The sequence below is a fragment of the Phoca vitulina genome, unplaced genomic scaffold (assembly GCF_004348235.1).
Source record: "Phoca vitulina isolate PV1807 unplaced genomic scaffold, GSC_HSeal_1.0 scaffold12, whole genome shotgun sequence".
NCBI classification, from domain to species: Eukaryota; Metazoa; Chordata; class Mammalia; order Carnivora; family Phocidae; genus Phoca; species Phoca vitulina.
This window is the reverse complement of record NW_022589715.1, coordinates 26,257,338-26,401,156: the sequence shown is the minus strand read 5'-3', so window position 1 is coordinate 26,401,156 and position 143,819 is coordinate 26,257,338. Positions and strand designations below refer to the sequence as shown.

At 41.0% G+C, this 143,819-nt stretch overlaps 4 protein-coding genes across 7 annotated transcripts in view; all 4 read left to right on the top strand.

Moving 5' to 3' along the window:
* Positions 1-47,981, top strand: part of ANXA4 (annexin A4) — a 69,439-nt gene extending 21,458 nt beyond the window's left edge. For all 3 annotated transcript variants that reach the window (XM_032410788.1, XM_032410787.1, XM_032410786.1), the window contains exons 2-13: positions 8,682-8,740; positions 21,288-21,375; positions 25,071-25,165; positions 27,526-27,639; positions 28,464-28,554; positions 30,113-30,192; positions 31,926-31,982; positions 36,884-36,977; positions 39,989-40,084; positions 40,643-40,701; positions 41,672-41,794; positions 46,923-47,981. In XM_032410788.1, the coding sequence (XP_032266679.1) occupies positions 8,738-8,740; positions 21,288-21,375; positions 25,071-25,165; positions 27,526-27,639; positions 28,464-28,554; positions 30,113-30,192; positions 31,926-31,982; positions 36,884-36,977; positions 39,989-40,084; positions 40,643-40,701; positions 41,672-41,794; positions 46,923-46,982 (960 nt within the window). In that variant the 5' untranslated portion in view covers positions 8,682-8,737 and the 3' untranslated portion in view covers positions 46,983-47,981. The remainder of the gene's footprint in view (positions 1-8,681; positions 8,741-21,287; positions 21,376-25,070; positions 25,166-27,525; positions 27,640-28,463; positions 28,555-30,112; positions 30,193-31,925; positions 31,983-36,883; positions 36,978-39,988; positions 40,085-40,642; positions 40,702-41,671; positions 41,795-46,922) is intronic.
* Positions 47,982-51,365: 3,384 nt separating this feature from the next.
* On the top strand, positions 51,366-88,121 carry GMCL1 (germ cell-less 1, spermatogenesis associated). Its single transcript, XM_032410763.1, has 14 exons — positions 51,366-51,852; positions 57,281-57,404; positions 59,213-59,309; positions 60,402-60,499; positions 63,396-63,508; positions 64,116-64,181; positions 66,259-66,343; positions 68,720-68,810; positions 70,487-70,624; positions 72,377-72,446; positions 75,502-75,577; positions 80,090-80,235; positions 82,218-82,305; positions 86,739-88,121. The coding sequence occupies exons 1-14, from the start codon at positions 51,593-51,595 to the stop codon at positions 86,865-86,867; spliced, it is 1,581 nt and encodes a 526-aa protein (XP_032266654.1). The 5' UTR covers positions 51,366-51,592; the 3' UTR covers positions 86,868-88,121.
* Positions 88,122-93,816: 5,695 nt separating this feature from the next.
* SNRNP27 (small nuclear ribonucleoprotein U4/U6.U5 subunit 27) lies at positions 93,817-103,523 on the top strand. The gene is made up of 6 exons (XM_032410795.1): positions 93,817-93,906; positions 94,917-95,037; positions 95,870-95,982; positions 97,223-97,302; positions 101,792-101,856; positions 103,111-103,523. The coding sequence occupies exons 1-6, from the start codon at positions 93,873-93,875 to the stop codon at positions 103,163-103,165; spliced, it is 468 nt and encodes a 155-aa protein (XP_032266686.1). The 5' UTR covers positions 93,817-93,872; the 3' UTR covers positions 103,166-103,523.
* Positions 103,524-113,203: 9,680 nt separating this feature from the next.
* On the top strand, positions 113,204-136,193 carry MXD1 (MAX dimerization protein 1). Of its 2 annotated transcripts, none has more exons than XM_032410791.1 (6): positions 113,204-113,501; positions 114,252-114,351; positions 119,159-119,188; positions 133,166-133,280; positions 135,009-135,168; positions 135,449-136,193. In XM_032410791.1, the coding sequence occupies exons 1-6, from the start codon at positions 113,429-113,431 to the stop codon at positions 135,631-135,633; spliced, it is 663 nt and encodes a 220-aa protein (XP_032266682.1). In that variant the 5' UTR covers positions 113,204-113,428; the 3' UTR covers positions 135,634-136,193. The 2 variants fall into 2 exon arrangements, with proteins under 2 accessions (XP_032266682.1, XP_032266681.1); XM_032410790.1 differs by having other exon boundaries at positions 135,446-136,193.
* Positions 136,194-143,819: the final 7,626 nt, after the last annotated feature.

Sequence of the window (143,819 nt, the reverse complement as noted above, 5' to 3'; positions counted from 1 at the left end):
TGCCTGGGTGGCTCAGTCAGTTGGGCATCTGGCTCTTGGTTTCGGCTCAGGTTGTGATCTCATGGGTGGTGGGATTGGCCCCAATGTCCCCTCATGGGGCCCCGTGTGGGGCTCCCTGCTGACGGGGAGTCTGCTTGAAAGATTCTCTCCCTCCACCCCACCCCCTACTCGCTGACTCGTGCTCTCTCTCTCTCTCAAATAAATAAATAAATCTTAAAAAAAGAAAAACGAAATGTGCTTTCTCTTCAGAGAGCCAACAGTCTTGTATTCGACACTTTTGATTGGGAGCTGTCTGCCAAAGCGTAGCCAGTTGCTGCCAGATAAGTCTGGGAGAGGAATATTTTTGTCGTGGTTTTGTTTTGTTTGATTTTGTTTTGCACCCAGCTTGTTAAAGATATGAAGAACAAGAATGCATGTAGCTCAGCAAAAATGTGACAGTTTACAGTATTTATTCCATTATTACTCTAAGAGCTGCTAGCATTGTCGCCTGCCTGTATGCACGTGGCCACATGCGTGCATTTGGCCTGTATGATATAAAGGTCTATAGAGTCAGACCGTGAAGAAGCAGCTCCTACCGCCTACTACTGCAATGACCTTGGGCACTATGCTTAACTTTTCTAAACTTATGTTTTTTTTAAAGATTTATTTATTTATTTATTTGACAGAGAGAGACACAGCAAGAGCAGGAACACAAGCAGGGGGAGTGGGAGAGGGAGAAGCAGGCTTCCCGCGGAGCAGGGAGCCCGATGCGGGGCTCGATCCCAGGACCCTGGGACCATGACCTGAACCGAAGGCAGACGTTTAATGACTGAGCCACCCAGGTGCCCCTCTAAACTTATGTTATCACTAGACAGTGAAAGGGCAAAATGATACCATATGGATAAAAGCACCTGGGCACTCGATACAACTAAGTGGTCAATAAATATTTACCTACAAATAAAGTCTCTCTAGCTCCAGTGCACAGAGCAAGGAATACAAGGCTAGCTTTCCTGATGCTGAGCCTGCCCCATGGAGGATGAGCCCCATGACCAGAGGGAGGATGACTAAAGGCTGGAGGTGACCATTCAGGAAGGTTTGGTAGAGGGTCCTTGCAATGGGAAGCAAGTTCAATGGAGTTATCTCTAGCAGCCTCCAAGATTTTTTCTTTTTTTTTTTTTTTTAAAGATTTTATTTATTTGTTAGGGAGAGAGCCCAAGCAGGGGGAGCGGCAGGCAGAGGGAGAAGCAGACTCCCCACTGAGCAAGGAGCCCGATGCTGGACTTGATCCCAGCACCCTGGGATCATGACCTGAGCCGAAGGCAGACTCTTAACCGACTGAGCCACCCAGGCATGCCCAAAATTTCTTTTTTAAATGATAGAGTACTCTTGAACAGAGCATAGGGGATATTCTCTGCATGAAGGGTATATAGGTGGGAATTAAGGTATGCTTTTTAAAAAAAATTTTAAAAGATTTATTTATTTGACAGAGAGAAAGAGAGAGAGAGAGCACAAGCAGGGGGAAGGGCAGAGGGAGAGGGAGAAGCAGGCTCCCCGCTGAGCAGGGAGCCCAATGCTGGGCTCGTACCAGAACCCTGGGATCATGACCTGAGCTGAAGGCAGCTGCTTAACTGACTGAGTCACCCAGCTGCCCCTACGGTATGCTTTTTAGCACCTAAAATGGTGCCTGGCATGGGGCAGGCATTCCGATCACGTTTGTTGAATGAATGAACAAATGTGCATGAAACATCAGTGAAACTATCCTATCAGTCCCATGATTGTGAGCAATAATCAGCATTACCACTACATCAACTTCTTGTTTCTATGGTCACTGTCCTGAGAGGAGGGGAATCCAGTTTGTTTGCAATTAAGAGTTAAACAAAACAAAACAAAGCACTGCTACCAACAAAAGACCAGCCGATGAGAATGCCACAGGTCTTCAGTCCACATGTGGTACTGGGAGTTGCTCAGATAACACTTAGGAAAAGTGCCGAAGCACTATTCTGTGCAAGCTGAATACAGAATGCAGAGAAACAAGGAAGGGTAGCTACACATTTACAAAGCTTATCAGAATATGCTTTGATTGTGCCCTACTCGAAGCTTGTGCCTGGGGAAACCGAGGTATTATGTGAAGTACAGAGACATCTAGCAAGGCAAGCATTGAACTGGGAGTATAGGACCCAGCCCCTTGCTCAGCAAGCATTTAGACCACCTCAGCTATCTTTTTATTTTTCTAATCTTATCTCTTGATGTAATAGAGAACTCACCATAGCCAGCTTTCATTATTATATCATCCAGCTGGTTTGCAAAGTGGAGGTAGTAGTCGTGACTCCAAAGGTTATTGGGTAGATTAATTAAGATAATGTAGAGGAGTACTTAAAAAATGTACCTTCCCTCCTTCCCCCTGCCTTTTGGACAAAGGAATCTTTGGCATAGAGAAAAGGCTTTAATAGACTTTGGCATGATGTGGAAACGACAGAGAAGAAGTGGGGATGTTTTAAATTGTATGTGAAACGTGTGTTTTAGAATTATTTATGGATTGAAATTGTTATTATTGTCCCCCACCATGCTGTGAATAAGTGGCTAAAATTTGGACAAAAGACTGTCAATAAGTTGTTTGCCAGGTGCGGGGCTGGAATAGATTCTTCCCTAAGATTCTTAGCAGTCAGGTTTCCAAATTTGTCAGCCTTCCTTTGGCTTATACACTTGGCCTTTGATTAAATGTTTGAAAATGCTTATTTCTCCAGACTCAAACCCCATCACGGCAACAAAACTTCCTTTACTTTTCGAAGGATCTAAGCTCCAAGGAGTTTGGGTTGCATTCATTTTCCTATTTCATAGACAGTTTTGAAGTGCTTGGGCGGGGTCCCGGCACACCCTCCACGAATCCACAGGCTAGAAGTTTAAATCTGTCATCCCGTGGGATGCAAAATGAAACCGAGTACCAGAGAAAAATGGTGAATGACTCACTCACATGTGATCTTCCAGGGAAGAGAGGGACTCAGTAAGAGTGTGTCACAAGGACAGCAAATCCCTTCCTAATGAACATTCCGGTTGCCCCTCCTGGGACCAGGGTCAATATCATGAATCTGGATGGAGGCCACCAAGTTATGTTGGGGTTCCAAGGGGAGCATCCAGTACTGGGGTGAATTCAACATGGTGCCACATCCAGCAGGACCAGAGAAATTGCATTCATTAGCACACCAGGAAGGGGTTCAGCTCTCAGGGACAGGTTCATATTTACAGGCTCACCACACACATGCTGATAATATCTTTATTACCTTGAGAAATATATGGGGCGCCTGGGTGGCTCAGTCAGCTAAGTGTCTGCCTTTGGCTCAGGTCATGATCCCGGGGTCCTGGGATCGAGCCCCGGGCTCCCTGCTCCGCGAGGAGCCTGCTTCTCCCTCCCCCTCTGCCTCTCCTCACCCCTGCTTGTGCTCTGTCTCTCAAATAAATAAATAAAATCTTAAAAAAAAAAAAATGTAATTGTTACTGAGACAAAAATCCTTGTGCTCCAGTACTCTGAAGACAGGTCCATGTGGGAAGCCAAACTCTAGTCCAGGGGTTGCTTGGCAATCACGGAATCAGAACAAAGGGTATTAGATAGATGACACAGCCATGGGAAATATCTGATCCTGGACCATTGGATCTAGGGCCAAGCCACCCTTTCCTTAGGACAGGGCTTTGATGACTATTTCAAAGTAAGCCTCTCTGAGGATTTTATGTGGAGCTCGCACACCATCTTTCTTTAAATATGCTAATGCTTTCGGCAAACTGGCCATAGGTCAGCAGCCATTCTTTCTCATAAATGAATTTGCATATCTTTGTTTTGATGGTTGTTTGCTGATTTTACTAGTCTAATGCGCAGGAAACCATCTAATTTGCCTGTTTTCCAAATTCTGGGTGAGTGGGGAGGAGTCCACCACACTGCCGCCTCCATGTATGGCCTCCTTAAATATTACATGAAGTCCGAGTCCTTGTTCCATGTAGCTGCCCGAAGGACATAAGGAACTTTCTACTTGAGGTCATTTCTAGCAGTGTTACAATAGGGCAGTTTGTGGGACAGTGTGAAAATGATCTTCTTGTACACCTAAGCAGAAAACAGTATCGATCTGTTCTCGACATATCTAATTTTTCTTTATGAAGCCATCATTAATTACTTGTGCAAATTTTTGTAATCTTTCCTGCAATAAGTTGAACTTATTTATAACTCAGTATTCCCTATGTAACTGCTCTTGGGATATGTCTCTTATGTTGTGTTCCCAGCTTTCTTTCAGTTGCTCTAAAACCGTGTCTTAACATTTTCAGAAGCCCTACTGTGAGCCCTAGTTGTAGAGTTCAGGTATGATAAAGAAGTTGCAGTCCCCCCCCCACCCCGACTCCAGACTGCATAACCCTTAGAGTTTTTTAGACATCACTCACATATGGGCCCTTCCGTCTTCATCTTCACATCTTGAAGAGCCCCTGGTGCTTTTAAGGTCATTGGAGCCGTGTCCAAACCTGAGTGGGTTTGCCTTTTTCCTAAAACTGAGGCACAGTTGCTAATTATTTTGCCCCACCTGTGAGCAGCCAAGAAGCTTTGGAAACCCCCACACGAAGTCTGAGTCATTATGAACCTGGGGATACTGTTCGGTTTATGGACTTGTAGGCTGGCCTTCAGAGAGAAAGAATGAATGGATCAAGGAAGCTGCGGCAGAGAAGGGTTCCTATAAAGAGTCCTTGGCTCTTCAGGCTGGAGGAGAATGTGGGAGGACTTTTAGAGGTTGAGCTTCCAGAAGAAGGGCATGGCATTCTTTGGGAGCCGATCATTTTGTGCAGTTAAGAAGAGGCCTGTGGCAATTCTGGGAGGCGAGAATTCTACCACTGAACCACCAATGCCTTCCTGTGACAGTTCTGTTCCAGGGGGTGGTCCGAGTGATTCCTTCCCCTCCTTTCCACTCCCCACCCATCCTTGCCGAGAGTTCCTGACACCTTACTGGGTGCCAGACACTGTGCCAGTAAGCGTGAGCGTGGGTCAGCTTTACATGTGTTATCTGATATCTGATCAAGGGGTACCATTTCCTGCCTTCATTTCTATAATCTATTGAGAAACTTGCTTGGTGCTAGTAAATAACAAATATACAACAGCTGTCTCTATGTAAATGGACTAAAGCTGTGTGCTGTCCAAGTTTCAAAATAAATTGGCTAAAAGCACCCTGTGTTCAAGTATGATACATTTTTTTCCCTTTAGTAAATTATTTCTAGCTCATTGAATAAGATTCTCAGTATTTCCAGAAGGTTTTGTGCAAGCATTTTTTTCCACTTCTTGATGTGGTCAAAAGGATTGGAAGTATTTATGTTAAAGGCTGGCTTTTGGAGGACGTGTTTCTCTTCCCTGCCTCCTTACTTGTCATCTACAGCAACTCCCCCTTATCCGTGGGGTATACGTTCCAAGAGCCCCAACAGATGCCTGAAACTGTAGGTAGTATGGAACCCTATTTATGCTGTTTTTCTCTATACGTACATGCCTATGATCAAGTTTAATTTATAAATTAGGCAGACTAAGAGATTAACAACAAGAACTAATAATAAAATAAAACAATTCTAATGATATAATAAAAGTTATATGAATGTGGTCTCTCTCTCAAAATATCTTATTGTACTGTGGTTACCCTTTTTTTTTAAAGATTTTATTTATTTACTTGAGAGAGAGCAAGCGAGAGAGCACGAATGGGGGGAGGGGCAGAGGGAAAGGGAGAAGCAGGCTCCCCACTGAGCAAGGAGCCCAGGACCCTGGGATCATGACCTGAGCCGAAGGCAGGTGCTTAACGGACTGAGCCACCCAGGGGCCCCTGTAGTTACCCTTCTTCTTGTGATGATATGAGCTGATAAAATGTCTGTGTGATGAGATGAAGTGAGGTGAATGATGTAGGTGTTGTGAAGTAGCATTAGCCTACCATTGACCTGATGTCAGAAGGAGAATCACCTGCTTCTGGATTGCCGTTGCCCAAAAACACAGATAAGGGAGGATTACCATATTCCAAAACTATATAGAAACAAAGGGAGGGCCCTTGTTCCTTAAACTGGGTCTGCTAGATTGTCTACCAATTAGCAGAAACTCAATCCAACTCACATATAAATTATACTTAATGAGGGATATTGGCGCATTTTGATCATTCATATGATGTGAAACAGGGCCTCCAGACAAAGTCATGGCTAAGTCTCAAAGAGCCCTGCTCTTGGCTTCCCCTAGCACATTCTGGACAAACAAGAAATACCCCTTCCTACTCCCACAGATAGTCTTGACCCTACTCTAACCCCAATTCATGCCACTCTGGCCCTTGTTCATGATGCGGTTGTTCATTCCTCAAACACAGTAAGTTCATTGCTGCCTCAGGGCCTTTGCATTAACTATTCCTTCTACCTTCAGTAGTTCTCCTCCAGCACTGAATAGCTAGCCTCTCTCCCCATTCAGGTCTTAGCTCAGACGTCTTCTTGCCACCCTGTCCAGGCTAGCCCCTTCCCAGTGACCTGATCACATCATCTTCCAACCCAGGATTCAGCAAATTTTGTCTGTGAAGGGCCAGATATTAAATATCTTCAGCTCTGTGAGCCATATAGTCCGTCACAGCTGTTCAGTTCTGCTGTTGTAGCACGAAAGCAGCTGTAGATAAGATGTAAACAAATGGGTATAACCAAGCTCCGGTGAGTCTATTTATGAACACTGAGATTTGAATTTTATATAACATTCATGTGTCACAAAATATTATTCTTTTGACTTTTTGCCAACGATTGAAAATATAAAAACCATTCTTAACTTGTAGGCCATTCAAAAAACAGGATTTGGCCCATGAGCTGTAGTTTGCTGATCCGTGTTCAATAGCATTGTCCTGTTGTACTTTCATCTTACTGATATCTGAAATCATCTTATTTATTTATTTGTTTATTTGTTGTCTGCCTTTCCTGGTAGACTGTAAACTCTTTGAAGTCATGTTCTTTGTCTTACTCACTGTATTATCTCTGTCGACTAGAACAGTGTCTGGAATATAGAGGTACTTTATGAATATTGGGTGATTGAGTAAATAAATCCATACAGTCCATGAGCTACTAAATCCAGTAAAGAATCCCTTCCAAATATTTCCTATGTATATCCCATTCCAGGGGCCACACCCCACCTAGGTCTCTGCCTCTGCCTGTCTGTTCCTCAGTGCTTTCTCAAGCCTTCCTGACCCTGTCTCTCACTCCTGTCTGTTCTGTAGAATAGGGTCTTGTGGAAGGAAGCATGTCTTTTGTTCTATCATTTCTCTGCAAAAACCAAAACTTTTCCACTATTTTCCCATTACCTACAGTATCAAGTCACACTCCTCAGCTGGGCATACAAGGCCTTGCCTATCAGTTCCCTACCTGATTTTCCAGCCCTATCTCTGAGCCTTCCCTGGAATGAGCCCTCTGCCCCAGCAGCCTCGTCTCCTCATTGTCCCCGAAGCCACTGCTTATTCCCACCTTTGCTCAGGCTGTGCCCCAGAACAAGTTGGCATTCCCCTCAGGAAAGAATTGAGCTCCCTAAGTGGTTATAAGGCAAGTCTGCAGTGATGGGAGACAAGGACGAATGGAGCTGAGCCTCAGGAGAGCTGAAAGATGAAGTGAATGTGAGCAGATTGACTCAATCGGTAATAAAGTGGAAAGGATTTAGTAATTCTCGGGGTATAATTGAAAAGTGCTGCTTGGGAAAGTGGCCTAGGCCAGTGCTTTTCAAAGTACTGTGCAGACAAATATTGGGGGAATCTTGTTAAAATGCAGACTCTAGCAGTAGGTCTGGGGTGGGGGTTGGGGGGCCTGAGACTGCTCCCAGGGGATGCCCATGCTTCTGGCTCCAGGATGATTCTTTTGAGTATCAAAGAGCTAACAAAATGCTTAGGAAAGCAGCCTTTTCCATAGGACTCAGATATGGAAACAGGAAGTCAGTTGGCCTGTCCCTCAGAGGCCTGCCTGTCAATCATGAGACCAAGAGTCCTGGCCCAGAGTCAAGTCATTCCTTGCACTCTGAGTGACTGAGTACATGTGCAATGATCGAGCATCCTTGCTGCACAGAATGGAGGACAAAGCTGAGTGTGTAAGGCTACAGCTTTGAGGGAAGAAGCACCTGCACATCCCGAGATGGTGGCAGTGAAAATGGTCATCTGGAAATGACAAGTCTAATGTGGGCTGGCCGCTGGCCGTCCTCACACACGCGCACACGCTCATGCGCACGCACACACGCACAGACACATGCACACACGCGCACAGACACGCACACACACGCACACACAGAGCATGGGCTGGAGTGCTGTGCTTTCCCTAACACGGCTGCATTATCTTTTCTCTCCAAGGAGACACCTGTTCTGTTCCACTAGAGCTTACTGTTCGGAATCCAGGTTTGCCTTGACTACAAGTAATGTACTTCATCCTAACAAACAATAGGAACCATTTCTGTAATGTTTATCTCCAGACAGAAGAGCAGGTCGGAAAGTGTTTTGTTGGAGTAATAAACTCGCTTGCTTGAGCAGTTTCTCTTTAATTATTAACCCGGCCTTTGTATCTTTGGCTAATCAGTAGCTGGCCTTTCGATGACAGTGGGTGTTATTTCCTAATGGTTTAACTTCTGCAAACTACAAGTTATCCTGATTAATGATTTTGATGACACATCTCTCATCACAGTAATTTCCCCTCTGCTTTTTTCACAGAGGAACTTCTGCTCGGGTGACTGAACTCTGATCCTGATACAGAGAGAGTCACGGCCATGGTAAGTTGGGGAGTGCCTCGCCCTACCTGGTGCCAGCCACGGACAGGTACAGGGTGTGTGTTCAGGGACTGTTGACTCTACAGAGGATTGTTTGCTTAATAGAGGGGAGAGAGGAGGAAATGAAAAGGCAGTTTTGTTTTTTTCAGGCATCCTTTTAATTTCTTTCAGGGGTGGTAAGTAACTTGACCCTGAAAATTAATTCAAAAAGAGAATCCTTGGAATCCTTCTAACATCCAGAGATACAAAAATAAGTTGTAGGGGGCCCCTGGGTGGCTCAGTCGTTAAGCGTCTGCCTCCGGCTCAGGTCATGGTCCCAGGGTCCTGGGATCGAGCCCCGCATCGGGCTCCCTGCTTGGCGGGAAGCCTGCTTCTCCCTCTCCCATTCCCCCTGCTTGTGTTCCCTCTCTCGCTGTGTATCTCTCTGTCACATAAATAAATGAAATCTTTAAATAAATCTTTAAATAAATCTTTTTAAAAAAGTTGTAGTTTTCTCTCTGTGGGAGTACTTACGTGTTCATTATAGAAATTCCAGGCAAATGAAAAGGAAAAACTAAAAATCCCACAGGTCCTACCATTGGGAGACAAGTGCCATCCACATTTTGGTGTAGCATCATTTCAGGCTCATCAAGAAGGGTGTTTGTTAGCCATATGGGGTTGTCATCTGCCTCCTGTTTTTTGGCCATGACCGGACTCCTCAGAGCTTGATTATCTGATCTTTGGGACAGGCAGGGAATTGGATCCCTTTGGGAGTTCTATAAAGTTCAGTGTTGAGATGGAAGCTGAGCCTCTTAGCTGCAAACAGGCTCTACCTGAAGCTGGCCATCTGCTCTCCTTCTCCCACCCAAATAAGGTATCTGAACAGACAGGTGATTTTGATCTCTGGTCTTCTTGGAAGGAATAATAGAAATAGAATCTTATACCTGGAGAGGAACTGGAGATCCTTCCAGCTCTAAATGGCCTCCTCTAGGAAGATGGAGGTGTAAACTATCTTGAACAAATAGTAATATACTCTTAACATTGTCTTACATTAGACATTCTAGAATTTTCTTTATCATCCCTGACAGTCAAAACCTTACTCATATCTGCCCTAAATCTCCATGCTTTATTTTAAAATTCATGTCTTCTTGATTCTCTCCAGACACAGAGAACATTTATTCAGAAATGTTTACAGTGTCCCAACTTTGTGCTAGATGTGGTACTTGGCTCTGGGGACTCAAAATTAATGTGACAGTCTTCCTGTCTGCAACAAGCTCACAGGCTTCCTACATGTGAAGCCTATAACCTAGTGACCCTTTACTGTGCTCTTCATTCGAGGAAAATTACCTCAGTTGCTCTCATCTTTCCTCCTAGTACCTGTTTTTCCAACATCACTGTTACTTATTGGACAGATAAAGGACATTTTTAAAGGGTAGGAAAAACACACAATAGTCACAATATTGTAATTCCCAGTTGTTTTCCATCATTTTATTTTAGACCCTACTCACGTGTATAATGATTTTTAAACAGTAGTAATACAAGCATAAATAACAGTTATATATTCACTCTAATCTTTGCTTTGCTAACACGTTAATATTACATTTTGTGGCATACTAAAATTATTTATTCTAGATGGTGGAGTTATGGGTGTTTTAATTTTCTTCTTCTTTTTTTTTAATTTTCCAAATCTCTACAATGACCATATGATACATTTCTAAAAAGAAAACATGTTTTAAAAGCTAAAAATATTTACAATATTTTTAAAATATATTTCTTTTAATTTTTTAAAGATTTTATTTATTTATTTGACAGAGAGAGACACAGAGAGAGAGGGAACACAAGCAGGAGGAGTGGGAGAGGGAGAAGCAGGCTTTCTGCTGAGCAGAGAGCCCGATGTGGGACTCGATCCCAGGACACTAGGATCATGACCTGAGCTGAAGGCAGACGCTTAACCGACTGAGCCACCCAGGCACCCCTTTAAATAGATTTTAATTTACATGTAGTGAAATGCACTGCTCTTAAGGTTACTGGTAGATGAGTTTTGACAAACCTATGGACCATGTAACCTACTCCTCTGTCAAGATAGAACATTTCCTCGCTCCAGGAAGTTCCTTTATGCCTCTTTCAGGTCGGTCCCCTCCCTGCTCTCCACTCCACCCTAGAAATACAACCACTGTTCTGATTGTCATTACCACAGATTAATTTTGCCTGTTCTAGAACATCCTATCAGTGGAACCATAGAATATGCACTCTTGTGTGTCTGGCTTTTTTCGCCGAGTGTTATATTTTTGGCAATTCATCCACGTTGCTATGAGCATATCAGCAGTTTGTTCCTTCATGACTTTTTATTGCTGATTAGTATTTGTTGGAGATTGTCATCAAAAAAGATGTGACCGCTGACTGACTGGTGAGCTGGACCCAGGCAGTCAGAGGCTCCTCACCCCCACCCGTCTGGAATGTGGGTTCTGCTTACCTTTCCTGCTCCCAGAGACTGCTCCAAGGAGATCACCTTGAGGTGGTGATGTGGGGTTGAAGACAGCTGCATGGTATACACGACTGAGCCCATTTAGGACCTCTTTATAAGCTTTTAAGATTTGAAGGATGAGTCTAGGGATCGATTTGTCTTGCTGCCACTCAAGACAAGCCTCGTATGTAAGTTCCCTTTGCCATTGTTAAAATTGTCATCTACCGACGAGGAGAGGCTTGTTTCTCTTCAGTCTTCCTGTGCCCTCTGCCTACAGGGGTCAGATTCAGATGACGCCAGGAAAGCTCCTGAGGGGATTGTGGACCTACAGTATTCCACTGTATCGGATTCCAACTTTTGACATTTATTAACTTCTTGATTATTTAATAACTGAATAATATTTCATCGATAGTGCTCTAACGCCTATGTCTAGCCATTCATTTTTGTTATTCTTTCCTACATCCTCCCTGTTTCCTTTGCCTACTGCCACAAGAAGCCTTCCTGGGATAGAATCCCCTGCCTCCGCAGAACGGATAATCGTACCTTACGCCCTGGAATTTGATCAATACAGTTACTGCAGGGCGACCAGGAACAAGTTTCCTGAGCTTATCTTTTTCCTGGAAGAGTCACTGAGAATGTTAATTGATAAGCTGAAACATCTTTGCAAATCCCTCCATTGATTCATCTTGTTAGATATTAATTTTAATCCCACAATAGCGTCCCTCAGCAATGCAGTTTGTGTTAAAAGTCGAATGCAGTGTTTTGGGCACCATCCAAAATTTTGCAATAAAGCTCCAAAAGAAACCTGTGAAACATTTCACTCAGAAAGCTGTCTCATAGTGGAGCCAACGGCTGAGTTAGGCCATGGTGGAATTTTGACAGCAGATCACCAGTTTGCTTATTACTTACTATGGATGCATAGTAGAAAAGAATGAAAGAACCTGTATTAATTTTCTAGGGCTGCCATAACAAAGTCCCACAAACTGGGTGGCTTAAAATAATAGAAATTTGTTGTCTCACAGTTCTGAGGCCAGAAATCCAAAATCAAGGTGTTGGCAGGGTCAGGAGCCCTCTGCAATCTGTAGGTGACTCCTTCCTTGCCTCTTCCTAGCTTCTGGGGGTTTCCTGGCAGTCCTAGGCTTAACTGTAATCTCTGCCTTTAGCGTCATGTTGTGTTCTCCCTGTGTGCCTGTGTCTTCACGTGCTGTCTTTTTTTTTTTTTTTTTAAGATTTTATTTATTTATTTGACAGAGAGACACAGTGAGAGAGGGAACACAAGCAGGGGGGAGTGGGAGAGGGAGAAGCAGGCTTCCTGCTGAGCAGGGAGCCCGATGCGGGGCTTGATCCCAGGACCCCGGGATCATGACCTGAGCTGAAGGCAGACACTTAACGACTGAGCCACCCAGGCGCCCTCACGTGCTGTCTTATAAGGACATCAATCATATTGGATTAGGGGCTCACCCTACTCCAGAATGACCTCATCTTTTTTCTTTTTTTTTTTTTAAGATTTTATTTATTCATTTGAGACACAGAGATACAGAGAGAGAGAGAGAAAGCATGAGCAGGGAGAGAGGGAGAAGCAGGCTCCTCGCTGAGCCAGGAGCCCGATGTGGGGCTCGATCCCAGGATCCTGGGATCATGACCTGAGCCGAAGGCAGACGCTTAACCATCTAAGCCACCCACGTGCCGCCCAGAATGACCTCATCTTAATGTAATTAATTACATCTGCAATGACCCTATTTCCAAATAAGAATACATTCTGAGGTCCTGGGGGTTAGGACTTCAACATATCTTTTGGGGGGTTACAATTCGACCTATAACAGTGTCCAAGGAAGTTAATGTCATTGACTTCTACTTTCCTCTGTCAGGTGTATAGAGGGTGGTGACTAAATGCTAGATGCTGACCATATCTAGGAGGTGAAGGCCTGGGCTTGCAGCAGACAAGGCCCACACTCTATCGTACCGGAGGCCTTTGGATGGGCTTGATGTGGACCACAGTGAGCAAAGTCTGTCTTCAGAGAGAGCTTCCCTAAGGCCATAAAAATCCTCTGTTCCTCTAGATGGTCCGCATTATATCCTTGGGTGAAATTAAATCATCAGAGAGCCTTTGATCTATTCTACATTGTTTTTGCCACCTGTACAAATGCTCTATTCTGGATTTTGCTTTGGCATTACCCCATGGGCTTACATTAAGATATTATCAGAGGGGCACCTGGGTGGCTCAGTCGTTAAGTGTCTGCCTTCGGCTCAGGTCATGGTCTCAGGGTCCTGGGATCGAGCCCCGCATCGGGCTCCCTGCTCAGTGGGAAGCCTGCTTCTCCCTCTCCTACTCCCCCTGCTTGGGTTCCTGCTCTCGCTGTCTCTCTCTCTGTCAAATAAATAAATAAAATCTTAAAAAAAAAAAAAAAGAGATTATCAGAAATAGATACAAGAATCTTCACTCATATTTATTGTGGAGATCTTTTGAAGTCATATTTAATAATTATGATGGCAATGATAGCCACTGAGTTTGAATTTTTGTTTTAGTGTTTACTACTTTGCTGGATTCTGTGCTAAATGCTTTGTTATATTATTCTGCTTCATTTTTACAAGAACTCTGCGAGTTGATATCATTATTCTTAATGTACAGGTGAGAAAAATGAAACTCCCCCTATTGACAACCCAGCTAGAAAGGGTTGAAGCCGGGATGCCTGGGTGGCTCAGATGGTTAAGCGTCTGCCTTCAGCTCAGGTCATGATCCCGGTGTCCTGGGATTGAGCCCCTGCTTCTCCCTCTGCCTCTGCTGCTCCCCCTGCTTGTGCTCTCTCACTTGCTGTAAAAAAAAAAAAATTTTAAAAAAAACGCTTTCTTAAAAAAAAAAAAAAAAAAAAGGAAAGGGTTGAAGCTAAGATTCAAAGCTGGGTCTATCCCACCCCAATATCCATGTTCCCCCTACTAAGCTTTACTACCTCTCACTGTAGCCTACTGTGTCTCCTTCACAAAGACCCACAGATGAAATTTCCCTCAATATCAGAATTCCCTTTATAGTGTTGGTGACACTAAGAGTGATGTAGAGGAGATGGAACTCTCTCCATGAATATTAGATTTTACTGGATCGTGGGCACAAGGCTATGGGTACATTTCAACCAAGGCTTATATAAGATATAAAACCCTTCTCACTCAATAATTCATATCATCTCCCTGTTCTGTTTCCTCCCATTACCATAACATCCTACCACCATTTACCAAAAAGGACGTTATCAGAAAAGTCAGGAGAAAGAGACCTACTATGTGACCTGAGCCCTAAATTTAGCCATACCCTCAGCTTGTGAGCCCTAGCATTGTAAAAGCACATAGCACCAGCTATGAACAGCGGAAGGTATCCAGCTTGGGCTGAACCCCATTGACATCCTGGTGCCAAGAAGATCACTTAGATCCTCCCCATGTGCAACTTCAGCCAATCAAATGCACACTACAATGCAGACACCTGACAAATTAACCAAGGGAAAGGAGACGAGGCAGAACAGTTCTAATGCTGGTCATGACTAATTGGGTCATTTTTAAGAACAAGAAAACAGAATTCAGAATATCAAAACATGGGTTGCAAGGGCTATAATAATGCTTAGTGTCAGATACAGAGAGGAAGATATATTTAAAATCAAAGCTGGTGGGGCGCCTGGGTGGCTGTGTTGGTTAGGCATCCCAGCTCTTGATTGCAGCTCAGGTCATGATCTCAGGGTCATGAGATCACGCCCTGTGTCAGGCTCCAGGCTGGGGCATGGAGACTGCTTGGGACTCTCTGTTGCTCTCCCTCTGCTCCTACAACCCCCCCTTCTCTCTCTCTCTCCCCCTCCCTCTCTAAAAAACAAAACAAAAAACCCAAAGCTAGTTTGATTCTACCCTCTACTGCTAAATCAGGGAGCCCAGAAGAGCTCTAGTAATGCAGATTACCTCTCTGTAATCTCAGTACAAAGAAAAGCAGGGCAGTTCTGGGGCAACTGGTCTCTTTTCCTCTTACAGACACAGTGAATCTCTCATTACTGATTACAATTCCCTCTTACTTTGGCTTCTAGGCAGAGAAATCTGTGGCTTCCCTCTAATAACTGTACAGGCTCTTAAGGTCTGCATTTTGGTTTCCTTCCCACCCCCCTAGCTTTACCTTAGTTTTCTGTGTTTTATGCCCTGTCACTGAATTTCCCCATCTACTTATTTACATATTTATTTATTTTTAAAGATTTATTTATTTATTTGGGAGAGAGAGCAGGGGAGGGGCAAAGGGAGAGGGAGAGAGAGAATCCTTAGGTAGACCTGGACCCCGAGATGAGGTTCGATCCCAGGACCCTGAGATCATGACCTGAGCTGAAATCAAGAGCAGGCCACCTAACCGACTGAGCCACCCAGGCACCCCTATTTATTTATTAATTTAGATTTTATTTATTTATTTGAGAGAGAGCAAAAGTGAGAGAGATCAGAGAGGGAGAGGGAGAAGCAGATTTGCTGCTGAGCAGGGAGCCCGATGGGGAACTCAATCCCAGGATCCTGAGATCATGACGTGAGCCAAAGGCAGACGCTTAACTGACTGAGCCACCCAGGCATCTGATTTTTTATATTGCATTATATGTATTTCTCTACACTACCTCCCACAACATAAATCACGTATTAATAAATCAGTAAATATATTCAAAACATTCAGGGCACCTTGATCTTAATCAGTAAATTATCTCTAAATCATAATCCAACGGCAGTGGCCCCTACTGGTCACTAGCCTATGTTTTGCTTGCTATTGTTTTTAATTTTTGATTTTTATTTTGACAGGATCAGGTTCACTCATTTTAAATTTTTATTTATTACTTTTTAGAATTCCAGTGTCATTAACATACAGTGTTACATTAGTTTCAGGTGTACAATATAGTGATTCAACAACTCTTTACATTACTCAGTGCTCATCATAATAGTACTCTCAGTCCCCATCACCTATTTCCCACATCCCCGCCCCCTCCCCTTTGGTAACCATCAGTTTGTTCACTGTAGTTAAAAGTCTGTTTTTCTGTTTGTCTTCTTTTTCTTTGTTCATTTGTTTTATTTCTTAAATTCCACATATGAGTGACATCATATGGTATTTGTCTTTCTCTGACTGACTTACTCCATTTAGCATAATACTCTCTAGATCCATCCATGTTGCTGCAAATGGCAAGATTTCATTCTTTTTTTTTTTTTTTTTTTTTTAAAGATTTTTATTTATTCATTTGACAGAGAGAGAGTCAGCGAAAGAGGGAACACAAGCAGGGGGAGTGGGAGAGGGAGAAGCAGGCTTCCCGCGGCACAGGGAGCCCGATGCGGGGCTCAATCCCAGGATCCTGGGATCATGACCTGAGCTGAAGGCAGATGCTTAACGACTGAGCCACCCAGGCGCCCCGGCAAGATTTCATTCTTTTTAAATTTTTTATTCATTTATTTTTAAAGTTATTTATTTATTTCAGAGAGAGAGATTGAGCACGAGTTGGGGGGGGAGCAGAGGGAGAGGGAGAAGCAGACTCCCCGCTGAGCAGGAAGCCTGATGTGGGACTCGATCCCAGGACCCTGGGGTCATGACCTGAGCTGAAGGCAGACACTTAGCCAACTGAGCCACCCAGGCGCCCTTCATTCTTTTTTTTATGGCTGAGTAATATTCCATTGTATTATATCTACCACATCCTCTTTATCCATTCATCTATATGGATGAACACTTGGGTTGATTCCATATTTTGGCTATTGTAAATAATGCTGCAATAAAAATATGGGTGCATATATCCTTTTGAGTTAGTGTTTTTGCTTTCTTTGGAATACCCAGTAGTGGAATTACTGAATTATATGGTAGTTCTATTTTTACTTTTTTGAAGAACCTCCATACTGTCTTCCACAGCGGCTGCACCAGTTTGCATTCCTACCAGCAGCAACAAGGGTTCCTTTTTATTCCACATCCTCGCCAACACTTGTTGTTGTGTTTTTGATTTTAGCCATTCTGACAGGTGTGAGCTGATATCTCATTGTGGTTTTGATTTGCCTTTCCCTAATGATGAGTGATGAGCATCTTTTCTTGTGTCCATTGGCCATCAGTATGTCTTCTTGGAAGAATGTCTATTCATGTCTTCTGCCCATTTTTAATTAGATTATTTGTTTTTTTGATGTTGAGTTTGTGTAAATGTCATGAGCACGCTATGAAGGCGCACACACGAGTTGTGTCTTTCCACAGTGTCAGCTTTATTCAATCATAAAGCAAAGTTAAATCACAATTATAAAGCAGGTTCAGGATTCCAAACTCAATAACAATGCACATGTGATTAAACTTGGCTTCTTATACAGCACACAAGGCAGGACAGAAGATAAGCCACACAACAAACAAGCTCACAGAAGGGTGCAGGAAGTTAAGGAACCAACTTCACGTCAGTCTGTGGGCCTGCAGTTGAGATAAGGCCTTGGTCTGGTCTGGGTCAGCTCTCGGCACTACTGCTTCTGATGTTCAAGCAGCGAAGGATCTCGGTTCTGTTTGAAGATCAATCCAGCAGAGCCTTCGGCGGCAGTTACCTTTTTTAAGTGGTCAGACATAGAGGGGTCATGTCTGAAGAGTCTGACAGTTTGCTGCCAAAATCCTTCCCTTTTTAAAGGGATTTAATCAGTTTTGGGTCCCCGCAGACCTCCTCTGGTTTTGCTCCTTATCAGTTCTGAGTGTTAGCAGATGCTGGTCCCCGCCATACCTCCTAGCTGCAGTACCTTAACTGCTTGCGTCATTGCTTGACACAAGCTACTGCTTGAAATGAGAGACTCCATTTTGCTCCCTACAATAAATTACGTATATATTCTGGATATTAACCCCTTATCGGATATATCATTTGGAAATATCTTCTCCCATTCGGTGGGTTGTCTCTTTGTTTTGTTGGTGGTTCCCTTCACTGTGCAAAAGCTTTTCATTTTGGTGTAATCCCAGTAGTTTAATTTTGCTTTTGTTTCCCTTGCCTTTGGAGACATATCTAGAAAAATGTTTCTACCTCTGATGTCAAAGAGATTACTGCCTATGGTTTCTTCTAGGAATTTTATGGTTTCAGGTCTCACATTTAGGTCTTTAGTCCATTTTGAGTTTATTTTTGTGTATGGTGTAGGAAAGTGGTCCAGTTTTCATTCTTTTGCATGTAGTTGTCTAGTTTTCCCAACACCATTTGTTGAAGAGACTTTTTCCCATTGCGTATTCTTGCCTCCTTTCTTGAAGATCAATTGACTGTATAATCATGGGGTTATTTCTGGCCTCTCTATTCTGTTCCATTGTTCTGTGTGTCTATTTTTGTGCCAGTACCATATTGTTTTGATTACTACAGCTTATAGTATATCTTGAAATCTAGGATAGTGATACCTCCAGTTTTGTTCTTTTTTTTCAAGATTGCTTTGGCTATTCAGATCTTTTGTGGTTTCATACAAATTCTACAATTATTTTTTCTAGTTCTGTGAAAAATGCTGTTGGTATTTTGATAGGGATTACATTAAATCTGTAAATTGCTTTGGGTAGTACGGACATTTTAACAATATTTGTTCTCCCAATCCATGAACATGGAATATCTTTCCATTTGTTTGTGTCATCTTCAATTTCTTTTATCAGTGTTTTATAGTTTTCAGAGTACAGGTCTTTCACCTCAGGTTCACTAACTTTTAATCCCTTGTAACATCCGAGTACCTCTTACTTTAAGGCATTTGATCATTCTAGTGATGCTAGTCATCATCTCTGTTGTCCAGGGTGGCTCTCTCCTCCTCATGACTTTCCATTTTCCCCTCTGCCCACTCAATCAGTCTTCAGTCTCCTCCATTCTACTGTAAAAGGTCTTGTCAGGGTCACCAGGAACCTCCGTGTTGCCAAATCTGACCATTCCTTCAGTGTCCTCTTCTTCCACTACCCTTGGCACACACTGACCACTCCCTCCTTCCTCAGCCTCTGGACAACATGCTATCCTGGTTTTCCTTTTACTTCAGAGATCTTCCTTCCCTTCTTCCTTCCTTCCTTCCTTCCTTCCTTCCTTCCTTCCTTCCTTCCTTCCTTTCTTGATTTTATTTGAGAGAGAGAGAGAGAGCATAAGAGAGCACAAGCACGGGGAGGGGCAGAGGGAGAGGGAGAAGCAGGCTTCTCAGTGAGCAGGGAGCCCATGTGGAGCTCAGTCACAGGACCGTGGGATCATGACCTGAGCCAAAGGCAGACTCTTAACTGACTGAGCCACCCAGGTGCCCCAAGGAGCGATCTTTCTTGATCATCCTTTCTAGGCTCTCTGCTTGACTTCTACTACTAGAGAGGCCCAAGCTTGTCCTAGGACCCCTACCGTTGAAATCACTTCCTCCCTAGGTCATTTCATCCAATACCATCCACATGCTGATGTGTCTCGATTTGACTTCTACTTATATTTTATAACCAGCTGTGCTTTTTACAACTCCACTTGAGTGTTTAATGGACATTCCAAGCTTAACGTTTTGAAAATAGAACTTCTAAATCCCACTCCCCACTGCCCTCCACCCCCAATGCCAAATCTGATAGGTCTCTAGTTTTCCCCGTTTGGGTAAATGACACCACTCTGCACTCGGCTGCTCAGGGGAAAGATTGAGAGTTACACTTGATTCTTTTCTTTCCTCACCTCCCACATCCGTCCATCAGCAAGTTCTGTCGCCTTTGCTCCAAAATATGTGCTGAGTCTGCCTGTTTCTTCCCGTTTCAAATCTTCCACCCTCATCTAGCATCATGTCCATGGGGCTTGCTCCAGATTCTTAACTGGTCTCTGCCTCTCCCTTCAGCAGCCTGAGAGATCTTTTTAACATGTAAATCAGATCATACCCCCTCATCCCCTTGCTTAAAACCTGCCAGTGGCTTCCCACAGCACATAGGACAGACAATAAACCCCTTACCCCGGTGAGGGCTGCCTTGTTCTGGCCCCAGCCCAGCTCTCTGATTTTCCTTCTCCCTTTTTCATTTTTGAAACTTTTATTATGGAAAAGTAGAAACACATAGGAAAGTAGTAGACCGAGTATTTAAAAGAACCCCTGTGTGCCTACCAATAATTCTTTTCTTAACTCATGGTCAGTCTTGTTTCTTCTTTATCTCCACTTACTTCCCCTGACCTGTGTTATTTTGAAGCAAATTCCAGACATCTTATCCTCTCATCTGTAAACCCTTTCAATCTATATAAGATTAAAACTCTCAAAAATAAAATATAACCACAGTACCATTATCATACCTAAAAATATTAATGCTAGTTCCTTAATGTCATCAAATATCAAGTCAGTGTTCAGATTTCCAGTTGTCTCATAACTCAGTTTTTTTTTTAGTGTTGATTTAGGATCCAAATTATGATTATTGATACGCTTTTTAAAATCTCTTTTAAGCTATTATTCTCCCCTCCCCCATCTCTCTCTTTTCTTATTCTCTTTGCAATTGATTTGTTGATAAACCTAGATCATTCATCAAATAGTGTTTCTCACAGTCTGGATTTTGCTGATTACAACCCTGTGCTGTGGGTTGACATTTCCCTCTTCTAATATCTGTAACTTGCTCTTTGGCTCTAGGGGCTTGATTCGATTCAGGTTTGATATGTTCCTTTCTCGGGTGGGGGTGGGGGAACAAGATTACTGCACAGGTGGTAGTAGAACTTAGCTTACCACTGTCCTCCTTGCCCACACCAACTTGGGCCACACTGGCCTCTGTCCTGCTCCTTTAGTTCCAGCCTTGGGGCCTTTGCCTTGGCTGTTTCCTCTGCTTATAACACCACCACCACTACCACCACCACGACCCCGCAACCCCCTATCTTTGCATGGCCAGCTGCTTCACGTCATTCAGATCTCAGCCTAAATGTCACCACTCAGAGCAGCCCCTCTGGGACCTCTCTATCTGCTCCTTAGCATTTCCCACTACTGGACACCATGTATATATTCATTTGTTGGCTTGTTTACAGTCTGCCTCCTCCTGAACTAGAGCATCAGCTCCATGGGAGCAAGAGCCTCATCTCTCATGCTCACTGCCGTATCCCCAGCACCAGGAATAGTGTTTGGCCCATGGTAGATGCTCAGCAGATGCATGCTGAAGGAGATGATGCCGCTCAGTCACATCTTTCTCTGTGTGCCCAGGCAGCCAAAGGAGGCACCATCAAAGCTGCTTCAGGATTCAGTGCCACTGAAGATGCCCAGACCCTGAGGAAGGCCATGAAGGGGATTGGTAAGTGTCCCGTGGGACGGGAACACACCCTTAGGTTTTGTGCATCACAGAGTCGCACAGAGGGTGCTGGGTCCACTGGCAAAAATGAGCGGGTCTCTAAGAAAATACAGTGGGAACAAGTTGGCTTTTAAGACAGATTAGATGGGAGGGTATTCGTTACTCATTTTTCTTACAGAATTAACATTTAATGCGCTCATTCTGGATTTCCCCACTTAAATCTGTTTTGCATGAGAACATTACAAATCTATATGTAAACTTTAGAAATGTATCTGTTTTCCAGTTAGTGCTGTATGTGTTTGGTGCCATAGGGTTTACAAAGCACTTACACAAATATTATTTCAATGGGTATGTACACAACAGCCCAGCAATGCAGTGAAAGCAGTGACTGCACTTGTTATTTTCAGCCCATTTCATGGATGTGAAACTGAGACCCAGAGAAGTGAAATCACATAGTAAGTGGAACTGAGCCATGAGTCACACACAGCACGTGGGCATACTCTGGCCGCTCTTGCATGGGTGGATGTTTGGCCAGAGAAGTGCCCTTGGTTCATAGTTGCTATTTATAATCTTCTTGTGATCTGGTTAAAAACATTTGATCATGAAGCCTTATTTCCCAATTTTTCTCCCTCCAAAGAGCTTGTTTTATTAGCCCCAATGTTACTAGCAGCAAATACGACAAGAACAATAACAGACAACAGCCTGTTTTATTGCTGTGAAGTTGAGATTTAGGGAGGTTAGCTAACTTGCCCGACATCTCAGAGCTAGTAGGTGTTAGACTCAGGATTCTAGGCAATTCCAGGCAGTCAGACCCAGGCAGTGTGACTCCACAGAGCTGGAGTTTAAGTCCCCGTGCTGTCCTGCTGCCCACCTCTGAATGGAACATTGTTCTGAATCGATATGTCCTTCTCCTCATTTTCCCTTTTTCATAAATAAGATGGAAGGTGTGCTTGGCCCACTCTTTTTTTCATGTTTTCCTATTTCTTTGGTATCTAGCAAGAATACCATAATTCAGAATGTGGACCACATTGCATTCATAATTCTCAAAAGTCAGGAGACATTTGATAACTGGTTCTTGTCAATGTCTGTTATATGGGGACCAATGTAAGGCAGACAGTTGGAGGAGACGTGGATTATAAAACCTAGTCCAGCGAGTCCATGGATGCTAGATGGGTAAGGCGTGCACAGAAATAACTACAATAATGTGATAATAGCTATCATAATATGATAGTGATAGGAGGGGCACAAATGAGATCCCGTTAGGTTCAGAGAGGAGATCACATTTAATTTGGGGGCATCAGGCAAAACTTAGAGGATATAGAATTTGAGACGGGCTTTGCAAGATAAGTTGTTTCAACAGAGATAAGAGAGAATGTGTTTCAGGTGAATGGAATAGCATGAGCAAAGGCATGAGAGGAGTGTGAGCATTGTGCCTTTTCCAGTTTAGCTGAGGCCTAGGGGACTCACAGTGAATACATGGAGAGGTGGCTTGCAGCAGGAGGTATTTGGAAAGCAGGAGTTGGCTGGTACCAAAGGGAGGTCCTGGGGTTGCTACCGAGAAGGCCACCTGTAGAATCACAGACATGGGGGGATGGCCCAAAGGCATTGGCCGGGAAGCCAATGCCACAATCATGACACTCTTATGGGGTGGCTAGAGGGACATACAGACCAGTAGACTGGGAATGAAGAAGGTCAGGAGAAAGGAGTGCAGTACAGTTGCATCAAGTACAGTAATTCAAGAGCTAGGTCTGTGAATTTGGCTGCCTGGTATCCTTTTGTGTGGATATTTACAACAGTGAATGGGATATTGTAGAAAGTCTCAAATGCCGGACTGCAGCTCCTGTAGTAAACCTAGCAGACGGGGGGGGGGGGGGGGGGGGGGGGGATGTTGGTGGGGCATTGTGTATTCCTGAGCAGGGGAGGGGCCCTCTGAGAGTTTTTCTTTTTAGGAAAATGAATCTGGCAGGACTTTGGAAAGACCAATTAGGAGATAAGAATACCAGTTAACAGATGTTACGTGTGTCTAAGCCCCTAAAATCCTGAGTTGGAGTAGTAGTGGTAGGAATCAAAGAGGGGATGGAGGCAAAAACGATTTTTAGAGTTAGATTTTGTATGCCTTGGCAGGAAATTTGAATGTGGAGGATGAGAGAGGGTAAAAAAAAAAAAATCTATTTTGAGGGTTCAAACCTGACTGAAAGAAGGATGGTGCCTTTTATAGAAACGGGTGAGCGAAAGATGGATCTTCCCCCGCTGAGAGTTCTGAAGGAGAATGGGAAGGTTGTATATAGACACCTCTTTTTTTTTTTTTTTTTTAAGAGAACAGAGAGTAGGTCCCTAAGATATGTAAACAAAGTTCTATAGCTTCCGTCCCTACAGCTCACACTTTTCTGGATTTCTAATCTTGCAAAGAATAACTATGGTAAATCTAGACTTTTTCATTTCTCCCTGAAATATCCCAGTAGAATCTCTTCTGTAGTCCCTCACAATTCCCCATACAGGTTAAACAGTGAGGAAGCACAAAACTCACCAAACATACGTGAACATCCAGCTGTTACTAAGACAAGGGACCGATTTTGAAAAATCAGAATAAAGCCCCTCCCCCCCAAGTCAAAGTAGCTTCAAGAAACAGGCACACAAAATTTAGGACATTTAAAATTTGTAATTCTCATGAAGTTCTGGTCGGGTATTGCACAGTGGGAATTCGTCAGCAGTTATCAAAAGGGAACTGCCTGAGGTCAGGAAGGATAGCTTGGAAATGAAAAACACATTTACGGATCTCAGAGCGCCAGTGCATGAAGTGGGCAGCCCATAAAACCCTGCAGGCTTCACCCCCCAGGTGAAGGGGGTCGAGTACACTAGTGACGAGCACTCAGCGATGGACAGAAGTGGTGAATCACTATATTGTACACCTGAAACTAACACAATACTGTTCGCTAATTATGCTGAAATTAAGAAGCAAAACCCTGCAAAGTGCAAGTGAATTAAGAGTCCGAATTGTTTCAAAACTCAGAGGAAATGATAAGATTAAAAATGAGAAGAGGGGCGCCTGGGTGGCTCAGTCGGTTAGGCGTCTGCTTTTGGCTTAGGTCGTGATCTCAGGTTCTTGGGATCGAGCCCCGTGTCAGGCTCTGCACTCAGCAGGGAGTCCGCTTCTCCCTCTCCCTCCTCTGCCTCTCTTGCTCTCTCTCTTTCTCTCTCAAATAGATAAATAATATCTTTTAAAAAAATGAAGAGAGAAAAAGCAAGAATATGGAAGATACAGAAGAACCAAAAGACATGAAAAGAATTGCAGAGGAGGGTAAAACACAATTCCAGTCAGCATTTAGTGAATATTTAGTCACTGCGGGGCATTGTGCTAAGGAATTCACTTCCTTGTTTTATTGAACACTTGCAGCAGCCCTGTGAGGGAAGGTGCTATGGTCACTCACATTCATGGGTAAGGAAGCTGATGCTCAGAGAAGTTAGGTTTTTTTTCAGTGGTAAACAGTTGATTCAAGGAGAGGCTAAAAAAAAAAAAGAGAGGCTAAGACTCAAATCTAGCGTCTGGTTCCTGAAAAAATAGACAAACCTAGTGAACAAGGACCTCTTTTCTTAAAAAGATCTCTGCATGTGTTGGGGGTAACGCTGGTGTCCTTGGGGGACCTGTTTTCTCACTCCTCTCTCAAATCACCTCACTCACTGTCCCCACTCTCCGCCAGGCACTGACGAAGATGCCATCATCAGCGTCCTCGCTTACCGCAACACGGCCCAGCGCCAGGAAATCAGGACGGCCTACAAGACCACCATCGGCAGGGTAGGCTGCAGCCTCTCCGGCTCCGGGGGCTGACGAAGAACCTGTCAGGCAGCAGGGAGGCTGGGGTCTCTTCCTGAGCTAGATTCCTGAAGTGGCCCTGGGTTTTCAGAAGCAGATCCTTGCCCTGTTTAAAGATGTTCTTGAAAAAAACAAAACAAAACAAAACAAAATGGTTTCAGCATGTTCCCGCCACTCTCCTTAGCCAGACGTGATTTCTGGGAGCTCTTGGTGTCTTCCCACCCAGCTCCTTGCAGGGACTTGGTCGCTCAGTGGACTCTGCCCCCACCCTTCCAGCACTGCCTTCCTGATCCTGGTCAGGCTGCCGTTAGGCCACTGTGGATGGAGCAGTGTTTATATCTAGTTTGTTTTAAACAGGCTGTCCTAGGATTTAGTCTATTCCGATTCTTCCACATAAACACATTTGTCGCATATATTCATTCCTTTGATGATCCTCAGTTGAGGGACACCCTCTCAAATTCTAGAATGAGGCCAGTGTGTTGGTGAAGATGTATATAATTTGTAACCTTAGCATTCAGAGGGTGTTCATTCACCCCTTCTGCTCTGAATCGTGCACCCCTCAGGGACCCTCTTTCAAACTCCATTTTCAGCAACTCACTTACCAGAGCCAGTCCAGCCAACCTTTCCTCCACACTGTCTGTGTGATTAGCAAGAATCTTTTTACGGAGGAAACATTATCAATGAGTGTTTTAGGTCTCAGAGTACAGTAACTCTGGTAAATGTTTCTATCCTCGAGAAACGTTATAGCTAGTCCAACTGCAGCTGCTTCTCGAAGACTGGCACTAAAGTGCTGGCTGGGACAGAGCTGGTTTGGCGATCCCCCAGGGCATCTGCATGCCAGCTTTGGCTGGGACCCCAGTGGGGAATGAGATTCTTCATAGCTCAGACTGTCTTTTGGGCATTTGGAACTCTTCTCCGTCCCAAAGATACTTAATGAGCACAGATTGGTGTCAACATGCATGTGATGTGTGAACTGGAATATTCAGCCTCCGAACGAAGCTCATCTGATAGCAGTTTGTTAAGATGCCCAGTGTTAACGGATTGAGCACTGATTTGTTCATTCATGCAGTATGTGTGGATTTGAAATACAGGGCTGTGCAGTCAGGTTTGTGAGAATCAGAGATCTGACTTGAACAGTATCTCAGCTTCTTATATTGGTTGATCTTAAGCGGGTTCTTGAACTCTCTGACCTGTTCTAGGAGGAGATGTGAATAAACTTCTTTAGAATTTGGTCCTTTGTCCAAAGAATTACATTTCTTTTTAGGAATTGAGTCTTAAGAAATAATCATGAATGATCACAAAGATACAGCTAAATGCATGTATATGTAACGGTACGAAAATAGAAACGGGACCAATGAAAGAAATTATATTGCACCTACATATAGAAATTTTAGCAGCTGTTAAAAATGTCATAGGTGATTATTGACTTGGAAATATATTCAAAGTACACTGCTAAGTGAGTGAATACATTTAAGTCAGAGTCTACAAACTTTTTGATCTCAAGATCCTTTTACTTAACTTACTGAGGACTTTTTTCTTTTTGTGGATTATATCTACTGATATTTGCCATATTAGAAATTAAAACAGGCATTTAAAAAATATATGTCTGTTAACTTATTTAAAAATAATAAACACATTACATGTTAATATAAATAACACTTTTATGAAAAATAGCTATACATTCCAAGACAAAAACATTTAGCAAGAAAATTGGCATTGTTTTACATTTTGCAAAGTTCTTTAATGCCTGGCTTAATGGAGGACAGTTGGATTCTCATACCTGCTTCTGCACTGTTTGTGGTGATGCGTGGTTTTGGTTGAAGCATAGGAAGAAAATCTGGTCTTGTACAGATACGTAGTTGGAAAGGGGGCATTTAAAAAGTCTTGTAACAGGGGCGCCTGGGTGATTCAGTCAGTTAAGCGGCTGCCTTCGGCTCAGGTCATGATCCCAGGGTCCTGGGATCGAGCCCCACATCCGGCTCCCTGCTCAGCGGGAGGCCTGCTTCTCCCTCTCCCTCTGCCTGCCACTCTGCCTACTTGTGCTCTCTCTCTCTCTCTCTCTGTCAAATAAATAAATAAAATCTTAAAAAAAAAAAAAAGCCTTGTAACATAATTGTAGAAATGTACATGTCTCCGGTAGCCTTTGCAAAACTCCACTGTACAACTGTGAGAGAATGACAGTGAAAAGGCAAATGCTGTCTTCGTGTTATCATGAAGAGAGTCACGACCGTGCAGGCCCCCTGACGGGGTCTGGAGACCCCAGGCAGCCCCGGCCCACACTGCGAGAGCGGCTGGTTGAAGTTAGCGTGGCAGTTACACAGAGCCCCTTGCTTGCTTTGCAGGACCTGATAGAGGACTTGAAGTCGGAACTGAGTGGCAACTTCGAGCGGGTGATCGTGGGGATGATGACGCCCACCGTGCTGTACGACGTGCAGGAGCTGCGGAGGGCCGTGAAGGTGTGTGGCCCTGCTCTCCTGCAGCCGCTGACCAGCTTCCTCAAGAAAGCGACAAAAGCCTTGTGAGAGGGGGGAGGGGGAGGCACAGGAGAGACAGTTCCCCTCGTTGGTGACAGCGCGAGAACGTGACATTACATCACAGCAGTTGTCACGTAAGGGTTGTTCCCGACGACATGAGGCGATCATTTGCTCTTTCCCGTGGCTCCGGGGGGGCGGCGATGGTTGTGCCCGCGGTGCAGCTCCAGGAACTTCCTTGCTGTGTAGCTGCTTCTGAGACATGAAGCTTTATGGCGGACCCAGTGCAGCCTCTGGGTCTGCTGTAGCCTCAGAACTGTCAGAAAGGGTTCTTGGCCTCCCTCATTGCTGGGTCCACTGTGCCCCAGTCCAGGGTCTGCCAGTTTTGAATGATCAACTACGAAATTCAAATACAATTACCCTCCCCAGCCATGTCCGTGAACAGCCTTGTGGAAGGTTCTGGGAGAGCAAAGAGGTTGACAGTCTTTGCCAGAAGATTCTGCCCTTCAGAGGAAAAGTACAGGGGAAGTCAAGGAGAGATTAAGCGCCCCCAGAGGGCAGGCACTGTCCATAACCTGGCACAATAACCATCCAATACAAACAGCCCATAAATGTTTGTTATTACTAAAAACAATTATGATAAATACATTGGAATTTGGGCAGGACAATTAAAATTAACAAATCCTGTTGCTAGAACCCCGTGGGTTGTCTTTATTCTCTGCAGATTCCTGGCTATATATGCCTCTGTGTCTGGGATTCAACATTGTGAACTGGCTCCTAACTCCCTCTCCTCTGGGTTTCGTGTGTAGGGAGCTGGCACGGATGAGGGCTGCCTGATTGAGATCCTGGCCTCCCGGACGCCCGAGGAGATCCGGCGCATAAACCAGACCTACCAGCTTCGTATGTAGCGTCCTCAGTGGCCCCGTTGAGGCTTCACTGTGATTTGAGAAGTAAACTAGCAGCGGGTCATTACCTATGGATTAAACTCTCCTCATAGCAACACTGACCATGAGGGATCCTCAGTTTCAGGCAGATCCCTGTCTAGGGAAATGACAGTCTGTTGGCTTCTCAAGACTTCTCTGGTTAAGATGCCACTCCACTGAAGCCACCCAGTGTAGCATTTTATGACCCTGAAAGTTGGAAGGTTCTTATTATCAAGCAGAGAATCAAACGTGTTTGTTCAAAAGTGGTGGCACCAATGAATCTTAACATTCTAGGGAGTGGCCTGGGGGGCTGTCTAGCCCAACTTCTTACCTCCAGACGGGACTATATACCCTCCAGCCATCTCAGAAAGATAGACATTTACTGCCCTCTTAAAAATCTCCAGAGGATGATACTTATGAAGAGCCTTTAAAATAGGTCTTTTTGCCCTAAGAGGGCAATAAAAAAATGCGCAAAGGTTTAGATCCTAAAGTGCTTATTTGGTATTGTTCATACAGCTAAAAATATCCAACAGTAGCATATTGACTAAGCAAAATATGGTGCACCCACACAGTGGAGTATTATGTAGTCACCAAAATGTATATTGAAGGATATTATTAAATTTCATTAAAGGGATTATGGTAGAGTTTTGTGGGGTTTTTTTTTTCCTCCTTCATTTTATCTATCTGTTTTTCCCTAAGTTTCCCATAGTAAACATGCACTACTCTGGTAGAAAGAAAACAAAACAATAAGAGTTTTTTGGTAAGTGTTCAGAGCAGGAGATACTAGACCTTGGGAGCTTGGTTCAAGCACTCAGATCCCCACGTCTGCTGAATATAGGTTTTCTAAACCTGAGGGGCTGTGAAGGGTTAGAGCTTCTCTGGGGGAAACTCTCAGAAGGCACGTGCTGGAACTTGGGCCTGACAGCCCCCTGCAGGTCCCCAAACATGGGTTCAGAAACTGCTTTCTGTTTTCCTTTCAACCGTCACCATTCTCTATGTCACTGAGAACCACAGTGAGGACAGAGCCCTGGGCAGTAGGAACCACAGAGGGAGGATTACAGCCGCAGCCTTCTTGACCTCCCATGTTTTTTTTCTTTCTTTTAAATTTTTTTTTAAAGATTTTACTTATTTATTTATTTGACAGAGAGATAGAGAGCACAAGCAGGGGGAATGGCAGGCAGAGGCAGAGGGAGAAGCAGGCTCCCCGCAGAGCAGGGAGCCAGATGCGGGGCTCCATCCCAGGACCCTGGGATCATGACCCGAGCTGAAGGCAGAGGCTTAACCAACTGAGCCACCCAGGCACCCCTCGACCTCCCACGTTAAGGAACAGGAACAGGAACATCTTGTTTCCTCTAATCCTACCTTGACCATTTCATCAGCGTTCAGTTTTTGAAAAACTGTGTGCAGGGTGAAAACCCTCATGAGGAGCTGCTTCAGTAAACTGGCTAATCCTGGGGAGGGCAGACGGCTCTGGAGCAGGACGCGGTGCTGGGCAGGACTCTCTCCTGATGCAGCTCATTTTGCTCTCTTGCCAGAGTATGGGCGGAGCCTTGAAGATGACATTCGCTCTGACACTTCGTTCATGTTCCAGAGGGTGCTGGTGTCTCTGTCCGCTGTGAGTCGCTCCCTCTGTGGGCTGCTTCTGACAGGGGTTGAGTTCTTTGGGGCGCTCACTCCTTATCTCTTCTCCAGACTTTCTCATCCTTTCATCCTCCCAAATGTGAATATTCCCCAGGTGTTGTTCTTGGGCCTGTCTGTTGTTTTCATCTTCTTTCTTTTAGAGACTCTGGGTAGTCACGCATACCCATTTATTCAAATTTGCATATACAAGTACCTAATACATGCCAGATACCCTTGCTTTATGAGTTTATATTATCACATATATAAATATTATATTTATATATCAGGTACACAGGTTGCTGTAATAAAAGCAGGAAAAGTGCCCAAGGAGAGGAACAGAGTAAAAAGAAGGTTCAAGGAGAGAGTCTGGTTGCAGAAACAAAAGAAAAGCCTTCATGACAGAGGTGCCGGTTCGGAGAGGACCTGGAGGTTTGCTAGGATTTCAAGAAGCAGAGGTGTAGGTGGGTGCATCACACACAGGAAGAACAGCCAGAAAGAGGCAAGGAGGCAGGAACCATGGGGTGTTTCATGTCAGTCGACAACCGACTGAGCAGTTGGCAGGCAATTCTAGGAGCAAGGTGGAAGGAAGACCTGGGATCCCTTGTTGCAAGAGTAGTAGGGAGCCACTGAAGGTTTGGGAATGCTGGAGGGAACTGCATTTTCAGAAGAGTAATGTAATAGTGGTGTGTAAGATCAGTTGAACTGGAGGCTGGGAGGCCAGGTAGGTAGTTACTTCAATATTCCAGATGAGAAATAAAGCAGGACTGGGCTAGTGTGGGATCAGAGGCGCCAGAAAATAGATGATGCATCCATGAGATATTTCACCTGACTTCCAAAATTTTGTCTTTATCTTGACCTCCTTCCTGAGTATAAGACTCTCATTTCTCACTGCTTTCTAAGGTGCTTCCTCAAATCAGGCCTCCTAACCTAAATCTGAACTCATTTCTCTCCGCCGCCCCCACCCCCCAAACCGGCTCATCTTCCTGACTTGCCTGTTTCTGTTAATACTGTTGCTCTTCTTCCAACAAAGCAGGACCCTGGAAATCATCTCCCACCCTCTCTCTCCCCTGTCTCTGATACTTAATAACGCCAGCCTGCTTTTCTTATTTCCTACCCATTTTGTTCTTTGCCTCCCAGATTTAGCATTCTGCCAAGCCATGCCTAGACCATAGAATATTGAGACAGCATAGCAAATAAAAATAGTCTAACAAACCAGAGGAAAGTCGCCTGTTTTGTGGCTCCTTAAGCCTTCCTCCAAGGCTTTAACCCCGCCCTCCCCGGGAGCTGGTGTCCATGAGGGATGGAGCATTTTCACATGCTCCTTAAGCCCCACCGCTGGTCCTAGACTCTTGATTTTCTTCTGTTCCCAGCCCCTGTTTGGCAGAATTGATCAATGTAGATTTGCCAGTTAGGAAGGCCTTGGTCAGCTAGGAAGACATAGGCGTGGGGGTGGTGGCGCAGGGGAGGGGGTGGTCAGCAGGCGGGGTTCACCTCCTTCGCTTCTCCTGGCATAGACACCTGGGCAGCATTCAGGAATCGCTGGCTCTCTGGTTGGTAATGTTTTCTAGGCACAGGTTAGAGCCACAGGAATAATGGAAGCACATTCATCCCTCCCTAGGCTGGAAGTGTGACCCCTGTTGGCATTCAGTCTAATGACCATGTCCTTGGGTTCCCAGACATTCTGTCTTCATGGATACTGTCTCATTCTCTTTGCTTTGTTTTTCTCAGGGTGGCAGGGACGAAGGAAATTATCTGGATGATGCTCTCATGAGACAGGATGCTCAGGTTAGTAGAACTGCAGTTTCTTTCTTTTCTTTTGCCAGTAAGGCCTTAGTTGGTGGACTCCCTTTTATATTTATATTTCAGTGTATATTGGCCAGGCTGGGATATGTTCTATAAAAAAAAAAAAAAAAAGATTCCCACAGATGACCTTTAATAGCAGAAATTTCTTGCAGAAATATACCTGGGGCTTGGGGTGACACAGGGCGTTATTATATAAGATCCTTGGGTTCTTGACATTGAGATCATGGTATGGCCACCCCAGAGAACCATGGAGGGTCTTCTGAATCACCTGGAGGTGAAGGGACCTGCCTACACTTTGTTTACCTTGCATTTTTACTTCCCCAGAGAGAATGTTTGATAGAACCTGTGTAAAAGAGCTTGGCACAGTGTGTACCCTGTGGGGTAAAATTAATATCCAACCCCAAGAAGCAGTTGTTTCCCTGGTGCCCAGCCCACTGATGGCTGCCCTGGCACCAACCCCGATTCATTTACTGTGGCCAGATAACACTAATTACAATAGCTAATAAAAAACAGGTCCTTACCAGGTACCAAACACTGTTGTGAGCTCTTGACACGAAGTATGTCGTTGAATCCTTGCAATAACCCCACGAACCAAGTACTGCTATCCCCATTTTATGGATGGGGGAATTGAGGCTTACAGTAATCCAGTTCCTTGCTCAAGTTCACAGGTAATACATGGAAGAACTAGGGTTTGAACCTGGGCAGTTTGGATCTAGACCCTGTACTCTTAACCAACATACAACCACAGGGAAGGATTGGTCCCATTCAGTATGTGAGGAGTGAATCACTATGGATTCTACAGGAAAGAACCTATTGCTTTCACCAGAAGGGAGAGGGGTAATCGTGTCATAAGAGTTCTGAGGATACAGAGGGGCCCATCCCATACTGGAGAAATAGGAAATTGCCTTTAATCCAGAAGCTTTGAGGAGGGAGGAAGTATTGAAGACATTGGAACTCCAGGATGCTTATGTGAATATCAGCTACCTCAAGGACAGCATTTTTGGAAGCATGTTGGAAGGAGCCTCCATAGCCCGGGTGAATCTCAAATTAAATGAAGAGTTAGTGAGCAATTTATTCCGGAGACATTATACCCACCGTCGGTTTCTGATGGGTCTCCTAGGTGCCAGGCATTGCATTAACAACCTTATGCTTTTTCCTTACAACACATCTGTGGAGTAGATATTATTATTTCGTATGCTTTAGAGATTAAGAAACTGATGCAAAGATTTAAATAACTTGTCCCAGATCACATAGCTGGTGGAATTGGGCTCTTAGAATCCAGGTCTAATTTTTTAAAACCATGCAATTCAATGAACAAATGTTTTAGGGGCTCTTCAAGGAGCACAGTTCCCCTTGGGAGTGATTGGGGTGAAAAGGGGCTTCCAAGTAAGTTTGGGCTGGGGAAGTTGGACAGAGGGAGTAGAGCTCAGAGTAGGTTTTTCTGGATCCTTTCAAGTCTTTACCAAGAGGTGAGGAATTTAAGAACAACTGCAGCTGAGATTTCAGCTCTTAGAGGATAAAACAGGAGGAAAACCTTTTCAGCCTTTGCTCTGTGACTTGTATCAGCAACAAGGGGAGTATTTGCAAACAGTGGGTATTATATCTTGATTTTGACAGAGGAAAGTAAGTGAGTTTGAGATGAGAAGAATGATCAGGGCAGGTGGAATTAGGTAATGGTTACTTATAAAAGGTAGAAATCTTAAAATATAGAGGCTGTTATCCAGCAAGTCCAATTGTATCTGTTCTTGGGATGAAACTTGCACCGAAGGACATAACCAGGAGCACTCAGAATTCCCACTTTAGAAAGAAACTTGTGATATAGTAAAATGACATTAAAAATGCCCTTACAAGTTTTGGCTAGATGACACATTTTGATTCCCTTCTGAAAAACAAACAAACCAGCAAATATAAAAATAGGGAAAATCTGCAGCAACACTGGAAACTATGGAGGAGAGCCATTAAAATGCCAGATGGGCAGCGAACCTGGGCCAACGACTCCGGAAAGACATTTCTACCCCAGAAAAGCTGCTGATCCCCCCCAGCTCCAAGCCAGAAGCAGGCACAGTGGCTTCATGCAAACAGGAAGAAATTCCTCAGGGAACTCCTGTGTCTTGGCTGCCCTCCGTGGACAAGCAACTGGTGCTCCTGCTTGAAATCCATGCAAATAAAAAGTGAGGCGCTTCAGGAAGAATCCACTCACCTTGTTCTGGAGGGAAAAACCATATCCGGATAGGCTGCTCATCATTTAAGAATGGAAGAGCATGAAAAGCCACAAATGCCTCAGCCCAAACACCATGTGGCCTGTGAATACACAGAAGCAGGAAGGGAGGCAAACGTAGCCATACTGTAAGGAAGACACAGATTTCAGGTTGAGAGAAAAACAGATTTCAATGAAACAAGAGCTAAAAAAAAAAAAGTGAGAAAATAACAGATGAACATGAAGCCAAATGAAGAGCAAGAAGAGATAAAGGGAGCTAGAGGGGCTCATGAGAAATGATCTTCAATGGAAATCTGAATTTTACAGTTTATTACTTTACTACTTAGATGAAGCCTTTGTGCCCTTCGAGCTTTAAAATTCCATGGTTCTGTGAACTGACTCTAAAGCAGTGAGGAAATTAGACAAGCGAAGAATGAGGAGATGGAAGTAAGCCCACAGAGTGACAAAATGTGTCAAATAAGGGCATTTTGAAAAATTTAACAAGCCAGCTGCTGATTATAAATAAAGAGTTTAAAAACATTTGTTTTTAATAAAATACACATAACATAAAATTTGCCATCTTGACTGTTTTTAAGTATACAGTTCAGTAGTGTGAACTCTATGCACATTCTTGTACAGCCCATCTCCAGAACTTTCTCACCTCACAGAACTGAAACTCTATACCCATTAAACAACTCCTCATCTCTCCCTCCCCCCAGCCACTGACAACCACAATTTGGCTTCCTGTTTCTAGAAGTTTGACCTCTCTAGAGGTCTCATACAAGTTAATCACACAGTATTCAGTGTTTGTGTAACTGGCTTATTTCACTTAGCACAATGTCCTCAAGGTTCACCCGTGTTGCAGCCTGTGCCAGAATTCCCTTCCTTTGTAAGGCTGCATAGCGTTCCGTTGCGTGCGTACACCCACACTTTGCTTTTCCATTCACATGTCAATGGACAGTTTGGGTTGCTTCTACCTTTTGGCTATTGTGAATAATGCTGCTATGAACATGGTATACAAATATCTCTGTAAAGATCTGCTTTCAGTTCTTTTTGCTGTATACTCAGAAGTAGTAGTATTAGATCCTGTGGTAATTCTATTTTTAATTTTTTCAGGAACAACCATACTGTTTTCTATAGCAGCTGCGTCATTCTCCATTCTCATCAACCGCACAGGGTTCCAGTTTCTCTACATCCTCGCCAACACTTGCTATTTTGTTTATTTTTTTTTAAAGATTTTATTTATTTATTTGGCAGAGAGAGACATGGCGAGAGAAGGAACACAAGCAGGGGGAGTGGGAGAGGGAGAGGCAGGCTTCCTATGGAGCAGGGAGCCCGATGTGGGGCTCGATCCCAGGACCCTGGGATCATGACCTGAGCCGAAGGCAGATGCTCAACGACTGAGCCACCAGGCACCCCTATTTTCTTTGTTTTTTTTAATAGCAGTAAGGTGATAGGAATACTAGTTTTGATTTATCAGTAATGTAGTTAAAGCGACCAGAATTTCTTATAGTCCTACCTGTTTGGAATATAAGCAATTATGAAAAAAAAAAAAAAAAGGAATGTAAGCAATTACTAATGGGTCCTGGTTCTACTGTGAGATCTTCCGTAGCCTCAAGCAAATCACAGATCATTCCAGAGCAGTGCTGTCCGATAGAACTTTCTGTGATGCTAAAAATGTTTACATTGGCGTTGTCTAGTATGGGTAGCCACTAGCTAGTTTTAATTAACTAAATTTAATTTAATTTAAAATTCAACTTCTCAGTCAGACCAGCCACATGTGGCCACTGAGCACTTGAAATATAGCTAGTATGATTGAAGAGTGAATTTTTAATTTAATTTAATCTTAGTTAAAATGTAAATAGCCAGGGCGCCTGGGTGGCTCAGTCATTAAGCGTCTGCCTTCGGCTCAGGTTATGATCCCAGGGCCCTGGGATCGAGCCCCCGCATCGGGCTCCCTGCTCAGCAGGAAGCCTGCTTCTCACTCTCCCTCTGCCTACCGCTCCCCCTGCTTGTGCTCTCTTTTTCTCTGTCAAATAAGTAAATAAAATCTTTAAAAAAAAATGTAAATAGCCACATTTGGTTGGTGGCTGCTGTACAGAACAGCTAGTCTAGGGCATGCCTTTTAGCTCTTAAGATAAAACAATGTGGGGCACCTGGCTGGCTCAGTCAGTGGAGCATGTGACTCTTGATCTCAGGGTTGTGAGTTCAAGCCCCACGTTGGGTGTAGAGACTACTTAGAAATAAAATCTTTAAAAAAAGAAAAAGAGAGAACTATGTAGTCCGTATATTGGGAGCTGCTGGTGCTTGCTCTGACTTTCCCATTAGTCTTTTTTGGGGGCCGGGGCAGGAAGGGGCAGAGGGAGGGAGAGAATCCTAAGCACGCTCCACGCCCAGCACGGAGCGAAGGCGGGGCTCAATCTTAAGACCCTGAGATCATAACCTGAGCTGAAATCAAGAATCGGATACTTAACTGACTAAGCCAGCCAGGCGCCCCAAGGTCCCATTAGTTTTATACCTAAGGAAAAATCTTGAGTCATTGCCACTCATCACAAAGAGCATTCCCACACCCATCACCAACAAAATAAAACAAAGCCAGCTCAACTCTTTGATGTTCTGGAAATATTTGCATGTTTCCTGGCACCTTCTCTGTGATGGCTTAAACTTGTGCTTTGTTTGGCTTCAGGACCTGTATGAGGCTGGAGAGAAGAAGTGGGGGACAGATGAGGTGAAATTTCTAACTGTTCTCTGTTCCCGGAACCGAAATCATCTGTTGCATGGTAAGGCGCTTGCCTCATCTTCCAAAGAAAATGAGAGACGATGAAAACTATTGTCCATTATTAATTGAGAATTTTCCCCCTTTACTTGTACAAAGAACAGATTGTACTGAATTGTCCTAGATGTTTTACCTTGGAGATGTATGAGTACAACGATGTGCATGAGGGCCAATTTCTTTTTTTCTTTTTTTAAAGATTTCATTTATTTGAGAGAGAGAGGATGAGTGAGGGGGAGGAGCAGAGGGAAAGGGACAGGGAGAAGCAGACTCTCCACTGAGCGGGGAGCCCGACATGGGGCTCGATCCCAGGACCCGGAGATCATGACCTGAGCTGAAGGCAGACGCTTAACCAACTGAGCCACCCAGGTGCCCGCTGAAAGCTTAATTATGAATAATTAGCAGATATACAACATATTAATAGGAGTTTGGCATTTCTGTTTGTAGGAAACCAAACCTTCATGGTCAGTCCTTTTTCTAAAGCAGCCCCATTTCATTTTAGTTACGTAAGAAAAAATCTTCAGTACATCAGTGAGCAAAAAAAATAAAATTGTTGGTTGACATTTATCCCTAGTTAATATCCAAGTTGTAAAGTTAATAGAAGTGATTTCTTTAGGGAGTATGTTGCATAAGATAAATAGTGGATAATTCCAAATTTTATTTCCTATGTGTAATGTTTCTAATTTGCTTCTGATAATGCTTAGTCTTTGTAATGTGCTTTTAACTTCTTTGGGGAAAAAAATTGTAGCACATTTGTCGTCAGGTTTATTTTCTTCTTGTAAACAGCAATAAGGATTTAATAAGATATTTCATCTTTTATGTAAGTTCTTTAGGTCTTTACGTTGCATCATCATTTTTTAAGCCCACCATGCCTTATAATCACACACAATTTACAAAACCTATGGGAAATTTGAGAATGAGTTCAGTAAATTGAAAACATAATTGAAAATTACAACACATTTGGAAGTTGCATTTTTTTCGGATATTCCACAGTGACTAAAAATAGGTGATTACACCTGTTAATAAATGTCATGGGCTACCATCAGATGCACCAACTTCTGACTGAGCTCCCTATTTCTTCGCCTTCCCTTCCTTGCCGGATGACTAAGTACATAAATCTCCCCCTGGTGGTATTTTCCAAGAACTGCAGGTCCTCAAAAAATGCAAATAACAATTTTCACTTCTAGGCCCAAGTCAGTTGTTGGGAAGTTATAAAATATCTGCTTGTAAACCACTGGAAGAAAATCTAAGCACTCTTGGGATAAAGAAAACTTCATAATTTTTTTACCAACCAACAATAATAGTGAGGATTCAAATAACTAAGGTTTTATTAATTATCTTCTAGGTGCAGTGCTAAGCATATTAAAGATTTTTTTTTTTATTATTTGACAGAAAGAGAGAGAGCACAAGCAGGGGGAGCTGCGGGCAGAGGGAGAAGCAGGCTCCCCGCTGAGCAAGGAGCCCGAATGCGGGTCTCAATCCCAGGACGCTGGGACCATGACCTGAACTGAAGGCAGATGCTTAGCGAACTGAGCCGTCCAGACGCCCCCAGTGCTAAGCATATTACAGGCATTGTTTGTTGCAACATCCCATTGGGGCAGCCATTATTTCCCCCATTTTACAGTGGAGAAAACTAAGGCTTAGAAAATGTGTCAATTAGGGCGCCTGGGTGGCTCAGTCCGTTAAGCGTCTGCCTTCGGCTCAGGTTATGATCCCAGGGTCCTGGGATCGGTCCCGCATCGGGCTCCCTGCTCAATGGAGAGTTTTCTCCCCCCCCCCCCCCCCCCCCCCCCCCGCTCATGTGCTTGCGCGCTCTCTCTCTCTCTCTCTCTCTCTCGTGCGCACATGCACAAAAATAAATAAGATCTTTAAAAAAAAAAAGAAAATGTGTCAATTAGATCTTTTGATCCTAAGCAATAGACACAGACTCCAACTTAAGTAAGAAGAAGAAATAATACAGAATGGGACAAGAGGGAAAATGGAAAATACTGGTGGCTCACTGAATTGAAGGGAGAGCCAAACATTTCCAGGAAGTACAGAAATCAAGGCAGATCTGGGGATCTCAGTGGAAGGGAGTCACATATTTTATTTGTAAGGCAGTTTCCCAAAGTCTGGTCTTCGTTGAAAATGCTGATTCTTGAACCCCTACTTCAGACTGGCTGACTTAAAATCCCTGAAAGTGACATCTAGGAAGTCTCCCAGGTTTCCCAGGTGAATCCTATGTTCTCTAGGGTTAAAGATGACTCAGTCCTTTTGGCCATCACCACGATCTGCTCAATTTAAAAATCCCCAGGAGGGTAAGACTGGTTCTGGTTCAGTGAACTGCCCACTCACTTGGTAGAGCTTATGGTGTATGTTAGGGGGCAGGGGTGTCCCTGGATTGATAGCCCTGTGAGAATCACCCTGATGGGGGGCCTGGGGCAGCACCCCAAAGAAAGCAATGTTAAGAAGATAAATATCCACTCTAAGAAGCTCCAGAAGAAGGCAGTAAGAGGAAAATAGGTTTATCACATTCAAAAATATTTGGCAAAAAGTGAAAAAAAAATTATGTTACAGTCTATTAAAAGATGCAGCCATTTGGTTATCAAATGTAACTCAGTCTTGAAGGGGTTGAATTGCTCTAGTTTTGATGAGCCAAAAGGAAGGTGAATATACAGGTGATTTCCAGGGCCAAAATTACAAAAAGACATGTTCTGCTCATTAAGGGAACAATGAGAAAAGAAAGCAAATCTCTCCAGACGTTATCTCCATTTTATGTGTGAGAGAGCGGGGTCCCAAATAAGGGAAAGGGCTTGCCTGATATCCTCCGAGAGGCACAATAGTCCTTCGTCCTCTCCAGTACCCATTCCACTTGCCACATGCCTCTTGGGTTCTCACTGACATTGCTAATTAATTTCCTCTTGATGTATGCCAAAGAATAAAGTGTGAGCTCTAGAAAGATGCTCATTCCCTCCATAAATTTTCGTTTCCTCTATTCTTTTTTTATTATTTATAATTCCACTTTGTTATTGTTTGTAGTGTTTGATGAATACAAAAGGATATCACAGAAGGATATTGAGCAGAGTATTAAATCTGAAACATCTGGTAGTTTTGAAGATACTCTGCTGGCCATAGGTAAGCTGGTAGGGGGCGGGGAGCAGAGAAACAAATGTTTATAGACTGTCCTCCTTACCAGTTTGTTGTCGTGGAGATATAGTTTTTTGTTTTCAGGGATTAAAAAAAATGTTTAAATCACTCATAATGAGATCCAGAATTTTAAACAAGAAGTATTATATATGATCTGATTGTTATTGTATTATGTAGCTTTATATATCTTATATCCTCTGTGCCTTTAGATCTCAGTATGCTGGAAAGATAATCCTACAGTAGCTGCATCTTGCAAGTCTATGAATGGTTAGAACTAATAACAGTTTCATATGGTGTAGATAGTAATCATTTTGAAACTGTATGCTGCCTTTTGCTTTAATTACCTTTATTATCTCTCCAATTAATTACTTTATTAATTACTTCTCCATGGTCTATGTTCATAAAACATTGTTGGACTCAAATTTTTCCAACAAAGCAATCAAGAGATACTATTTCATACCTTGTAGAAACAGGGGGAACAACTGTCACTTTTTTCTCATAGATTTTATCTGTAATTTTTTATTTCTTTTTTTCATCTCTTAACAGTAAAGTGCATGAGGAACAAATCTGCATATTTTGCTGAAAGGCTTTATAAATCTATGAAGGTAAATGGCCTCATTTTTAGCATCTGAATGACCCCAACCTGTCTTGTGTCTGCCTTCATGTTTACTTATGTTTCCCACACAAATTAACCAAAATCAGCCTGAGGTATTCAGTTCATCAAATACTTCACTGAATGCCTGCTAATGATAATACTAGGTAATATTTATTGAGTACTTAATAATAATAGTGATCGCTATTCCTAGTGCCATATACATATGGATTAATTTTATCCCTACAACAGCTATATGGGGCAGGTACTGTTGTTAACCCCCATTTTACAGATGAGAAAAATGAGGTATAGGGAGGTAGGCAGTTTGTCCAAGGTCCTCAGTGAGGATGTAACGGAGCAGGGATGCAAACACTGGCAGTCTGGCTTCAGAGCCCAGGCTCCTAACCATGCATTATACTCTGTGTGCAGACACCCTTGCTGGGAACCATGGGAGGTGCAGGAGAGATCAAAAGGTAGGAAGGGGAAGGCAGGTATGGGCAGAACACCAACAAGAACAAAATAGGATGTAAGACAGTAGTTGAGGACCCAAATATATAGGAACACAGAAAAAAGAGTATTTTTTTTTTCAATATTTGTTGAGGGGGTGAGGATCAGAAAAGACTATATAAAGAAGTTGGTATCTGTGAGCAGGACCTTCAAGGAAGCTTTATATGGGGGGATTTCATATGGTAGGAAGGATGGTAAGGCTGGGGAGGGAAGGAGGACATTCAGGGGGAGGAATCTGCAGGCAAGGCAGCAGGCTGAGAATTCAGAGTATGTCTCCAGTGGCAGGGAGTGGTCTTCTCTGGTCAGAACACAGAACGTTGGAAAGCCTTGAACACTGTGGTGAGGAGTATTCCACAGGCTTTCTAAGGTTGTGGTGCAAAGGACATCATCAGGAGAGCCATGCAGAGAGATTTGCCTTGATAAGCTAAAGAAGAACACCGTCTGAAAACCAGCATGGATCTTGTTTTCTTCCTTAGGGCTTGGGCACCGATGATGAAACCCTCATTAGAATTATGGTTTCTCGAGCAGAGATTGATATGATGGACATCCGGGAAAACTTCAAGAGGCTCTATGGAAAGTCTCTGTACTCCTTCATCAAGGTAGGTCACGAGAGCCCAGCCTTGGCCCAGGGGAAAGCTCGGAGGAAAGAATGGGGTTCTAACCTGGGCATTCAGACACTTCTTAGCTGCTCTCTGGCAGATAGCATCCCCTTTAAAGATGGTACTCTAGGGTGCCTGGGTGGCTCAGTTGGTTAAGCGACTGCCTTCGGCTCAGGTCATGATCCTGGAGTCCCAGGATCGAGTCCCGCATTGGGCTCCCTGCTCGGCAGGGAGTCTGCTTCTCCCTCTGACCCTCCCCCCTCTCATGTGCTCTCTCTCTCATTCTCTCTCTCTCAAATAAATAAATAAAATCTTTAAAATAAATAAATAAATAAATAAAGATGGTACTCTAATTCAGGTATTTCCAGTTTCTCTCCTTTCACACAGATGTTTAAATCTCTGCCAGGTTAAAAGCTGGAAATGTTTGCCTTCTGAATATAGTAATTATTTCATGTTAACCCCAGACAGAGAAAGAGTATATTTTAATGAATAGTTTTAACAATGCAGTTTCTTTGTCTACCTGCTTACGGTGGAAGGTATACAACTAAATCGGTCATCCAGAACCCTATCCCAGGCCAGCTGAGGTCCGCTGAAAACACGGAAAAGCATGTTAGTTACCCTGGATTGCTGCCTTTCCGTACCTGGCAGCAGACTTCCGGGAGTCCTAACCTGGCACAGGGGTGACGAGAAATGACTCATCCCTCAAAACCCCTCATTACTGGGATTTCGCTTCCTGAGGAAGCCAGAAGGGTCTCATGAATATGAAGCCAAGACCCACTTCCCTAGAAGCTGGTGTTGCCTGCACAGTAAACTTCAAATCAGGATTTGATCCGTGAATTAAATATTCTGAATCCTACACATAGCTTGCAGAGTATAATTATGAGGTGATTTGAGCTGCTGAGTTTGTTACTATGTATATAAAGCATTTAGGGACTTGTTTCTATTTTTGGACCTTCTATGAGGTAACTTTATTTTGCAGAGCTGAAATATAGCTAGCTGTAAGTAAAATACTTTTTAGATTCAAGGATGACTATAAGGGAAGTTATGGGAAAATATATTTATACTATATAATATAGAGTTAATATCCCTATATGAAGAGCTTCTACAAATCACTAAGAAAAAGGAAAAAATCCAAAAAGAAAACATGCACTTACTTCACAAAGGACAATAAATATATAGAGTGATTAATACCAATAATATACAATGAATTGTAAGTAAAAACAAATCACCGTCTTTCACCTTATACCTTAACAAAGTTTAAAGAGATCATAACCAGCATTGAGAAGGGCTTGGGGAAAATTCACCATCTCTTATGGCAGGACTGTAAACTGGTCTAACCTTTCTGGGAGGCAGCTTGGCAATAAATGTTTGTTATTTTTTAAAAAATATTTATTTATTTGAGAGAGAGAGAGAGCATGGGTGTGTGAGTTGGGGGAGGAGCAGAAGGGGAGAGAGAGAGAGAGAAGCGAACTCCCTGCTGAGCTCAGACCCTGATGCAAGGTTCAATCACAGGACCCCGAGATCATGACCTGAGCTGAAATCAGAGTCAGACCCTTAACTGACTGAGCCTCCCAGGCACCCCAGCAATAAATGTTTAAAAAATAAAATATACCTCTTACTTAGCTATTATAGGTTTAGGAATTTCTTTAGAGAAAATAAAATAAAAATGCATTAATCTACAGAATGGGAGAAAATATTTGCAAGTCATATTTAGTAAGGGTTTACTATCCAGAATATATAAAATGTTTTCTACAACTCAACAAAAAGACAAACAACCCAATTTAAAAGTGACAAAGGATTTGAATAGACATTTCTCCAAGGAAGATGAACAAATGGCCAATAAGCACACAAAAAGATGCTTAACATCATTAATCATTAGGGAAATGCAGATCAAAACCACAATGAAATACCACTTCATACCTACTAGGATGACTATAATCTTAAAAAACAAAAACAGAAAATAACAAATGTTGGGGAGGATATGGAGAAATTGGAACCTTTGTACATTGCTGGTGTGGACGTAAAATGGTGCAGACACTGTGAAAAACAGTCTGGCACTTCCTCAAAGAGTTAAATATTTAAAAAAATAGTTAAACGTAGAATTACCAAATGACCCAGCAATTCCACTCACTGCTATATACTCAGAAGAAATGAAAACAGGGACTCTAACAGATACTTGTACACTATTATTCATAATAGCAAAAGGTGGCAACAACCTAAATATCCAGCAACAGATGAATGGATAAACAAAATGAGGTATATACATACATAAAAAGGAATGAAGTTTCTGGTACATGGATGTACCTTTGGAACATGCTGAGTGGACTAAACCAGACACAAAAGGACAAATACTGTATGATTCTGTGTACTTACACAAAATATTTAGAATAAGTAAATTCACAGAGACAGAAAGTAGATTAGAGGTTACCAGGAGCTGGGGGAGAAAGGAAATGGAAGGTTATTGGTTAGTGGGTTACAGAGTAGGGGAGATGAAAAGGTTCTGGAAATAGTGATGATGGTTACACAACAATGTGAATTAGTGCCATTGAATTATACACTTTAAATGGTTAAAATGGCAAATTTTGTTATATATATTTTACCATATTTATGAAAGAATTTGAATAAAATCATCTCACAAAATGTGAAAAAAGTCAACTAAATATTGTATTTTATCTTATTTTTTTAAAGGTCATTTACCTTTTTCTTTTTTCTTTTTTTTTTTAAGATTTTATTTATTTATTTGACAGAAAGAGACACAGCGAGAGAGGGAACACAAGCAGGGGGAGTGGGAGAGGGAGAAGCAGGCTTCCTGTGGAGCAGAGAGCCTGATGCGGGGCTTGATCCCAGGACCCTGGGATCATGACCTGAGCCGAAGGCAGACGCTTAACGAATGAGCCACCCAGGGGTCCCTATATTTTATCTTAGTATTATTTATATTTATATTACTTTATGTTATTTATATTTTATAAATTATATGGTATATACTTATGGTACATAATTCATTATATATTATTATTTTTGTTAACCAATAGGGGATGACTCAAATAAATTATGGAAAATTTATACGATATAATACTATACAGGCACTAAAATGATGGGGTACAAAAATATTGATCGGCTCAGGCAACATCACTATAAATATATTTATATTATATGTTTATATATATATATAAATATGTAAATATATATGTGTACACACACAACACTGGAAAAGATTAAAAATAAAGAATATATTGCCCATTTAATAACAGTTGTCAGAAGGATGAGAACAGATATATAAAATATGTCAATAATGGAAAAAATGACAGGGATACCTGAGTGACTCAGTCAGTTAAGCATCTGCCTTCGGCTCAGGTCATGAACCCAGGGTCCTGGGATCAAGACCCACGTTGGGCTCCCTGCTCAGCAGGAAACCTGCTTCTCCCCCTGCTTGTGTGTGCTCTCTCTCTCTGACAAATAAATAAATAGAATCCTTTAAAAAAATAGAAAAAATGACAGAAGTAAGACAAAATGTAAGTTATAAATAAGCCCTCAGGTTATATAAAAATGTAAAATCCAAGTCTGTGCTGTTTATAAGGAACAACTAAACCACAGTGACATGAAAGTAGCTTAAAATAAAGGCAGTTTACATTTGACAATATAAAAAAGAAAGCAGGGATTACACTATCAGGAAAAAGAAGAATTTAAGGAGAAAAAGCATTAAATAGGAAAAAATGGATTACTTTATATTAAGAAAGGCAACTATTCACAACCAAGATTAAGTTGCATGAAACTTTAGGTGCCAGTATTGCATTCAGATCTATAAACAAGAAATTTGAAGCTCCAAAAGAAGATATTGATGGCAATAGTATGCCAGATAGAGTTTAACAAACACATCCTTATTCTTTGGCAGATTGATGAGGCAAAGCATAAAGAAGGATATATTAAGATTTATTTTAATAGATTTATATATTAAACTTTGAATCCTATAGACAGAGATTCCCTCTTTATTTATTTATTTATTTTTAAGATTTTATTTATTTATTTGAGAGAGAGAACACAAGCAGGGGGAGGAGCAGAGGGAGAGGGAGAAGCAGACTGCCCGCTGAGCAGGGAGCCCCATGTGGGGCTCATTCCCAGAACCCTGGGATCACGACCAGAGCTGAAGGCGGACGCTTAACCGACTGAGCTACCCAGGCGCCCCATCTTTTTTTTTTTTTTTAAGATATATTTAGTTATTTTAGAGAGTGCAGGAGGGAGGGGCAGAGGGAGAGGGAGAGATAGAGAATCTCAAGCTGACTCTCGCTGCACACGGAGCCCAATGCTGGGCTCAGTCTCACAACCGTGAGATCATGACTTGAGTGGAAATCAAGAGTCGGACACTTACCTACCCCAGCCACCCAGGCGCCCCGAGATTCCCTCTTTTCTAGTGCCCGTGAAACACAAGCAAAAATTGATCTATTAATTAGACCATAAAAAATTGTATGTAGAAATTATAGCACCTTTCTGGAAGGCTATTTTGCAACACATATTGAAAGGCTTAAGAAAATACATGATGATTAATCTGGTAATTCCCATTTTATGAAAATTTATCCTGACTAAATCATCAAGAAATGCACAAAAATTTAACTATAATTCTTATTGCAACAGTGTTTATAATAGTGAAAAACTGGAAACAACAAATATCTAACAATGGGGGAGGGTGATCAAATAAATTATTTTACCTGTATACGATTGAATTCCTTTTAACCATTAAAGAATGATGTTGTAGAAGAATATTTAATAAATTAAAACAGGGAAATAGTCTACATTATGTAAAAAAAGCAGAATACAGAACACTATAGGCCCATCACACAGGAACCTACACACATAGAAAAAAGTCTGGGAGGATATGCACACACCAAAATGTTAAGAATAGTCATCTCTGGATTGGTGGAATTAGGATTTTTATGTTTTTCTTTTAGGTCTTTATTCTCTACATTGAACATGTATTATTTTTGCAATAAAAAAATAACATGTTATTTTTAAAAAACACCTCTCTGAGAAAAAGCCAGACAAGATTGAAAAAGTTAACACAGATGGCTCTGAACTGTGTATTCCATGTCGAAACCCATTTATCTGACTGTACATTTGCTTCGCTTGCCCCCAGGGAGACACATCTGGAGACTACAGGAAGGTACTGCTCATTCTCTGTGGAGGAGATGATTAAAATAAAATCCAAGAAGGATAGGAGGATTCCCAACACTTTGAATTTTTTTTTAAGTTCATTTTTCTGCACTACTATTAGCCTTATCTCGTTGCTTATTTCCAATTAAAACGCCTACAGATGCTTCCTAGGATATTGACTGGCTGTATTATTACTCATCTATAATTACTCATTATGATGCTTTAAAGCTGTACTTGCATTTCAAAGCTTATAAAACCTAACAGGAGATTTAAAGTTAGAAATAAAAATGTACTCCATGTTTTTAACAGATTTCTTCCTCATCTGTGTTTCACAGAAATTGGAATGTATTAAATTTATTTCATGGTTTTGGTGAAAAACTATTAAAGTGGAAGATTGAAAGACTGTCCTAAAATCACTCTGCTTCCCTAATTGCATTCTCAAAGTGGCTAGTAATTTCTTGATTTGAAATTGTGAGCATTTAGTTCACAAGAATATCCAATTTGCTATTTTACACGGTCATACTTTGAAGACATCCAATAATCTCCTTTATTTAGATTTTGTCTATACTGTTAGTTGATCTCTACAAAAGTTTGCATGGGAGACTTCCTTCCTCACATCTTATATTAAGATTATTTACTCTCTCCAGGTTGAAGTATGCCAAAATCAGCAACTTGTCTGAACACATTAAATTCTTAGTGTGCTTATACGGATCATATATGTGTGGTTAACAAACATAAATGCTGAACATTCCACAATATTATGGTTAACATCTTAATCTAGCTGGAAGATGAATGGAAAAAAATTAAGTGTCCAACCAGGTATTATTTTGGTGATGGTGTAATGGTCTGAATTTACTTAAAGGAATTTTTTTGTGCTAAAAATAATTTTTAAAATGTTTTCCAATTTTGTTGATTTGTAGCAATTTACATTTGCATTGTGCCTTTCAACTCTGAAATTATTCTGTAGTTGTACTTGATTTTATTCAAAAGTTCAGTTTGTATACAACATGGAAAAATAATTTTAATAAAACATGGTATCTTTAAAATGACATATATTCTTTCTCTAATTGAATTTTCCACTATCTTTAAAAAACTTCTGTCACTTAATTTCTATTAGAAACTACAACGTTAAGCAGCACCTCGGTTAAGTGTCTGCCTTTGGATCAGGTCATGATCCCAGGTTCCTGGGATCGAGACCCACATGGGGCTCCCTGCTTGGCGGGGACCTGCATCTCCCTCTTCCTCTACCTACCATTCCCCCTGCTTGTGCTCTCTCTCTCTGTCAAAGAAATAAATAAAATCTTAAAAAAAAAAAAAAAAAGAAACTACATTAAGAAAAAATAATATGGTCTTATGTACACTTATGGCTATAAAACTAATGTTCACATATACCAAACACTACTTAATGGTATAAAATAATGGGGCGCCTGAGTGGCTCAGTTGGTTAAGCGACTGCCTTCAGCTCAGATCATGATCCTGGAGTCCCTGGATCGAGTCCCGCATCGGGCTCCCTGCTCGGCAGGGAGCCTGCTTCTCCCTCTGACCCTTCCCCCTCTCATGTGCTCTCTCTCTCTCTCTCATTCTCTCTGTCTCAAATAAATAAATAAAATCTTTAAAAAAATAAAATAAAATAAAATAAAATAATGTATTAATTTATTCTTTGGAAATGAGTGATGCGCTCTGTTCTACTAAGTAGAACATTTGTTTTAAGTAAGAATAATTGCCTTCTTTGTTCATTCTATAATATCTGTTGTATTTTGATGGATGAAATATAAAGATATTTCTTTCAATTTGTTTCTACTTGCCTATTACAAAAGCTTGAGTTATTGGTGAAGGCTATTTGTATGTATACTTAGTCATTCCAATTAATTACAGGAAACAATACTGCTGCTTTGATACTTACCTAGAAAAGTATGGAATCTCCAACTTTATTTGGCTTTGGAAGCATTACAAATTTTTGGTAGTTTTATGTTTAAATTATATATATAACTTAATCAAAATTTTAATACAAATTGCATTTGTTGACTGGAATCAGGATAAGGCCACCTTGGAAGAATGTTTCTTTATTGTCAAGAACAAGCATGACTCTGGAATATAATTGTGAGGCAACTTTGTTTTTCTCTCCCACTGTTCATCTACATTTATTCATGGGCCTATCTCTTCTGGCTTTAGGTGGAAATTCAGATAGAGGATAGAGCTGGGACTTTTCTGGTCACTCTTAGGTTTTAAAAAGTCCTACTGTGCAGTTCCTTAAGGTCATTTTAGTAATTAATATGTCTAGCCAAAATTCCAAACTTGACTTACAGTTGAGGCTTCTTCCCTTGTTTAGCTCTGGCCTATTGCCAGCAGGAATAAGGAATATGGTGGACTTCTCTTCTTTCTCCACCTCAGTTTCTTTCCATAAATGCAACCCAAACTTAGCCAGGGTTGTAGCAGGAAGGAGGAGAGTAAAGGGGAGCAGGGAAGTTCTTACCTGACTGTTATTGCTGTGGTGGTAGAGGATCAGCACTGTTTTTTGTTTTTTTTTTTTTAATGTTTTATTTATTTATTCATGAGAGATGGAGAGAGAGAGAGAGAGGCAGAGGCAGAGGGAGAAGCAGGCTCCCCGCCTAGCAGGGAGCCCGATGCGGGACTCGATCCCAGGACCCTGGGATCATGACCTCAGCCGAAGGCAGACGCTTAACCATCTGAGCCACCCAGGCGCCCAGATCAGCACTGTTTAACATTGGCAGATATTTAAAGCTGATTCTTAGGGGCATTCTCCCACGTTCCTTAATCAACCCCATCACCAGGGAACTACTCATCTTCTGTTCCTTTGGCAAGGCAAATGTATTCTCCTTTAACAGCCCCTAGGAACTCGATGATACCCTCAGGTGCTCTTCGCTGAAGTCAGTTTGTCCTTCCACCAGGCCTCTAGGACAGAATCTAAGATGATCCCATGGTGGCTATCTTCTGGTGGCCCACACTTATTCCATGGGAAACACTTGCACATCCTTTGTGCTGACAAATTCTGGGCATGAAGACTGATCCCCTTGCTGCCATCATTCTCTGTCCCTCTCCTCCCCACCCCCCACCAAGCTGCCTCAGCCAGCCTCTCCCCGTTCAAATTTCTCAGGATGAGTCAGAGACACCAGTCCACTGGGGCCCCAACTACATATACTGCTGACGGGAGTATAAATTGGTAGAATCATTTCAGAGAACGATTTGGCAATAGCTAGTAAAGTTGTAAAGTTCCTAGGAAATCCACTTCTAGGAATTTGGTGAATCTTTGCACATGGTGTTCATTGCTACTCTATAAGAACATTAAAGTAGAAGCAAACTAACTCCCTCACAGTAAACAAATTGTGGGTTAGGGACACAATGAGCAGTGAAAATTAACTGGAGATTTGTCAACTGGATAAATCTTAAAAGTATAATTTTGAGAAAGGAGAAAGGTGCAGAATGTTAGGTACAGTATGATTCCATTTAATTACATGCCTAAATGTTCTAAAGAACATATATTACTTATGGGTATAAGAACATGCATGGGAAAAATGATATACACTATTCTCAGGATAGTGGTTACAGTGGAGGGAGAGACAGACTGAGATGGGGGGAACTTCGTTCTATATTCTATTTAAAAGAATGAAAGCAATTTTAATTTAAAATTATCATACTGTGGTGGGTCCATAGGTGTTTATCGTATTACTCTGCGTAATTCATTGTAAATACTTTATTTAAAAAGTAGCAGAAGGGAGTCAGGGAGTGAAAGCTGGCTGTCCAGAGACCATAGCAACTGCTGTACACTTCAGGCAGACAGCTGTAAATTTTGATCGGGCCTCCAGAAGGCACTATAAGCCCTGCCAGTCCCGGTACCAGACCCTATCCAGACGTTCCACTGCCGCTAGGAGGGAAGCTGAGGAGTGCAGGGAACATTTGCCACAACCCGTCTGGGGCAGCAGAAGGCTGATGTTTAGGAAACATAAAGGCCTAGCAAATTCCACATTGTAGGTCCTCCTCCCTGAGGAAGCCAGGCCAAATCTCCGCAAGGCGTGATCCCAGAAAGTGGTGAGCTCTTCTAAGGAAGAGCCCAAACGGCACCGTCCTTTTGGCCCCTTGCCTAGCGCAGAGCCTACAGGTGTTCGGAACTCAAGAAACCTTAGCAGAAAGAATCAATGAGGGGGAACTCCCGGTCGGGCCAATACAATGGGGTGTGTGGAGTAACGCTAAAATCTAGGTTGGCTCCAAAGCTCACGGTAGTGTGAGACCCAGGCCGACCGCAGGCCAGCGATCATCTACACGCCTACTTTATTCCCGGTTCCAGCCCGCGTCCCTTTCAGTGCAGGCTCCACCCACCACGCACAATCGTCTTTCCCCGCCCCTTCCGGAGGCTCGCCGCGCGCACGCGCGCTCCGGTCCGCGCTTTGTTGCGAAAGCGAGGGGGCGAGGTCCTGCGGTCCCGGCGCGCCGCGCGGCTGGACGCGGCGGGCGGGGCGGAGGATGGAGGCGGTAGCGTCCGCTGCAACGGTTGGGGCTCCGCGTGAGAAGGTGGCGGTGTAGGCACCCGGGCTGGAGCACCCGGGTGGAGGCCGGCGGTAGCCGGGCCATGGCGGGAGACGGTCTCCGTTGGGCTCCCTGAGGTGCGCTCCCTGAAGTCCCGGGGAGCCGTGGTCCATGGGCTCGCTGAGCAGCCGAGTGCTGCGCCACCCGGGGCGAGCCCGAGCCCAGCAGGAGCCGGGTTCTGGGGCGGGGGGCTCGACTCGCAGGCCGGAGACTGGCGGCGATGCGGCCGGCCACGGTTTCTGTTACTGCCCGGGCAGCCGCAAGCGCAAGCGGAGCAGTGGGGCCTTCTGCTACTGTCACCCCGACTCCGAGACAGATGAGGATGAGGAGGAAGGGGACGAGCAGCAGCGGCTCCTCAACACCCCGCGCAGGTACGTGGAGGGACGCGCCCGCACCTGTTGGGCGGTTCCAGGGCCGCGCCTGGGGACAAGTCCGGCGCCGGGTGCACTTCGGGGTGTGATGCTTCCCCAGGGGGTGAGGAGCCGACGTGCCCTTTACTGGGAAACCTGGGAGCCAGACCGATGCGGGGCGGATGGGGAGCGCTTGGGAGACGCTTGGGTTCTGGATTATAAACCACAGACGCTGTCCGAGTGGTTTTACAGCCCCAAGATGAGACTGGCAAACGCCAAGCCAGAGCTTGGGCCTCATTAAACCTTAGACTGGAACGGCTGGCTGGCCTTCCGTAATACACCTTTGTCCTCTCTGAGTGGGTGGCAGGAGAATGAGTTGTTTTGCATCCGGTTACCTTAAGGGGCACCCCTACTGTCGTCCACCAGTGTAAAGGGAAGTGATTACATACGCGAGGAGTTCTCCTTAACTGTAAAGGTGAAGTTTATCAATAGTGTACATTTGTTCCTTACTAGGAACAGTCTTTCAAAGTCTCCAGTATTTGAACGTTGACCGGGGGTGTGTGTAAGCCAGTGCTGCAGCTTGCTTAACCTTTTTTCAAAGAGTTGAGTTGAAAAACAGGATGTTTACTTGTGAATTAGAAAATTAGAATGCGTAGAATGTTTTCACATAAAGCAATCTGGTTGCTTTTTTTTTTTTTTTCAAAGATCATCAGTGGGGTCACATAAGTGTAATTTTTTAAATGAAACTTTAAAAAAAGATTGAAAAACTTTGCTACACAGGTGTAACTTATTGTAAAATAAAAGTATTATGGGTAACCTGTGTTAATAGTTTGATATCTGAAGATCTTTCATACAGTTTTATGTGTGAAAGCTTGTATTTATTTACAAAAATGGACACCATCGCCCCCCACCTTTTTGGAGAGTCAGTCTAGTATAAAGAGCTCAGATTATGAGTTCTAGTCTGGATTCTGTGCTTAATAGCCTTAATTCCTCATAAGTAAAATGGAGATGCTAATACTTGCCTTTTAGGGTTTGACAAATACTAGATTGTGTATAATGCACAGTGCCTGGCAGTGTTGAGGCACTCAGTAAATATTATGTCTCCTTGATAAATTGGCCCCCTTTATCATTACAAAATGTCTCACTTTATCCCTGGTAATATTTCCACTATTACTTTCTTTTGATAAGTGTTTAAAAGGTATATCTTTTCCGTTGTTTCCTTTTTTACCTGTGTCTTTATATTTATAATAGGTATCTTGTACAGAGCATATAGTTGGGTCTAGCTTTTTTTTTAATCCTTTAGGATAATTTCTGCCTTTTAATTATTATTTAGACCACTTATATTTAATGTCATTATTAAAATCTATGTCAGGGTCCATTCAAAAGAGAAATTATGCTGCAATTTGAACAGGGAAAATTTAATATAACCATTATTAGCAAGTAATGGGGAATTAACTACTGAAGGTAAACTACTGAGGTAAAGAGATCTCTAAAAATATACAGGAATAGAGGATATAAGGGTGCAGTCACAACTTCTCAGATTGAGACAGAATACCCAAGGAAGGAACAAATTTGGAATATAGCCATCTTTCTCCAACTGAGATTAAGATATTGGAGATGGTGTGGCTGTAGCCCACCCTAGATGGTAGAAAAGTTTGCTGAGATGTGGTAGGCTAAGGCGGGCAAGCAGGCAGCTGCCCATTGGGATGCCAACAGACTTGCTTGCTGCCTCTCTGGCTGACAGAGCCAAAAATATTTACTGTCCAGATCTTTATAAAAAACTTTGCCAACTGCCTGAACTACATGAGTGTACTAGAATGGAAAGTCTTCAACGCAAACCTTTATTAGAAAATACATTGAGAATTTAGTATGTTTTATATCAGTGGAAGAGGCCTGGCTATTCAGCCCAGCATGGATGAAGGGTGTAAGAAAATATTAAGACCTAGAAATTTGAGCGTTGGCACCAGTTATGCTCCCTGAGGTTGTCTGATGTGCTCTCCCACCGACCAACTACTCCATGAAAAGCTTTGCCTTCCAAGCCCACCTTCCACTTCATTCACACCTTTTGACACCTGTATTTTTTACTTTTACATTAACATAACTGTTAAAATTCAGTTGTTCTGCAACCAGATCTTGGGTGTTTGCTGTGCCTTAGACCATCTTTAAACTTTGAAACTTGGTAAACAGTATTTGTTGTTAGAACTATGTAAATACTGTTCACTGCAAAGTCAAGTAGTGTGTGCTAAGATTATAAATGATACTTCCTGGGTGCAATGTCACAACTCCTTGTTTTTCTATTGGAGAAATTTTCTAACCTCACATTTAAGTGCAGTCTATTTTCTAAGTTCCATCAAGTGCTCAAAGTCAGGCCCTGTTTTCATTTGTATCTTACTGCAATAGTTCCCTTTTTTGTATTGCTTTTTTATTTTCTTAGAGTTTCTAACTGCCTCCCCCTTCCTCATCATTGACAAAAATATTCCTTCATTATATATTCAGATTTTCCTATCTTTCCAAACACATTTTCATGGCGTCCTCCTCCAAACCCAAGCCCCCCGCCCCGGGTCCCTTCATCTTCCTGTTTCATTCTGGATCCATTGCTCTCCAGGTCTGGGCTTATCCTGGGACTTAATTTTACATCTCCAGGATTGGATCTACTGTTTTCTGTAGCCTGGTTCTTTTTCTTTCTCACCCATTTTAGGGAACTGCATCCTTGTGTATTTTCCTCAGAAAGGGTGCAAAAGGAGGTAATTTGTGCTTACCTAAATGTAAATTTAATCTTTCACTTTACTCATCCTTTGGGTATGGAAATATAAAGTAACTTCATGTCCTTGATGATATTACTTCATTGTCTTCTAGCCTGCAGTGTTGATGAGAAATAGGATGCTGGTCTAATTCTCTTTTCTTTGTAGGTGACGTTTTGTTCCTCTGGAAATTTTGGAATTTTTTTCTTTGGTATTTTGGAATTTAACTAGCATGTGCTTAAGCGTGGGCTTTTTAATTGCCTCAGTACTTGGTTGATCCTTACAATCTGGAGACTAGTTTGGAGAAATTTTCTTCCATTAATTTCTTCCATGATTTCCTTTTTCCTGTTATCTTTGTTTTCTCTTTCTTGGACTCCTCTTAACCAGATTTTGGATTTCTTGGGTTGTACCTCTTTCTCTTTTCTTTTTTTTCCTTTCTAGGTCTTTTTTGCTTTATATTCTGGGAAATTTCCTTAACTTTCTCAGTCAGCCTCTGTTTCGGCTTTGTAATTTCTGTAACCGTGTTTTTAGTCTCTAAGAGCTCTTTTTTCCCTTGTTTCCTTTATCATAGTATCCTGTTGTTTTATAAATGTAATAATCTCAGCTATCTAGATATACTAATTTTAGGGTGTTTTAAGTTCTCTTTTCCCTAATTAATATATTTCCTCTGGGGCCAGTTTCTCTTTTTAATAGTCTTTAATGCTCCTAATTCTCTTCATGTTGGGTCATTCTTGGTTGTCTGTTTATATTTAAGAATGAAACTGGTTTTGTGTGTGTGTGTGTGTTTTAATTGAGTAAATAGATCTATTTCTACTAAGCCTTCCCTTTAAGTAGGAAGACTGATCACTAAATGGGGTGGGGCATGCTTTGTTTTAGAGCAGAGATTCCCAAACTTTTTTTGTTCATAGCACCCTTAGTGTCTCAGTAATTTTTTTCTTGGTACCTCTGGTCCTAAAGAAATATCTCATAGTTAGGTTCAAACTACTGCTTAATAGTATTAGATAGCATGGTATCTGAAAGATGTTGCTGTGTTGTTTCCATCGAATATAAAATATTATACACGCATCCCTGAGTTTGATGTGATCCTCCAGGTGCTTTGACACATAGTTTGGGGACCATGATTCGGGGTGAATGGGTTAAGAGCTCACAGGCTCCAGATTCCTCAGATACCAGAGTGAGGATTGTTTTGTCTGGGGTGTCCGTACCTGCACTGAAGTCTTAGCTTTTCCTGATAGATTTGTCCTCTCCTTCCTAGAAGAGCCTCGGAGTCTCTGTGCCTGAGTTATCTGTACTCTGGCTATCTGTATTCTGTGTTCATACATCGTGGAAGAGGCCATTAGGGGAACATGTTTCCCCATTTTCAGCCTCACTTTTGCCTTTTGTTTCTTCTGAGACCCCTCCCCTCAACCCACACAGGCTTCTGAAGGGCAGATGGGCGTCAGCCTCCATCCTAGACCTTCGTGATATATTCTGGGCTGTGGCTTCTGTGGCTTTTTTCTATTCATTTTATTTTCTAACTTCCACATCCACCGAATTCTCTCATCAGGTGATAAGCCCACCCTTACTTTCTGCTGTTGTGGGCTTAATCCTTTCTGTACTTTTAATCTTTTAGTGTCATTTGGGGATGGTGCCATCAGGAACTGGAAACTATATTGTCCCATTTATTTCTCACGGTAACCCAATAAAGTGGTCACTACTAATATCCTCTTTATATCTGAGGTAAGTGAGGGACTCAAACCCAAGTCTCTCCACCACCAAAGCATGTGTTGTTTTTACTGTCTGTTGGGAAGACATGTCAAGCACACTGGTTCAAGACGTCATTGAAATTACTTGATTTTTTAAAAGATTAAAAATTTTTAACTACCAAAAAAAAAAAATTTTTTTTTAACTACCAAGAAAACTTGTCAGGATTGGCCAGGAATATAAAAAAGTATTTATCGGCCTCTGCCTAGGGCTTTTCTTATTCACTGGACCATCTTGAACAATGATTATCAAACTTAAAAAGATATATAATTCATCTTTTAAATGAAATCTTATGCAGAAATCCCTAAGATGTGATGCTGCTCTAGTTGAAGGTAGGTGAGGATGCCCAGGGTTTACTCATCAGCTCTCTCTGGTGGCCCCGAAGACACTTCTCCATTGAGCATAGTTTTGAAAACCTTTGATGTAAGGCTGCAAACCATTTGGCTAATGGGAAAAAAAAAATTGTTTAGTTTAAGAATGGTTTGATACCAAAATAAGATTAAATATAAATTATTCTAAAAATTACTTGGGTAGGTAAAATTTTTACTCTTGTTCTCCATTTTGTAGTTGCATAGAAGTATCATTGCAGTTGTATTGAGATCCCCCATAGTACTGTTTTCTAAACGAGGAAGTAAGCAAAAATCACTGTGCTGACCTACAGGTAATTCAGTTAGTTCAACTATCACAAATTGCAAAAATGGTGCACAGTGAAAGGTCACGTGTACATGCTGTCCCATCTAGCCACTGTTAACCCTCTTGGGAATAGAGTACTAGAGATAACTACCGTTATTAGTTTGTTATGTACTAATGCAAATTTGAATATAAATATCCTTCTATTCTTTTACACAATGGATAAGTTGGCTCTATTTCATAGAAATTGAACAAAAGGAGTATTCTGAGTTTTATGCAAAATCAATAAAACATTCAGTTTTACACATATGTAATATTTGCTTTTCTTTTAACAGGAAAAAATTAAAGAGTACATCCAAATATATTTACCAAACGTTATTTTTGAATGGTGAAAATAGTGACATTAAGATATGTGCTCTAGGAGAAGAGTGGAGCTTACACAAAATATATTTATGTCAAGTAAGTATTTTATTTTTCTATTTGACTAAAGAAGGTAATTACTTAAAAATAGCTCATACTCTTTCAAGTCATGTTCTTTCTAATTGCATTTCACAGCAATCTCTTTACAGTAGTTGTTTAAGTCCTATCATCTCGTTCCAAAGTCTTGTTTCATCAGAAATACGGCACACACTTAGTTTGGTCTAGAAAACAGATTTTGAATTTTCCTTGTCATACCAGCCCAGCAAATACCTTTTTGTCATTACTTCAGTAAGGTTCTTATTTTGGTGCCTTTCGTTGATAAAAGGGAAAAAAGTTAGGGGAAAAATGTCTAAAGTTAAGATTGCTGAATTTGTTTATTTTGTATCTAATTATTTAAATTGGATGAATTTAGCCAAAATGTTATTTTGTAGATATGATTGATTGAAAGTGAATGGAAAGTTCTTGACACTTACTCTTCTTTCCTTCTGGAAAATGCAGTTAAATTAAAGACAAAACCCAGCAAATACAGACTAATTCATTTAGCTGATAATACCTATTTGGTTTGTGTGCTGAAAATATTACCATCTGCCACCCCATTTTAAAGATTCAAAACTCTCAAAATGAAAGAAAATGTTGCTCTAATGGCTCAAATATTTTACTCATTTATTCTTTCATCAAATCTGTCTATTCTTTCTTCAAATCATTGTTCTAGGCACTGGGAATAGAACAGTGAATAATTCAGTTTCTATCCTATGGAGTTTATATTTTCTCTCTTCTTCACCGTTTGACAATAATTACTGGTAAGACAGTATAGTATAAGATTTCAGTAGAAATATTAAAAAAAAAACTTTTTCTATAACATTTTAATCATAATGTTTTTTATTTAATTTTTTTGAACAAGGTACTTTGGCTTGAAGTTTATAGCTCAGGGAATATATCAGAATATTGGTCTCAACTTGAGGATAGGGTCCATACCTTTTTTTTAATCACTGAAAGCAGTTTTGTGAATTTAAGGATGAGAATGCCTCAGTGAAGGCTTTCCCTCTCAAGAGAAACTGTATTGATTATAGTGCAAGCCACATGCTAAAATATAGTAAGCCCCCTAAGGACAGAAACAATGTCTGTTTTGTTTACTGCTGTATTCACAGTGCCTTATACATACTAAGTATTCATTGAAATTAGTTAATATTTGATCTAGTCCAAAGTAATTCTAATTATGAGAGGTACTATCTAGAAGGTAACTAAAGACTTCATCCATTTTGGTATCTTACCAAGAATTTAGGTCCATTCTGGAATTTTCTGATTAGTTAAAACTAAACTTTAGATTTATCCTAATTTCTGGGGATCATCCCATTTACAGCCACTAACACAGTAAGGATTCAACAGTAGGAAAGTTCTTAGTCTTCACTCCTCCTCAGTACATGATTATGTATTCACCTTGTGTCTTGTCATATGTTTATGAGAGTCTTAAATACATGATATGTTTTCTAAGCTTGAATTTAAAATGTCATTGAGAAGGAAAACATATACCTGTAATAGACTCAGAAATTGTTTTAAGTAAGTAAAAAATTAATGTAAGTTTCAAATAGTAATATAGGAATTCAGTTCAGATAGTAATATGAGAATTTGGTTTGGTTTTCATTAAATTAATCCTAAACAAAGTATTTTGACATACCTCAAGTGTCCTTAATTTCATTTTCCTGTAGACATATTTAGCAACTCTTTTTCTCCTGAAATAATATGGATTCATTTTGATAGAAGAGTTGCTTGGAATTAGAAATGGGAAAATAATTTGGAAGACACAGAAGGTACTAGATAATTGTTTTTGTTTTGTTTTGTTTTTTAAGTCTGGCTACTTTTCTAGTATGTTCAGTGGTTCTTGGAAAGAATCCAGCATGAATATTATTGAACTGGAGATTCCGGACCAGAATATTGATATAGAAGGTAACCACCACCATGTTTACTATTATGCAAAAAGTATAACATAACCTTTTTATTCTTTTGGTAGAAAATAAATATTTTCTTCCAACCTTGTAGGCTAGGAAAAAAGCTCCATTTAACACCCTAGAGTGTCAACTTTGTATTGATTTGCCCCATAGTTTTTATCAATTCTGTTCTATCTGTCCCTAATCTACTTAGTCATGTAGGCCTTATCAGTCTGTTTACTTATGTTTGTAAATATATCTGCCTGGGATATGGAGGATGTAGCGTGAAGAAAGGAAGAGTATGACTGTTTTTAAAAATTACATAGAAAAGCTGGTAAATAGTGTTTATTGATTATTCCCCATGTATGAAGACTTTCTCTGGGAACAGTAGGGTATGAATCATGTAATCGGTGTTTTAGAGCTCTGAGTTCTTAGATGAGGAAGCTGAAGCCCAGAGGATTTAGGGACTTATTTTAGGTCTCAGCACTTTAGTGAGCCTCAATCAGCCTATAGTTCTCCTAATTCCTGTTCCAGTGCTCATCCTCGGCTCCCCTCTTTGATTGCCCAAGTGTAAGTACCCAGTACTCACAACATAGGCAAAGAGAAAAGTTAAGGATGTTTATAAACACCCACAAGAGTGGCAGTGCAGAGAAGGAAGGACAGGCCTAGATAGCTGTGGTGGTTGGGGGAGAGTGTGGCATGAAGAGGACCAGGAGCTATTCCCCACTCCCCAGGAATGAAGCACTGAAAGCACGAGGGTTAAGATTATCATTGGGGTATGTGTACTTAATGATTGGTCTATTCAGGGTATCTTTATAAAACTTTTTCCAAGGGTATCTTATTTCTGACCACCAACTAATGTCAAGATTAGATGCAGAAGAATCCAGCTCTGTTAGGTTGAATAAATGGAAATTTGTAACATTATTATTAAATTAGCACCATTAATCAGTAACCATTATTAGCATTTTAATTAGTGATACTCTCTTACCCTTTTACGTACATCCTAAATTTAGACGTATATCTTAGAGTATGAAGACAGTCGTTGTTATTTTTGTAATACTTTCATAGATATCACTGTTATTTCATTCCCTGGGTCTATTTTTGCTTTCAGCACTGCAGGTTGCATTTGGGTCACTGTATCGAGATGATGTCTTAATAAAGCCCAGTCGAGTTATTGCCATTTTGGCAGCAGCTTGTATGTTGCAGTTGGTGAGTATGCACATTATTCAGATGAGATTGGGCGCGCTCAGGGTGGGATGGCTGTAGACGAGTATGCACATTATTCAAAGAAAGGATCACAGTTGGATCTTTGTTTCAAAGTATTTATTCTAAAAACAAAAATAAAGCTTAGCTTTTTACAATTTTTAAAATAAAAATGAAATGTGTAAATATGTCATTTGTGATAAGTCATTTAAGAAGCTTAACCAAAAAAAATACTACTAATAAAATGCTTAATGAAAACCAATTTATTGGGGCGCCTGGGTGGCTCAGTTGGTTAGGCGACTGCCTTCGGCTCAGGTCATGATCCCAGGGTCCTGGGATCGAGCCCTGCATCGGGCTCCCTGCTCGGCGGGAAGCCTGCTTCTCCCTCTCCCACTCCCCCTGCTTGTGTTCCCTCTCTCGCTGTCTCTCTCTCTGTCAAATAAATAAATAAAATCTTAAAAAAAAAAAAAACCAATTTATTATAGCTGAGGGGGTCATCATGTCTATGTAAGATGAATGCAAGCTATTTCAGTGTAGATACCTTAGAATTACTATAATGTGGTAAGAATTGACTTGTCTAAGTCCATTTACAGATTTCTATTCATTAGTGATTTATCTTGACTGTTATTAAGCAGATCACTTATGATTACTAATTCATTTAGGTCATGGGTTTGAAAAACATTGAGTGCTTACTTTGTCAACTTTTCCTTAATTATGAAATAATTGTGGTAAACCACATAAATATATATATAATCCATTGGTAGAATGACAGATTTGTTCTTTCAACAGAACTATATTGAGCAGGGGCACCTGGGTGGCTCAGTCGTTAAGCGTCTACCTTCAGCTCAGGTCATGATCCCAGGGTCCTGGGATCAAGCCCCGTATCGGGCTCCCTGCTCGGCGGGAAGCCTGCTTCTCCCTTTCCCACTCCCCCTGCTTGTGTTCCTGCTCTCGCTATCTCTCTCTCTGTCAAATAAATAAATAAAATCTGAAAAAAAAAAAAAAAAAAAAGAGGTATATTGAGCAATGTGTCAAACTAGGCATAGGAATCCAAAGGTAAATTAAGACATAGTCCCAACCTTCACGGAACTCACAATGTAATGTGTGTTTGGAATGGGGGCAGGAGGGTTGATAAACAGACCCAGAGACAGAGTAAGAACTATCCAGTATTATAGGTATGATAATAAACATCCTGTAGGATTTAGCAGATGAACAGAGGGAGTGGTCAGTTCTACTTGGTGGTGCAAAGAAGGAAATTGAGTCTTGAAAACTGAAAATGTATTTATCTTGCAAAGAAAGAAGAGGGGAAGGAAGCATTTTATACAGAGTAAATTAATACCCAGAGATGTGAAACAGTGGAGGATCAGAGAATCTGAGTGGAACATGGCTCTAGCACAGACATAAGAAGCACATATAAGAAGCTCTAGCACAATCAAGGAAGGGTTGTTGAGAAGGCGGCAGAGGCCAGATTATGAAAATCCCTCTATACCTTTTAAGAAGTTTAGACTTCATATGTAGGTACTTTGGGAAGATTTTTTTTTAATTATTTTACTTATTTGAGAGAGAGAGCTTGCATGTGAGTGGGAGATGAGGCAGAGGGAGAGAATCCTCAAGCAGACTCCCTTCTGAGTGCGGAGCCCCATGTGGGGCTTGATCCCATGACCCAGGAGACCGTGACCTGAACGGAAACCTAGAGTTGGACTCCCAACCGACGGAGCCACCCATGTGCCCCCTTTTGGAAGCTTTTAATCAAAGAAAAGGCAGTTGTGTTTTAGAAAGAATACTTCAGAAATAATGTGAAGGATGTACTGAAGAAAAGATGAGTACATTAGAGACAAAATCTTACTGCAGTAGCCCAAGTGAGGGTTTAAAGTAGGGTAGTAGCAATAAGCATGGAGAGGAAAAACTGGATCACAGAAAGATTAATCAAGGATAATCCACTGGACTTGGTGACAGACAAGATGTTAAGAGGAACTCGGAAGGGGCTGGGTGAGGGGGTAGTCTCAAATGACTTTCAGGTAAGTTTAAAATCCTAATGGGGTTAGTATTTTATTTTGATCTTTATAAAAAGTTAAGTTTCCTTTTCTGTGATATTTGCATACTTATTTATTTGAAGTATTAGTAAATAGCTTGCTCAATATATTTAGCTGAGATCATTTGATTTTTTATATGTTGTCATCCTTTCAATACTTACTTTCAACAAGTGCACTTTATTTTCTAACTTTAGTCCTTTTGGTTTTGTCCTAAATCCATTTTCTGCATTATCTTTATGATTTAACTAACTAACTTAATAATATACTTGCATGATGAATATATTTCAGAAATTTAGGTAAAAAGTGACATTCTTTCCATATATTGAATAAAATTAGTTCATTTGAAATCTTACATATAAACATTTTAGATTAATATTTCAATGTAAATGTATTTGTTTTAGGTGCATCTCTTAGAAATTGATAAGTGTTTTATACTTTAATAAACATTTTCTGATAATTCATACCGTTTACTTGCCTAGCTCCATCACATGGTTGACTGAGCATGTTAAATAAAATTTAAAAAGAACAGACAAACCAGATACAATGCTGCTTAATTTTGCAAGGTCCCAGAGAGAGGAAGAATAAAAAAGAGAATAGCAATACTCATCTCTACTTTACTGCCTTACTGCTTTTATCCCCTACATTCTGTTTTTCAATTCCAAGTATTTAGTTGAATACTTGCTGGATTTTTTTTTCAGTATTTTTACTGGACTTAAAAATTTAGGCTTGCTGCCCTTAAATGAGTTTTCTTTCTTTTCTTTCTTTCTTCCTTTTTTTTTTTTTTTATTTTTTAATATGTACAAGCACATATTCAGAGCTAATTTTTCCCACGTGAAATGGGCCTTTCCAGTGCTTATTTATATTTACAGGATGGTTTAATACAGCAGTGTGGTGAGACAATGAAGGAAACAATTAATGTGAAAACTGTATGTGGCTATTACACATCAGCAGGGACCTATGGATTAGATTCTGTAAAGAAAAAGTGAGTTACCTTTTTTATTTTTCCTCCCATCCCATTTGTGGGAATTTGGCTGCTTTGGTTTCTTAAGAGAATGTATAGCTATAAGAAAGAAAAAAAAAGATAAAGGACTAGAATTTTGTTATAAAAAGTCCTTTTTTACATTTGGATGAATTAGTAAATTCCTTGAAAGTGTTGTCTTTGTAAGTGACCATGGGTGGGTTATACATGTTTATACGTGGCTTATAAAAACTCTGGTCACTCTTTACATCATAGACATTATATCAGTACACCTACTGGCAATGTTTTTAACTCCTGAGAATTGCAGTACCCATTTTCAAATTATAAAGAAGGTAATAGAAATGTGCAAGCCCCTTCATAAATGATGTAACACCAACTTGAAATGATGTTTTCTTAAGTAGAAATGCTCTTATTAATATAAGGTAATATTTCCTTAATAACTGCTGACAAAAACAATACTAAATTTTTGGTCGTTAAATTTAAAAATTTGAGCATGTTATGGCAAGACTAATCATTTTTATTTTAACTGTAAGTCCTACCAAATAAGTCATAAATACATGATATATTATTTATGTATCATGTAAAAAATAATTCCATGTTTTAATTTCAGGTGCCTTGAATGGCTTCTGAACAATTTGATGACTCACCAGAATGTTGAACTTTTTAAGGAACTCAGGTATTTTAATTTTAAATAACTTTATAATTAATCATCCTAAAATAATGTTTATTTGTTCAAGTATGCATTTGCTTTATACAAAAATATATTACTTAAGAAAAGTGAATAATTTAATGAAAGGTATCTTGACATCTATGAACTGAAGAAATGCTTCATAGATTTCTTTGTCATAAATAATATGTATGTCTACTATTTTAACCAATTTTAATAGAAAAATTCATTGTTACTATAAAACTATAGAAAAATAAGTGTTACCTCACTTTTGCTGGGCTCTTAGAGAATCTAAAAATTTATTTAAAAACCATCTTTACCATTGCAAAATTAAGTTTTAAAGATTTTATTTTAAGTAATCACACCCTACATGGGGCTTGAACTCGCAATCCTGAGATCAAGTCGCATGCTCCAACTGAGCCAGCCAGGCCCCCCAGCAAAATTAAGTTTAAGGAAGTTGTTTTAAACTTTTTGGTAGGCCTGATGAAGTTAAATTCAACATTCAGGAGACGAACCATGAGAGACTATGGACTCTGAAAAACAAACTGAGGGTTCTAGAGGGGAGGGGGGTGGGGGAATGGGTTAGCCTGGTGATGGGTATTAAAAGGGGCATGTTCTGCATGGAGCACTGGGTGTTATACGCAAACAATGAATCATGGAACACTACATCAAAAACTAATGATGTAATGTATGGTGATTAACACAATAAAAAAAATCTAAAAAAAAAATAAAAGAATAGCATCTATTATTATTCTTTCCTGCCTTCCTTCTTCCCTTCCTTCCTGCCATGGCTTACTTCAACAAACACTTCCTGAATGTCCACTATATATGAAGGCTGTGAAGGATGCAGAGATGATTATGTCATGGTTTCTGCCCTCAAAGAGATCATTCCTGTGATGTCAATTTTACTGGGTTTTTTTGTTTTGTTTTGTTTTTTACAAGTATGGGTGGGGAAGTGATGGGGAAAAAGATAAACATTTTTGTTTAAATACAATGTGGAATAGAGAGAATTCAAGTTTCTTTGAGCTTTAAAGATGAAATACAAGAAGTAGTAGAAATGTTATTTTTATGGCTAGACCATCTCCTGGATTCCTGGGTCCCGTCCTTTCCTCTGCCCTTAGGATGTACTTTGGTAGAAAAGTTTGAGAAGCATTTTTCTACCAAAAAAATCATTACGTAAAGATGTCAAGGTATAAACAAAGCTCTGCATTATGTTTGGTTTGAAAATCATCAGGGTGCCTAAGTGGCTCAGTCAGTTAAGCATCTGCCTTCGGCTCAGGTCATGATCCCAGGGTCCTGGAATCAAGCCCCGCATCCGGCTCCTTGCTCAGCAGGGAGCCTGCTCCTCCCTCTCCCTCTCTGCCTGCCACTCCCTCTGCTTGTTCTCTCCATCTCTCTCTCTCTCAAATAAATAAAATCTTTTAAAAAAGAAAGAAAGAAAATCATTAGAAACACTAATTTTTTTTCTTTTTTATAATTTCTCATTGAACTCTTTCAAAAAGAAGATAAATTGTAGTGGTCATCTTAAAAACCTAGATATTCTTCTGGCTTTTTACGGCTTAAAGGAAGTGGGAGAAAACAACTGGTGATACAATTTCCACTCTAAATTTAAACTAATATATATTTCTTGATCTTACTCTTTAATAGTAATGAAAACATGTTTTATGACTAAGCAGTTAAGCGTCAATGTTAAAGGTTACTTTGAAGATAAAGATGTTTCAGTGAATTTTGACAAGTGTCTTTTTTTATAAACAGTGAATGCTCAGGAAAGGCAAAACAGGAACACTGCCACCTTATCAGAGCATACTAAAAGTTATCTCATTGAGACCTTGTTTTAACTTGATTAATCAGCAGATCAAAGCCTTGTTTTCCTGTCAGTTCAAATAAAGACCTTTCATAGTATACTATATGAATTAAAAGTATCCTTGTGTTCAGATAGGTTATTTCTGTCTAAGATTCTTTGTGTTGGGCAAAAAGACTGATGACATTTTCTTTTCATTAAAAAGACTTAAACTTTTTAGTTTCACCAGGATGTTTTAGCCTGTGTATGAGAATAAACTCACTACCTCTATTTTATCTTTTCTAGTATAAATGTCATGAAACAGCTCATTGGTTCATCTAACTTATTTGTGATGCAAGTGGAGATGGATGTATACACAGCTCTTAAAAAGGTATTGACATAGTATGTATGTAAGGGCATCACCTCAGCATTACCTATAATAGTGGAGAAAAACTGGAAACAGCTAGTGTCCAGTGGCTAAGGAATGGTGTAAATGAAAGAAATATGCCAAAATGTTAAAAAAAAAATCTTTATTTAGGGATTTGCTGTCATGAATGATTTTAATTTCATTCTTTATACTTGTCAACCTTGAAAGTATAATAGCCAGTTATTTTACCAGCAAAATGGATTTATTTGGGAATAGTAGAGCAGTTGGAATTTGGTACATGTAAGCTATGACAAACCATAGGCAAGTCCAGACCTCAAAGGAGAGGAACATTACTTTATTGAAAAAAAGAGGAAGTTGGGAGTGGCTGCTTTGAACGAAACCAAAGTCCATTGGAGGAAAGCCAGAGTTCCTTGTTGACTGAGTTGTGGTATCTTCTTATTGGCTGAGCTTGTTGCTGGGCAAGAAGAAATTCTTCCTTTCTCCTACTAGAGTAGTAAAGTTGGCTTCTTCCTGTTGGGAATGCAAGGTTACCTCTCTGTTAGGTCTGCAATTGACAATAAGTGGTGGGCCATGAGAGCTTGCATCCTATTTCCTTTCTTTGGTTTTACATACTTTTCTAGACCAAGGAATATGTTTCTGTTTTTTTTTCCCAGATTTTTTTCAACAACAAGCATGCTATTGTTATGTTATTTACATAATCAGAAATGTTAAATATTTTATATGGTTTTCAGAAATGTTTTCAAAGTTGAATTAATGACTTTATGATGAAATTTTCACTTTTTCTAGAAAATGGTGAAATTCTTTAAAGACCTTATTTGCACTTCAGGCATATGTTTCTTTTCATCCTTTTGAAAGGTTTTAACATCTTTAATGTAATTTTATTTTCACAACTCTGAAGAGACAAGTCAGCTATCATTCTTGTTCTGTAGATGATAGGACTTAGAACTCTTTATAGTTACTAAGTGGCAGACTTGAGGTAGAACCCAGGTTTGTGAGTCTTAGTCCATTGCTTTTCCCACTGAATAATTTTGCCCTTAGCCTTTTGTCCCCAGCAACAGAGTCTCCTTTAACCCAGCTTTGAAATCTGAGAATGAGATACCTTCTAAGTTATATCATTGCAATTGCTTATTGTGTGGTAGAGATGAGATTCTACTACTGTTTTTTTTTTTCAAGGAAGTTTAGTAACTTGAGTTATGTAATCATTGAAGGAAGGGTAGACAGGCCATTTCTGTCTCTGAGCCAGTGGTAACGTTCATTGTTTCCTATTCTTGTAATTGCTTTTATGCCAGTAATGGTAAGTGCTTACTGTGTGCCAGGCACTGTTCAAAGTAAGTGACACATAATAACTTTTTTAATGTCCTATGAGGTATCATGTTCATTTTGTAAATGAAGAAATTAAGGCCCAGAGAAGTTAGGTAATTTGTCCACCTGTTAATTGGCAGGGCCAGGATTTAAAAGTCCATGCTCCTAACTACTCTGTATACTGTCTCAACAGTAATAAAGCAGTAAGAAACTCCTTTTTCTCTTGTTTAATAAATTATTATTAAATAATCTATTAAATTATTATTAAATAATTAAGATTATTATTATAACCTTACACAATAATTAGCAAAATTGAGTTAGTTGATGAGTAGAATAAATTAGTGTAAAATTACTAATGTAATATATATATTAAACCTTTACCATTTTAATTGTGAAACTATACTGCGTTTGAGGCCATAAATACTTCTCAGGAATTCATTTTTTCTTTATCACACATTGTTTTAGTTTTTATCATTGGACCACGATTAAAGCCATGATGAGAGGGAGGGGAGGGGCAAAAGGAGAAGGAGCGAGGGAGAGAGAGAATCTTAAGCAGGCTCCACGAAGCAAAGCATGGAGCCCAATGCAGGACTCAGTCTCACAACCCTGAGATCATGACCTGAGCGGAAATCAAGAGTCGGACACTTAACCGACTGAGCCACCCAGGTGCCCCAAACCCATGATGAATTTAAAGCTTGTGAGCATGTTGGGGCGCCTGGGTGGCTCAGTCATTAAACGTCTGCCTTCAGCTCAGGTCATGATCCCAGGGTCCTGGGATCGAGCCCCGCATCGGGCTCCCTGCTCGGCAGGAAGCCTAGTCTCCCTCCCCCACTGCCCCTGCTTGTGTTCCCTCTCTCGCTGTGTCTCTCTGTCGAATAAATAAATAAAGTCTTTAAAAAAGAAAAAACAAAAAATAAAGCTTGTAAGCACGTCATATAATAGTTCTACTACTTTCAATGGCGTGTACTGGAAATCAAATTTGTTAAATATTATGTTTTAAGGTGGAAGCAGTTTGCATGTAAAATTGTAACATGATAAAAATCTTACAGTTTTTTTTAATTTGCTTTTTTAACCTAGTGGATGTTCCTTCAACTTGTGCCTTCGTGGAATGGATCTTTAAAACAGCTTTTGACTGAAACAGATGTCTGGTTTTCTAAGAGGAGAAAAGGTATGCCTGAAATTTTTATTGAGAACTTGGTTTGGGCATCTTTTTAATTGAAATTTATTAAAATCAGTTCCTAACTTATTTGTAGACCTAGAGAATTTTAGATCTGGTGAGGACCTTAAGCAGTTATCTAATTCAGCCCCTAATTTAAATTGAGAAAAGTAAAGCTGGATAAGAAAAATGTCTTGCCAAGTATTAACTGAATTATTACTCCTTGAACTAACACCATAGTTTGATCCCCCGAACTATTACCTTTCCCATTTTATCACCAACAGGTCTTGGTGATTACATTTGTCTTTTGTTTGACCACATTGAATTTTCTATAACACATTAACTCTGTCTATCAGGCAACAATTCTTAACATGGGGGGCCCATCTACAGGCTTCAGTGTGTCACCCCCAAAAGTGTATGCAGAACTTTATATGTATGCGTGTGTTGCATGCATTTTGCAAGGTGAGAACTTCATACCTTTTGTCAGAGTCTCAGAGAAGACTCATCTAAAATTCATTAAGATCAACTGCTATTAAATTCTTTCTTATTGGGACAGAGGTGGAACATGCGATGTATTTATTTTTTACTTTGCTAGAACAGATAATAGGGAAAAATTCTGGGTGCAAAGAAGTGGATAAATCATAATCCTTAGTTCATGATTTTCTTAGTTCATGGTCATTTTTGGTCCATGCATGGCCACCATTTTTGCTTATTTTTAATTGTATATTGAACCCCCAGAAGTACTAGAACATTAGTAACTTCAGTCTACTCCTGTGCTTCTCTCCTGTTGTGTATCTCTGGCTTTTCCAACCACTATCTTGAATTTTGTGTTTGTTATTCCCTTAAAAAAATGTTATTGCATGTCTTAATATACATAACATAATGGTGTGCTAGTAAGCTGGTCTCTGAAAAAATAATCCCTGATTTTCAGCGTTTTTAAAATTTCCATGATACAAATTCTCCCAGTGTGGTTGATTCCAGGCTACCAACATGACATCATTGCCACTGAATGCAGAGTTGAGAAGAAGTGCACACCGTCAGCTCCTATAAGCCAGGGCAAGCCATCTCCAGCACACCACTGGACAATATATCTTTGGATTTTAGTTGTTACTGAACTATTTCAATACATGTGTTGCAAAGCAATGGCTATAGTGTCTTTGTATCTTATTTTGTATTTTAATCGAGAATTAACATATTAACTAGTAGTGTTCACCACATACAGCTAAAGCATAAATTAGATGAATCCCAAGAGACAAATCCACGTCCTTTGTATCTTATGAAGACCCTTGAGTTTGGCATTTGAGCTCTGGAGTTCCACTGGAGTGTTCAGTCTCTGGGAAAAGGGTTTCTGGAGAGATACTGTAACCCTAACTACCATTCTCAAGCCTTCCTTTCCCAAACCTTGCTGCACTGGAAGCTCCAAACTCCAGAAACTAGGTGTACAACTGAATTCCCAGCCCAAAGTCCACTTGGAACCAAAATTAATTTCCTGAGGCTTCTTTCTAAGTCTAAGTATTTATCCATACTCCACAGGTTTTTATAATCTTTGAAAACTAGCTTATTTCTATTCTAATTGAATATATGTGTGTGTATATCTGTGTGTGTGTCTCCCTGCCCATAAAAACATTTAGGAATAAAATAAATAGATTTGAAAAGAATGCCTATTGAATTTAAACTGTTCTTTATAGATTTTGAAGGTATGACCTTCCTTGAAACTGAACAAGGAAAACCATTTGTGTCAGTATTCAGACATTTAAGGTTACAGTATATTATCAGTGATTTGGCCTCTGCAAGAATTATTGAACAAGATTCCCTAGTACCTTCAGGTAAGAGAACATGACAAAATTATGATTTTAAGTAACATCTTTCTGATTATTATAGTAATATATGTCCTAGAAAAGAATAAAAAGAGAATAGAAATTAATCCCAACAAGATACACATTTTTGTACCAAAGTGAGATCATACTACATAGGTAATTTTCTGTGTTCACATTCTGTATTTAATATTTTCCCCTATCATTAAGCACTATCCAGACTGTTAAATGACTCTAGTTTTCTGTGATACAGTTTTGTTTTGTTAAGTATGAGGAAAAAGAAACTAATCCCATCATCTAGAATGAATATCTTGGTGAATTTCTTCTAGTCCTCTTTATTAATATATATACATTAAAATAAAAACAAAAGTATAATATGTACCCCAAGTTTATATATTAATATAGATGTTCTTTAATTTGATTAACTAGTACACTATTTTAGACCAGACTTTTATTTTATTTTTTATTTTTTGAATGGGCTATATGCAATTTATTAATATGCAAAACGAGTCTTATTCATTTTCTGAGATGCTTCACTAGGATTGTTTTGGACCCAACTTGACTTTCCCTTCTACTATGTTTTCTGGATTTTTTACCTCTAGACCAGACTTTTAAAAATGAGTTTTGAAGTATTAGAAGTATACTTATACTTCATTTGGTTGGGAATAAATAAAAGCAGAAAAATAAATATGGTACTAAGCCAATTCTACTTATATTATTAGTAGATTTTTTAACTAAAATTTCAGTTTACATAGACCTGTGGAAAAAATGATATGCTTTATTAAAGGAAAAATATAATTATAACTTTTATTTCATTTAGAATAAATTAAAATCTCTTTTTAATATGTCACCTAAACCTAATATGCAAAAATTACTGTTATTTTTTTTAAAGATTTATTTATTTTAGAGAGAGAGAGATAACAAGCAGGAGGGGCAGAGGGAGAGGCAGAGAGAATCTCAGGCAGATTTTGCACAGAGCGCCAAGGTGGGGCTCTGTCTCACAACCCTGAGATTACAGCCTGAACCGAAACCAAGAATTGGACTCTTAACCAACTGCGCCAACACAAGCACCCCCAAAATTATTTTTTGAGTATGCATGATTTATCTGATAATTTATCTCTCATTAATTAGTTGTTATTTTTAGATAATTTAATAAAACAATTTATTCAGTTTTCTATAAAAGTTACATAAAAACTGAAAATACTACTTTAGGTATGTTTCTTACAAAAATTAATATGAGCTATGAAAAGGAAACTGTTAAATGCAAGAATCCACTTTTAACTAAAGGTTTAAATCCTAATTTAAATGCAAGTAATCTGGGGCGCCTGGGTGGCTCAGTGGGTTAAGCATCTGCCTTCGGCTCGGGTCATGATCCTGGGGTCCTGGGATCGAGCCCCACATTGGGCTCCCTGCTCAGTGAGGAGTCTGCTTCTCCCTCTCCCTCTGTTGCTCCCCCTGCTTATACTCTCACTCTCTGTCAAATAAATAAATAAATAAATAAAATCTTTAAAAAAAATAATAAATGCATGTAATCTAAGTGGAGTCTACCCTAAAGCAAAGCATAATAGCATTTACCACACTAAAAATCATTAGGCTGTATTGTTATAGCATATTTGTAAAATATAAACTACCAGCTTTATTTGTTGCTATTTTAAACTTGAGTTTAGAAATGGTAACAATTTTATCAAGTTCTTAAAATTTTTAAATGCTTTATGTTCTTCAGTATTTATTATTCTTTTATGCTTATTTATTTTTATATTTTAGAATGGCTCTCTTCAGTGTACAAACAGCAGTGGCTTGCTATGCTCCGGGCAGAACAAGACAGTGAGGTGGGGTAAGTATGTTAGATCATAGCATTGTTCATAAAAAACGAACAAACCAAAAACAATGTAACTTCTGCTGTGAATTTTTAAATGCATTTATTATATTGAAAAATCAAGAAATGTTAAAGTAGAGAAACAGGATCATTAATCAACTTTTATTCTTATATTTCTGTAACATTATCAGTATTATTGGAATTATCAATTAATGGAATGTTTGAGTAGTAATTTGCTGTATTTGTAAAAATTGAGTAATTCATAAACTGTGTTTCACCTAGTGTTGTATAATGATTTTCTTTCAACATACTGAAATATTACTTGGAATAATGCTTTCACAAAGCATGATTTTCATACTTATATATATACGTAAAGCTAATTTTCTTATTTGTGGTAGTATTATGAAATTGTAATTCTTACTAATTAGCTAATAAGTGTTTTGAAGACCTTTGAGTCTGTAATGAATTAACATAATCCAGTTATAGATGCCTGACCCGGAAGCATATGACCCCCCAAAAACATATTTCTGTGCTTTTTTCATTTGAAGGGAAAGCAGATGATCTATTCTTTTCGATGTGCTTTGCAGTTCACAGATGTACTTCCACATTATTATTTGATCTGTATACTGGCTCCTTGGTATAGGCTGTGTGAGCAGACAGTCCATCTGAGAGTGGATATGGAAGAGGCCTTAAGTTTGACTTTTTTTGCCCCTGATCTCTTAACCCATTCTTATACACCACAAAACCTGCTAAAATATATGACCTAGTTATGTTTATATCCAAACAGTGACTATATGAAAGTGTTATACAAACTCATGATAATGATTATGAGGTTATTATCCAGGATTCTTGGTTTCTACTTTATTTATAATTTATGTTCCATCTTTTTCCAAATATATTCACAGCATACTTATCCTACACAAATATAGTAAGATTGTTGAAATAGAAATAATAACAAATCAAAAACCAAAAAAAAAAAGTTAATTATTTAATGGAATTCAGATTCAAAGCATTTTGTAATATATGAAATATTTTCAAAATCATCCTCATTCTTTTGTATATTCAGTTTTTAGATGTTAAGTGTTCTTATTTTTCAAGATTTTCCTCATCTGTATCTTTACTGAATTGAACATAGAATTTGACCTAAGAGACTGAGCTGGACTAAGTGGGTTTCCTCCCCTCAGAAGTATATGTATGATTATAGCACCCCAACGAAGTGCTCTATTTCATAGACACTGAGCCTCTGCTCATTGCTGCAGGGCTACTAAAGTGAGGAAGACAGTGTATTTCCTGGATGTTAGGTTATAATCTATTAAAGTCTACCTCCAGGGATCTCCTCTTCCATGCTCTTCCACATTGCTGATGGAGTTATATTTCTGAAGCAGAAATAGAATTGTGTCACTTCTCTGCTTAAATACGTCCAGGGATTTGATGATGGGGACTATTGTTATTCTTTATGTGTGATATAAACATTTTTTTAAATGCCTCATCCTTAAGAAATTCATACTGAATGATTTACAGATTAAAGGATATGTCTGGAGGATTAGCCTCAAAATGATCTGTCAGGAGGGTTATGGGGAGAAGTGGGCTTGGAGTAAAACTAAAACAAGATTATTAAAGCTAGATGGTGAGAAAATTTGACTCATTAAATATTTTATCTACTTTTAGGTTTGAAATTTTTCATAATAAAAAATGTAAAAGTAACAGAACTAAGGCCTGAGAACTCTCTACTATCTACAGGAAAAGTTGAAACTCTTATTAGCATAGCCTGGGGGGCCCGTCCACAGTCCATCCCAAATGTCTTTCACTTCATCTCCTCTCATGCTCATCTTAGGCTCTAGCTGTACTAAATTCTTCATACATTTGGTATTCTTTTATGCTCCAGATTCTTTTTACCTACTATACCTTCTACCTGGAATGCCCTTCACCTGCATAGAATCCACCCCTGACCTCTACCCCAACAAATTCCCACTCAGGCACAAATAATACCTCGTCTGTGATGATCTCTATCTAATCCCAGGCAGTAAATCTGCCTTTTTCATGCTCCTAACATCACAACTCTCTCCACATTATTGTAAATATTACTTATATGTATAGTTCTCTACTGGGCTGAACTCCTGGGTGTCAAGGACATGTTTTATTAGTTTTATATACATTTATTTATTTTTTATATATTGTATTTCAGTATTTGAACTTGATGGTGAGGAGATCCCCAGTCTAGGCACTTAGTAAATGTTGTATGTAGTGAATATTTTGTATTACTTTTATCATTTGGAATTCCACACTAATAATAATGCATTTTTTGTTATCATAACTTGAAATAACGGTGTTTTTCTTAGTTGATTAAGGTTTTTAAAGTAGGGAACCAAGTAAAGATCAATTGATAAAATTCTACAGCTGTTTCTATTAAATATTGAGTTTGCATGGTTATACTACGTAAAAGATGGTTTGGAGGGGACCTGGGTGGCTCAGTTGGTTAAGTGTCTGCCTTCGGCTCAGGTCATGATCCCAGGGTCCTGGGATCAAGCCCCGCATTGGGCTCCCTGCTCAGTGGAGAGCCTGCTTCTCCCTCTCCCTCTGCCGCTCCCCCTCCCTATGCTCTCCTGTTCTCTGTCTGTCAAATAAATAAATAAAATCTTTAAAAAAAAAAAAGATGGCTTGGATATGAAATAGTAATGTCCAATGGTAGATGATACCAAGTCACGTCTTAAATAGTAGATTTTAACTTATTTTAGTTAGTAGTTAAACTTTTAAGTGCTTTATTTTCTTGAGGAGTACAATTTCTCATAGACATTTTTTTCCTCTTCTCTGGTTTGGCCGAGACCTAATAAAAAGTATTCTAGAAGTCAGGGCAATAAGTGAAACATTGAAGTTAAATTCTATTTTATTTTATTTATTTATTTATTTTTTAACAGAGGCAATGGGCTAGATTTAATCAATGCATTCTTACTTTATAACATAAAAAGGTATTTTTAAATCTATTAGCAAGTTTTTCTATTCTTCTAAACTTAACAGTTCTTTTTAAACTATTGCCTATTTTCTATGAAATTTCACATCTTATGTGTATTTCTAGGCCTCAAGAAATCAATAAAGAAGAACTAGAGGGAAATAGCATGAGGTGTGGTAGAAAGCTTGCCAAAGATGGGGAAGTAAGTATGGGTTATGACTCTTAACATTCTCATGCAAATTGTTGTACTATTAGTGCAAAATACACTAAAGTAGAATACACTAGAAGAGCTTTTTTGGTAGTTTCTGTAGCATGATCTCCTGGACAAGGAGTTAGGTGCTCAGTTGTATTGCATGAGACTGTTGAACTTTTTGTGTCCAGCTAAGAGATATAAGAAGATCCCTCAGCAATCCAGAAATTAAGATAAATAAGAAATTATATGGGAGCTATTACGTAGTCTTAAAAGTGATTCTTTCTAATTTACAATTACCTTAAATCAAAGACATTTTAAACCCTTTGATTGCTACCCACATTTAGACTTCTGTTTTTCATTACCGTCATATATAAATGTATGTCAGTGAAACAAAAGTATTATGAAACAATACTTACTGTTGCTGTGTCCAAAGGACCTATTTTCTATTTAATTTTTTTAAAAAGCTTATTGTGACTCATTAAATTGATTTTAATGGGACAAGAACTACAGTTTTTAAAATCCCACTCTAACTAATTGTAATTTTCATCTTAAAAAATAATTCAGCCTGGGGCACCTGGGTGGCTCAGTCGATTAAGCATCGGACTCTTGATTTCAGCTCAGGTCATGATCTCAGGGTTGTGAGATCGAACCCCGAGTCAGACTCCCACACTGGGCGTGGAGACTACTTAAGGTTCTTTCTCTCTCCTCTCCCTCAGCCCCTCCCCCCTCTAAAAAATAATAATAATTCAACCTAATTTAAATAACCATTCAGTTACTTTTCTCCCAGATTTTCCCTCATTTCAACTTCTTTGTTTTTAGAAGTTGTTTGCATTCGTAATTGTGATAAATGTTAGCAGCGTATGAAAGGGGAATAGGTAGGTGTCTTCTTTATTCCTTAGTCTTCCTTGTTGCTGCTTCTACAACGTGTTCCTGCCTCATCTCTCATTGAACCACAGCTCCTTTGAAGCACATGCTTCTACTGCACCACTCACGACCCTTATTGTAGCCATCCTTCACTGGGCCATCTGTATTTATCATTGTTCTTGTTATCAGTCTTGGTGATTTTAGTGTCTCTGTTCCCTGACCTTCCTCCCCACAGGGATCTTATGCTCTACCCTACCTCCAGCACCCATTTCCTGGAAGCATATCCTCAGTTTTTGCTTTACTAAATAATAAACCCCCTTCAAAATCGCCATTTCAAGCAGACCATTTTCAGACTCCACTCCTGTTATCTTTCTACCACTCTCTTTCTAGAACCTGGACTCCCAACAGTTTTTTAACTCCACCAGTGTAGAATACATTGTTCGTACTACTTTTTTCCCACTACCCTCTCACCATGTCCCTACTTCTTTCTTTACTTGACTTATATTTTATGTTCCATCTTAAAATTGGTCCCTGGCTAATACTCTTAACTTCCCTTTTTACTCTGTCAAGCTCAGCTGGCTAAACTCCAATTCCTGTGAAATCCTGACTTGCTGTGCACTCCATGCCTGCTTCCAAACAGATGGATATGACTAAAGAAAAAGTGTACCCCACCAGGTGTCACTTGAATGTTTGTAACTGTAAACTTCAAACAAGTGCTGCATGCGATCCTCCTACATTTCCCTAGTGAATTCATCCTGCCACTCTTTGAGTACCTCTCAGACCTTCTTTAAAAGGGGCAGTGCTACCACCCTCATTCTTATCTGATGACCTTGTTTCTTTCATCACTCAGAAGATAAAAGCAATAGGAAGAGAATCTACACATCCTCCTACCAAACAGTTCTGCCAGTCTCACTGCAGCTGTAGCTGTGTGCTGTGCTTTTCCTCTTATTAGAATGGATGAACCATCTGCTTCTGTCCTAGTCCATCCCCTCCCATCATAAAAAACTCCATCCCTGTTCAGAAGCTTTGCTCCTGCAGTCATCACCTCCCTGTCCTGCCTCATCAGTTTTTCTCTTGTACTGGGTCATTGGCATTGAGCATATAACATACCATACCACCACCCATCTGGAACCACACCCCGACCCCACATTCTTCTCTAGCTACCACTCCCTTTTCTGTGCATCTCTTTTAAGCAAAAAACTCATGGAAAAAGTTGCTCATATTTGTCTATACTTCTTGTTTTCCGATGCTCTCTTGAATTCATTCCAGTTCATTTATCCCAGTAAACTCCAGTGAAACTGCCATGCTGTTGTCACCAGTGATTTCCACACCTCCAGGTCAGGTAGTTACTGTTTAGTCTTCCAAAAGTTCTTGGCGACATGACATATCTGCACTCACTCTTCCTTAGAGATTTTCTGCATTTGACTTCCAGGACAGCATATTCTGCTGGTTTTCTTCCCAATTCACTGGCTGTTCCTTCTAAGTCTTTGCCTAGATCCTTCTCTTTCTCCACAAATGGACTTCTTCCCTGTCGAAGCTCACTCCGAAGTGATCACATCTAGTTCCTTAGACTTCACTGATGACCTCTAACTCCAGATTCATATATCCAGCTACTCACTTGACATCTTTTTTAGAATCCTAGTAGCATCTTGAATAAAATAGTCCCAAGCTGAACTCTTTATCATCCCTAAACTTTCTCCTTTCCAAGTAATTCTCTAACCCATAAATGGCCCCTCTGTTAATCTGTTGAATAAGCTACAAACTTTGGATTCTTCTTTCTTAAATACCACAGCTGGTGTTCATAAGGAATTCTTCCAGGCTGTCCTTGTGAAATCTATTCTTAGCATGTCTGCCACTACCACCCAAATCCAAGCCAGCATTATCTCTTGCCTGGGCTGTGGTAGTAGCCTCATAACTGCTGTGCCTATTTTCACTCTTGCTCTTCTACATGTTGTTTTCCGTACAACAGCCAAAGTCATCTTTTTAGAATGCAAGTTAGATCATGTTACTTCCTTTCCTAAAACTTGCCATCAGCTTCTTACTGCACTTAGAAGAAATGCATGCCCTTCCTTACTATGGACTCCTCAGCCCTACATTTTCTGACCCCTGACTGACTCTCTGAACTTATCCCCGTCTCTTGTCCACCCACGTGACTGCCCTAGCCACATAGCCCTTCTTGCTGTTCCTCAGATAAGCCAAGCATGTTTTTATCTCCAGAGCTTTGTACTTGCTCTTCTCTTTGCCTAAGTCACTCTTTCCCCAGATAGTTACTGGTCTGCTCCTTAGCTGACTCAGGGCCTGGCTCACCTAGTATCTCCTTGGAGAGACTTTCCCTGACCACCTGTCTGAACCAGGAGGCTCCCCAGCTGAAGCCCCCTCTTTTCTATCCTGTCACTCTATCCTGACATTCTATTCTGTTTTGTTCTCTTCCATTCCATTCCACCTATTCCTTCCACACAAACATATACACATATTAAAATACACATTCTACCAGGGCAGAAACTTACTATTCTTCAATGCCTAGAACAGTATTTGGCACATAATATGTGCTCAATAAATAGCTGTGAGCTATTAAATTAATGTTGTAATTCAGAGTGTCAACCAAACACTTGAAGCCCTAACTTTCCTTCACTATACCATACCAGCTTGCTTAATAGTCCATTAACTGTTAGGTGATAGATCAAACAAACTTGTGAACCTCATGAGGGTATTTAAAATAATTCAGTTGTGGGGTGCCTCACTGACTCAGAAGAGCATGCAACTCTTGATCTCGGGGTCATGAGCCCCACGCTGGCTGTAGGGATTACTAAATAAACTTTAAAAAAATAAATAAATAGGGGCGCCTGGGCAGCTCAGTTGGTTGAGTGGCTGCCTTCAGCTCGGGTCATGATCTCCAGGGTCTTGGGATCGAACCCCACATTGGGCTCTCTGTCAAATAGATAAATAAATAAAATCTTCTAAAAATAAATTATAAATAAATAAAGTAACAATATGTATCAGTTGGTTAGTTATTTAAGGAATTTAGAGTATTTTTATTTTTATTTTTTAAAGATTTTATTTATTTATCTGAGAGAGAGAATGAGAGACACAGAGCATGAGAAGGAGGAGGGTCAGAGGGAGAAGCAGACTCCCTGCCAAGCAGGGAGCCCGATGCGGGACTCGATCCTGGGACTCCAGGATCATGACCTGAGCCGAAGGCAGTCGCTTAACCAACTGAGCCACCCAGGCGCCCAGGAATTTAGAGTATTTTTAAAGCAAGGTGGATTTTAATGGGTTCTTACTACCTCCATATAGCCTCCTGGCCCCCTAAGCTATACCTCCTTAGAGTTGCAGTGAAAAGCTATATTACTTATGACAGAATTACAGTGTGGAGAAATAACAAAACAAAACAGATCATGAAGAGGTGATATTAGGAAAGTACCTTAAAGAATGATGATCATAAAGGCTGCTTTTCTGGTTTGAACTATATTATACCCATGTGGTAAACCTTTATATATATTCACAGATATATCATGTGTGGCAAGCCTTAAGGGGAAGGTACCCATGAGAGAGAAATATTTGGAATGAGTTAAAGGAAGAAAAGACATTTTGAATTTTTTATTTTTGACTTGCTAGTATGATAAACTGAAGTAGATCTTTCTCTTTTGTATTTCTTAGTACTGCTGGCGGTGGACAGGTTTTAACTTCGGCTTTGACCTGCTTGTAACTTACACCAATCGATACATCATTTTCAAACGCAATACACTGAATCAGCCGTGTAGTGGATCTGTCAGTTTACAACCTCGAAGGAGCATAGCGTTTAGGTAGGATGAAATTTCCCTTCCTCACTCCAGAAAAAATATAAGAAATAAAATAAAACCTATAATTTACACCGATAGTAGTAGAGTTTTGGTAAGAGACAGTATATATGAAAGTGCAAAGAACTATTAAGGTTCTATTCCTGTGAAATGTTAGTAATAATCAAAATCAAAAAGCCTGGATCTAGTATGTCAGAAAGAATAGGCTGGAATATGAATGATACAGGATTGATAATAGGCTTGAAGCTGTTGCCTTGCTGCCGTTCTTGCAAATTAAAGGTCCAGAAAGGAAAGACGGTAAGGTATTTTTATAGGAAAACATGTCTGGTATTGTCCTTCACTTTCTGTGGGATTTCATATATCCAACTTTGCCTGATAGTTGAGCTGGCTATCTTTCTTGAGAGGATACTGACAAATTGGAAAATAGCTTAATGAGTGGATTTTTTTAAGTCATATATTTATACTTACCTTACACCACATGCAAAAATGAACTCAAAATGGATCAAAGGCCTAAACATAAGAGCTGAAACTATAAAACAACTCTTGGAAGAAAACATAGGGGAAAAGCTTCTTGACATTGGATTTTGCAATGATTTCTTCAATATGACACCAAAGCATAGGCAACAAAAGAAAAAAATAAATTTGACTTCATCAAAATTAAAAACTCTTGTGTATCAAAGGACAGAATCACAAGAGTAAAAAGACAACCCAGAGAATGGGAGAAAATATTTGCTAACCATGTATCTGTGAAGGAACTAATACCCAGAATATCTAGAGAACTCCACAACAAAAACATAACCTCATCCAAACATGGGCAACAGACTTAAATAAACATTTCTCCAAAGAAGATATGCAGATGGCCAATAAGCATCTTTTCATGTTTGAAAAGATGCTCAGCATCACTAATCATTAGAGAAACACAAATCAAAGTCACAGTGAGATACCACCTCAAACCCATTGGGATGGTTATTATCAAAAACAAAAAGTGTTGATGAGGATGTGGAGAAATTGGACCTTTGTGCATTGCTGATGGGAATGTAAAATGGTATATCCTTTATGGAAAATGAAATGGCGTTTCCTCAAAATATTAAACATAGAATTACCATATGATCCAACAATTCCCCTTCTGGGTATTTACCCAGAAGAATTATAAGGAGGGACTGGCACAGATATTATTGGTACATTCATTTTCACAGCAGCATTATTCACAATGGCCAGAAGGTGGAAGCAACCCAAGTGTCCATCAACGGGTGTCCATGTAGATATTGTCCGTATCTACAATGGAATTTTATTCAGCCTTGAAATGGAAGGAAATTCTTACACATGCACCAACATGAACCTTGATGACATTATGTTAAGTGAAATAAGCCAGTCACAAAAGAACAGATCCTGTGTTATTCTACTCATATGAGGTACCTCGAGTAGACAAGTTCATAGACAGAGAAATTAGAATGGTGGTTGTCAAGGGCCGAGGTAGGGGAAATGCGGAATTCGTGTTCACTGGGTACAGAGTTTCAGATGGGAAGATGAAAAAGTTCTGGAGATGGATGACACTGATGATTGCAGAACAGTGTGAATATATTTAATGCTGAGAACTATACACTTGGTTAAAATAGTAAATTTTATGTATATTCTACCACAATAAAAAAGACATTTATGAATTATTTTATATCCCAGATATGTATAATAGCGTAAGCTTACATATCTCCAAGAGGATCAGTTTAGAATTTGAAAAGACTACTTAAAATCTTTTATCAAATAAAAGAATATGGAAGAGAAAAGTAAATATTAAAGTGAAGGAGGGCTTGTTTAAATTAATCTGTGGTTAAAAAGTCATATGTTTAGGGGTACCTGGCTGGCTCAGTTAGTGGAGCATGCGACTCTTGATCTTGGGGTTGTGGGTTTGAGCCCCATATTGGGTGTAGAGATTACTTTAAAAAAAAAATGTTTATTTTTTTTATTTGTATTGTTTGTTTTTTTAATCCTAGATTACGTTTGGCCTCTTTTGATAGTAGTGGAAAACTAGTATGTAGTAGAACAACTGGCTATCAAATACTTACACTTGAAAAGGATCAGGTATGTTTGATTACTTTTCTGTTGTTTGGTTATAGTATTTGTCTTTTGAATCCTCTTGAAAATTCTTAAGTAGAATTAACATTTGATTTAAAGATTGGTTTAAAAGTTTTTTGAGGGCACCTGGGTGGCTCAGTCGGTTAAGCAGCTGCCTTCAGCTCTGGTCGTGATCCCAGGGTCCTGGGATTGAGCCTCAGAGCCCCCACATTGGGCTCCCTGCTCAGCGTGGAGCCTGCTTCTCCCTCTGCCCCTCTGTTCCCCGGGCTTGTGCTTCCTCTCCCCCGCCCCTGTGTCAAATAAATAAAATCTTTTTAAAAAAAAGTTTTTTGAAGGTAGAGATGGAAATACTGTGTTCACATATGCATAATTTACCCCCATTTTATTAGAAGTGTAACTAAGACCAAAAAAAGGAAACAATTTGATTTGGGGGGCAGGGAAAAGCTGATAATAGGGAAATAATTGTTTATCCTGAATAACTTCTTCAAAAAGTTATGAATCCTAATTGCTTTATTCATTGTGCTCATAAATGCATTTATTTATAGATTAATAGCAAACACCTTGGGGGCGCCTGGGTGCCTCAGTCATTAAGTGTCTGCCTTCGGCTCAGGTCATGATCCCAGGGTCCTGGGATCGAGCCCCGCATCGGGTTCCCTGCTCGGTGGGAAGCCTGCTTCTCCCTCTCCCACTCCCCCTGCTTGTGTTCCTGCTCTCACTATCTCTCTCTCTTTGTCAAATAAATAAACAAAATCTTTAAAAAAAAATAAAAATAAAAAAAAAAAATAGCAAACACCTTGAAGATAATCCAGTATGTCTGCATAGCTCCTGAATATTAAGAGAACATTATCCTCTAGCACAATAGATTTCTAAAGTAACAAGCATCTTTTATGTTCCCAAACTCTAAAGCCATTTGTTTCTTCATATATCACATGCATGCAGAAGTTTCAAAATGTCATGATAAGAAAGTAAACCATTTTCAAAAAGTAACATGAGAGGTCCTAAAATGTTAATGAAGTTTAGGGGCGCCTGGGTGGCTCACTCAGTTAAGCACCTTCAGCTCAGGTCATGGTCCCGGGTCCTGGGATCGAGCCCAGCATCAGGCTCCCTGCCCAGCGTGGAGCCTGCTTCTCCTTCCCCCCTGCTGCTGTTCCGCCTGCTCATGTTCACTGGCACACACGCTCGCTCTCGTGCATGCTCTCTCTCTCTCTCAAATAAATAATCTAAAAAAAAAATACTAAGGAAGTTTACTTCTATTAAAACTAACCACCATTCCAAGGGACATACTGTTTTTTAATAAAAGGTTCAGAGCCTGTAGTTCACATTAATTATTAGAAGCTAGCCGTTTTCTTCAACTGAAGAGCCTCTTACAGAACATGAGAATTTAGCACTGCAAGGAACCTTGGAGTGATAGTTGTAACCTCACATAGTTCTGACCTCACATAGCCTGTATGAGAATTCCTTTAACAACATTTTGACAGAGGATCCTCCACTTGTTGCAATTCTAGCAACAGAGAGCAGACTCTCTCACACATGGTAGATAGTATTTGAGAAGGTAGATACATAATAAGAAAAGTTCAGATCTGCCTTCAATAGAACTTTGTTAGTCCCCCTGGCACCCTCTGGAGCTGCATGAACAATGGCTATCTTTACTTTCTACCTGGAACTTCATAAAAAATACTGTCATGGCTCAAAGCAGCCAGAGATTCAAAAACACCAGGCCAATATAATAGTTGTATTTCAAGTGTTCCTTGAGTGTTCATTCAGCAAACATTTGAGTCCCTGCCATGTGCTAGGTTCTGTGCCACCCAGGTGCCCCCAATTTTTGTATAATTTATAGTTATCTTTTTTTTTAAAAGAGCTGATTCAGTTTAAAATTTTTTTTTAATATTTTATTTATTTGACAGCAAGACAGTGAACACAAGCAGGGGGAGTGGGAGAGGGAGAAGCAGGCTTCCCGCTGAGCAGGGAGCCCAACTCGGGGCTCGATCCCAGGACCCTGGGGTCACGACCTGAGCTGAAGGCAGACGCTTTATGACTGAGCCACCCAGGCGCCCCTGTTTTATAGCTATCTATCTTACAGGACTATGCAGACTAGATTTGCATTAGGTGAAGGATCTCAGCAATGTGTAAGAAGGATTAGAGACATGGTAATAGGTGAAAGATGATTTAGAAGCTATTGTTATAATCCAGATAAAGGATGAAAACCTTAAGGAAGGTAGCAATGGGGATGAAGAAACGTTGATGGGTTCTAGAAATAAAGCAGTGCAGTTGATAGAATTTGGTGCCTAATTGTGTGAAGATGAGAGAGTAGTTAAAGATAGTTCCTAGGGTTGCCTGGGTGGCTCATTCGGTTAAGCGTCTGCCTTCGGCTCAGGTCGTGATCCCAGGGTCCCGGGATCGAGTCCCACATTAGACTCCTTGCTCAGTGGGGAGCCTGCTTCTCCCTCTGCCACTCCCCCTACTTGTGCTATCTCTCTTTCTCTGACAAATAAATAAATAAAACCTTTTTTAAAAATAGTTCCTAGTATTCTGACTTGGGCAACTTGATTTATAGTACTTATTCCTTTGATTTGAAATATAGGAAGGAAAATGAACATGACAAACTGCAGGTGAAAAGATGATGAATTCAATTTAAGCCATATTTAATTTGAGGGCATTGAGATGAAAGTGTGCTGGGTGGTGGATAAATGGATCTGGGGTTTACAAGCAATGCCTGGGCTAGAAATAATGACTGGATGAGATAGCCTCCAGGAAATGTGTAGAGAATCTAACAGGACAGAAACCTAGGGGACACTGGTATTTGAGGGATGAGCAAAAAAAGTAACCTGGTGAGACATTCAAGAGCTGGGATGGCGAGTCAAAGCCAAACTGCAAGAGTGAAAGTATAGATGGCCTGTAAAGAAGAGGTAGTAGCCAGTAGCTGATGGTTTGAATTGGAGTTGCTTTATGTCTAAGTGAAAATTTCCAGTAGAGAGTTAGATGTATAGATCTTGGAATTTAGACCTAGATGAAGAATGTGGGGAAGTAATAGAGCTCTGTACAGAACAGGAGGTGAACCTCAGAGAAGCAGAGATTTGTAAACGAAGATGGAGAAAAACGGTCTGGAAGTAGAAATGGAAACCTAGGAGGATGCCGCCACTCTGTCTGATGCTGTGATATATGGGCTTCTCTGCTTCCACTTTGTGTGTGTGTGTGTTCCTTACCTTCCTTATCCAATTTATCTTGCTTTTCCCCCAATACAGAAGCTATGTCCAGTTAAGCCTACATCAGTCATTCAAATGTTCCAGTATGTTAGTCTCTCTTCATTGTAGGAGCATCTTCCTTAGTAAAAAATCAAAAACTTGAGGCTTAAATAGTGTTTAATAGTATGTTCTTCAAAATGTATAAAATAAGGCAAAACCAATGTATATTACTGCAGAGAATATATCTAAGTATTCAGAAAGTAGAAGTTCCAGTGCTGCTCCTTTTCCTCTGAAGACTTACTCTGTTCACCAAATGCTGTTCATACAGGGTTCCAAATGGAGATCTGTAGAATGAGAGATGGTTACATTTGTGGCTCTCAGATATAGGATCAACTCTTGTCTCTGTGAGATTTCAAGGCATTCTCATGTGTGCTGATGTAACTGAGCCTGAAATTGATTTTACATGATAATGTATTTTACATTCCAAGAGACAATATGTTTGCATTAGAGATAGTGGAAAATCTTAGACAAGAGTGGGAACGTGGGAACCATGCTTGTTAGTGCTAATAATGGCTTCCCACCTTCTTCCCATTTATTTGCTATACCTACAGGCCGTCAGGAAATGAAGCCAAATTGCTATATTTTTCTTGACTATATCTGTTCATAAGATACGTAGGTACTTGATAGAAATTTTTCAATAATGAAAATAACTACATGGGGCGCCTGGGTGGCTCAGTCGTTAAGCGTCTGCCTTCGGCTCAGGTCATGATCCCAGGGTCCTGGGATTGAGCCCCGCATCGGGCTCCCTGCTCCACGGGAAGCCTGTTTCTCCCTCTCCCTCTCCCCCTGCTTGTGATCCTGCTCTCACTGTGTCTCTCTGTCAAATAAATAAAATCTTTAAAAAAAAAAAGAAAACCTTTAAAAAAAAAAAAAGAAAATAACTACCATTACTGAGTACTTCATACATGGCTGGCTTTGCTGAGTCCTCTATGTGCATTGTGTCATTTAATCCTCACTATAATTATGTGAGGTGAGTACTTTTATTTATTTTACAGTAAGGAAGCTGCAGTTGACAAGTCATTGACTTGTCCAACGTCACAGCTAGTAGGTGGGAGTTTCAAGATTAGAATGGTGACTTTGAGACTTCAGATGCAAGCTCTTAACCACCATATGATCTCCTTCAGTTTACTCAGTTCAACAGTATGGTTTTCTGTTTTCTGTTTGTCTTGTCATTAAAGCTACAAATTTGTTTTATAGGAACAAGTAGTGATGAACTTGGACAGCAGGCTTCTGATCTTCCCTTTATACATCTGCTGTAACTTCCTGTATATATCACCAGAAAAAAGAACTGAAAATAATCGTCATCCAGAAAATCCAGAAAACTGAGGATCTCATCAGTTGGAAACAACTGCAACTTCCTTACTTTGAAAACTTTTTCGGCCAGCTTTAATTTAATGGCCCTACTGATACTCACATCTAAGGTGACTAACAATGACAAAGGCCTTATGAACTGTACAGATAATACGGAAGACTGTTCTTATGCTCATTACATTTCTATGCATACATGAAAAAAAAAACGTTTTAAAGCCAAGAAAATACCTGTCAAACCATTTCTGTTATAAAGATGTTGACTCGTGCTTTTAATTTTTAAGCATCAGAAGAAAACCGCTGTAGGTAAATTTCACTTTGCAGCCTAATATAGATTTAATTTTTAGTTTAAACTTTGATCCTACCTATGTTAGTGAACGTCAGTTATCTATCTGTAAATTTATTTTTATTTGGCTAAAAGAACGCTAAAGGAACAATTTGAATGGCTAATTATAAATGCTCTTTCAGTTGGTACATTTGAAGCTGTCCTTTAATTTTTTCAACTGCTCTTTATGATTCCTCCTCATACTCTGATATCCCTCCAAGCTGTGCTTGTTTTTAATCATTAAATACTTTTTTGTGGTTTTGGAGACTAAGCTGGGGAACTTTTTATTTAACATAAGCATTTTCATGCTATTTTATTTTGCTTTTAATTTAGCTTCCTTAGGATTTTTAACAAAATCAGCTTTATACTTTCAAATGAACTTGAATGGGGGAGAAAATCAGTTTGAACCTGAGGATATTTCTTTGCCTTACATGGTCTTTTCTTTGACATTCTGTACTTTATTCTTAGGTCATGGATTATTTATGTACCAAATATTACACTTTAAACATTTTCATATTCTCTGATCTTCAGAATTATTTATGTTCAAATTTTGGTTGGGAATCCTATTTCCTACTTAAGCTCAGGACCTTACAACCTCTGAATTGAGTGCCTTTGAGTTATACATGCTAATAGAAATTTCATAGTATATGTAAATAAGGTCGGAGGATCTCATACAGAAGCTTACAATAAAGCATAATGTAAAAATAGAACTTATTTTTGTCAAAAATGGGATGTACACTTGTCATGATTTATATGTTTGCTTCTTATGTTTACTGCTATTTTGCAAATAGCCATGCTCATCTTCTTTCCAGTCAGAGTAAATGCTTTTTGTGGTTAATGTATATTTTTGGTATATTTTAAAAATTGGGAATCATTTTTATGTATCTGTACAAATAATAAATACCCATTTGGAAAAAGAATAAATAAGCTCTTATATAAAATGGACACAAAACTTAGTTGAAAACAGAATTTTTTTCTTTCTAGTTAGATTTTTTTCCAATTAGATTTAACTTTTGGAATTTGATAGTTTTTCTTCCCCAGTAATATGTCCATAGGTTCATAAATTGCTTTTCTCCTTTCAAAATTCATCCTCTTTGACTTAAAGGAAGCTTTTAAATGCCCGCCCCACAAACTGTAGTTTAAGTGTTTTAAATATAATAATTTAGCTATATCAAGTCTGCTTTTCTTATTTTTATATTTGGCTATAATTATATCTCTTTCATGAGATACTTCTTTTTCTATCTTATTCTAGCATCAGAGGTTCCTTGCTAAAAACTATAAATAACAACCTTAATTTGAATTATGTGATTAATTGAATTTTTAGAAATATTGGAAGTAAAGAGAAAGTTTGAGTGTATTAGTGCGTAAAATTAACTATTTCATTTCATTATATAAATTAACCAAATTTGAATTATTTATGGTTCCTTTCCTTTGGTTCTTTCCTAGCCAAATTGCTTACGTTGTCCACAAATAATAACTACTTCTTCAATCACAAGTAGGTTGTGTTCTTATCTGAGAAATTGGTAATTGTCAGCTACTGATAGTAGAGATCTGCTTTTGTTTTTATTTCCTTAGCATCAATTTTTCATTCTTTTCAATAGGAATATTTTCCATAAAGTATTAATAATGTCAGCTGAAGTATCATATAAACCATTATATATGAAAGATTTTGTGTTTGTCTGCCTTTGCCTTATAGCCATTGCCAAGTCTTTTTTTTTAAGCTTCTAAGGCTAGAAAACGATATTTACCCATTAATAATTATTATCAGTAACTTGGTTATTAGTATCAATTAACTTTGTTATCAGTAAAGAAGAGGTCCTTAAGAGAAAATATTCTAGAGTCTCATGCCAAAGAGGAATATGAACGTACCTTTTTTTTTTAATGGATTTGCCTTGAAACTTAGCAAGGTACAGGCAAAATTAAATGAACAGTGGTAGTCACTAGCTTTTTATTAAGTGTTCAGTGGCTAACGTTTTATCACATTTTAAGTCTTTCAATGGGATTACCATTATATATGAATAATTTTCAAAATCAGGCGCAAAAGTGAGGTTACCAAGGGTCACTGTGGCTATTTTTTAAAATTTTTTATTTAAATTCAAGTTAGTTAACATACAGTGTAGTACTGGTTTCAGGAGTAGAATTTAGTGATACAACACTCAGTGCTCATCCCATTTTTAAGGGCTTGAACTCAAGACCCTGAGATCAAGACCTGAGCTGAGATCAAGAGTCAGATGCTTAACTGAGCCATCCAGGAGCCCTTGTAGCTATTTAAATTTAAGTTAATTAAGATTAAATAAAAGTTAAAATTTACTTCCTCTGTCACACTAGGCACATTGTGCTTAGTAACCACATGTAACTAGTGTCTACAGTATTGGACAGTGCAGATATAGAATATTTCCATCATTGCAGAAAGTTCTGTTGAACAGTTGGTCCAGAATATTGAACTATTAATGTTGAAACTATGTCAAAAGTTATAATCCCTTAAAGATGAACCCATGTTGGGACGCCTGGGTGGCTCAGTCGTTAAGCGTCTGCCTTCGGCTCAGGGCATGATCCCAGGGTCCTGGGATCGAGTCCCACATCGGGCTCCTTGCTCAGTGAGGAGCCTGCTTCTCCCTCTCCCTCTGCTGCTCCCCCTGCTTGTGCTCTCTCTCTCTCTGACAAATAAATAAAAATCTTTAAAAAAAAAAAAAAAAGATGAACCCATGTTAATAATAGATGATAGAGCCGGGGTGCCAATGGTAGATTAGATCAAATACTTGAAATAATAATGTTGATTCATAATTTAAAGCAATATGGACCTAAAAAACAAAAGAAAGTACAGTTCCTCCTCAGCCAGAGAGTTTGACATTTTTCCCAGGGTCCAGGTGCAGGGGTATAAAAAAAGCCTCAGACATCATCAATCACTGTTAACTAGAGGTCAGACTGCATCTAATTTAGGGGGGGAGATTACTGACTCAACAGCATGCACCCACATGTAATGATAAAGGAGGATACTTTTGTAAAAGCTGGTGATTTTTAAAAAATAGGACTAGCAAAGTAAAACAAAATTTAACCAAGGCTGGAGATTAGTACATTTGTGGACAATCACAGATTGTTAATGTTGGTTCTTATGTAAGGTATATACATACTTTAAATACAGTTTGCCTTTATTGAAAAAGTATTGTTTGGTTGGGGAGGGAACTTAAAAGCAAGTGTGTCAACAAGTGTTGACTCTACTCCACTTGAATTCCATTAAAATGGAATGAGGGTACCTCAAACTATTTATCAGAAATATAAAGGATTTTCTTCCAGATACAGTGCTGAAAGATTTACAGTGCTGGATAACCTACATCCTGAGAGAAGGCAATTTGATCAGTAAGTAAGGAAGCCCTAGCAGAACCCAATTTCTGTCCCACATTTTAAAGGGGAAGGAGACTTTTGGAGACACACCATTTTTTTCCCCAGATAAGATTTAATCTCCATTAGGGAACTTATTCCTTTGGTTTTTCCCTTTCTCTTCTATTATCTTTACTTTTTTTTTTCTCTATACTGGCTCATTCACACCAATATTTAAATGTGCTTAAGTTTCTCATATCTTTGAAAAACCAAACATTTACCTTCACCCACTGCCGTATTTTGCCCTGCATCAGTTAAACTTCTCATAAAGGTTCTCCAAATTCTGTCTCCACTTCAAAACCCATGCACAGCTCAACTCCACTAAAACTTCTGAGTCAACAGAGACTTTGTTGCTAAATTCTATAAGTTAGATGTATTTTTTTCATTCTTTTCCAGTAACACTTAAAATTTACCACTTTGTCCTCCTTAAAAAGCAGCCTTCTCTTAAACTTCTCTGAGATCACACTCACCCGGTTCATTCTGTTTCTCTGCCCACTCCTTTAGTCTCCTTTCAGTGACTCATCTTAGTCTACTCTGGCTGTCTCCAGGCCCTTTTCTGTCCTGAGTCTGCACCAAGTGATTTCATGCACTCACGGCTTCAAATGAACATCTATATTCTGATGATTTCCCTTTTTTTTTTTTTTTTAAGATTTTATTTATTAGAGAGCGAGCACAAGCAAGGGGGAGGGACAGAGGGAGAAGCAGACTGCCCGCTGAGCAGGGAGCCCAACATGGGGCTGGATTCCAGGACCCTGGGATCATGGCCTGACTTGAAGGCAGATGCTTAACCAACTGAGCCACCTAGGCACCCCTCTGATGATTCATTTTTCTGTAGTTCCAGCCTGGATCTCTAATGAGCTTCAGATACACATCTAGAGGACTAGAACGCTAATCCTCCTGAGTGTTCAAAGTGGCACCTCAAATTAGCATGTCCAGATCTGAACATTATCTTTCTCCTGAATTTATCATATATGCCTTATCTTATTAGCAAGTGATGCTACCATCTAATGATCCAGTGTAAGAAGCCAGAATCCTGGATGTCATTCTTGAATCTTCTAATTCCCTCATCATCTTTATCCAAAATCACCACGTTTTTCCTGTTTTAGCAACTATTTCTCAAATTCAGCCACTTTCCACTTTATCTACTGATACCATTCTAGTACATGCCACTGTAATTTCCAATCTAGATTATTTTACCAGCCTCCTATTATATTCCCCCTCTAGTCAAGTATCCACATTAAGTGTTCTCTGAATAAACTCAAATCTGATTCCCTCCCATCTTTAAAAGCCCTCAAAAACTCCCTATTGCCTTTGCCTTAGAATAACTCTTTACCATAGTTTACAAGCCTATTTCAGCCTTTGTATTTCCTCTCCCATGCCTCTTGCCCTCACACATTCAGACTCCTCTACCGCTGGAAAATCTCTTCCATCTCTCCCCACAAATGTCACCCCATTTCTCCTGGCTAATTTCTAACTCCTTCTTAAGGTCTTGTTTGAACATTATTTCCTCTTGGAAACTTCTTGACAACTCTCCCCCTCAAAACCAGTTAGGGACCTGTCCTGTGCCCTCACAATATCTAATTCTTCCCCTATCAATGCACTCGCATGCTATTTACTTGTGTGTATCCCTCACTGGACTGCAAGCTACTCAAGAGCAGATTTGTGTTTTTTTCACTGATTAATCATCTGGTATATAGGTGTGCAATAAATGTTTGTGTGAAAACTGTATTAATCATGGTTTTTTATTTATTTATTTATTTATTTTGTCATCTGGGGCCTTGCTGAGACTGCCCTTCCCGGGGCTAACTGTTCCTAGAGATAGCAAATGTCTCTCCTTCTAGCCAATAAAAGCCCAAACCCTCCAATCACCTTCTTTATCAAACTTTAACAAGCCAAGGCAATATTGCTCTGCCCTAATGACCCCAGGGCCAGGTACCAAACAATTCAGGATAGCCACTACATCCCAAAGCCCACTGAAACTTTTCTGTCCAATCTTAAATCTCTTAGCTTGGGGAGCCTGGGTGGCTCAGTCAGTTAAGCATCCAACTCAGTTTTGGCTCAGGTCATGATCTCAGTGTCATGAGATGCAGCCCTGCGTCAGGCTTGGCGGGGTATTGGGCACGGAGCCTGCTTGAGAGTCTCTCTCTCCCTCTTCCTCTGTCCCTCCCCTCCCTCCCCCTCTCTAAAGAACAAACAAAACCTCTTATGTGTACCCTGCCTCTGCTATTCCTTCCTGCAAAAACCACAATAAAGGCTCTCACCCATGCTTTCCCCTTGCTCCTGGCTCCTGACCCACCATAGTGCTTCCCTGTGTGGACATAAACTTTGTGTATTCTATGTCTAGAATTGGTTTGGTATGAACTATTCTATGCCTGTGGGCAAGAACTGGAAAGAAAAATGGGAAAATGAGAACTGTATTGGGGTGGAGGGTATACAGCTTTTATCAGACCTTTAGAGAATATCAGGTAGCACATTTTAAAGCCCATTTTGGACAAAGAAGATTAAGAAGCCACCAGGAAAGTGAGGCTAGATGAGCAGAGATGAAAACTCTGTTCTCACCAGAATCTTGTTACCAAAGTGGCAGGGTTTTTTGTTTTTTTTTTTTTTTCTACTCAATACCGTTTGCCAAATAACGAAACAATATTTGAGGGCAACCAGGTAATTTATTCAGTAGCTAGAGAATAGAGAAGGGGAGCTCATGCTCTAAAGGTACCTTTTTCCTATTAGGTCTCCTGTCAGGGTTTTATGGGGTTAAAGGAATTAAGGGGATGGTAAGCAAGCGGACCTCAGAGCTTTTGAGGGGAGAGGAGACCTCTCAGAATGAGAGTGCCAATTCTTCTCTTCCCTTAAATGAGTGCAGTCAGATCTATCATGGCACTGGTAGCTGTGTTTTTTGTTACTCCTATTAGATGTCAATGATCCGGAGGCCACGTGGAGGGTTAGCACGGCCGCTAAACTGGACCAAAGCGGTGGAAAACTGGGTCATGGGGGGCTTGTTTGGAGTCTATGGCTTCTGGTATCTGGCCTTAATTTCTGGTGGCAAGCAGCATCTGCAAGCAGGACTCGAAAATTGGGCTATGTGGCTTGTATGGAGCTTTTTAGAGACTCCCTGGCGACAACGTCTGGGCTCAGAAATTGCGCCACCCGGGCAGGCTGCACGATTCTAAGCAAGCTCAGCTCAGCTTCACTTCTTTAGAAGCCGGAACCCTCCAGAGTCGTTTCTACGTTTTCCAGTCGGCGGTGAAAGTTCAGTACACGGCCTTCCCGGAAGTTGTTGCGTAGTCGTTTCCGGGGCAGGGTGAGGTGGAGGAAGATTCCGAATGGGTCGCAGCCGCAGCCGCTCCCCACGGAGGGGTGAGTCCAGAGGGAATTTGATCTGGGGCTTGGTCGGAGGCGAGGCCCCCCCCTCCTTCTTCTCACCCCAAGAACGAACGCAGCGGAGAGAAGGGCCCTTTTCTCCTGAGGAGGAGAAGAGTGGGGTTGGATGGAGGAGGGGGGGACAAAGACCTGAGCCCTTTACTCTTCAGCCGTCCGGTTTGAAGGCAGTTTTCCTTCCTCTAAGAGTTTCGCGGACTCTTTGTCAGCCTCATACAATAACTTGTTATACTTATGACTGAGGGATTTAGAATCAGACCACGGTTCCCTCACTTAATTTCTGGGTGGCCTTGTGCAAGTCATCCAGCCCTTCTGAGACCGAATTCCCATAATTAGACATTGGGGGTAGTACTACCTATCTTTAAAAAACTGATGTGAGAATTAATGTCACATTCCATAACACTCAGCATGTGGTAATGCCTAGTTCTTGAATGCTCAATGTTAGTTTCCTTCCCAGTTTATATAATAGGAAAATCGATATTTAGAATTTTGCGTCCAGGGAGCTCACCTCGTAATATCTTCTGGCACCCACCCCCATAAATGAGGCAGTGGGATGTAAAGAACCCAGGACTTCGATCAGGAGATCCAACTTAGACCCTCGGTTCTTCCTCCTCTGGTTAGTCTTTATCACCTTCAACTTGATTTTGTAAAAAGTTGAATGAGGCCGCGATCCGTATATGGCTCTTGAGCACTTAAAATGTGCTCAGTCCGAATTAGGAAGTGCTGGTTAAGTGTAGAATACACTGCAGATTTCCTATTAAATACCAAAAAGAAGTAATATCTCAATTCTCATATCGAGTACATGGCAAAATGATAATGATTGGGATATATTGGGTCAAATAACAATGTTAAAATTAATTCTGTGTCTTTTTACTTTTTTAATGTGACTACTAGAAATGGCTGGCATTATATTTCCATCGGACGGCGCAGCTCTAGATATTTGAGGTCATATTTTGCGTCTGCAAAAAGATTTTGTGTGTTTGTATTAGAGCGCAGGCGGTCCCGGTCCACATCCCGTGAGCGAGAACGCAGGCGCCGAGAAAGGTCCCGGTCCCGGGAGAGAGATCGGCGAAGGAGCCGCTCTCGATCCCCGCACAGAAGACGCTCCAGGTGAGTGCAGGGAAAAAAACCTGAAGTTTTACTACAAGTCCCAAAGAAACTAGTCGCTGCCCTTAGTTTTTTTTTTTTTATCACAAGGGATTTACAGTTTCATGAAATGAGGGGAACTTAAGCCCACCTTATTTTAAACCCAACATTTCTATTGGTAAAATGGAGTTCATCACACTCTCTTTGCGGTAGAGTTGCCTTGAGGAAGAAATGAGAAATAATATATGAAAAATACTAGCTTGCAGGAGTAGGAAATAAGGATTTTGTATTTTGGGGGTTTTTTGATTTTGGTTTTCTTTTTTTTTTTTTTTTAAGATTTCATTTTTATAAGTAATTTCTATACCCAACTTGGGGCTCCAGCTCACAGTCCTGAGATCAAGAGTCACATGCTCCAGGGACTGAGCCAGCCAGGTGGCCCTGTTTTGTTTTTACTAACTTTTTGGTGATGAAGGTTTACTCAAATATATAAACAAGATTGTGAGATCTTGAAAGAACCTTAGAAACTGACTCTTGATTCTTAATAAGTATCAATTGCTGTTTAAGTCAACTTTTTGTGTATTTGTAATTGTTAGAAACTTTTCTTTTTCTGCCCTATAAAAATTTTTTTTAGCCCTAGCTGTACTAAGACTGATAATTAAAGCAATAAATTATATTTCTGGTTTTTCGTTAACAGTCAGGACCTAGGCCTTGTTCTGCTATGCGGAATGGACTCCTGGTTCTCTGGAGCCTGGCTTTTGTTCAGCCTTTACCTTTTAGGAGCTCATGTATATATTTGTCAATCAACACGTCACCAGTTATGTCTCTGCTTCTGATATCTTTACTTATTAAATATTAGATCCCCAAGACGACATAGATCCACATCTCCTTCCCCTTCTCGACTGAAAGAAAGAAGAGATGAGGAAAAGAAAGAAACAAAAGAAACAAAGAGCAAAGAACGCCAGATTACTGGTAATGTTATTAGATAAATAACTGTAGGAAAAATACAGCCTTGTTCATAAAACTTTAGTCATGATAAAATTATAAAAGTATAATTTGGGAACATTTAAATATTAAATTTTTTATAGTGTTCATATGGTTTTGAGATTTTGTTATCATTGTACCTTAGTTGCTGGTTATCTGTGGTGCTCCTGATATAAGAAGGCCAGTTAAAAACATGAGAATATTCTATTTTGGAAGTACCTTCAAAACTAGTGTCGTATCTGATATTAAAAGTGGTCCTGCCCAAAGGCTCCAAGCATGTCCTTTTAAGCAGTCTCTTCTGATGGAGGATGTAGAGCGTATTCCCTCCGTGCATCTTAAGTTACATTGTGTCCAAACTGAAGAGGAATTTTTTCCAATTTCTTAGTCCTTTAGCTAATTGTTTTGTGTGTTCTCTGCTGCTGAGGTGGAGTAACTATTTTTTTTTTTTAAGATTTTATGTATTTTTTTTTTTTGAGAGAGAGATAGCAAGCGAGAACATGAACAGAGAGGAGAGACGGGAGAGGCAGAAGCAGACTCCCTGCTGAGCAGGGAGCCCGATGTAGGGCTCAATCCTAGGACCTGGGACCGTGACCTGAGCCGAAGGCAGACGCTTAACTGACTGAGCCACCCAGGCACCCTGGAGTAACTATTAATCTATTGACAGCTCTCTTTTTACATACACATGTCGTTGTCCCCCGCCCCTTGGTAGAAAAGTAGAGCCTTCCTATGAAACCTTTCCTAAGCTGAAATGGCATAAAGCAAAGAGTATCCCATGCTTTCTGAAGGTTTGTGGTACACCACTTTGCTTTTACAAAAGACCTACATTGGTACAGTAATTGCTTTTTTTCTTAAAAGGAAATATCCTCTTCACATTTCTTTTGGTTAGCAAAAAAAGTACTAATGTAGGTCTTTTTATTTATTTTAGAGAGAGAGAGAGAGTATGTGCATGAGCGAGCACAAGCGGGAAGGGGGAGAGGGAGAAAGAATCTGAAGCAGACTCCGCACTGAACACGGAGCCCGACACGGGGCTGGACCCCACAACTACGAGATCATGACCTGAGCCAAAACCAAGAATTGGACGCTTAACCAACTAGGCCATCCAGGTGCCCCTAATGTAGGTCTTTTCTAAAAGCAAAGTGGTGTACCACAAACTTTGGGAAGGTGGGATGCCTATATATAAAATGATAGAGTTTTAAAAAAATTTGTATTTTTGTGTTATTTTTTGCAGAGGAGGACTTAGAGGGCAAAACAGAGGAAGAAATAGAAATGATGAAATTAATGGGATTTGCCTCTTTTGACTCCACCAAAGTAAGTAAAACACATAGCCAGTTAAACATTCTGATTTGAATTAATCCATTATTACTGTCACATTTTTCCATATTCTTTTAATGTTGCTTATAATTTCTTCCATTCATACAAGTTTTTTCCTTTAGAAGACATGAAGTATCTGTGTGAAGGGCATTGAGAGCCAGAGAAGGAAGCACTGAGCTGCCATTAGAATTCAGGGAGTGTTCGCCTGATGTTTAAGTTTGATCTTCAAGGTGATCAGATGAAGAGGAGGAAGATCATTTGAAGTAGAGGGAAGAACTCATGAAAATGCTATGTAGGCATGAAGGAGCATAGGGTATTGTGGGAATTTCAAATTCAGTGACTGGTAAAAGGGTGCTGATAGGCTGGTGGCTATGAATGAGGCTAGAAAGTAGGATAGGAAGCAAATTGTGGAAGCTTTTGATACTCTTAGACATACCAAGGAATTTAGAGTTAATTCTTTAGGTGTTGAGGAGAGGAAGCAATGATATGTGCATTTAGAAAGATGAGCCAGGACAACATGGAGGACAGATGGGAGACAGGTTAGATTGGAGGCAGGAAGAACTGCTGGGTCATGCAAGTGAAAGATGATGAAGGCCTGAACTGAGGCCAGAATATTGAGTCTACTCAGGAGCCAGAGTTGTTGGTGGTGGTTGTGGTAGTGGGAGTGAGTAGTCAGTGGTGACTCCAAAGTGACAGGCTGAAAGACTGGGGGATAGGGTTAACCAAGAAAAGGTTCTGGGAAGGGAAAGTGCTGTGAAACAAGAATGAAGTTCAGCTGCAGAGAACGATGACATTGGGTAGCTGTATATATCTCATAGCTCAGAAGGGGGAAGGATTGGAAAGTGAATGCTGTCTAGCCTTGATCATAATACTGAAGAGAATAAGGAAGTGGGGGAGGAAAAAGAGGGGGGGTTTGTGGAGAGGAAGGTGAAGAGAAGGGATTATAGGGAAGGAGGGGGGAAAGAGTAGAAAGACATAGGGAGATGTGATGGAAAGACAAATGGGGGGAGGGGAGATGGAGAGAGGATGTGGAAAGAGGAGAGAAGGGATAGAGAGAGGGAGCTAGTAAGAATAGAGAGAAGGAGAGTATGTGTGGAAGGAGTATATATTTTCTTTGAGAATATGGTTTAAAAACATTCTCTAGAATCTTAAGTTCATGTAGTTTTGTAAATGGAAATTGAGATTTTTAAGAAAAATTGTCAAAAATAATCCACTTCCCCTAATCCTTGAATGGAATGGGCTAATCGTAGATGCTGTAAAAGTTTCTTACTAATGGTTGTGATTATGTAGGGCTCACATGTTTATAAAATGACAGTGTATAACTCAAGAGGAATACTGAGGCATTACTGTTTTGAGGTAAGAAAATTATGAATTCTGGGGCACCTGGGTGGCTCAGTCGGTTAAGCATCTGCCTTCAGCCCAGGGTCCTGGGATTGAGCCCGCATCAGGCTCCCTGCTCAGTGGGGGTCCTGCTTCTCCCTCTCCCTCTGCCTGCCACTCCGCCTGCTTGTACTCTCTCTCTCTCTCTGTCAAGTAAATAAATAAAATCTTAAAAAAAAAAAAAAATTATAAGCTCTTGTTTTCACAAATGGTTATTTCCCATTTTGGAATTTAATGCAGTTTATGTATTAGTTTTTTTTCCTTGAGTACACCAAATCCTTATTTGTTTTTCCAAAGAGTATTTTATAAGTGAAATGGTTTATTAATATGTACACTGGGTGCACAAAAATATCTCCAAAGTAAAACAACTATAATTTTGCTGTTTTTAAAAGAAAACAGGAAGGGAACCTATCAGAATTATTTTCTTGGGGTGAGGCTGGGGCAGCGGGTTTACCTTTGCCTGTTAAGTTTGAAATTCTGAGAATCAGATGTAAAAATGGAGCCATACTTTTAACTGTAGTCTATGCTGAAGGTGTTTGTTTATAAAGGAAAAAAATAGATAAGAATTCATAGATCCCATAAAAATTAAGGAGTACCATGAGAACAAATGATGTCAGTTGTTTTCTTAAGGACATGTACAAGGATGTTAATTTACTTTGTATGCAGTTGGCTTCATGGCCATCAGTTATTAAGCCTCTCAGTTCATTTGCTTTTCAGTAATGTGTATCTTGTGATATTTCATCATAGATCTATGGTGGTACCTTTTCATGTGCCAATGTAGTCACTTATTTTGCCTTCCATTTTCACATTCTAGAATGTTTCAAAGTTTGGTTATGTTTATTAATGGATAATTTTCTATTTCAGCATGTAAATCAAAACAGACTAATAATACACAACTCTGCAAGTAGTTTTCAAAAACCAATAATCCTTTAGGAATTGGACTTACTAAAATGGTTAGCATCATTTATTTTTTTCCTAAGCCAGTCTTTCCAAATCATACCTACTTCCTGTTCTTGGGAGGGCAAAACTGTACACCTCAAGTAATATACCTAGTAGTATTCTACTCTCCTCACCACACCCCCACAATGTAGTGAAAACAGGAATAGAAAAGTAAGACCAAATACATTTTTTTTTTTAAGATATATTTATTCATTTTTGGAGAGAGTGTGAGCAGGGAGAGGGGCAAAGGGAGAGAGAGAGAATCTCCAGCAGAACCACTGAGTGCAGAGCCCAACACAGGGCTCAATCCCACAACCCCCAGATCATGACCTGACGAGTCAGAGTCAGACACTTGACCAACTGAGCCACCCAGGTGCCCCCAAATACATTTATTTTAGCTCCACCTCAAATATGTATCTTACCTGTGCATGACTTCAGGGCAGTGGATAAGAATCCTTTTTTTATCCTAACACAAATATCTAGTAAGTGTGCTATGCAGTTAGGGTATACTCCCTTGAGTAATAATGGGGGAGGGAGGGAGGGAATTGGAGGTCACGTGTGTGTGTGTGTATGTGTATGAAAGAGATGGCATTAATCGGTGGTGTTCATATATTTTATAACAGTTGTTTTCTGAGCACCTGCAAGTTCAGGGCCTAGGATGTGAGAATGCAAAGGTGACATGCATCCATATCCCTCCAACAAGAAGCTTTCAATCTCAGGGAAGGTAACATCATGTATATGGATCATGATAATGCAAGGTAGAAAATGGAAGGTATTATGAGGGAAGCACAGTTAACATTTTATGGAAGGGTAGAGGGTGATTTCTGGCAGCTGGACCACTTGAATTGGCCCTTGAATGATGGATAAGAACCAGATGGTTGGGGTTCTTGGATGGGGGTTGAGAAGGCAATTTAGATAGGAGAAACAGCAAATGATGAGTTAACTTGGCCAAATCAAAGGACCTATAAAGGAATTAGTGAAAAAGAGGGTAGATACCACATAAGAAAGGCTAAGATAAAAGTGACACTTAACATTAGCATCTGTTATTCTGTATTCTGATTTTTTTTAAGATTTATCTAAGAGGGGAGGTGGGAGGGGCAGAGGGAGAGGGAGAGAATCCCAAGTAGACCCCCAGCTGAGCGTGGAGTCCCATGCCGTGCTCCATCCTACGACCCTGAGATCATGGCCTGAGCCGAAACCAAGAGTGGTACACTCAATCGACCGAGCCACCCAGGCGCCCCTGTATTCTGATTCGTGATTTAAAAATCAAAATTTCAAGGCCTGTGCAAGAAATGAGATCTGAATTAATGGTGACTGTTGCAGCTGTGATTTGAGAAAGCTATGAGCTGTCATAAGTTAAATTTTTCTAGAGAAAATATCCATAACTGGTATTTGGTTTCAAAGAATTCTTGGACCAAAAAAGGTTAGGCTCTGCTACCCTATTTCTCTGCATGCCTTGCATATAAATATATATACCATGAATGTTTGTTGACTTGAATATTTGAATATCTTAGATTATGTGTGACTGTAAAAATGGGAACAGAGTTGTAATACATGGGAGTTCATGGAATATCATCAGTATCTGAAAATTCTTTCATTGGGCTTCCTCATTCTTAAAGTTTTTTTTTGTTTTTTGTTTTGTTTTAGTTTGACAGAGAGAGAGATAGCGAGAGAGGGAACACAAGCAGGGGGAGTGGGCGAGGGAGAAACAGGCTCCCTGCTGAGCAGGGAGCCCAACGCAGGGCTCGATCCTAGGACCCTGGGATCATGACCCGAGCCGAAGGCAGACACTTAACGACTGAGCCACCCAGGCGCCCCTGGGCTTCCTCATTCTTTTTTTTTTTTTTTTTTTTAAGATTTTATTTATTTATTTGACAGAGAGACACAGGACACAGTGAGAGAGAGAGAGAACACAAGCAGAGTAAGTGGGAGAGGGAGAAACAGGCTCCCCGCCGAGCAGGGAGCCCGACGTGGGGCTGGATCCCAGGACACTGGGATCATGACCTGAGCTGAAGGCAGATGCTTAATGACTGAGCCACCCACGTGCCCCTGGGCTTCCTCATTCTTAAATGGATTTTGCCATTTAAGTATGTCTATAGGATCCAGCTCTTTGAGGCATTTAATATATCCTTCCCATTTTTTATATTTGTTTATTGCTTTTCTCTAGGGGAAAAAGGTGGATGGCTCTGTAAATGCTTATGCCATAAATGTGTCTCAGAAGAGGAAGTACAGGTATGCTTAGCCCCCATTATTATGTTTGAACTAATGATATAAATTAGGTGCTTGGGAAAGTATTTATTTATGAGATAGTTGTGTTTATAGGAAATGTAGCAGTTTCCATATAGTCCCTTGTCTTGATATTCTTTGCTTATATTCTGGTGTGTTAAAATAATTTCCAATTTACATGTGAACCACTAACTATTACAGAGAAGGCTTCAATCTTTTAAAGCTCAGCATTTTTCCTTCTTCAGAACAGCATAATCTCAAATCTTTAGACTTTAATTTCATTATAATTATAGGTTTAAATTAGAGCCATCCTGTGAGTGATTGTGTAAGGATTTCAACTGTAAATATATTTTTGTTAAATATAATAAGTATAAGTAGGGGGAGAAGAACCATGAGAGACGATGGACTCTGAAAAACAAACTGAGGGTTCTAGAGGGGAGGGGGGTGGGAGGATGGGTTAGCCTGGTGATGGGTATTGAGGAGGGCACGTTCTGCATGGAGCACTGGGTGTTATGCACAAACAATGAATCATGGAACACTATATCTAAAACTAATGATGTAATGTACGGGGATTAACATAACAATAAAAAAAATTAAAAAAATAAATAAATAAATAAATATAATAAGTATAAGTATATTGAGGCATATTTTATTAATACCACAGGAAAAAACAATCCATACCTGAAATCTCACTGAATTCCTAATGAATTGAAAAGTCAAGACATCTTCAAACATGCCTTTCTCTCAACCTTTACCACTGATAAAAGACTAATATTCCAATTAACTTAGAATATGTATAATTTGATCTGAGAATTCTGTGAGTTAAGGTGAGGACCAGAATCATCTTTAATGGTCCTTTGTAAAATTATTTTCAGAGAAAGTCTTAATGAGGAGAACTAGTACAATATGCAGTTGGATTTACTTGATGGGTACCTATTTTGGAGCTCTTCTCTATTTCCTTATTGTTACCTGTAAATATGGACTTTCAGCTTTTTTTTTTTTTTTAAGTCTGTAGAATCTTTCCAAATAATTTTGAAAGTATATTTCCATACTTCTATTTGGATTTCAAAGAAATCTGAAAGGCTTTAGGTTATTTTGAAAGTGAAATAATATCCTTAATAAGTGTGCATTAAATAACCATGAATACTTTTTACCCTAGACCTTGCCAATTTAAAGATGATTTATATTATTATTATTATTTTATAAGAGGAGTCCGGAATTTTTTTTTAATAAACAATGAGTTTTCTCTTCTCATCATAGGCAGTACATGAATCGAAAAGGCGGATTCAACAGACCTTTGGATTTCATTGCATGAGAATTGAAATGTTAAAGAATGATTTTTTTTTCCCTTACCTTGTTCAGAAGAGTGGATTTTGTATTTCATATTTAATATGCATAAAAAACAGGATCACAGTCCTTCCTCCTTGTAAAGTAAGAAAATTTTATTTATGATGTGTGCAGTTCACTTACCCTGACTCACAAAAAGGAAAGTTAAATACTGCATTTTTTTCTTTTAGGAAATATCATTTGGGGCAATCATCAGCCCTATTTTTTGGTTCTTATTGTTGTGGAAGCTGTATATGTTTTCTTCTTGGATGCCTGTTAGGACTTTTTAAAACACATAAAAGTAATTTGGATGTAAGTTTCTCAAATAAAGCAGTATTTCTACCCTTTTGTATTTGATAAATATTTGTATTGCTATGTAAAATTGTCCCCCTACACAGTTTTTTTTTCTACATAGATTTAGATTTCATTAGTAATTTACAAATAACTGGATTTTTGTATCTTCTGTGGTTTTTTCCCCAATTATTTCCTCCATTTATTGTTTTTCTTCATTTTAAAAGCAATATATGCTTATTATATAAAAACTTGGGAGAAACCCAAAAGTAAAAAGAAAAGCCAAAAATCACCTATAATCTACCCCCAGAAACAATCAATATTTTGGTATATATCTTTCCAGACTCCTGTGTTGTATATTTATTGCTCCCACCCATTATATCAGAATTTATATGCTGTTCTCTTTTGCTAATCTTTTTTCTCCCAGGTACTGTGAACAGTTTTTAATACTCTTACATGTTATTTAGAAATTTAACTTTTAGTTAAGTTTAGCTACTTGGTGTACCATAATTTATTAACTAGTCTTTTATGAGCAAACTTTGGCTTCCCCCCCATGACTTGCTGTTTTAATTAAAACTGTGAGTAGTATCCGTGTTACATATATCTTTTTGTACTTTTTTTTTTTTTTAAAGATTTTAGTTATTTATTTGACAGAGGGAGACACAGCGAGAGAGGGAACACAAGCAGGGGGAGTGGGAGAGGGAGAAGCAGGCTTCCCGAGGAGCAGGGAGCCCGATGCGGGGCTCGATCCCAGGACCCTGGGATCATGACCTGAGCTGAAGGCAGACGCTTAACGACTAAGCCACCCAGGGGTACTTGTTGCATTATTTCCTCAGGTTCTCTTCTAGATCTGGCATTGCTGGGTGAGATAAAGGGGTATGTGTGCATGTCTTAAGGCTTTTGATGTATGTATGGCTAGAAAGGTAACAACCAACTCTCACCAGTGAAGTATGAGCATACCGACTTCATGTATGTGCACCAATGTCAGGTGTAATACTTTTTTAATTTCCAATCTGGTGGGTAAAATAGTATTTGGTCTTAATTTGTTCAGTTTCTAAGGAGGATGAACATTTAAAAAATGTGTTAACCATATATATATATATATATATATATATATTCTTGTGAAATACTAATTCCAAGTCTTGGATCCACTTGTCTTTTGGCAAGCTTTTCTTTTTCTTAGTTGAGGGAAGCCCTTTTTATATTGAAGATAACAACCACTACCCATTCTGTTTCATATCTTGCTGATATTTGAGGCTCTGTGGTTAGATTTTATTTTACTTTATTTTTGAGTTAAGTAATACAAACATACGGGGTATGTAGTGAAGAGCTAACTGTGCATCCTTTCAGAGATATTCCATATATACACGAACATATATGTGTACTTATCTTACTTTATTATTCAAATGTAAGCAGACTCTACACATTATTCTGCACCTATCCTTTTTTATTTACTAGTATATCTTCAGATTGTTTCTTTTTCTTTTTTCTTTTTTTATTTTTTATTTTATTTTAAGTAGGCTTCACACCTAGCATAGAGCCCAATGCAGGGCTTGAACTCACAGCCCTGAGATCAAGACCTGAGGTGAGGTCAAGAGTCAGACACTTAACCAACTGATCCACCCAGGTGCCCCAAGATTGTTTCTTATCAGTACATGTAATAGTGCCTCTATTTATTAAGGGCAGCAGTTACAGTTCATTATAGGATGGACTATAATTTAATAGTCCTTATTGATGGGCACTCACATCATTTTTTTAAGTCTTTCACTATTTTTAAAAATTTTGGGGCACCTGGCTGGCTCTTTCAGTGAAGCATGTGACTCTTGATCTCGGGGTTATGAGTTAGAGCCCCACATTGGGTGTAGAGATTACTTTAAAAAAAATAAAATCTTTAAAAAAAGAATTCTAGGGGCGCCTGGGTGGCTCAGTTGTTAAGCGTCTGCCTTCAGCTCAGGTCATGATCCCAGGGTCCTGGAATCAAACCCCGCATCAGGCTCCCTGCTTCGCGGGAAGCCTGCTTCTCCCTCTCCCACTCCCCCTGCTTGTGTTCCCTCTCTTGCTGTCTCTCTCTCTCTCTGTCAAATAAATAAATAAAAATCTTTAAAAAATAAAATAAATTCTATAATCACTATCCTTATATGTAAATGATTTTATAAGCATTTTTAGCTGGATTGTAAATCCTTATTGCATCTGAAATTTGACCACCTATTGTAGTTCTTTAAAAACTTTCCTGGCAAATTCATTTCCTGTAAAGAAAATAATAGTGTGACTGCATTGCATAATACAGTACACAGAGCACCTTGGTTTATTTAATCTTTATGAGATAGAGAAGGTAGTATTATCTCCATTTCCCAGATGAGAAAGCTGAGGCTATTCAGACCATAAAAGCAGAAAATATGGGGATTTATGCTATATCAGTTGCACAATTTGTAATACCCATTGCACAAGTGTCCCTGCCCCTAGGTGGTTAGATTATTTTGCTTGGAGTTTTTGCCAGCTGAGCTGTGTGTCTCTAAATTATCCATGATAAGGACTATTTCTGACCACATTTGTGCACACTTAAGGAAGGCAGATACAACTGTGGTTTTAATAAGGAAGCTAAAACTTCTGGGATAAAATAATATACCGAAGACCAAATTACAGAATTTTGGATTGTCATCTTAGTGTGGTGTTAATAGAGATTTGACTTGAGATCCTCAAAGCAGCATACTTTGTAAAGAAGTAACATGAGAATACCTCGTAGGTCAGTAGGTTTGCTCTCCGTGAGCTAACACCAAGAAATGGAAGAGGAAGACATCTGAAAAGCCAGAGATAAGATACCTATGATCCCAAAGGAAGTCCTGTTTTTTGTTTTTTAAGATTTTTTATTTATTTTAAGAGATAAAGAGCATGAGCACTGGGGAGGAGCAGAGGGAGAGGGACAAGCAGACTGTGCTGAGCGTGGAGCCCGACGCAGGGCTCAATCCCATGACCCTGAGATCATGACCTGAGCCGAAATCAAGAGTCATATGCTGAACCGACTGAGCCACCCAGGCGCCCCGGGAAGTCCTGGTTTAAAGGAAGTTTTATCCATCAGATCATCTGATTCTGTAAGAACAAATATGGAGCATCTTTGTCTTCCCCTAACAAGCTGCTGCTTCTCAGACATAAATTGTACCACATCTTCTCTTTCTAAGCATCTAAATGTTGGAGTGCTCTGGGGTTTAATTCCTGGACTCTCCATTCTCTTCCTTAGTGAGCCTTCAATGTGGCTTCAAACATCTTCAGCCATGGCTCTCTTCCAGCCTGGCCATTTTACTGAATTGCAGGGATTGTGCAATTGTGCAACTATGTGCCTAGATTATTAGGCACCTTAAAGTTAAGGTTGGCTGAATTCTCATTTCCCTGCCTAGCTGCCTCTGAGGCTTCCCCATCTCAGTAAATGGCCCATCCTCTCACTCCTTTGCTCAGACTGAAATCCTTAGGGTCATCTTTGACTCCGCTCTCTCATACCCTGCATTCATTAGCAAACTTTTTGGCTCTAACCTCAGAGTATATTTTGAATCCAACTGCTGTCCCCCCCCCTCACAGATTTACTGAGGTAAAATTGACACATAAAATTTTAAGATATTTAAAGTATACATCATGGTGATTTGATAGACGTTGAATCCGACCACTTAACCACCTAGACTAACATATAAGTCATCTGTCTTGTTTGGACTACTGCAATAGCCTCTCTTGCTGCCTTAGTTTATTCTCCACCCAGCAGCAGAGGTGAACCTTTTAAAATGTGCATCAGGTCATGATTTCAGCTCAGGTCATGAACTCAGTGTCATGAGATGGAGCCCAGCGTCAAGGCTCCACACTGCAGAGTCTGCTTGGGATTATCTCTTCTCCCTCTGTCATCCTCCCCCCCACCTCCATGCAGTCACTCTCTCTTGCTCTCACTCTCTCACTAAAAGAAATCTATAAAAAAATAGAATAAAGTCCAGTCCTTACTATAATGTACAGCCCTATACTGTCTGAACCCTGGCTTCCCATAGTCTCACCCCCTTGCTGCTGCCTTTAGCCATGCTGCTGACCTGCTGTTCCTTGAGAACACATGTGAATCTACCTCAAGAGTCTTCGCACTTGCTCTTCCTCATGGAATGTTCCTTTCTGCTCCCCGACTTCCACCCCAATTTGCTTGGGTAGCTCTAGGTCTCTGCCCAAAATAAGGTCATTCCTGACCATCGTATCCAAAATAGCAACACTGCTTCCCTCTATCCCTTTACCCTGCTCTACTTATTTTAACATTTAAAAAATTGAGCTAAAATTCACCCTTTTACAGTGGTACCATTTCAGTGGGTTTTAGTATATTCAGTTATTTTTTTTTAAGATTTTATTTACTTGAGAAACAACACAAGCAGGAGGAGGGGCTGAGGGAGAGGGAGAAACAGGCTCCCCGTTTAGCAGGGAGCCCAACGTGGGGCTCAATCCCAGGACCCTGGGACCATGACCTGAGCCACCCAGGTGCCCCTGGTATATTCAGTTATGTATCATCACCCCAAAGAGACCCCATACCCAATTAACAGTCACTCTTCATCCCTCTGTGCCACCCTCATTCCCCACCCCTGAAACCACTTACATACATTTTGTCTCTAAAGATGTGCCTATTCTGGACATTTCATATAAATAGAATCATACAGTATGTGGCCTTTTATATCTGGCTTCTTTCACTTAACATAGTGTTTTCAAGGCTTGTTCATATTGTAGCATGTGTCATTATTTCATTCCTTGTTTATGGTCAGTATTCTGTGAATCTACCACATTTTTATAATCCATCAGTTGATGGGCATTTGTACTTTACTTTCTGGCTTTTATAAATAATGATGCTATGAACATTAGTATACAAGTTTTTGTATGAACATATTTTCAGTTCTCTTGGGTATATAACTAGGCGTGGAATTGCTGGATCATATTATTAATGTTTGACTTTTTGAGGTAATGTCAAACGGTTTTCACAAGCAGCTGCACTATTTTACATTCCCACCAGCATATGTGAAGCTTAGTTTCTTCCTATGCTGTGCAAAGTTTCCTTTTCCTAACAGCAATTATCACTGCCTGACATACTGTATTCATTTATTACAGTCTGGTTCTTACACTAGACATCCGGCTCTGAGAACTGGGGCTTCTGTCTTGTTTGTTGCTGTAGCCCCAGCACCACAAAGTTCCTGGCACAGAGTAAAGCACCCAAAAATATCTGCTCAATCCATGAAAAGAGTTCAGTAACCTTTTTTTTCACTTAACCACTTCCTTTGATCTTTGTGTTAACCTTTAGTTACCCAAGTAATAAATGGACACATTTTTTTCCTGTAAAAATTTTAAAACATTATGACAGAGCAAAACCCCTTTTGAACAGTACCCACAGTCCTGGTCCTATTGCTCCTTCACTGTGAATCCTTTGCAGTATATCCTTCCAGACTTATGCCCATGTACCTATGTATGTAACAAAGTTGCAAAGGAGGAAAGTACATAGTTTGGGCTTTTTTTTTTTTTTTTTTTTACACATAAATTATATACTACAGGAACATTTTACAGCTTATTTACTCAACACTGCATTGGAGGTCTTTCTATGCCAATATATATACCTCTACTTTTTTTAACTGCTACCATAGTGTTTTGTGGAATGTACTACCACTGTTTGTTTAGCTGTTGCTGTTTTTAAAATCACAAATAATTCGTGGAGTAAGTAATTTTTGGAAAGTAGCATTTTAAAAGGTTTTTAAAGCTTATATCATGATACTAGATCATCCAATAATACTATGATATCAGAGCATCCAAAGTAGCCACAAAGAAGGGGATTAATATTAGGGAAGTAGCAAATTTCAGTCCTGATTTTTATACTTCAAAGAATAAAATCAATTTCTCAGAAACATATAAAACAAAATTCATTTTAATGTCGTGGTGGTTAGGTGTCAAGCTCAGTTACAAATAGAGTTTTTTTTTAATTCCCACAGCTTGGAACTTTTTAGACATTTAAGGATTATAATACAACAGTAGTCTTCCTGCCACTCTGAGGGATTCACTGAAGAGGCATCTCTGTATCACAATTCCCATAGCATTTAATGAGCCTGCCATTTGGCATTGGCATTTACATACTATCTTATGCCTTCCTGGCCCTCAAAGGAGGCTGGGTCTTAGCCTTCTAAAAGATGCAGTAAGGGGCGCCTGGGTGGCTCAGTTGGTTAAGCGACTGCCTTCGGCTCAGGTCATGATCCTGGAGTCCCTGGATTGAGTCCCACATCGGGCTCCCTGCTCGGCAGGGAGCCTGCTTCTCCCTCTGACCCTCCCCCCTCTCATGTGCTCTCTCTCTCTCTCATTCTCTCTGTCTCAAATAAATAAATAAAATCTTTAAAAAAAATAAATAAAAATAAAAGATGCAGTAAAGATTAACAAGTATAATATCTTCTGTGTTTATGCTTCTGCATTTTCAGCATTTTCTTTCTCCTTCCCAGTTCTATTAGTTTATCTTGATGCCTACTTGAAAATGTGAACTATTTTTGGACAGCCCATATTCATGCATAACTTTTTATTTAAAATTCTGGTCACAAAGTTTAGGTGCAAACATTCTGGAATTCCCATTTTTTCACTTTTGGGTTTGTGCCTAGTAGTCAATGCTTTTATAATGCCTTTGAGGCACTGGGTGCTGGGGGTTACCACTTATTCTTTGTTTTAGGATTTTTACTTCTTTCTTCAAAACCTATACTTCTAGATTATCTTAGATTAACTAGACATTGTGTACATTTGTGTAAAATAATTTCTAGAAAAACAAAACAAAATCTTTGTTTTGTACTACTTGATCTCCAGTAGATGGCACCAAATACCCTTTAAAATTCATGATACTAATTCCTAGTTGGTGTTAGTGGCTAATTGATAATTTCTTCCACCACCACCACCACCACCACCAGGGAATAGAAAGGGCCCATTCTTTCATCTAATTCTGTGATTGTTATATAACTTAGTATTTTTGTCCATGATTTAAGATAAACCTGTTGGGGGGACCTGGCTGGCTCAGTTGGAAAAGCAGTCAACTGTTGATCTGAGGTTCTAAGTTCAAGCCCCATGTTGGGTGTAGAAATTACTTAAGAATAGAACCTTCAAAATTTTTAAAAAGGGGCGCCTGGGTGGCTCAGTCGTTAAGCGTCTGCCTTCGGCTCAGGTCATGATCCCAGGGTCCTGGGATCGAGTCCCGGGTCGGGCTCCCTGCTCAGCGGGAAGCCTGCTTCCCCCTCTCCCACTCCCCCTGCTTGTGTTCCCTCTCTCGCTGTGTCTCTCTCTGTCAAATTTTAAAAAAAAGATAAACCCATTGGTATTTAAATTATTAATTTGCTATTTCTGACAACCTCTTTTTCCGTTTTATGTAGTGGTTTTCAATCACATTGATTCAGGGGGAAGGATCATGGTATTGAAATAAGACTGGACTAAAAAAAGTTGCGGATAAGAGAAAGAATAAAGAAATATGCTGAATGTTCATGATAAAATCACAGAAAATATAAAAGTATATAAAGTCCAAATTTAAGATAATGAAGTGTTTTTACTATTGTCAGTTTTAGTACTTTAGTAGAATTGTATTTATTTCATTATGACTTTCAAATTTGTTTTACAAATAACTTGCAATTAAAAAATACTCATTAAATGGGTCGCCTGGGTGGCTCAGTCGGTTAAGCGTCTGCCTTTGGCTCAGGTCATGATCTCAGGGTCCTGGTATCAAGTCCCACGCTCCTTGCTCAGCGGGGAGTGTGCCTCTCCCTCTCCCTCTGCAGTCCTCCCCACCGCTCATGTATTCTCTCACTCTCTCTCTCAAATAAATAAATGAAATCTTAAAAAAAAAAAATACTTGTTAAAAATGTTATATCCCCATTCTCATTTCTGACTCCTTGTGCTTTCTTGAAAACCTTTATCTTCAGTTTTCATAAGAAGAAGCTTTTAGATTCAATTAACCATTAAAACCAGAAAATGTTTCCTATACGTCAGGCATGGTTTACTACATTTATTCTACCTGTTAATTCTGTTGACTTTAATTTTAATGGATTTGTCAACCACTAAAAAGGACACCTTTAAAAAAATTCCCATCATGATTACATTTACAATGTTTTTCTTCCTTTACCCCCAGTGTTTGAGTGTCAGTGTTTGTGACTCAGTCTGGAAATCTATTTCTTAACTCTTGTTTAAGACATTGGTAGCATGGGCTGTAGGCGAAACAGATCTAGGTTCAGTCTCCATCATCGAAGGAAAGTCACTTAGCTTCTCTGGGTCTCAGTTTCCTGGTGTTCAAAATGTAGATAATTAACCTATCTAATTGGATTATACTGAGGATTAGTGATAATGCAGGTGACACATAGTAAGCTATTATTTTCATATATTGCCAACAGTAAACTTTTTTAAAAGCTTTATGAAATATGTTCAAGCTTACCAAGACATTTATTCCTCCTTTTTAAGATGGAGATGTCAGTATATTAACAATGTAACTTGGGTCTCCGGATAGCTAGCTTTCATCTCAAAAATCTTGATAGGCTTAGGGAATAATCCTTAAATTTTTAGTTCTATATATTTCTATTGGTACCACCCCACACACAAACACTATTTATAGACTTGAACAGAGGAAGTTTTTTTGTTTTTTGTTTTTAATGTTTTCATCTAGAATTAAAAGGAAAGGGAAGACTGTAAGAGATTTGGGTCTAAGAACCTCGGGATTCAGCCCCAATCATTCTGTAGGTGCAGTACGTTTTTGAGCTTTTGAAGCACCCCCTCGCGTGAGGGAGTGATTATGCCTGCACTTGGGGTAGGGGTGGAGAGTGCCATAAAAGACGCGCAGGGCTGTAAACAGCCGCCCGATTTCACCGCTTTCTGAGAAGAGAAGAAACGCTGGGCGGCGAGCATTCAACGCGAGCCAAGCTTTTTCCTTCAAGCCCCACAGCCACGTGGCGCCCGCGGGAGCCCAGGGCCCACGAGGTTGCCGGCGCCGCTCTCCCTTCAGGGGGATTCGCGGCGGGGCCCACCGCCGCCCGGGTCCCGGAAAGCCTGGAACCTCTGGGACCGTGGCCGCCAGACCAAGGGCTCCGGCCCGGAACCCGAGCGGGACAGAGCGCCCAGGAGACGCGCGGTGCCAGCCTTCCACTCGAGGGATACCCGGCAGGCCCTCGGAACTTTTCCCCGGGGACAGGTCCAGGCAACAGGTCCGAGGCAGGGCCGGGATGGGCCGGACAGAGCCGAGCTCCACGGCGGCCGGTGAATCAGCGCCAGCGCCCAGGTCAGCCCTCCCAGCCAATGCCAGATCAGGGGAGGAGTAGCGGCGCCGCTGATCACCAGCCACTCAGGGCTCGCTGGACCCGGAGAAAGGTGACGTCATCGTAACTGGGAGGTTTCAGCCGGCTCCACCAATGGGAGATAGGCAAAGTGGCTCGCTTTCTGTAGCTCTGGGCCAATACTAACAAAGCAAAAGGGGGTTGTCGGTATAGAACCAATGGAAAACAGGGAAGGAGCACGAGGCGGAGTTGCGAATCCTGTCACCAATTGGAAAGAGGGGGTGGAGCCCGGGCCTTGTCAAGCATGACCAACCAGAGAGAGGAGCGGACTCTAGTAGGCGGGGCCGTAATGCTTTTCCCCAATCGGACAAGGCCAGGGGCGGGGCATTCTTTTGGGTGCCCAATGAGGAACGCAGCCGAAGCGGGCCTGTCAAGAGAAGGGCCTGGGGGCGGGGGGATGGTGAGTCGGAGATAAACACTCCGCGGCGGTGGCGGCTGCTGCTCTTCTTCGGGTTCTGTCACGGTGTCGGCGGTGCCCAGCTCACCGGACCCCCCCCCTTCTGGCGAGCGTGGTAGCCAAAGAGGCTCTCTCAACCCTGCTCTGCGGGGTCCACAGCAGGGCGCGGGTGTCCGGCGGCGGCGGCGAGCCCGTGGGCAGTGGGGGTTGGTCCCGCGGCTCCGGCCCCCGGTGCAGAATGGCGGCGGCGGTTCGGATGAACATCCAGATGCTGCTGGAGGCGGCTGACTACCTGGAGCGGCGGGAGAGAGGTGCACGGGGACGGGAGGGGTCCGTCCCGAGCGGGGGCCGGGGGCTCTGAGGGGCCCGGCCGCGGGGTAGGGGCACCCAGCCGCTCTGGGGGTGGTTGGAGGCGCAGAGAGCGCGACCGCGAGCGCTCCCAACCCCTCCAGCTCTCCCCACGCGCGGTCCGAAGGGAGGCCGCCGCTGCCCCAAAGGCAATGAATAAGGGTGGAAAAGGGGCCGCTGCCCCCCGGAGTCCGGAGCGCCGTCCCCCACCGCAAAGCAAATGGGGTGCCCGGGGTCCCCTCGGCCAGGCCCTTGGTTTACCTCACCGGGGCTCGTCCTGACCGGCCCCCAAGTGGGCCCGGCGCCCGGTCTCCCAGCTGGAGGAGCAGCGATTCCCCTGCGCCCCCCCTTCCCCGCCCTCTGGGTTCCGGGTGTTTGCCCCGCACCTTCGCCCGAGGCTGGTCCCACTTAAAGCACGCCAACCTGCTGGACGTTGCCAATGGGGTAACCCAAGCTCCATGAGCTTAGCGACTTGCTGTGTCTTTCTCAACAATGAGCAGCTGGAATGCTCCTTACACCTGCTCCGAACTGAGGGTATTCACACAATTAAAAAAAAAAACAATCATTGTTCTAAGAATTCCACCTTGCATCGTTTGTTTCTTAACACAATATTCTTTTAATGAAAAATAAAATTTAAAAAGGAAATACTGTGAAGGGGAGAGAGTATTGAATGTTCTAGGCTCATTCATTAACTGGATCCTTCGGTTTTCTAGAAGCTGAACATGGTTATGCCTCCATGTTACCATACAATAACAAGGACAGAGATGCCTTAAAACGGAGGAACAAATCCAAGAAAAATAACAGCAGTAGCAGGTAATTTGGTAAATATTTCTCTTTTTCTTTTAGATTATAGTGCAGATGATACGAACTGCAGAATGGAAGTTGCCTATTGTGCTTATGACCCAGTAAATATATTAAGTAGCAATCATGATTCAGTAAGGCACACATGGTCTTAAGCCATTGAGGAAGCAGCCCTTCTGTTTGGGTTGAGGGGACAGAAAAGAGAAATGGAAATGTTTTATATTTCTTTATGAACTTTTAAACTTAATTTTGCTTTTCTTCCCTTTTGGAACAAAAATCTCTGGAAACTTCCAGTGAAATTAGTAACAATGACAATATGTTGCCTTCAGAAGTTGCAGATTCAGGGCAGGTTTTTTATAATTGAAAATGCTGGACATTATCCATTTCTTTTACTTTTCATAGTGAAGATTTTATAAACATGTTAAAGTATCTGATTTAGCGTAGGTGGTAGGATTTCATATTTGACATGTAAATGAAATGCAGTGGTTTGTCTCAATCTGTTACATCTATTTATAATGGCAAAGAGGAATGATAGAGGTTAAAACCTGCCTTTTTGGTGATGGAGGATTAATATTAAAATATTAATATGCAACAGTCCTTTTATGTTAGCCTTATAGTTCTTAAAATCTGTGAATTTCACTGGGAAGTATGTGGCTAATGGTCAGTGAACTCACGTTAAAACCCTGACTGTAGTTCCTGGTACCTATGAGTACTCTATTAATGCTACTGCTCCCTTTTTCCCTTCTTTGCCCTTAAAGTATAAGTTAGGTAGGAAATCTGTTAGGTCTATTTACTTACACCTTTCATTCCAGTAAATTAAAGTCATTCACATTTTCATCACTGACTTAGAATCCTTATTCCTCCCTGCAACTAACTGTATTTGGTTAGCCTCTGTGGCATAATACAGACCACTGAAAGCCAGGAGGTCCCACTTAAACCTAAAACTCACTTGTTCTTGCTGCTGCTTCTATCCTTGATTCATCCCATTGTACTTAGTGTTGGTAGAACCACAGGATGTGAGCAGCACACATGTGCTGAGCTCTTGACTAAGAAGGCACGTGAGGGATGAACCTAGTAATTAACTACCCTGTGGTTTTTCCTTTCCCTCCCATCTTTCACATTACCTGTGAAAGCCACCTGGTAGCTAATAGATCTGTGTGTGGGTATTAAGGGCCTATTAGGAGAATGTTAATACTTGTATTATGCAGTGGTATAAAATGATTTAGCTGTGTTGCATTTTGTTACAGTATTTTTAAGATTTTGTTTGGAAGAACTTTGAAGTCTTTTGGTTTATTTTTCCTGAAAAAGGTAGTCCATATGTTGCTTTTACTTTTGTCCATTCATGATTTGGGAGGAATTGTCCACCTTACTAGTCAAGGCTTAATCCTTAGCACTTTATTTTTCCCTAAGTTTCACTTTACTTTTCCCTAAGTTTGGAGGAGGTTCAGTGGTGGGGAGAGGAAGAGAAAAGGATGTTGAAAGAGAAGTAGGCTGGTCCCCAAAGGTGATTAGGAAAGAAAAATAATGATAATTGAGAACTGCAAGTCAAGAAACAGATTCTTTCTCTTTAATATCCAGTGTTATTATGGAAAAAATAGCTGTAACTTCTGAGTTTTGGAAAAGCTCTCTTCTGTTAATGGGCTTGGTTTGTTTTCCATGGTTTCAGACTGGAGGCTATCACAGTTTCTCATATTCTTGACTAATAATGAATTAGGGTAATATCCTTAGTGGTGCAAGGATCTCTGAGAGACCATGATTAAACCTGGAGATGGCACGAAGCAAACATGAAGCAAGAGCAGGTTGTTTTGTTTAAATGTGATCACTTCCTTCATGCCCTGTTTGGAATGACCCTTACCTGAGCAGTGAGACATCATCCCAGAGAATGCAGTTTGAACCCTTGATTTGAATTAGACTTCTCTCCAAGGCCATGTATGGTCAGGATTTTGAACTGAGGTAAGGGCGATGGAGAGATCACTGCTGGTTTACATAACCACCAGATAATAGTTTATTCTTGTTAATTCAGGTTGAAATGCTGTGCTCTTTGCTTGTAGAGTCAAGTCAGGGGGCTACTTTTCCTTGGACAAAAAAAAAAAAAAAAAGATTTAGCCACATATCCAACTTCTTGGGAACTAAAAATGCAGATCTTAATCCAGTCTCTCTAGTTGCATGTTTAAAAAAACAAAAACAAATGAAATTGTGAATATTGTTTCAGAATCATCCAGAGAACTACTGGAATACAGGGGAGGTGGAATCTTTTTTTTTTTTCCTACGGGTTTTTGAAATCAGTTACTAGTTATTTAGAACTGAAATCCAGAGTTTTTAAAGGTATATTTTGTAAAATTGCAAAGCAGGCTTTGGCACTCGTGAAAGAGGAAGTTCAGGACCTGCCACCTAGCTCTTTTATGCAACAGTGGCCATGTAGCTGAGCTGACATAGAGAATCTTTTTGAACCCAAGAACTTTTTCCATTCTCATACACTGTAGTTTGGCTTAGTTATCTTTTTGTAAGTAGGCTCCACCTCCAGCGTGGAGCTCAATGTGGGGCTTGAACTCATGACCCTGAGATCAAGACCTGAACTGAGATCAAGAGTCAGACGCTTAACTGACTGAGCCACCCAGGCGCCCCTTGTTAGAATATATTTTTCAATGGTGACATTTGACCTTTACCAGTGATTCCAGAGTTATCAAATCTTTTCAGTAACCACATGGAAAATAATTTTGACACAAGGTATCTATGTATTCTCATAATACTTTAATTAAAAATATAAATGTTTACCCATTAACAGTTGGCAAGCAATCTCTGATAGTTTTTGAAAGGCTTATTTTCATTAAAGACAAACTCAGTTTCAGTCACCCAAATGCACTTCAGTAATGCTTTAGCCATTAGATGTAAGTCCCCTTGTAAAAATCCCAATGTGTTAATACTCTTAAGTAATCAAATAAGATCTGTAGTTACCGAAACTGTTCAAAGTCTGGAAGGAGTTGTCTGTCCTACAGAATTTGTTAAAAAGTTTATCTTGGGGATTCAGAATTTTTCTTATATGTATCTTCAAAGAATCCAGAAATTTTTGGTAAGAGTGCCCTGTGTGCTATTTTCTATAATCAGAGATTATATTCTTTTCAAATATCCACCCTTCTCTCTTCCACCACCTTCCTGGAATGGTCCTTGCCTACAGTTAAACGGGGAAATTCTGACCAGCTGCTATCATATACTTTCATCCATTTAAAAAATCTGTCAGACTTTGAACTTGTTATTCCCTGTTAAAACTAAAATGCCACGTGCTTTAAAGCCAAAGGTTTGTAGTGCAGGCCTGACTCTTGTTAACTGTGATATCCTGCCGGCCATTGCAGGAAGTAAACCTTCAGGTAAATGTAACTGAAGAAAGTTGAGGGAAAACCAAGTGAATCAATGTAAAGCTTTTAAGGTAACCAACTTTGGGGTCCTTTACCTAGAAAACAAATATTCTAAAACTTAAAATACTGTCATTATTTTCTTGGTTTTTCTCGTTAATAAAAATCGGTGTCCCAAGAGCCTTGTGGAAGAGAAGTTTTATTGCTGGATTGGAAATTTCTCATTCCAAGACTATAAACCCTCCACCACCCTTCTCTGGTGTGAATGAACTTGGCGGTGGTTGCCCCCTGATATAAATGAGTGGCGGAGCATTCACAGAAGTCCTGTTTCTCCATGATTACTGTTGAGAATTCCTCTGTAGGCCCAGGAAGGTTCTGGCCTCAGCCAGGGTGTTCTCTCCTGAACTGGTTAGATTCCAGAGAATTTCCATTAAAGGTCAAGATTGAGCTCCTTTATAATCCTGGGATGTTCCTCAAGTTTATAATTAGGGAGGAGTTGTGTGAGGACGACACTGTAGTGGCCATATTGACTGACTTCCTGTGACTTCTATGGAAACCTGTCCATAAATTCTTAGACCAGACCTTATATTCAAGGTCAGCTATAAACACTTTAATAATAGGATTTCACATCCACCATAGCTTTTGTCCAAGGCTCTCTAATCACTTTTACAGTTGCTACCTCATTGATCTATGTGTGTTCAGTAGATAATTGACAATAATTTTTACTCCCATTTTACAGAGGGGTTAAACCAAGGACAAGATGGTAAAGAATTTTATTTCTTCTACAGTACCAGTTGGTGGCAAAGCTAGACTTCACATTTCACCCTCACTGTGGCTTTCACCAGTCTGTATCGTCTTTATGTTGAGCTAAGTTTTAGAAGCCCCTTCCTGAAATCATTTGGGAGCTGTTCACCAGTAGCGTTTTGCAGGCGGTTGTACATGATCAAATAATTACGTCAGGGAGTAGAAAGATTGAGGGAAAAGGGATTATTTTTATCCACTTAAAATTGTATCCTATTGTTAAGCAACTTAGCATAAAATTTTGGCATATCTACTACACCTAGAAAAAACTGCAGGACTAGGAGGAGGTGCCACCTCCACTCTTCTACCCTCAGCCTGAAGAAAGCTTTGGTGTTCTGTAACCCGAATTCACATCACATGGCGCAGCTGTTTTTCTCATTGTATAAATAGGCCCCTTTTATTTCCTTTCTTAAAATGGATTACATTTCCACTAGGGATTGCATGCCTCTTAAGTTTGTCACTTCTCCTTGAACTCTATTTTACATATTTACATTTACCTAACTCCTCAAAGGAACTGATTTCTTTAGCAGATCCCACTGAGTTTTTCCTCCCTTTCTGTTTTCTCTCCTACCAACTTAGGAGAGAAAGAAGTTAAAGTAATTGTATTGGTGCTGAAATAGTTCTTTAAGACAAGAAGAATCTTACTGTTTTCTTATTCCCTCTTTCAGATCAACTCACAATGAAATGGAGAAGAATAGGTGAGTTGGGGATTTTTGGGGTGGGTTGGGGGTCGTTTTGATGTAGTCCCTGATCTTAGAGACTTGGATGCTTTTCGTGGGCTCTTCCCACAAGTAACACCTGATGTAAGAGTTTCCTCAGGCCGACTAAGCAGCACTGCCCCTAAATCACTTAGGTAGATGAAGGGCTTGCAGGTTCCAAAAACCACACCCCCAGCCCTCACTCCTGCAACCCACTCCTCCTGAGGAGGGCCTTCCTGGGTGACTGTTTCACAGGCCAAAGCAGTTTAGGTCATGAGCAGTGTTTCCACAAATAGTGTTTTTAAAAAAAATTACATGCTACTGAATATAATTGGTAGTTCTGTCTTAAATCATGTACACACCCAGATATATATAAATACACATACATATGTGTGTGTATTTACAGTTTACTTGTGAATAAAGATTCTCAAAAATCAGGCAAATATATGCATAGCACAAATTGGAGATGGTGAGTCACTAGAGGAGGTCTGCCACCCTCCCTGGGATCCATCTGGCTTCCTGAGTTGATCTCTCTCACCTGGATTGCCTCTTGCTGTTTGTTTAAATCTTTATTTTCTAAATCCGGTTTGCCCCTCCTTCAACGATGTAGCCTAGTGGTTCTTGACTCTGGTTGTACGTTAAAGTCACTTGCAAAGCTTTTATTTTAATGTTTTTTTAAAAAATATTGTATTAAATTACACACATGTATACATTTGAGGAGAAGGAACAGATTTTATTTCTGCCAATTTTATAAAATAACATACAAATCTTCAAATATATGAGAACAAATAATGTAATCAAGTCCTATGTGTCCATTACCCAGCTTCAACAATCAACATTTTGTTAATCTTATATAATCAAAACTACCCCTCTGCATGGAGTATTTGAAAGCAAATCTTTTATCTCTAATAAAGACTTTTTTAAAAACAACCACTTTTACCATGGTGGGTGGGGGGTGGAAATAGTAATTCCTTGTGGAGCTTTAAAATAAAGAAAAAAAGAAACCAATGCCCAGACCTCACCCCTAGCAATTCTGATTTAATTGGTTTGGGTTGAGACTCTGCTCTAGTATTTTTTTAAAAGCTCCCCAGGTGATTCTCATGTGCTGCCAGGGCTGAGAACCATTGAACAAGCTTCATTCTGGTCTCCGAGCTCCCATCAATTTGAAATACAGGCTACCCATTCAGATTGAGTGGCTTTCTCGGTGCTCTGCATGAACAAGATGATGTGTAATGATGGTTCTGTAAATACATATGGTTATTTCATGCAAACCTTCTTTGAAGAGGGAGCCTGACTCTGAAAGTCAGGATCTGAATGACACTTTTCGTCCGTGAAAGGGCAGACTGACCTACTAGGAAGGAGAATGTTGGAACAGGGTGAACATTTAGCATGACTCCGCTGAGGAACTCTGTGTGTGCGTGCATGTGCCTCCCTGCGCACGTGCTTCTCCCCATCCCTCTTCTTCCCTTTTAATTTCTCTGATTGTGACTGTGTTTGAGGTCAAAGCTTCGTTTTTGCTTTAGGGATTTCCAGATCATGAATTGGGAACTCGAAAGTATCTTTTAAGGTGGAAAGGTAATCAGATGTGGCTTCTCTTTCTCATCTTTAGATTCTCAACTTTCTGCCTTTGGGGTGAACTGGGTAAACTGGGATTCCTTCTGCTGAAAAGTCTTCTAGTTCTTCTCCCGCACCTTACGTAGGCATTTATTTTTTTATTATTCCATTAGACACTCATTTTTGTTATTAAAATTTTACCCCTTCAGGCAAGGGCTTTTTGCACTTACTACAACTTTATGCCTTTTACCTCTGCAAGAATGCCACACAATGTCAGTTTTACCTTTTAGCAGTTCAGGGGTGTTTATTTTTGCCTACAGTGTCTCAAGAACTTGCACTCAGTACTAGGTATTAAGAGAGTTCGCACTGGGGGTATTAAATCAGCATGGTCCCCTTCCTAGAGAAATGTTGTCTGTCTAATGGGAAAGATGCAGAGACAGTCTGAATGAATATGCTATGGCTCAGATTGAGGTATACATGAGAGGCTATGGAGGCAAAGAATCTAGAAAACTGGATTTGGAGTCCCCACTGGGAAAGCTGCTTTTAATTCAGACTGCTTCCGTGTGACCAGTCAACTTTTGCTCGCTGAAGAGTTATCTAGTTTCCTCATTGTCCTTTCTTTTTTGGAATTCGGTCTTTTAAGGTCTTGATAATTCTTTCTCTAGTCCAGAGCATGTGAACAGAAAAGAGGGAAGTAAAGACTCAAATTTCTTAATTTAACCAAAATTGGTTGCTGCAGTCCAGGGGAGGGACTTAAAGTTGCCCAGCTCTTCTCCCCTTATGAGTGTAGATGCTTAAGAATCTTCGGGTTTTGAAGTCAGTTGAACAGCTGCTCTTGTAGTCTCCCTGGTTTTAGTAGTTGACGCCTATAAAACAATCCCGCTTTGCTAAGTGCATATACACTTTAGCCATTTTTTACCTTAAAACATCACATAAAAAGATTGACATGGCTCTCAAAAAAACAAAAAACAAAAACTTAGGGAAAGACCTTCTAACAATGGGAATTTGTTTTCCTCTTTGAGATTGCAGAGTTGATTATACTTGGGTTAGATTTTTAAACAGAAACCTTTTCTGTGGCACTTTAGAGATTCTGAGTAATTGGTGTTCGTTAGGACTCCACAAAGAGGACAATATACTCAACACTACCACTTTAATATTCTTGGTGTTGGTAGGAAAATACCCCACCTCCACCATTCTAGAAGGCTTGTATTTTCCATTCTCTATATGAGGCATTCATGGAGCACTGAAGATGCTGTGTCCTAGGTGCTGGGAATCCAGAGCCTGATGAAGCCCAAGCCCCTGGGGTGAAGGATTCAGTTCATCAGCATAGATAGGAGCATCTGTCACTCGGTCTATGCTTCTCTGAACTGTAACTGGTCGTTGTGGGTCTAGCCTCCTAAGGAAACACTTTGTGCAGTTTTTCTTTTTAAAACTAATTTTACAGGGACGCCTGGGTGGCTCAGTCAGCTAAGCGTCTGCCTTCGGCTCAGGTCCTGGGATCAAGTCCTGCCTCAGGCTCTCCTCTCAGGGGCAAGTCTGCTTCTCCCTCTCCCTCTGTGATCTCTCTCACTTTTGCTCTCTCTCTCTCTCTCTCAAATAAATAAAATCTTTAAAACAAACAAAAAACCAACTAATCTTACAGAAAATCTTGAGAAATATAGAAAGTCTTTCTAAAAACAATTTAAATCATCCATAATTCTAGCTGCCAGAGGACAGCAGTGGAACTTTGAAGTGTATCTCCACAGTTGTTTTTGGAAAATAAAAGTATAGTTTAGTGTAGAAAATTGGGAAGTTCCAAAAAGCACAGAAAATATAAAAATCACCTGTAATAGATCTTGCAGCAGTAACAGCTGCTGACGTTCCTGCTAAGTTCTGTATCCATCTAGACTTTTGTGCATACTTTTTTTAAGTCAACATGGGATCATAGAGTAAATAATTTCTATCTTCGGGGTGCCTAGGTGGCTCAGTCAGTTAAGCATCTGCCTTCGGCTCAGGTCCTGATCCCAGGATCCTGGGATTGAGTCCCACATTGGGCTCCCTGCTTGGCAGGAAGCCTGCTTCCCCCCCTCCTGCTTCCCCTGCTTGTGTTCTCTCTCTCGCTGTCTCTCTCTGTCAAATAAAATCTTTAAAAATAATAATAATTTCTTTCTTTTCAAGCTACATTATGAATATTTTCCCATGTCCTTAAGTCTACTTTTCTAACATTACTTTTAGTGAATACCCTGTAGTATCTCATATGGATGTGCTGTAACTCATATAACCAATCCCGTTTTAGGTTCTTCCCGGTATTTGGCTAATATAAACAATACTTCCTTAAACTACCTTGTAGGTAAATCTCTGTCCAACACCATAATTATATCCTTAGGGTAAATTTATAGTTGTGGAAATAATGATATAAACATTGTTGTGGTTTTCGATGTTGACTACTGGATTGCCCACCTGGCAGGTTACAGGTCTTACACCTTCACAAGGTGTTAGTATAATCTAAGACCTTCATGAATTTGATACATAAAAAACAAAAGCCGACAACTTGTTTTAATTTGCATTTCTTACATTACTAGCACAGTCAAATAATTTTCTTTTCTTTGTGTGTTTGTATTGCCTGTTAATAACCTCTGCCCAATTTTCTACTCAGGCGTTTGTTTTTTTCCTTATTTTGAAAAGATTATATAATATGAAGGATATATATGAAAGAGATCACCCCTTTGAGTATCATATTATTGTCCAGTTTATCATTTCCTTTAAGAGAGTCCATTTTCTCTCACTGTTTGAACTTGCTGCTTCTATTGTATATTAAATTCTTGTTCGTGGCTAAGTCTGTTTCTAGACTGGTTCTTCTATTCCACTGTTCATCTGCTCTGCTTTTCCTGTGCCAGTGAATATTGTTTCGGTCATTGAGGTTTTATCATGCACTTCAAGATCTGGTAAAGCAAATCCCTACTCCTCCCTTCTTTTTTTTTTTTTTTTTTTACCATGTTGTTAGCTATTTTCGCTAGTTTATTTTTCCCTATGAATTGTATAGTCAGTCCATTTCCCCAACCTCCAAATCCTTTTGGGATTTTCAAAATCAAAATTTAAGAATTTCAATATAAATTAACCTTTAAAAGTTCACGTTCACGTATTAGCTCTTTCCATCCAGGATTTGGTATGTGACTTCATTTATTCAGATCAGTTTTCTGTCTCTAAAGTTTTATAGTATTTCCCCATGCATCTTGTATATTTCTTTTAAAAGGTATTCCTGCATTTAAAAATTTTTAAATCACTATTGTATTCCCATCGTAATTACTAATTTTTGTTGGAATAGAGGAAATTTTTGAATCTTGTTGTTGTTATATGGCTTTGTTGATGATAATTCTACTGTTTTCCTTCTCTTAGCTGGGAATTCCTCTGGTCTGAATGCCTTTCAGTAGCACTTCAGCAAATGGAGACTGACTGAATGCATATAAGCTGCAGCCAGTGGGTCAGGAGTCAGGTGCTAGAATGGACTTTTTTTCAAAAGAAGGCTCTGGCATCTTCTTTAATAATAGACACTCGTTTTTCTGGAATGGTACATATGCAGGCCTTGCTGGAATTAGGCAGCTGGTCTAGAGAGATTACCTCTGCTAGAGTCTTCTGACCCCATGACAAAAGATTTTTGTGTGTGCTCTGTGGGGAGGACTCAGCAGCCTGATCTAAGCTATTATTTTCATTTGGTTTAACAGTATTTCAGTGGCATCTGGTCTGGTATGAGAAACCACTGCAGTCAGGTCTCTTCTGGCAGGATATTCTAATTTATTGCGGGTCCCTATTGTTATATTGGCTTTTCATATGGCCAAGCTCCTCCTGTCGGAAGAGGGTAGGGGCATAACTTTTGCACTGGGCCCGAGTTGTGGTAGGCATTGCACCACTCTTACTGTTTCTGAACTTTCTTGACCACATTCAGATTTCACTCTAGGGTGTTGTAACAAATCCGCATTGCTTTGTTGCCACATGGGGCTAAGGGCATGGCCTGGTTATTACAAAGGGATGTAGCTATCAGTGTGCAAATCTGGCCTACATTGATGGTGTGGAAGAACACCCAGATTTGTACCGCTAGAATCTATCTTTCTTGGACTACACCTCTTGGATAGATGGCATCTGCCCTTGGAAAAACTTGGAGAAAAGACATATGCTGCTTATTCAACTAATTTCCCGTCCCTACTGGAGCAGTGCGGGCACTGCCTGACTTTTTGTCATAGACATTAATAGTCAAAGGGTGAGAAAGCTAGCAAGTACCAACCGTAAGATGTATTGTGTACATTTTTTTTTTTTTTAAAGATTTTATTTATTTATTTGACAGAGAGAGACACAGCGAGAGAGGGAACACAAGCAGGGGGAGTGGGAGAGGGAGAAGCAGGCTTCCCGCCGAGCAGGGAGCCCGATGCGGGGCTCGATCCCAGGACCCTGGGATCATGACCTGAGCCGAAGGCAGACGCTTAACGACCGAGCCACCCAGGCGCCCCGTATTGTGTACATTTTTAAAATTGAGCTCTAGAAAGGAAATATTAATGAATATACTATGTATTTCAAACTTTTAGTAGAGAAGTGATCTTATAACTTCAGAATATAGCCACCGTGAATTGCTATTTATGCCTTGTTCACGGAGTGACCTGTTCCCATACAGCTGGCATATAGAACTGCCTCTGTATTTTTTATAAAGATTACTATCACAATTATCAAAAATCTTCAAAACCTTCTGAGGTTCCGGTTAAGTTGGTAGTAATGATGCATCTGGCAATTATTTATAAAGGGATCATTTTAGTGAAAGGAGGAGAGTACATTTTTCCTCAAAGCATGACTTGTAGTCTTCACCTGGACCTTTTGTTTAACCCGGTAATGCTCTGTTGTCAACCCCAAATCTGGAGAAAGTATCTCTTGTGACCTGTAATCACTTTTAGGGAGTAAATTTTGACCCCATGAGATGATTTGTTTCTTCTTACTCACTATACCAAACCTGTTTTTCTCACTATACAGCTCATACATAACATATCTGAAATTTTTATTAAACCTCCAATTATCCTATAGAATTTATGAAGCTATTTAATTGGCTAAATCTGTGCCCACACAAAGCTAGGAAATAAGATGGTGAAACTTTAGAGTTAAATAGGCTATTGTGTATTGTTTGCTTTTTTTCTTTAGTGAAGAATCTGAAGCCCAGTTTTAATGAGTAGTACTACTCCGGCCCCATGTATCATGTTTGTTAGGTAGGGCTTTTCTCAAAGAGAAGGGACATGGATTGCCTAGATACCAGATTCTACTCTCAGGTCGGCATCTGCAGATGTATTATTATTTCTAGGCTCCAGTGGGTTAACACAAAATGGAAGTCTTGGTCTTTCCCATTACTTGGTAATGAAAGAACAGTTGGATATATAGGAAGTGTGTTGTGTGTGAATGAATGAAGAAATGAATGTGATCTATTTGGAAAGGGAAAAAGCAGGTTCTGATGGTCTATGGAAGCTTGACAGCCTTTTAGGTCAAACAAGATATGGGTGAGGGAAAAGAAAGAATAGGTTTGGTAGAGGGCAAAGGGGAGCCTGTTCTAGAACTTTTAGTGAGGGCTGCTATTTGTCATAGTCTGAAGGCAGCTCAGATCAGTAATTTGCCATAATTTGTTTATGTTTGATCTCCGACTAAATTTTAAGAAGCTCCAGGGCAGGGACTTGATCTAACGCGACAATGTGTCCCAGCACCAATGAAAGTGGCGGTGCACAGTAATCTCTCAGAAAGTGAATGAGAGCCAAGTGTATGGTTCTAGATTTCCACCTGTGAATTTAACTCCTTATCTACCCCCTTCACTGGCCGCCATCCTGTACGCTCTGCTCTGACCTTCTAACTCTTCTTTGCGTCCTGTCCTACACTCTACTGTGAGAGCGTTCAGTTACACCTCCAGTTAGAAAAAGGAATCTGACAGCAGGGCCTTTCTCCTAACAGACACGCACATGCACCCAGTTGGATACCATTCCCACTCGTTGGCCACATTTGGGCAGGAAGAACTTTTGGGGTAACCTAGCAAATTCAGGAGCCCTGGCTGCAGATGGCACAGTCTACCTATGGTCTTAACTCTTTTCCCAGTTTATTCTCCAGTTGACAAATCTGCTGGCCTGAGAGGGAGAGAGACACGGATAGACTCGAGGGCGCTTAAGTCTGGAGGCAGAAATAAAAAGAGCAGCATTCAGAACTGTCTTAAGAGCACGCTGGCTAGCCCAGGTGCCTTCTGTTGGTGCCCGGGGCTCTGGGAGGAGGTATGCCTCCAGCAGCCTAGAGCCTCTTCATTAATGACTTCCGTTCGCTTGGATATTTAGTTTTCCATAATTCATGGCTGACAAGACTTAAGGAAAACTAACAACAGAACAGTGTGGTATCAAAACATATATTTAAATCTTTAATATATTTGGAATTTATTTTGATGTTAGTCTTCCCACTCCTCTATTTTCCGAACAATCCATGCTTTTCCCAAGGATTTGTAGTGTTACCTCTGTTATATGTTAAATTCATACCTATTCTTCAGTCCGTTTCTGGGAATTTTTTATTCTGTTCCCTTGATTTGTCCGCCCATTCCTCTATTAGTGTATACTGTTTTTTAATTATTAAAGCTTTATGATACAATTTAATATCTGGTATAGCACATTCCTCCTCATTCTTCTTTCTCAAAAATCTGGCAATCCCTTATACATGTATTCTTCTAGATGGAATTTAGACTAATTTCCCAGCATTAAGAAGAACACTTGGGATTTTTTTCCCCCTGGAATTATGTTAAATTTATAGACGAACTTGGGTAACATTGGCATCTTTGCTTTTAGGTTTCATGTCTAGGAAGGTGCTACTTTTTCCCATTTATTCAGATTTTCTTGTCTCTCAGCAAAGTTTTATAGTTTCCTTCCTAGAGATCCTTCCTAAGCTGTTTTAAGTTTATTCCTAAATATGCTCTCCTTTCTTCTTGCTGTTGTATGAGAGAGATTTTCGGTGCTTTGGATATAGATAGCACATCCAGAGATGTGTGTGGACTTCCAAGGTCAGTCTTTGCCCCCGTATTTTCCTTGGGCTGTTGCAGTGCAGCTGGGGCAGGGAGAGTCGGGTGCTCTTCAGGTGCTTCCCTCCCAGCCTTGGGCTCCCTTCGACCCAAGACTCTACATGATGTGTGGCCAAGAAGGAGTCTTCTCTTATGCATGCATTAGCTTTATAAGATCCTTGCTAATTTTTTGAAATTTTTTTAATTCCAGTACAATTAACATAGTGTAATATTAGTTTCAGGTGTATAATACACTGATTCAGCACTTCCACACATTGCCCAGTGTTCGTCCCAAGTGCCCTCCTTAATCCCCGTCACCTATTTCCCCCATCTCCCTACCCACCTCCCCTCTGGTAACCATAGGTTTGTTCTCTATAGTTAAGAGACTGGTTCTTGGTTTGCCTTTTTTTTTTTTTTTTCTTTGCTCATTTGTTTAAATTCCACATGTGAATGAAATCATACAGTATTTGTCTTCCTCTGACTTATTTCACTTAGCATTATACTTTCTAGTTCCATCCATGTCATTGCATGCAAATGGCAAGATTTCATTCCTATGGCTGAATAATACTATGTTGTGTATATATTTATACCACATCTTCTTTACCCATTCATCTACCCATGGACACTTGAGCTGCTTCCATACTTTGGCTGTTGTAGATAATGCTGCTTATAAACACAGGGGTGCGTGTATCCCTTTGAATTAGTGTTTAGTTGTTTTGCTGTAGTAGTGCGATTACTGGATAGTAGGGTAGCTCTATTTTTAACTTCTTGAGGAAACTCCATACTGTTTTCCACAGTGGCTACACCAGTTTGCATTCCCACCAACAGTGTAAGAGTGTTCCTTTTTCTCCACATCCTTGCCCCCACTTGTTTGTGTTTTTGATTTTAGCCATTCTGACAGATATGAGGTGGTATCTCATTGTAGTTTTGATTTGCATTTCCCTGATGACGAGTGATGTTGAGCATCTTTTCATGTGTCTGTTGGCCATCTGTAGGTTTTCCCTGGAGAAATGTCCATTCATGTCTTCTGCCCATTTTTAAATGGATTATATTTTTTGGGCGTTGTTGTATCAGTTCTTTATATATTTTGGGTACTAGCCCTTTATTGGATATGGCATTTGCAAATATCTTCTTCCATTCAGTAGGTTGCCTTTTAGATTTGTTGATGGTCTCCTTCACTGTCCTTGATTTTTTTTAAATGTAAAAATAGTATCTTTAGCATAAGCAAGATCTGTATTGCCATAGAAAATAGGTTACGTTTTCCATTAAATTTCTTTAATGACAGAAGATAAGTGTTTTCTTTAAGGAAGAATTGGATTTTACCAGATAGCCTGTATCTACCTAGTGAGACACTTTTGAGTTTCCCATTGATTTTATTTTTTTCTTTTTTTAAAGATTTTATTTATTTATTTGACAGACAGCGAGAGAGGGAACACAAGCAGGGGGAGTGGGAGAGGGAGAAGCAGGCTTCCCATGGAGCAGGGAGCCTGATGTGGGGCTCAATCCCAGGACCCTGGGATCATGACCTGAGCCGAAGGCAGACACTTAACGACTGAGCCACCCAGGCGCCCCGAGTTTCCTGTTGATTTTCAAAGGAATATTATAGTGTTATACAAATTTTTCCCAATAATTATCGGTCACAGAAGAAACTAGAATTGAAAGAACAACAGCTGCCGTGTAAGAGCGCACTCCTGTCAGATCCTGGCCAGGGGCTTCCATTCCTTGTCCCAGTTAATACACTGGCCCTGTCGGGCGTGGTGTTCCTGTCTGCTGCTGAGAAAGCTGATGCCACGTGGAGTTAAGTGATCGGCTCAAGGTCACACAGGAAGTAAGTGGCAAAGCCAGGGTCCCAAACCTTTGCTCTTACATACCATGCTAACATTTGGTTGTATGGTGACAGACAGATTCAGACTATTAAAAGAACTAAAAACAAAATTTGAGATCCTTTTCAAAACCTTACTGAAGAAAAACTGTAGTTTGTATCTAATTTAGTTATCCCTAGTTATAGGGCACACTTGATTCTGAGCATTACTGATTATAGCTCAGATCAAAGATTGGTCTCTTTATGCTACTATAGACCAAAGGTGTATCTGTCCATTCAGAATAATTAAAGCAATATTTCTGAAGAGTCAGCACAGAAAGTTTGTCAAGGTTCATGACCTAGGTACAAAGCAGTTGGATCAGCACAAACAGAAGAGGCAGTTGCGAGCAGGAAGGAGCCAGGGTTTGGCACAAGCCCCTTCTGCTGGGGGTGGGGAGCAGGGAGGCAGCTCTTGGCAACAGGATGACTGGCTGAAGAAGATCGGCTGGGAGGAGGTCTAAGTAGGGATCAGACTGGGCTATTGAGTGGCTTCCTGTTAAGTACATGTGGCAAAACCTCTGTTGGTTCCCCAAGGGGGAGTTAGACCTAGTTCAGAACGGGACACTGATCCCCCTCCTTGAGGACCAGAGCCCTGGGCAGGGGAATAGTCAGGACTGGGGAGGAAGAGCTGAGATGGGTGCTTGTGTTACTTGCTCTGGATCTCGTGCTTCATGGGTGCTCTCAAGGCTGGCTGAGGGGTTGCAGATCCTAGGGTGCAGTGTGCCTGTGTGTGTGTGTGTGTGTGTGTGTCAGGGTTGAGGAGCCTCGGGGGGAGCTTTTACAGAGGAGTCCGTTTGCTTGTTTATCTGGTTCAGGAGTCGAATTTCACTATTACATGACAGAACCGAGCCTGCTCCGTAGACCTCACCCCTCCCCTGTGGTTGGCCTAGGTGCCAGCCTGGGGATGTCTGCAGGTGGGCAGGGCAGCCAGTGGGCTGAGCAGTGAGGTGCTAGAGGAGGCCAAGACAGGCACTACCAAAGACAGAAGTTGGCTTTGGATCTCGACAAAAATCCAGAAAAGCTCTGGTCGTACTTTCATAGAACCAGGCCAAAAAAACACCGAATGAACATGTATTATCCTTAGCTTGAATTAGTCAAATGGCTTATTTCTGGTTTCACAACTGGAAGTGTTCTTTGGAAGAACCCACATTTGGGTAGTGAGAATTATACTTTCTGGGCTAGACTCCCTGTACAGCTAGAAATGACGATGCATGGAAAGATGACTTTATTATTATATTTTTATCAGTAGACAAACTTCCTAGAAAATTTACATACTCATATTTGTAGATAAACCCACATCATAAAATGACTAATAGGACACTGTTCTGAATCATGCAGTCTTTGCAGATAACAAGCTGAAAAATGTCTACATCTAATTTTTGAACCTTTTTTCCTAACTTGACAGTTTGTCTATAAACTTTGGGAGATATAATTTGGATAACTGCATAAGTGACTATACTTTCTCATGGTGTTTCTAATATCTATTTTCATGACTCTTCTTGAATATTATTATCCAAGGTGAACAGGTACATTTTACACACAGTTTTTCCTCCTGTAGTGGTAGGAGGAGCAAACCTCTAATGGGAGCCTTTGCTTGTGACCATTCCACATGGACAGGGTTTCAGGGCAAGTGGAAGTCTTGTCAAAGAGTAAGGCATTTTTGTACCATTAAATCTTCCTAGCTCAAGAGCAATTGCTGTATTCTTCAAGTTTGTCAAGGCTTAGAGGGCCCTCGGAGAGTCTAGGACAGCTTCGAGAGCTAGACAAGGAAGGAGGCTTGGAAGCGGAGGAGGCAGGGGGCTCGGAAGGATGTCTAATGCACCACTTGTTAGATCTGCCTTGGAGGAACATCCCGAAGTCTTGATATGAAAGGTGTGAATGGACTTCCTTGGTCATTATCATACATATGGACCTCTTGGAGCTTTCTGAAGCAGTTTTCTTCTTTTAGTTCCAACTTTTGCTAATACAGTCAAAAATTTTAAGGGGAGCGGAGGGCAAATTAAGCTTTAAGGTTGTCTCCTGGCTCCCGGGAACTCTGCTCCAGGTGGTTGTGTGTGGGCTGTGGGCATGTGTCTAAAACCCCAGGAGCCTAAGCACTGTTGAAGGTGCAGAGGTGGAGTAGAGATGGACTGTGTCCTCCAGAAGCTTACTGTCTAGTTGAATAGTGACATGACCCACTCAGCAGACATTTATTAAGGGGGGGAGGGGCACCGTAGTAAGTGGCAGTCCAACTTTCTGAGGAGTTTGCAATGAATGAGTGGTTAAGTAGCAAATACCAAACAATTCAGGCAGAACCGTGAACTTCCCATTGACTAGTATAAACCATTAAGTACTCAGAAAGTGGAGGAATCACTATGGGTTGGAATGGCCTGTGAAGGCTTTCAGGACGTGCTGGGCTGAGGCAAAAACTCTGAATTCTGGCTGTTTCTCCCATTCATGGGATCTGCTAGGTTCTCGAATAAAGCACAAAGAAATGAAGTGTTAATTTCCAAAACTTTAGGGACTCCGGTCAGTCTGTGACTAAAGGTTCTCTCTTGAGTGGCTCACTGCGGCTTCTGCTTCCTCTGGCCTTTCTCCCTTCCTGCCCCGTCCCACTGTACCTCTGAACACCCTTCAAGGCCTACATGTGGTTATCTCTAGCTGTTCTGCATGCTTGTGTGGTGTAGCAATGCTGATGATGTGCTTTTTCCTTATTTTTTAAAAAATCTACTTTTTGAATAGCAGTTTACATAGTTGAAAAACCAAAAGATATGTTATTCAGTAAAAATTCACTCCCTTTCCTTATCCTTGCCTATGCCCTGACTTCTCTCTCCTTGCAGTTGTTATTAGTTTCTTATTGTTCAAGATTTTTTGTCCATACAAGAAAACATTACTTTTCCTCCGTTTTGTCCAAAGATGGCATGTTGTATGCATGGTTTGATATCTTGCTTTTCTTCATTTCACAATATAGCTGAGAGTTCTTTCCTAGTAGTAAATAGAGCACATCCTGGTTCTTTTCATCGCTGCATAGTATTCCACTGCGTAGATACATGATAATTTATTTAACCAGCTCCCTGTTGTTGGTGACTTGGGTGGTTTTGATCTTTGCTATTTTAAAGCAAGCTGTAATGAATAACCATGCAGGTCATTCACATGTGTAAATACTATATACAGCAGTGTGCTAGTTCCAGTGGTCCATGGATGGGAAAAGAGGAAGTATGGGTTGAAAGGATTCAAACCCTGGCATGTTCTGTCAGGTCACATCATAACCCAGAAACCTGGCAATAACCTGATAAATATGCCTAATAATAGTAGATATTAGTCCCTGCCCTAACACCTATTTTATAAAGAGACTTGAGAAAACCCCAGTTTTGGCTTCTCCATGGCTTTCACCAGAGTTGTCTAATTTCCAAAGCTGTTTATTTGGCCAGAGGTCATTGGTGGCATTTGCCATTACTGGGCCTGGGCAACTTCCTACTCTTTTAGAACTTGTTCTTCCAGAGTGCCTTCTGGCCCACTGTGAAATTCTCAGTGCTATGTGACCTTGTTTTTGTAGGCGGGCCCATCTTCGCTTGTGCCTGGAGAAGTTGAAGGGGCTAGTTCCGCTTGGGCCCGAATCGAACCGGCACACTACATTGAGTTTATTGACAAAAGCCAAATTACACATAAAGGTAAGTATATCCTTGGGATTCCTTTTTAGCTTTACCTGTCTAATAAGGGTTTGTCTGTTTATGAGGGACAGCAAATGTGTATCTCCAGGACAGTCCTTTCCTCTAGGGAATCCTCCAACCTGTCTCTTAGATGATCTCTGGCATCCCAAACCCAACATGTCCAGAACGCAACTGAGTATTCCTTACTCCTATGTAGAAGTGAAAGGGCCCTCCAGTTGTCCATTTATTAAGCCAGACACTCCGGGTCATCCTTGCTAGCCCTTGTTCTATAGCCATATATATCTAAGTCCTCTCCAAGACCTAAATATTTCACAGGCTCACTCCCATTTCACCCACCGTCATCTACTTCAGTGAACTCCTCGGAGGCCTCCCTGTATTCCTCTGGCCGCCTCTGAGCTAAGCTCTGTGCTTCCTAAGAATAATCCTTCCAAAGCTCAAGTCAACATGTCACCCTGTTTAAAATTCATCAGTGGCTCAGGACAGACTGTCAGCAGGCCTGCCCCAGGCTGTGTGACCTGGCCCTCACCTGCCTGTACAGCAGCGTCTTGTGCCCTATGCCCTTTCAGCCCCTTGCACTTGTCATGCTCTTACCACAGGGCCTTTGTACGTGCTGTTCCCTCTGTTTGGTATGCTTTCCCTGCCCTTCTTCACCTAGTTAACTTCTTGTCATCCTTTAGATCTCAACACAGGTATCACTAGCTCAGGGAAACTTTTGCTGACCTGCTTATATCCTTCCTGCCACAGATGGAGTTATTATTGGCTCTTTCTCTCTTAGCACTTATCACAGTTGTCATCTGACCATGGTTTGTGTGACTGTTTGGTTGTCTCCATTGTCGGAGGAGGGGACGAGTTCTTTATGCTCACCTTGTATCCCCAGCACCTCCCAGAGGGTCTGAAAGGGAGTCCGCTTGTAGCACGTAGCTTGAATAGCAAAAGGTGAGGCAGTGGAGTGGTATTCAGACTCCTGCGAGCCACAGCCAAAACTCACTGTTTAGTAATAATCCTTTAGTCATTACTGGACAAATGTCACTTTAATTATGGTTAGTGGCATGCAGACATGACAATTCTGGAGGGAAGAAGAACCTTTGTTTAGGGCAACATAACCACAGTTAAACAGATTTATAAAAACAAGTGGTATTTGGAAAGGCGTTTAAACTCTTGTGTTGGACAATTTGGAATCGGGACTTCAAAAGACTGATTGTTCCCTGCTACCAAACAGAAGTTGATTGAGATTTGGAATAACTCGATATTGATATAATTAGATATATATGTTGATATGTTATAATGTTATATGATGTTATATAGAACATATTAACTGTTGCTAATAATATATAATTAGATATATGTATGTTGATATAATTAGAACACGTAGCTGACGAGCCCTCCTTCTGCATGGCCCACGCCGGGCTCTAGTTCAGAGAGCGGGGTTCAGGGTGTCACCACAGACCGGGGGGTGGGGGGGCTGCTGGCTCTTCCCCGGCGTTAGAGGGGCCGAGCTCAGCCCCCAGAAGCCCTGTGACGGTGCAGGGAGCCGCAGCAAAGTCGGTGCTGCCGAGCCCGAGGCGGGAGGCCCCGGCCCCCGGCCTGCCCTGGGAGAAGCTAGTCCACTGACACGCAATGGCTTCTGAGGAAAACTGCCCTGTTCCGCGGCTCGAGGGCAAGATGCAGAGTCCTTGGCAATTTTGAAATCGGCCTGCGGGCTCCAACAACTACCGCTCTGACTTGCAGAAACTTGAAGATTGTGACAGAAAAGCCATTCACCAAATAGACCAGCTCCAGCGAGAGCAGCGGCACCTGAAGCGGCAGCTGGAGAAGCTGGGCATCGAGAGGATACGGATGGACAGCATCGGCTCCACCGTCTCCTCGGAGCGCTCGGACTCCGACCGGGGTGAGCGCCCGCCCCGCGCGCGTGCCTGTGCGTGCCGGCCTGCGCGTGCGTGCCGGCCTGTGCCTGCGTGCGCGTGCGTGCGCGTCCCCAGAGGCAGCGCCGGGGAGGAAGGGAGACCCGGCCCGAGGTCGAGTCCCGGGACCTCCCGTAACGAGCCCGTCTTTCCTTTTCGCACTTAGGCCCCGGGCCCGGAGCAGGGCCTGGCGGGGCTGGCGTGGGGGTTCGGCGCGAGCGCCCCGCAGCCCGCCCTCACCCGTGTCTCTTGTCCTCCCCACAGAAGAAATCGACGTGGACGTTGAAAGCACAGACTATCTCACGGGCGACCTGGACTGGAGCAGCAGCAGCGTGAGCGACTCGGACGAGCGGGGCAGCATGCAGAGCCTGGGCAGCGACGAGGGCTACTCCAGCTCCAGCATGAAGAGAATAAAGCTCCAGGACAATCACAAGACGTGTCTGGGCCTCTAAGAGCGCGGGGTCGCCGCGGCTGCCTCCCGGAGGGCTGTGCCGGCCGAGCGGATTAGGTAGTGTATCGGACCCAGCCGCAGTCCCCTTGCACGTAAGCTTCCGTGTACCACCTGTACCAGGATCAGCTCTGTAAACGTTTTCCGGGAAGTGCTTAGGATTGTGGGTTTCTGACTGCATCCACTAGCTTCTCTCTCTCTCCATAAAAATCCGTCTGCCAGACTGTACATTCCAATCAGTTTGAAGCACCCAAGAATTCTTAGGCCGAATAAGCAACTTTCACAGCTCAGCAACCTCCCCCTTATGTACTGTCCCCGGTAGTCTAGCAAACCTTTCTTAAAGTTTTCTGGCTGTGTTACTCACCTAGCAGAAATGTCCGAATGTTCTTGTGCTTAGCAAACGGAAGGAAACAAACTTTAAAAGTCGAGATCCTGATCTCAGAACTCCAAAGTAAGCTTTGAAAGCGGCATTTAAGAGCACTTCACCGTGGACCTCACCCCCCGTGAGGAGTCAGGAATACCTCCAGAAAACACCCCCTTCACTCACTCACACACACACACACACACACACACACACCCCCACCCACCCACCCACCCTCCGTGCTAACTCCCCCGACCCGCGTGTGGATGGGAGCAGTATTTCTCACTTGAAAGTGGACACCGTGCTAACATGTCTTTGGGGTCGCACAGCTCATGCAAGTTCCAGCATGAACAAACAAGACGGTACAATCTCTGTGTGCGATGTTCTTGGGACCGCGCTGTGTACTGCTCTCCCAAGGCACGTTTTTCCCTCAAGGTTTGTTATGCTACTTGTCTCTGGAACATTTTTTTTTCCTACCTCAGAGATAAACGAGATCTCCATTTCCCACTTAACACAAAGTGATTATGCCTTTTTTTTCACCCCCAAATAAGTGACATTTGGTCCAATTCTAGTCTATTTTCCTACTTAACTCTCAGCAATAACTGAGCTTTGGCGCTAGCTGAGCTAGTGGCCATCGTCAGTGAAAGGAAAAGTCCGCGTTTCTACTCTCTGTTGCAGGTGAACAGGAGGGGATGGTACAGTGTTATTAGAATTCCTCTCCTTATTTTTGGATACACCCAGAAACTTCTTTATGGAGGCTTTTGGGTTTCTAGTTTAAAAGGCTGATCTTTTTGGTTATGATTTCTCCCTTAAGTGGTCTCCCACTTTGTAGCATTTTTATTTAAGCTAAAACAGAGCACATGTATATGTACATAAGACACATTAAATCTATAAATACTATTTATTCATTTTATATAAACTAATGTAATGGAAAACAAATTCTTATGACTTTGTGCTTTTATAGATGTTCTAGAAACTTTGTATGTAGGTATCTACAAAATTGGTTCATTCCCCTTAATATTTTTGCATTCATATTTTTGAGGTCGAGGTTTTCAGCCTCTGGCAAATCTTTTTCATTGAATTTGAACCATTTGTAAAACCTGTGACGCTGAAACAGAGTGTGTGTCACAAAGTGACGAGAACATTCCTAAAATCCACAGACGCACTGCAACCTAAGGGCTCCACGGCTGAAGCAGCGGCAGGCGGGCGGGCGGCTGCCCCGAGCCCCCGCCGCCCGCGGTCTCTGGCCCCCCAGCCTCGCCACGCCTCCGGCGCCTCCACCTTCCACACGACTCAAAGTTCAAACGCCCTCCACGCGGAAGCTCATTCTGTACACGAAGAGCGGTCTAAACAAAGCAAGATTACTTTTGTTCTTTCATTTTAATGATTCTCTACTGTATTAAAATTTTTAATTGGAAGTAGTCGATCCTAAATGATTCCAAAGTCATCTGTACTTCTGTTTTTGTTTTGTTCTGTTTTTTTCCTGCATTTCAGCTTTGGGTGGGTGGGGGGAGGGGCAGGTGACACAAAGGATTTTTTTTTATTATTGGAATCTTTTCCAATGACCAGCTGAAGATTTGCACTGAAATACAACTTGTATGCCTTTTGCATTTTTAAAGCCTGCTTCCTGAATTAAGCAGAGTGATACTGTTCAACGAGCCAGCTCAGCCTGTAACATGTTTGAAAAGATATATCTGCACTTTGAGGTCCCTTTCAAATGCCATTCGCTAGACCTCTCAAGCGCTTTAATTGCTACATTCAAGCGCCTCACAAGTCCAAGATGCTGGATGCCGTATGGCATCGAAAACTCAAGACTTTGGGCAAAGCTTGTGGGCTTGCATTGGGGGAGGGAAGGGAACAGAATTTGTGTATTTGTTCGATTTAGAAATAAGGCATCTGAGAGATGCCGTTATTTTCTGTTTAAGTTAAACTGCATTTTTTTGTCTTTTGGTTGAAATATGAAATGTACTGTCCCAATATAAAACAGTAATTATTTGACCTTTGCACTGTTTGTCTGGTCCTTTTCAATTTGATTGCATATATAAATGTGGAAATGGATATATTTTTAATGCACTTGTGATAAACTGACACCAGGGTTAGACCTTACCTGTCAAAGCCCAAGAGGTGGACCGAATCGGCATGCGAGCTAGGCCTCTCTCTAACCAAAACTGTAACCTTCAGGACCAGCAAACTCAGTCTGAGGCAGCTACCCCGCCCCTTCCTCACGCAGCTCAGCAGCAGCCCTGATTGGCCAACCTGTCCTGTCATTCACTGATCCACCAGCGTGACTGTTCAGAGCTCTAAAGTCTTTTTGGTGGTTTTGGGGGTTTTTTTAAGCAAAATGAAAAACCTTTCTATGAGGGTTGTCGGGGGGAGGGGATGGGCAAAGATAGAAACCCCAGCCTTTAAGACTTTGACAATTGTACGTAACTATAGAGGTGTGTAAATATAGGCACATGCATATTTTTATGTAAAATTGATTTTAAAAGACGAAATCTATACTCTCACCGATACCATTGCAATGCAGATGAGAAAATAAGAGTATGTAGTCCAGTTTCATGCAGTGAGAAAATACATCTGGGGGCTTCTGTGAACAGCCCAGAAAGCCTAGCTTTCCCCGCCCGTTGGCTTAGAACGGCAGGCGAAGCACCCAGGGGATTGTGTGGGGGTTTCTGCTGCTGAGCAAAGATCTTGAATTCTTCAAGGTGCTGCTAGTGACCACTGACTCCTGTGTCTAGTCACAGACCTAATGCTAGTTTGTGATGCTTTTTGAATCACTTTTTTGGGCAGGACCTAAACTCCTCTCCCCGTCTACCCCAGACTCAATTTCAGGGTCGGTCCAGTGAGCACTACGTAGGGCCCTGACCCGGCATTTGGCCCCTGGAGCGGATTTCTTCTAAGGGAAGCGTTTTCCTTTAAGCTTTTTTTTTTTGTTTTCCAAAAGAAATAAAGGGCCCTTACCTGCGTTTCCTGTGGGCCTCTCTGATCCATCCCTGAAGTGGCCAAGAGCAGATCCTGGGGTGTGTGTGGGGGGGGGGGGGGAGGAGAAAAGTGTCAACTAGGTAGGATGGTGATGCTCAAAGTAACTGTCTAGCGGGGTCTTGGGGGTCACGAATGGGTGTTATGGGCTTTTTTCTTCTTGCCTCTGCCCCATCCTTTAAAGAGAAAACTTATTTTTGAAAAGTATATACATACACATTTAGGTTTTTATACCATGCTGTATCGGCAAGAATACCACTTTCGTTGTGCTTTATAATCTATTCCTGAATCTGTCTTCTCTTCCTTCTTTACTTGTTCCCCAAGCTGCTTTGCCTTCCTCCTCTACCTGCCCGGTGTGTTGAACCCCAGGAAGTCAACGGCTGCAAGGCTATTTTCTGCAGGGCAGTCTGGGGTTGGTTTTTTTCCTGTGTCTAACTCTTGGATGCAGTACACTTAGGTAGCTGGCTGCTGAGTTTTCAAGTCCTTTCTGGGAGAAGATGACCCAAAGACCCTTTGAGATGGGGTGGTTTTTCCCATTCAGATCTCTGTGACTGTGAGATGTCTTGTTTTCGAAGCTCTCTGGGGACGGGGAAGGGTATGTGTGTGATATGTGATTTATCATGATTTCTTCGTTAATATTTGCTACATGGATGATTTTCTTATATTTTTCTGAAAGAAGAAATCACTGCCTGGCACTGCTAGAATCAGCTACTGAATGGCTGAAGAAATGGAGTATCTTTGACTTCTCAAAATCATAAAATGAGAATTAGTAAGGCACCCAATTCTAAGGTTTATCCAAATTTTTAATTTTGATTTCTTATTCTGTGGGGGGTGGTGAGTTGATGGGTCATTCTTCATTTTCGCTTTTACCTGAGAACCAAACTTGCCTTTACCCCTTGTCCCTAGACTTGGTGCTCCGGGAATATTGCTGTTAACCATCAATGTTGGGGCCATCTTCCTGGTGGTAAACACAGCCTAAAACAGGGGAGCAGCAGATGAGAGAGTATGGAATTCTGTTTCCAGATGTTTATTTCTTTATGTAAATATGAAGCCAATGTAAATCCTGTGTCAAGATCTAGAGAATGGTGCTTTTTACTACAGTTAGCACATGCATTTTTAGAACTACTACATGTTTTAGAGATCTTTGCTGTGTATATGTAAATTTCTGTACTGTTCCACTGTTAACAAATAAATTATTTCATTATTAAAGAAATGTTGGTCTTCCTGATGTTTTGTACCCTTTCACGGTTTTTACTTACAGAACTGAGTTAATTAATCAGACTTTTTAATTTCCTGGAAAATTCACTGGCCAAAAATGTTCAGCTCTCGGGTTCTGTGATCAGAATTTAGGTGGCGCAGCCCGGGCAGAGCTCGTGCATTGCTCAGAACCGATGCCATGTGGTTGCTGCTCTCACCTGTTCCCTGCTCCGCACTCGCCCTGGGCTCCCTGGTCACCGCGCCGGCGCCCCTGCTGATGCCCACACTCTGCTGGGAAAGACAGGGATGTAGTCACAATTTAACACCACATAGTCAGTTGAGGAATAAAGTTGGGCAGGGATCTGCCATGAGAAATCACAGCAGTGGTGGCTTTCCAGGTGGGCCCTGGAGAAAGCGGGTGTCTGCTAGGACAGGAGCGAGCCTGCAGGGAACGGGGGGGGGGGTCGGGCAGAGCACATGGTGTGTGATGGACACGTGCAGGGAGGACAGCCGACCGTGAAGGACACATGCAATTGAGAGGAGACAAGGCACCTACTTTAGGGGTTAGTTGTTTCACGTATGAACCCATTTAGTTAATTGACATTCACTCATTTAGCAAATAGGGATTGAGCCGGGCTCTGTCGTAGAGCTGAGGGACACATGTAGGGACAGAACACAAAACCCTGCCCTTTGACACTGCTTTCTAGGGTCACTGACTGGCTCTGGCCCTCGGGCCCCACCCGGCAAGCCTCTGAGCCCAGCGCCATCCCCACCTGCCTCTTCTGGCTCCCTCAAGAAAGCACTTGTTCAGAGTCAAGAGGAGAGAAAAGGGTGGCTTTCTCCCTCTTGACTAGTGACCTCTTATTCTTAAAACCACCTAAAAATTCTGAAAGGTTTTTATGGGGCCCTAGAAGTTACCTATGATGGTCCGCAGCCTGCAGGGCTTATAAAAAAAAAAAAAAAAAAAAAAAAAAAAAGGATCTTTCTGGTACTCCTACTTGGGAAAAGTAGCCTCATCCTTCTGCTTTTTCCAAAAAGCAGGGGCCACGTGCTGGGCCAGTCTAGGATGTGGGATTCTAGAACCCACCTCAGTGGACAGGTTCCAAAGCAAACCCACCAGAGAGGGAACAGTCCACAACAGGGATGGAAGGCGCGATCCGCCGCAGCGCCGGCTCCCTGTTTACTGTGACCGAGGACAGGAAGCTCTGAGCCGCAGATAATCACGAAGTCAGCTTGCACAGACAGAGAGCCTCCCCCGCAAGATGACAAATCTTACTCCCAACGTTTCCTGACTTTGCTTGTTCACAGTAGCCTGATGAAGTGGCCTTCCTTCTGCCGTGTGGGTCCACGTCACGCTGATGGTCAACTCAGGCCTCCTGGAACCCCGACGTCAGCCCTGGAGGTGACTGCGGTCATTAGCCCCATCTCTGGGGGCGCGGGGACACAGGCGGAGGGAGGCGAGCTGTTTAGCCCTGAGTCCACAGAGTTGGTGGACTCGGACTCCAGAGCCCACACTCCTTTGCCTCCGTTTTTGCAAGAGCTGTGTCACCCTGTAATCCGTTTTCCATATTTGGCATCTTTTCTTTTTAAAGCCTTTGGATGCAGCGATCTATTTTCTGTGAAGGGACCTTAGGTTCCAGTTAATGATGCAGAAACCAGGAACACACAAGACCACTGTGGATTGCCATTGCTAAGTCAGTCATCGTCCTCACTTCCATCTTCATTTCCCTCTCTGTCCCTTCCGAGGGTTAGCCCCTGACTCCTGAACCTCACGGGGCTCTTGTGACAATAACCCAGCAGACTCCTGAGGAAGACATTCTTTCTCTACCACGTCTTTTGGGTTGTGAACCCTGTGACATCATTTTATTCAACCAGTATTTACTTAACACACTTCCACGTAGCCTTGGAGTTCCCTTTAATCCAGTGCCACTTTGGTCCACCTCTTAGACGTCACCAAGACCTAGATGAGGAGGGACACAGCAAGGTTCTCTGCCAAGAGTCTCTGGAATAGCAGCCTCTCATTTCCGCTAACGACTCGGGCCTTCCCATCCATTAAGGGCATTTGGCTTCCGGTGGCCAGAGGCCCCACAGGCAAGGACTCCGCAGGAAGCATTGTTCAGGGCTTGGCACTGACTGGGTGGCCACTCTGTCCCACGTGGAATTCATGGGACGTTCTTGTGGGGACCACGTGAAGCAGATGGGACCACTCAGTGCTGACTGGGGGGTGAACATTTGCCCAGAGGAAAAAGCAGCTGCATGTTGGAGGCAAGTGACGGACACGCTTTTGGCAGACAGGAGGGCGGGCTCTGCCGGGCTGCAGCTTCTGGGATCTGCCCTCCCTGTGCATGAAGGCAGCATCTCTGGTGAAGACAGGCTGAGGATTTAGTGGGGAAACTGAGGCAAGAGCCAGTGCAGAGCAAAGCGTGTGGCCCCAAGGCCAGGACGGAGCTGGTGGCCGGGGGACTCGGGGGCTGGAGAGATTCACCGAGGCCCTGAGGGAAGAGAGAGGAGCCTTTGCTAGGGTGCTCTTGGCCTCACCTGGGGGCAGAGGTGAGCAATGACACCCACGATAGGGAGCTGTGTGTCAGGAAAACGTCTACCTTCAAGGAAACCATGGGCCTGGGAGAGGAGACACCCGGGAGGGCCTAGGGGACAGAGGAAAAGGGAGAAACACCAGCCCAACCAACGCTGTTGGTCACCCAGATGGCCAGGCTGGATAACACCTGGGGGCCGTCCCCCAGCCTGCCCAGCGGCCAGTAGGGCTGGGAGACCCAAACCATCTGCTGGAAAGGTCGTCATTTCGTTAAAAAACGTCTGACAAACTCTTGCCTTGCTGATATTCCCATCGCCCAGGAGGGAGAAGACGCCATCATCACGGAGCTCTGGCACTAATCCTGATCAACAGCGGAACGAGAGATCCTCAGGGGGACTGAATGTCCTTTAGACACCGTGGAAGGGGGTCCTGGGTGATGGTCAAGCACACAGACTCTGGTCAGATGATCCGAGGGCCAATGCCAGCTTTATACTCTGGGTGACCTGGGACAACTGGTCTTGGGCTCCATCTTCCTGTTCTGAAAAATGAGGGTAATCATAGTATCTATTTCCTGGGGCTGTTGGGGGGAGTGAGTGAGAGAGGGGATGGAAAGAGCCTAGCCCAGTGCCTGACTTTCGGGACATTCAGTACATATGAGCGAACATCATTATTTTACTAGCGCTGTCAGAAACGTAACTTAGATCCTCAGAAGACAAAATTCTAACATTCAGAAAAGAAATCAGCCTGGAAGGGAAAATTACATGAGATGGCAGGGAAGTGTTCAAATATGTCATTCTGACCACGCTATCTAGACAACGAAGGGCAAGCAGGAAGTGGTTAAAATGACAGGGGGAGAAAAGAGAGGGTGACTCAGGGATGGACTGTGGCCAAAGGTGGAGAAGGGGGTGTTTTGTTCAGGTGGCACCTCACCTAGTTGCTGTTCAAAAAGTTAAATCCCAAAACCCCTCCAGCCCTGCAAGGCAGCTCAGAGACTCTCAAAGAGAAACCAGGAAGTACAGGACTGGCGAAGCCAGAGAGACCCTTATTAAAGGCCTCCATTTTGCAGGCATCTCCTCAGAAGAGTGGGAGGTGCCTTAGGTCCCAGCGTTTGCATGTGTCT

Bases quoted from the DNA above. Each gene is read 5' to 3' on its own strand.
- SNRNP27 (XM_032410795.1), top strand. From the start codon at position 93,873: ATGGGTCGCAGCCGCAGCCGCTCCCCACGGAGGG. The intron at 95,038-95,869 runs GTGAGTGCAGGG...ATTAAATATTAG, and splicing joins CCGCACAGAAGACGCTCCAG to ATCCCCAAGACGACATAGAT. The intron at 101,857-103,110 runs GTATGCTTAGCC...TTCTCATCATAG, and splicing joins TCTCAGAAGAGGAAGTACAG to GCAGTACATGAATCGAAAAG.
- MXD1 (XM_032410790.1), top strand. From the start codon at position 113,429: ATGGCGGCGGCGGTTCGGATGAACATCCAGATGCTGCTGGAGGCGGCT. The intron at 114,352-119,158 runs GTAATTTGGTAA...TCCCTCTTTCAG, and splicing joins AAAAATAACAGCAGTAGCAG to ATCAACTCACAATGAAATGG. The intron at 119,189-133,165 runs GTGAGTTGGGGA...TTGTTTTTGTAG, and splicing joins AATGAAATGGAGAAGAATAG to GCGGGCCCATCTTCGCTTGT.
- GMCL1 (XM_032410763.1), top strand. From the start codon at position 51,593: ATGGGCTCGCTGAGCAGCCGAGTGCTGCGCCACCCGGGGCGAGCCCGA. The intron at 57,405-59,212 runs GTAAGTATTTTA...TTGTTTTTTAAG, and splicing joins ACAAAATATATTTATGTCAA to TCTGGCTACTTTTCTAGTAT. The intron at 59,310-60,401 runs GTAACCACCACC...TTTTGCTTTCAG, and splicing joins CCAGAATATTGATATAGAAG to CACTGCAGGTTGCATTTGGG.